This window comes from Peromyscus californicus, unplaced genomic scaffold (genome assembly GCF_007827085.1).
Source record: "Peromyscus californicus insignis strain IS unplaced genomic scaffold, ASM782708v3 Scaffold_4__1_contigs__length_199733344, whole genome shotgun sequence".
Classification (NCBI taxonomy): Eukaryota; Metazoa; Chordata; class Mammalia; order Rodentia; family Cricetidae; genus Peromyscus; species Peromyscus californicus.
The window spans coordinates 27,524,613-27,668,791 of record NW_026294562.1 but is presented as its reverse complement, the minus strand read 5'-3'; the positions used below and the strand labels follow the sequence as shown (position 1 = coordinate 27,668,791).

Below are 144,179 nucleotides of genomic sequence, written 5' to 3'. Positions count from 1 at the left end.
TTTAAATGCCATATTCTGTAGATCTCTGAAGGGTTTGAAGATGACCTGTCTAAAATATATCTGCTCAATTTTTAAAACATATCTAATATGACTACAAGTTCTATTGTAATGTCTAACTACTAACTTTCATTTCTTTATATCCTAATAGTTGGTAATAACAACATTCAAAGATCAGAAAATTGCATTGTTAAATGAACGGTATAAGTACAATTAGAAATATACATATAGCATTTCCTAACAATATCAATTTCAGTATATATAATTTGTATACAATATAAAACAATCCAATCCAATGTAAAGTATTTAAAACTAGTAATTGTCTTTTTCTTCTTCTTTCTTTCTCTTTTTTTTTAAACAAGAACCTTAAATCTAATCTCCTTTGCTTAGCCTTTTTCCTAACCCTTGACAACAACTTGTTACCAACTCCCTTAACAATGAAAATTATCCCAGACCCAAAACCCATTAAAAAGACCAAAAAAACCACCCGCCCCACACCACCTCTTTGGGAATGTGGGCGTCGTATTCTTAAAATTGCTTCCTGCTGGGTATGGGTGAAGGTATCTTTATCCTGAAAGAAAAATTTTAGGTTAATTGTCAAACTCTAGGAAAGGTAACTATGTCCTTCATTATCCAGTCTGTGTATAATGCCAAAGTTCAGGGTTTATCTCAAGTCCTTATTCAAGTAGTCTTTGAGACTGGATCATCTCAGCTAGTCATCTCAAAATTGCTCTGAGCGCCTTGTAGTTCAAAGCTGATCTGTAGATGATGTTTGTCAGCTTAATGATGTTATTATTGTCCATGTGGAATTGTTGTTGTTGTGGGGCCCCAACTTCTTCCTGGAGACTTCAGTTGATGTTAGGCCTGGCCGTGATTTCCTGCAGAAAACTGATAAGAGACTCAAACACAAAGACATATATATGCAGCTAATTGAAGCCTTTTTTCTAGAATTAATTAGTACTCTATATGACCATTCATATCTTAACAAAGGCTAAAGTGTATATATATCTTTATATCTATATATATTAATCTTGTAAATTTTGATATAAAATTTATACTTTAAGAAAAGTTTAAAGAATCAGAATAGAATCAAAGAGTTGAGATTAGTAATAGAATAGTCCCTTAATTAATTTGGCTTTTCTCCTGTCCCATAGCAGAAGATGGCTCTTTTATTCTGGCATGATACAGGGAGTTTGCATTTTCCTTTTAACAACATGCTTGAGTTTAAAGAAGGAGAGAGCCATTCTCCAACTCCAAAGTCAGCTTTAATTTTTAATTGAACTGGGACTATTAGAAGACCAATAGTGTTAAATCTTTAGAGAAAAGCAGAAACAAACATTTAGGAAGACATAAAATTTTTTAGATAATATATACCCATATGCCGTTTCACTCTGTTTCCTAGGATAGATGATTTGTCCCTTTTCTTCAGTTGTCTCATTTGTCCAGTGTTCTTCAGATTCCTTAACCTTCATTCTCCTAAAAGACAAAAACAAAAACCTTTCCCCAAGACTAATTTTGGGGATGTTCCTTTTTGGCAAGTTATTATCTGATTAAAAGAAAAGACACGTGTTACTGGTATAAGTTAGTTTAAATTGGATGTTCATGCTTGTTGAAGAACTATCACCTCCTCTAATTAAGAGGTTTCTCTTGTTCAAATCGAACCTTTATCAATTTTGATGGTACCCACAGTTTATCTTCTCCTGTAGAAACAAAAGCAAAACCTCGTCCCCAACGTAACACATACCCTGGTTTCCATTCTGAGGTCAGCACATCCTTAAAGTATATAGGCTGATTTAATTCTGTAGTTTTTTCTATTATCCAATGTCTCTCTGCAGCTGTTTTTCCTTTCTCATTGGCATTAAGAAAATTCAAAGTTAATAGAGCATTATGCAGTCTATTTCTGGGGGTTTTTGTTACCCCTTTCTGTTTATTTAGCATATCCTTTAGAGTTCTGTTCAGAGAGTCATGGGGCCTTGTAAGCCCCTCCCCTATCTACAACCAGCTGAAGCACCTGGTTTCATGAAGATCTTATGCAGGTAGTCATAGCCGCTGTGAGTTCAATGTGAAATGACCACGTCCTGTCATGTCTGAAAGACAGCCTTCCAAAAGATAACTCCCTTTTCTAGGTCTCCTACATTTTTTCCACTTGCTCTTCTGCAATATTTTCTGTTCCCTTGGCCTTGGAGCGGGTGATACTGTCTGTCCTACTGAGGGTCAAGCATTCAGTAGTCACTTATTCTCAGGACTCGGACCAGTCGTGAGTCTCTGCAGTGACTACCTTCCACTGAATATAGAAGCTCCTCTAACCAAAACTGACAGCAGCACTAGTCTATGGACATAAATAATAAATATAAATATTTATATGGCAGTTTGACAAACACATACTTTCCATTCAATGGAAAAGACATTAAAGGTCATTTCTGATCCAAGCTCACTTTCTCCATCCGGTGCTAGGTCAGAACAGGTAAGAGTTGAGTGCAGATACCTTCCCTGGCTGACATTCTTTACACAGTTGTTCAACTGTTATTTAAGAATTTGAACATTATAAAAACAGTGAAGAGTATGGTTTCCCCTTCTTTTCCTTGATAGTCGTCTTACTTTGGAAGAGAATGTTAACATGGTTTTGCAACTTACCTCTTAGTGATAAAAATCAACTTCTCCTAAGTTGAAATGTGAAACTCTCATTGTTTCCAAGTCATCTAGCAGGACAGGGCCATTAAACAAAGCTCACACTAAAATACAAGTCACAGATATTCAATGATTAACACTTTAGAAGGATTTGTGGGCAGTGGTGGTGGACACCTTTAATCCCAGCACTTGGGAGGCAGAGGCAGGTGGATCTCTGTGAATTCGAGGGTAGCCTGATCTACAGAGCAAGTTCCAGGCCAGCCAGGGCTGCACAGAGAAACTCTGTCTTGGAAAAACAAAACACCTTAAAAACAAAACAACAACAACAAAACACTATAGCATAATTAGTAAAACTATGTCTTCAAGTTTGCATGGCAACATATTTAGAAATTGTGTGGGATCCCAAAATTGTGCAAAGTTTGGCACTTTAAAAAGTCAGGACTTTGCTAAGAAGATGGCTCAGTCCATAAAATGTTTGTCACACAAGCATGAGACCCTGAATTCAAGTCCCCATCACCCACATAAAAAGCTGGATGGGGGGCTGGAGAGATGGGTCAGCAGTTAGGAGCACTGACTGCTCTTCCAGAGGATCCAGATTCAGTTCCCAGCACCTACACTGCAGCTCACAACTGTCTGTAACTCCAAGATCTGACACCCTCACACAGACATACATGCAGGCAAAACACCAATGCACATAAAGTAAAAACAAATTAAAAAAAAAAAAGATGGACGGGGCACTGTGCCACTATAATCCCAGAGCTGGGGAGGCAGAGATAGGTGGATCCTTGGGACTTCTGACTAGCCAAACTAAGCTAATTAGGTAAGTTCCAGATCAATAGGAGACCCTGTCTCAAAAAGTAATGTGAGAGCAATTGAGGAAGATGCCTGATGTCATCTAACTCCCCACCCCACCCCCGCTTCTGTGCATGTACATCTATGTACACATAACACACATATAAGTCTTGGAGACTGGCTGTGTAACTAAATGGTACAGCCGCCGTTAATATACTTTAAGCCTCCTTCAAGCCTTGGGAACGTGCACCCCCATCCCAACTTCAGATCTTGATGCCACATTCTTTTTTTAAAAGATTAATTTCTATATTTATGTAAGACCATATTATTATGATGTCTCTACTGATGATCATTAAAATGTCACAGATGAAATTATCCTTAAAATGTTCTGAGATCAAGCTTGACAATGGCTGTGGATCTTCACAGCTGGATTTGGCCAAGGCAATCCTCATGTTTATTTCATGAGCACAAAAGACTTCTGAACAGCTGAAGTCAAATGTGAAGTTCAGAACACAGGCTAAAGTACACAAAGAACTCTGCAATTACTTACACATCCCGGGCAGAGGAGACAGAACTCAACTGGCGCAGACAACTAGCTCTTTGCTCTGCTGTTTTCAAAAACTGTGTGGGAGGGAGATGCAGATAATTGCCTCACTTCTCCATTTCCTTCTGCCTGTCTAAACATTGAGTTTGTAGCTACTTGGTGTCAGCGCTTGAACTGACAGTCAGGAAAATGACTGCTCATTTTAGAATTTAGAATCCAACATAAATAGTAATTGAACCCCATAGGAGAATTTCTAAAAGTGCCCAAGTTGAAATTCATGGTGGTGTTGACTTATCTAATTTCAGTCCATGCATGCACTTACAGAATTTGATACAAAAATACTCCCAGTTTATAGTTAAAATAATGTGGTATTTGAAAAACTATTCAGCTATTAAATTTAAAAACATGCACTTTGTCAGGCATGGTATACATTTAATCCCAGCCCTTGGGAGGCAGAGGCAGGCAGAACTCTGTAAGTTCAAGGCCAGCCTGTTCTACATAGCAAGCTCCAGGACAGCAAGGGCTACATAGAGAGACTGTGTGTGTGTGTGTGTGTGTGTGTGTGTGTGTGTGTGTGTGTGATCTGTGTATGTATGTATTATGTATGTATGTATGTATGTATGTATGTATGTATGTATAAACACATATGCTCTGGCTAAAATAGTTTTAGTATAACCTATACATCCTTCACTTAGAGGATTAATTTGTGAGATATACTATAAATATATATTCAGCCAAACACATATACCACATAAATACTAGAAAAACACAGATAAATAAGCTTGAGTAATAATAGAAAGCAATTCTTTTATTCAAGTGTAGTGCTACATGCTTGTAATATCAGCACTGGTGAGGCTGAGACACTAATATAGAGTTTGCGACCAGTCTGACTACACAGCAAGGCCTTATCAAAAGAAAGAAATGCTTTTAATTTAAGTTCTCTTGAAAATTACTATTTATGTATCTCCTAAAGATATAGGAGAAGCTAGACCCTCTGCCTTTCTATGGAAGGTGGTAAACAGTCATGTCACAAGGACCAAATTGCATAAGTTCTTTAGATTCCTTATCTTGTTGACATAGAGACAATATGTAGTGAAGGGGAAGAGGAGAAGAAAGAAAAGTCTGATACAAAACGAAAAATAGTCACAATTATTTCTGGATGCTTTATAACCTAAGAAAATATTGAATTCTTATCCTTATGCCTTCAAAAATTCAAGAGGAAATCCATTTGGAGAGAGGATGGGGAAGAAAGAGGAGGAGAATGGAGACATGTGTATTGTCTAGTTTTATGTCAACTTGACACAAATTAGAGTCATCAGAGGAGGGAGCCTCAGTTGAGAAAATGCCTCCAAAAGATAGAGTTGTAGGCAGGCCTGTAGGGCATTTTCTTAATTAGTAATTGATGGAGGAGGGCGCAGCCCATTGTGGGTGGTGCCATCCCTGGGTTGGTGGTCCTGGGTTCTGTAAGAAAGCAAGCTGGGCAAGCCATGAGGAGAAAGCCAGGAAGCAGTTACCCCTCCACAGCCTCTGCATCAGCTCCTCCCTCCAGATTCCTGCCCTGTTTGAGTTCCTGTCCTGGCTTCCTCAGTGATGGACTATAGTGTGGAAATGTAAGCCCAATAACCCCTTTCCTCTCTGACTTGCTTTTTTTGGACATGGTGTTTCATGGCAGTAATAGAAACTGTTGTATTTTTAAAGTGGCATAAAGGAGTCAAACCATACAACAGAGCCCACGTGGGAGATTTATTAAGGGGAGGGGAGAGAAGGGGGCAGAGAAGGGGACAGAGACCAGTCCCTGGAGACAAGAGTGAAGGAAGAGAAAGAGAAAGCCATGAGAGGTGGGCAAGGCCTGCCTTTTCTAAGGAAAGAGTAGTGAATGGCACAGGGGGTGCTCTTGGTGGCTGCAGCTGAGGATGTACCCTGTCAGGACCCTAAGGGCAGGCCAGTACGGCTGCCTGAATGCTAACAGAAACTCTAACAAGACAACATGGGAGAGAAGGGGAAAGGGGAGGGTGGAATGGAGAGAGAGAGGGAAGTGGGGAGAAAGATAGTTCACACAACTGGGGCATTCTGAATTTATTTCAGAGGAGTCCACATGTAAAGTACACTAGCTTTGGACCACAAAATATTGGAAAACATGCACTCGGTGTTTGGAAATGATAGGTTGAACGACAGTCCCAGTACTCAGGAGGCTGAGACAGAAGCATGGCCACAAATTCAAGGCCCACCCGGGCCCTATAGTATGTATAATTCAGGTATAAGTATAAGTCAAGTATAAGTCAGGGATATATAGCAAGCCCCTATCTCAAAAACAAACAACAATAAAAAGAGTAATAATTTCAAGAAATGTATAGGGAGCAACAGCAGAAAAGCAAAAGAAACAGAATACTTCATAAACTGAAAGTGATTCCCATCAGGATTTTTTTAGTGATTAACATATGAAGTAATAATTTTAATTTTAAAAGAAAAATTTGATTTTTTCTGTTTAAAAATATTTGATATGTATGGATGTTTCACCTGGCTATAAGTCTGTGCACTCCATGTGTGTGATGCCCATAGAAGCCAGAGAGGCGTTGGATCCCTGAGAACTGGAGTTACAAATGGTTGTGAGCAAACCACATGAATGCTGGAACTCAAACCCAGGACCTCTAGAAGAGCAGCCTGTATTTTTAATGACTGAGCTCTCTTTCCAGCCCCTTTGTACCACTTTCAAGTGATTTTTTTTTCCTATGGACTGTCTTAAATTCCTTTAAAAAGCAACTTTATCTAAATATAATCCATGCATGACTCAGTCCATTCATTCCAAGTGTACAACTGAATACACTTTTTCAATCGAGTTGTGTACCCATCAAACACAGTCTATTTTGGAACATCTTCCTCACCACAAAAAGAACCTCAGATCCGTTAGCAGTTAAGTTCCTCATTTGCTTCAAACACAGCCTAGGAAACCACTAATCTGCCCTCCATCTCTGTAGACCTGCCTAGTCTGCATATTTCACATAAACACTCAAACACTCTGTGTTCTTTGCTTTCATCTGCGTACTGTGCTCAAATTCAGGATGTCATAGACTCCATTCCTTTTGATGGCTATCTAGTTCCTTGAGTTTCTAGACAAATTTTAGGATCCTTTCTCAATTTCTGCTACAAGAACAACAGAAAGCATCTGAGATTTTGATAAGAGCTGTACTGATCTGTACATCAATTTAGGAATTATTTTTATCTCACTAATATTAACTCACCAGACCTGGTAGTGTATACTCCCAGGGTCAAAGCAAGAGAATGGCCACAGTTTGAAGCTAGTCTAGCCACTCTGAGTGTAAAAATCTTACATCAATAAATAAATAGTCTTTGGATCTATGATATAGGAAATATTTCCACTTCTTTATGTGTTTTTGTTTAATTATTTATTATTAGTGTGGGTATGTGTGAAACTGAGATTGTCAGTCTTAAATGGCAAGCATGTTTATCTGTTTAGCTATCTCATTAGTTTAGTTTAGTTTTGAAACAGGTCCTGATATGTAGTTCAGGTTAGTGTTGAACCTCATAATCCCCCTGCCCCAGCCTTTCAACTGCTGGGATTACAAATGTGTGTCACCATAACTAGTTTATTTAGATCTTTAAAATATTCTTTTAACAATGCCTTATAGTTTGAAGAGTACAAATTTGCACTTGCTTTCTCTTAATTTCTAAAATATTCTGCTCTTTGTAGCTATAGTAAATGGAATTGGTGTCAGGTTCATGTTTAGATTGTTCACTGCTAACTTAGAAAACTGCAATCAATTCTTCTAATCCTGCAACTTTGCATAACTTATTTGATAAGTGGATTAATAGAATTTACTACATAAAAGATCATAGGCTTTTGAAAATTGAGAGTTCTACTTCTTCCTTTCCAATCCTGATTACTCTATTTCCCTTTCTTGCCTGACTGCCCTGGCTGGAAGCTTCCAGACAACATTGACTAGAGGTGCCAAGAACATCATCCTTGCCTGTTGCTGGTCTTAGTAGAAAGGATCCAGTCCTTCATCCCTGAGTCTGAGGAAGAGTGTGAGCTCTCTATGGGTGTCTTTATCAGGCCAGACAGGTTTCCTATTAGTCCTGCTTTGCTGAGCTTTTATTGTTAGGTCTTGTATCAGGAGAGGTTGGTGCGCTTCTGAAATGCCTTTACGCTCCAGGGAGATGTTTATGTTGGGCTTGGTTTCTCTTATTCTATTGATACAGCATATTATTGTGCTAGTTAAATGAAGAAAAAACTGAATCCAAAAACAGGGTAGAAATGGTGTGAATGTTAGAGAGCCAGTGTAGGAAACTCAACATCCAGACACTAGCTCCAGATAGAGCAGGCAGGGATGAAATTACCAGAGGAATAGCATGAGAAAGTGTTTCAGAGAGAAAGGAGATGCAATTTTAAAGAGATCCACCATGTGACCAGCAGGATGGCTGGGCACACAATCATCCCAGGTACTGTCACCACAAACTGTCAGAATACTGGAGATGTAAAGAACAGTTAACCTGTCTACCTACTTGGGTGGTCACTTGAGAGAAATCTGCAATTTGTATCATTGTTTCCTTACAGGTAAGATTTTGACTCACTCCTCTGGCTTCTTTGCAAGGTTTTTGTTTTGTTTTTGTTTGTTTGTCTTTGATTTTTCTGCAGATTAAAAATGTGCTTAGGTATAACTTTTTTGGTATTTGTCTTGTTTTGTGTTCTATAAGCTTCTCGGGTCTGTGCTTTGACATCTGCCGATGGTTCTCGAATTCCTCAGCTGGTGTTTTGAGCACCCCTTCTGCTCTGCTCTCTTCCCATTGTATAAATATTACCTGCTTTAAGATTGTTCCACTGGCAGGGTGTGGTGGAGGACTCCTGTGGTGGAGGACTTCTATGCTCTGGCAAAAGCAGGAGGATTGGAAGTTCAAGGCCAACCACTATTGCAAGCAAGTTTATAGCCAGTTTAGACTACATAGTGAGGCCTCTCTCTCCCCAAGAATACATTCCACAGATCTTACTATAGCTGTGTCTGAGATGCTGAACCCATGGAAAACACCTTTACTGTGTCATTGGGTTTTAAAATCTTTAGTTACTTTTATTTATTATTAAATTAATTTCAGCCAGGCGGTGGTGGTGCACGCCTTTAATCCCAGCACTCAGGAAGCAGAGGCAGGCGGATCTCTGTGAGTTCGAGGCCAGCCTGGTCTACAAAGTAAGTTCCAGGAAAGGTGCAAAACTACACAGAGAAACCCTGTCTTGAAAAACAAAAAAAAAAATTAATTTCATTGTTACTGTGTGTATGTGTTTGTATGATGTGGGGAGGGCATGCATACCACACCTGATGTGTGGAAGTAGGAGAACAACATTCAGGGGTCACTTTTCTCTTCTACAATAAGTTCTGGAAACCGAACTCAGGAGCATCGGGCTTGGCAGCAATACTTTCTTTATCAGCTGAGCCATCTCGGTAGCCCTCTGTCAGTGTTTTTTTTATTTAGCATTACTTCTGATTGTTAGAGTTTCCATCTCTCTGACTGCTTTGTCATCTGTTTGTGCATGTTACTTTTTCATTGGTACCCTTAATGTATAAATCACAATTTTTTAAATATCACTGGCTGGCACTGGCCATCTCTTGTCACCAAATGAAGCTTCCAGTACTGGAACTGGGTTACATCCAATTGAGTTGTTGGCCAAAGGGGTACCATGGGACTCCCCAAACAACCCAACTGTTGCCAAGACTATAGGTTGCTCCCAACAAACTGACAGTAAGACCCCAGTGCTGAGGACAACACCTACACAACTCATTGAACAAGGAGAAGTAGACCTGGTGCCTACCTAGACCCTTCACCCCTATGTTCTAGAGTCTTTGGTGTAGCAAGGTACTCTGCAGGCTACTGAAAGGAAAACAGAAAGACCAACTCAGCCACAAAACCTTTGATCTACAATCTGTCCTGACTGCAAAATGTGCTAGGGCAGTTGTGGTACAGAACTGTGGTACAGAACTGTAACCAATGTCTGATCTGACTTAAGGCTCACTCCGGGAGAGGGAAACTGTGCCTGACACTGCTTGGTTGACCAAGACCCAGAGACTAGATAGCCCAAAGACTAGGGTAAAAATCAAATACTTTAAAAAAAGGTAACAAATGGGCTGGAGAGATGGCTTAGAGGTTAAGAGCCCTGGCTGCTCTTCCAGGGGTCCTGAGTTCAATTCCCAGCAACCACATGGTGGCTCACAACCATCTGTAATGAGATCTGGTGCCCTCTTCTGGCCTGCAGGGGTATGTGCAGATAGAACACTGTATTCATAATAAATAAATAAATAAATAAATAAATAAATAAATTTTTTTTAAAAAAGGTACCAAAAGGATATTCTGCTATACTCATAGGTTGATGCCTTGCTCTACCGTCATTAGAGAAGCTTCCTCCTGTAGCAGATGGGAACCAATACGGAGATTCATAGCCAGACATTACAGAGACAGTGAGATCTTAAATCACACAGGTCTAAATGGGATATTTCCATCCAATCCCTCCCCTTAGAGTTCAGGGAACCCCACAGAAGAGGAGGCAAAAGGAATGTGTGTGCCAGCGAGAATGGAGGACACCAGAACAAGAAGGCAGCCTTCTAAATCAACTGAGCAAACAAAGTTCTTATGAAGTCACAGAAATGAAAGCAATGAGCACAGAGTCCGCATGGGTCTTCACTACAACCTCTATGTACATACTATAGCTTTCAGCTTAGTACTTTTATGGAACTCCTGAGTATGTGAACAAGTGGGTCTTGATTCTCTTGGGGCTATTTTCCTTCTTTTGGTTTGCCCTTTCCAACTTCGATGTAATGGTTCTTGTTTTATCTTATTCTATTTTGCTATATTTTGTTTTTATCTCTTAGAAGCCTGTTCTTTTCTACTGAGAGACAGAAGGGGAGTGGATCTGGATGGGAGAGGAGGTGGGGAGGAACTGGAAGGGGTAGGAGGGAAACTCTAATCAGGATATATTGTGTGGGGGGTGTGTGGAATCACTGGCTGGTAATTCTAAAATCTGTCACATCAGCATCTGATTGCAGTGTTTGTATCTGCTGTTTTTCTTCTTGGTTCTGGGAAGGCCTTGTAATCTTTTTTAAAGCTACATAGAATGAACCAAATAATAAAAACAGAGATAAAGAGGCTGTATTGTGAAGTATTGTGTCAACTTGGCTGGGAGCTGGAGCTGTGTTTATCTCTATTCTATGGATCTCCATGGCTGATTCTGTACTGTTACAGACATTTTGAGTAGCCTGGAAACTAGTGATCATGGAGAGTAAGGAGGGAAATGTTCTCCTTTTAATCCATTTGACAACACTAGTGTAGCCTCCAAGTATGGTTGTGTAACAAGGCTCCAGACCTTAAAACCCAGCACATAGATCCCAACACCTGCCAACATGGGAACAAAGACCTAATCCATCAAAGACCTAGTCCATAGATCCAGGAAATGTACTAACCTTGCTTTTTGGCTTCGGTAGTTCTGCTTCTTGCTAACTAAAGTGTGACAACCAGGATGTGGTTTTTGTGCGTTAAGGACAAAGGGCTCAGGGCCGCATGATTTGGGCAAGTGCCACTGGTCAACAATCCTTTCTTTTTGGCTTTAAGAGTGTCTGTGTGGCAGTCTCTGGTGTGCTTACAGTTGCTGATCACCCAGGACAGCTACAACACCCAGGCACTTTTAACTACTGCCTTCCAGATCTTGTCTCCATCTCCAGAGCATCCTCTGCAGATTTAGTTGCTTGTCTACTGATGTGGATGTGGGTACCAGATTGGATTATTTGATCTTACTGATTTGACTCTTTTATACCCTGTGACCTTAATGAATCCCTAATCTTCTAAGATCCACTACTTAAAAAACAGACAAAAACAAACAAACAAAAACCTAGAGTAAATGTTTCTTTTGACTATTTTTTTTCACTCAAATTTATAATCTGTAAGCAAGCATGGTAAATGCTCAAGGTGAAAAATTTGCCACATATACTCACAATCTAGACAACATGGACTGCTCTTCTCCCTTAGTTTATTTATGTCACAGTAACTGGAAAGTAAAAAACAAAAACAAAAGAAGGGGTGCCCAGGGTGTGGTGGGGCATAAATAAGAGCAGGCAGCATGGAGGGAAAGGATAGTCTGTCTCAATTAGAGAAAAGTGAGCCTGGAGATGCTGGGCAGAAAGAGTGTACATTATGCAGCCCTCATCTCTAGCCCCAACCCAAGGAGGCTGATCCTTCTTTGCTGCTTGCTGTTACTGGCAGCAGCCCATCTAGTATCTGCCATTGGCTGCTGCAAATTCACACAAGCTCTCCTGGTCTATCCATCTTAGTGCTAGATGCACATGGAATGAAAACCCTTAAGTTCCCTTTACTTCGTGGACTGACTGATGTAGTGAAGGGGTTGTAATCCAGGGTCTTGTGTGTATCAGGCAAGTCTTGTACCACTGAGCCATACCCACAGCCTCACAATCAGCACTCTTACCATTTTCTTCCCCACTCACCCATCAGTTTTGCACCAACAGCGGGGACACAGGAGAGCCAGGGCTAGGGAAAGGAGTATGCCGTGGAGGAGCATTTGTCCTACCACCGCAGAAGTAGCCATGTGAGTTCTGGCTGAATCGCTGAAGCAGCCCTGCCCCCAAAGGAGTGACAGCACCCAGTGATGTTTTCCTACACGGAAAGAACTTGTCCTCTTATCTCAACTCATAGCAGTGTCTGCTTGTACTTCATGTACTTTCAACCTCAAACTCAAAGCATGCTTGGTATCCCTTCTTTCCTCTATACTGGAAATTTTCAAGACTAATTTGGTTTTGCCTACATGCTAGAACAGCTCAAGAAACAGAGAGGAAAGTGAGCAAGTCTTCCTTCCCCCAGACAGCCGCTGTCTATGTGCCTACACTGAACTATTCACAGCTCATGGGCCAAGAGCCCAGAGTGGGATGAGGAAGCAATGGAGCAGAGGAGCACCTTCCTCACAAACCTTTCCCAGGATTATGGAGTGGCAATTATGACCTCACCCACCCTTACTTCTGGAGAAGATGATCAGCTCTTTAGGGTCCAGTTTGCATTGTCTCTTGGCTTAATGGTAGAAGCATGAGACTCCACCTGGATTCTCTTGGGAGTAATCCCCATTCAGCCATATATGACCCAAACTTCCTTCTCCATCAGAGGCTGAACCTTACTCCTTCTTTCCTTACTTACTTTCGTTACTTCCAGTGGAGATGGAGCTGACTGGGGTTCCCACCATGGTTAAGGAGGATCCCCTCTCTTGGAAGATCCAGGAGCAAGAGCAGGGTAAATAGAGTAGACACTGGGACTTCCTGAACATTAGCACATGCCCGACAACCAGTGCAAGCCAAACAATTCTGCAATGAATACAAATTAAGATTCAGGATACCTGTGCCAGTTCTGAAGCCACAAAGCATCAATGTTTTCCATGCAGACAGACCAGAATCTTCTAGTTTTTAGACTTCTCAAGTTGCCTGTAATTACCCATGGTGCAGGGTCACAAGCTCAATATCATTAATAGTGTCAAAGATAGTTTTGATTCCAGATGTGCCATGTGTGCAAAATGCCCCTATATTCAAGTCTTCTATACTGATGGGGGCTGGGGGGGAGTAGAAAGAAGTCAAATTCTTAGTGACCTGTGTCAAAACTGCTTCATTTAAAAAGCTGAGCTGGAAATCTGGGAAGATAGAAAAATCAGGTTTCCCAGGATTTCCTTTTTCTTTTTTCCTTCCTTTCTTCCTTTCTTTCTTCCTTTCTTCCTTCCTTCTTTCCTTCCTTCCTTCCTTCCTTCCTTCGTCCCTCCCTTCCTTCCTTCCTTCCTTCGTCCCTCCCTTCCTTCCTTCCTTCCTTCCTTCCTTTCTTTTCTTTCTTTTTTCCATAGATGGAAGTTTCTGTACCACCAGGTCCCACAACCGTTCAGTCCCAAATAAATACACAGAAGCTTATATAAATTACAAACTGTTTGGCCTATGGCTCAGGCTTATCACTAATTAGCTCTTACACCTTAATTCAACCCATTTCTATTAATCTATGTTTTGCCACGTGGTTTGTGGCCTTCCTGTGTTCCATAACATCTTGCTGTCTCAGAAATGCTCAGTGTCTCCTCTGACTCCACCTTCTTCTCCTTGTCTCTCTGCTTGGATTCCCCACCTGGCTCTATTCTGCCTTGCTATAGGCCAAAGCAGTTTATTTATTAACCAATGGAAACAACATATATTCATAGCATACAGAAAGACATCCCATAGCACTTCCCCTTTTCTGTCTAATCAAAAAGGAAGGTTTTCATTTTAATATGGTAAAATTGCATTTAACAAAACAGTTATCAAGCAAGAATTACAGTTACAATATCTAGTCTATTTATATTAAAGAAAATACTCTGCTATCTATCCTATATTGTGAGTCTAAAGTTTTATGGGGGCCCACAGAGACTTCCTAGTGTGAACTCACTCAGGGTCAGAGAATCTGAGCTTGCTTTACCCAGCAGGGCTGCATAAGGAGATGATTTGACCACGAGCATGTCTGCCAGGTATTTGGAAGGGTCTACACTTAGCTGTACAGCGTGCTTTGATATTGCAAGGGGGAAGTCTTTTGCCTCTCCCCTTGGCATGTTATTAAAAGCCTTTTGAATAAACCTTTGAGGCTGTTGGGTATTGATCCAGGCCCTCCTGAAGCTATCCTGTGTTTCTGTCTTTGTAGCCGTAAGTTTTCCTGTGTCCCACCTGGCCCACTGTCAGGACAAATCTCTCTCACCCACTGGTCCTGCGCCCGCTCAGACCCAAATAAACACACAGGCTCATATTATTTTTAAATTATGGCCATGGCAGGCGTCTTGCTAGCTAGCTCTTATATCTTAAATTAATCCTCTGACTCTACCTTCTTCTTGTCTTTCTGCTTGGATTCCCTGCCTGGCTCTATTCTGCCTTGCCATAGGCCATAGCAGCTTCTTTATTAATCAATGGTAACAATACATATTCACAGCATACAGAAAGACCATCCCACAGCACTTGATGTCAGAAGAGGGATATTAATAATTGATATTAATAATGTTCAAGTTTTCCTCAGTGAAAAAAATTAGTCTTCCCAATAATGATCTCTGAAGTCTCCAGAAGGAAGATGGGGCCCCATAACAATGACTCTTCCCAGTCCATAATGATGCCATTCAGCTGATAAACACCACTCTATGATCAGCTTTGGAGTGCAAAATCTTCATGATAGTTCCAAGATGAGATGGTCCATCATATTATACTTCTAGCCAGAACTTCAGATAAATCTTACCCATTGCTCTGAGACTGGCTAATGTTACAGCTCCTTATGAGACTTAACCATTGTTTTAGCTTTCTTACAGCATCCCACAGAGATACCATTGCCCTCTAGACAACAGGAAGTAATTTTAAGAAAACGATGCCCCCTCTCCCAAAGGTTTTGTTTTCTCAGGGTTATGGACAATTGTCATCTGTTAGGAGTTGGTTATAAGTTGTAATAAGGTTGGGGGATTGAACAATAAAGTTTAAACTCAGAATTCTCTTTTGGAAAAGAAGAAATGGGGAATAGATAGGATAGGATAATAAGGTAGATTATTGTATCTACTTGTAAACTAAATCAGTAACTATCAGCTTTAGATAATTTGCATTGGTATGGAATCTTATATATTGATAAAAATATAAAATTATTTTTCTATTTCTGTTTAAGATAATTTGTATATTGATACAAATAAAAACTACATTTGTCATATTGTACATATGTTCCTACTCCTGTTTGAAATATTTTGTATATTGATACAAATGTAAAATTATATTTGTCATACTGTATGTATATTCTACCTCTGTTTAGAGTGTTTTGTATATTTATACATATTAAGGATATTGTTGTCATATTGCACTATACATTTCTACCTCTGATTAAGATATTTTGTATATTGTCACAACTTCAAGGTCATTGTCCCTGTACTGTGTATCTGTTCACAGGTTATTTACTTTTATAATGTGAAGCCTTAGTCCTTAAGTTATTTATGTTGTTAAGAACTACAGATTTATAGTCACTCAAGCTTGTAATAATCATAGTCATGTAGTCAGGTTTTCCAGATATACAGAAATGTGTGTCAGATGGATAAGTAATCTTCAAACACTTCATAGACCTAGAGAACATGGCATTTAAAAGTTTTGATAACTTAGAATTCTATGGACACGAGATGCAATTGCTCCTGGCAGCACCGATACATTCTTGAGAGAATGTTGGGCTTTGTAGACTCTCCAAATGGAAGTGTGGTGATATTTTATTTGTGCTCTAATGAATAAAGCTTGCATGGAGATCAGAGAGAAAGGCCAGCCACTATATTAAACATAGAGGGCAGGCAATGGTAGCACATGCCTTTAATCCTAGCATTTGGGAGGCAAAGATCCATCCAGATCTCTGTGAGTTCAAGGCCACACTGGGAACAGAGCCAGGTGTGGTGGCACATGCCTTTATTCCCAGCGCTAGTTAACCATAGAGGTCTGGAGGTCTGTACAGACAGACAGGAAGTGATAGAGCTGGGCAGAATGAAGAAGTGATGTAGCTGGGCATAGAGAGGAAGTGAGAAGGCAGGACACAGAAAGGATATAGGCGTGAGTACACAGCAAGTAGCTTTCTCTTGGGCTGAGGATTTCCTAGGGTAAGAAATTGTGGCGGTGGCTTGTTCTGTTCCTCTGATCTCTCGACTTTCACCCCAATATCTGACTCTGGGTTTTTTTGGTTTTTGTTTTTATTAATAAGACCATTTAGCAATTCATCTTACATGGAAGTTTGTCTTCTTGGCAAAAAAAAAAATTGGCCTGCTGAGCAAAGAACTGCCCTTGCCTTGGCTGCTGACAGTATCTACACTGTCCTTTCTGGATGAGCAGGACACAAGGAAAAGCAACTGCTGAACCTTGCCAAGACATGGTAAGATGGTCTTTTAAAATTCCTGCTTTTGAAAATGATCTGTCAGATATTCTAGGCCTATAGCCAAAAATGGATGCCCCAATGGTGCTGAGAAACATTAGGTGACTGTCCAAGCTGCCAGCTGTCTCTGTCAATTCTTGCATTTTTTTTGGAAGTTGCTTGCTTGCACTTCCTGTTTACTCAGGGAATATTATTTTTCTTCTCAGGTCTTTGATGAGGTTGAAGACTAGATAGTTACAGTCACAATCCTCTCATATCTTAGCTAAGAACATATTAGGTACTAGAGTTAGATTCTTCAAGATAGGACAGCTATTGGAGTAATTTCTGTAATTTGCCATCTACCTATGGTGTGGACATTTCTGGACATTTAGTATGTGTTTCTTGTTTGATGATGTTCTTGTTGGTTGTATTTCCATTTTTGTTTATGTTATTACTCTTTATTTCTCCTGGATAATACTTAATAATCATTCTTACTGTGTATAGTTTGTATTAGGTTTAGAACTTTCTTATTTAGACAAAAAGGGTAAGTGTAGTGGTATCTGCTCCACTCATGACCTTGGGCTATAGGGCCCAAAAGAGGCAGTGCTTCTTGCCTTCTCACATGACCTCTTAAAAGGAAAGAGAGAGGGGTCACATTTTTCTTGGCATGATCGGACACTGGCTGGCCAGGTGTATTTTCTCCCAGACAGAACAGAGGACAACTTTAGCTGTTTACTCAGTTCTGTATTTGTGAGTGTATTTCCCCAATTTATATCTTAGTAAATCCCAATTACCCATTAAATAGACTCATGTGGATTGATCTTAACTTCTTTCTTTCTTTCCTTCTTTCTTTCTTTCTTCCTTCCTTTCTTCCTTCCTTCCTCTCTTCCTCCCTCCCTCCCTGCCTCCCTCCCTCCTCTCTCTCTCTCTCTCTCTCTCTCTCTCTCTCTCTCTCTCTCTCTCTCTCTCTTTCTTTCTTTCCCCCAGAGAATCAGAACTAAACTGTAATCAATTTGAAGTTTAGTTTATCCTTCTAGCCAGGTGAGTCTTGTCTCTGAGAATCCACCTTCCATCTATATCCTCTCTAAATGGCAGGGGCAGGGATCCTACACAAAGATCACCAGTGCTTCCATACCTCCTAAGCCATCTGGATGACATCTTGATTTTAAATTTAATTTAGAGGCAACCAACCATTGGCAGGTATGTTTGTACCGATGCCTTCCTGCAGAATAAAATCCAAACATGCTCCTCTAGACTATCAAGACCTCTTGCCTCTAGACTATCAAGACCTCTTGCCGGGCGGTGGTGGCGCACGCCTTTAATCCCAGCACTCGGGGAGGCAGAGGCAGGCGGATCTTTGTGAGTTCGAGGCCAGCCTGGTCTACAGAGCCAGATCCAGGAAAAGGCACAAAGCTACACAGAGAAACCCTGTCTCAAAAAAAAAAAAAAAAAAAAAAAAAAAAAAAAAAAAAAAAAAAACCTCTGTTCGTATCACCCTCCGGCCTCTTGGCTTTCCTCAGAGCACTTCAGCTGCCATTGTTTCTAGTCATAGGCTTGTGTGCAGCTATAATGGCTAACATTGTGAACATGACTAAATCCAAAATCACCTAGCAGACAACCTCTGGACATTCTTGGGAGAAAATCTGTGGATTGATTGAAATATACATCTTAACTGTGGGTGGTGCCTTGCCATGGTGTGTGGTCCTGAACTAAATAAAAAGAAGCTGTGTCAGATTAGGGTGATTGACTTGACAGGTCAGGATCACTGTCTAAACAACTACAGCCAAGTCAGTCACAAGCAAATGGTGGTTTAAATAAGAATGGACCCTATAGACTCGTGTATTTGAATGTTTAGTCTCCAGGGAGTAGAACTGTTTGAAAGGATTTGGGAGATGTGGCCTTGTTGGAGCAAGTATATCACTGGAGGTGGCCTTTGAGATTTCAAAATCAGGATCAGGACGTAAAGCTCTCAGCTGCTTTCCCAGCTGCACTCATGCAGCCATGCTCCCCACCATGATAATAATGGACCAACCTCTGAAACTGTAAGCAAAACTCCAATGAAATGCTTTCTTTTATAAGAGTTCCTTGGCCATGGTGTCTCTTCACAGCAATAGAAGTTACTAAGACAAGTACCCAGGGCTCATAGGGTGGAAGTTGGTGTCAAAGCTGCAAACATCACCCATCCACGAGCTAGAATACTACCTACAGCTGCTTATTGAGCAAGAGTTCATCCAGAGGGCCCAGCAGGTGTAGCACCAGCACCATATGGTGGTTAGCCTTTCCCATGAGCTGTTTCATATCCAATCTCAGCAAGGTGCTGGCTCTGTAGCACCTACCCTCCACACTGGATGAGTACTTCTGCATCTTCTAGACTCAGCCAAGAAATACAAGGAATGATCCCTGGATGACCTTGCCAAGGCCATTGTTTATTCTCCACTGAAGGAGTACTTCAAAGGGTGGGTCCTCTTGAGAACACTGTCTATGGCACCCAAGTCATTTCCAGGTAGAAGAGCCTCCTGGAAAATGACCAGCTACAGTCCCATGACAACCAGTCTTCACATACCTTTCTCAAACTTCTGTGGGAGATCTAGGTGCCTTTTGTTCAGAAGGTCCCCACCCAGTGGCAGCCCAGAAATTGTGATACTGTGGTGGATTTCCTGAACAGCTGGTGCACATCCTCTCTGTGTGGATCCTGGAAAACAACCTGAATGGGCACATCTACCCAGGCTGCAGAAGGAGGTAAACAGCTGGAATCCTGTGATAGATATCATTCCCATCCACTTGCAGCATGTCTTGGAGGTCTCTTATATGGCCTGGAGCCACTCTACTTCTGAATCTATATCAAACTGTCCAATGCCCTTCAGAAGTGACAATCCAGAGATGCCTCCGCAAAGCTCATCTTGAAGCCCTGGAAAGCGGTTGTCATGCCAGAATCCTGGGGGCTTTTAGGGTCAAGAATATCTTGCTCAAGCTGGGTGGGGTGGTTTGGATAAGAATGCTCCCCATAGGCTCATAGATTTGAGTGCTTGGTCACTAGGGAGTGACACTATTTGAAAGGATTAGGAGGTATGGCTTTGTTGGAGCAAGTGTGCCACTGAGGGTGGGCTTTGAGGTTTTAGAAGCCCATCCCAAGCCCAGAGTCTCTCCCTTCCTGCTACCTTCAGATCTGTACGTAGAATTCTCAGCTACCATGTCTGCCTGCGTGCTGCCACGCCCCCGCCATGAGGATAGTGAACTCAACTTCTGAAACTGTAAACAAACCCCAGTTAAATGCTTTCTTTTATAAGAGTTGCCATGGTCGTGGTGTCTCCTGACAGCAATAGAACACTGAGTAAGTGACTGGGCCTGTGCTTGGGTGAGCTAATCATCCACTCCTAACTGCAGCCCACGGATGCACATCTCCGGGGTGATGGACTGAGAAGGAATGGACTCTGTCTCCGGCCTAATTGGGCTCCTTGAGGAGCACATCTTTCCCCACTTACTTTGGATGGTGCACTCTTGGCTCAGTGATAGCCTCAATTGTGGGGAGATCACAATCTGGGCTGGAAGTCCATGTTCTTAGACCTGGGGCTGACACACTCATCTGTCAGGCACAACTTCAAAGTAGCACTTGATCTCATGAATAGGGCTGTGTCCTCCAATGTTGGTGCTTGTATGCAGCCAGATGCAAGAGAGAACATAGCCTATCTCACCTACATAGAGCAGAGAAAGGTCTTCTAGGATAAGGCCATTCAGGGCCACCATGTGATTGGAAACATGGCACAGAGGGACAGACACTGGTGTGGCTGTCAGGTCTGTGCCCAAGACTTTTTTTTTTTTTTTTTTTTTTTTGAGACAGGGTTCCTATGTGTCACTCTGGCTGTCCTGGAACTCACTCTGTAGACCAGACTGGCCTCAGACTCATAGAGATCCACCTGCCTCTGCTTCCTGAGTGCTGGCCTTAAAGACCTGTGCCACCACACCTAGCATGTGCCCATGAACTTTAAGGACCTCACTGAGACCAAGGCCAAGGAAGACAGCATTGGATGCCTGCCCATCACTGGAAGGCAGCATGAGGGCAAGCAGCTATACTCTTTACCCCTATGGAGATAAACATCGACTGTAACATTGTCTTCATGACAGGTGAGAAGGACCGGGTCCCCAATCCCTGCAGAGCCTCATCCACACGGCCAAGCAGGTGTGGAGTGGCCAAGCCCTGCTCCCAAGATAGATGTGGCGTGAGCCAACAATGCCTTAGGCTGATCCCTAGCTCTGGCAATGGAAATATTCCTGCTGTTCTCAACTTTGGTCAAAGAAGCTTCTTATTGCAGTGGGTATCAGAACACATGATTAGGAGTGCTCAGGTAAAAGGTGAGACATCTATATCAACCAACCCTGCCTATAAAAAAAAAAAAAGGGACATTTTAGAAGAGGAATGTAAGAGCCAGAAGATGGGGAGGGGTGCTGTGAAAGGCTTTCTTCTGCATAGAACATTACTACCGTGTGCATGAACTCAGAGTAGCTGTGATTATCTGCACAAGATTAAGTCATAAAAAAATTCAAGCATGAATTATGGTGAGTCTATCATAGGCCCCATGCCTAGCTGAGGAACTATTGGCAGTTGATGGTCGCTGGGGGAGTAACAGTTACTTTGTTCTGAAAAAGTAGGATCCCATGGCCCAGAAGATGACTCAACAGTCATGTCCTTATAAGGAGCACTAACTGGACTCAATGGGTTAAATAAAACAAAATATTTTAAAGATGACATGAATTTCGAAAGGAAATATGCTGTGGGCATCCTAGAACAAGTTCAAAGGGAAGACAGAAAGGTATGTTTGGTCAAGGTATGTTATATACATTTGTGAAATTTTCAAAAGATAAAGATTTGTATATGTAAAAATCAATGCTTTAACCTGTGGTTATCAGGCAGAATAGGCCACGAGGGAAGAATGTAACATGTGATATGACTTTAGGCATGCATCTGTACACCCCAAATTCACACACAGCACATAGTCTCCCCCAAAACAGGACAGTCTTTTCTGGACTTACTACACTGGTCTCTTGAGATTTAGCTTGCTCAAAGGAGGCAGTCAACAGTAGCTCCTGGGCTTCATCTGCCCCAGCTCTAGTTGGGTGACTCTAAGCACAGTCTGCCAGCATCTTGATAACTGATAGCTGGTAACTTCCCAAAATGCTCACACCTGTCTGGGCAGTCCCTCCAGCTTTGGTACATGGAACTAGTAGATGGGAGTGTTTCTAAAGGTGTCCATGGACTGTGGCCACCTCAGAAACACAGAGCTAGCTCCTACATGACTTTCTGAATATGAGCAGAAAGGTTCAAGTTCAAAGAATATTACTTATGACTATCTATGCTCTTTGAGCTTACCTTTCTATTCAATTATTCACCTCAATGTCCTTTCAAAGATGCACGGAGAGATGGCTCAGCTGTTAAGAGTGCTGGCTGTTCTTTCAGAAGTCCAGAGTTCAGTTCCCAGCACCTACATGGCGGCTCACAAACATCTGTAACTCCAGTTCCAGGGTACTCAGAATCCTCCACTGACTTCCTTGGGTATGCAGGTAAAACACTCATGCACATAAAAAAAAATTTTTTAAGGGAATAGGCTGTTTTATTTTAAAGTTTTTCTGCAGTGTATTGGAGCCTAAACATAACAGGGATGCTAGACTCTGGTCCTCAGAGCTTTCCCACATATATTTTCCACGTAAGTTTTCTTCTGTGTGCAGGTTGTCTGGTGTCTAATACAGTCAATGTAAAGCCGCAGTTTTTCCCAATGTGGCTTCTCTGATGCTCAATTAAATGAGCATGTGACACGGGATATTTTCCCACACTCTTTGAATCAGAAGGCAATTTGTTATTCTGTGCTATGACAAAACACTATTGCCATATTCAGCGTGGCTTGGTCCTGACTGAGATAGCCAGGGAACAAAGAAAAGACAGGCATACAGACACGTACAGAAAATCTGGGGTTGGGTAGGCTGTGTGTGCCCTGATGGGGCAGCCCCAACTACAACAGCAGCAACCTAAGCATATTTGTTGTGGACATCTGATTCAAGAAGCCAGATTTATTTTATACATCTTATACAGGTTCAGCTCATCTCATTAGGAGGTCTCTGTAGGGGAGCAGTCTCAGGCTGTAAGCATCCTGGAGAAGGATGCTGATGTTGATGCTTTCTGTATACTCTCTCAGTAATTGCATACAGAACAGAGGAAGGCTTTGCCAATTTTCTTAGCCAGTCTTTGCCAAATCCCATGAATCTGAGCTATTGGGGTCCTTGTTAATAATACGCATCCACTCAGGACTCCATCCTCTCCTAACACATTCACTCAGGGCTTTTTCCACTCCCCACACACCATGACTTAAGCACTTTATAGAAGGGCTTTTTGAGCTCACTGTTCTAGAGAGATAAAAGTCCATCTTGGCAGGCATGATTATAGGATCAAAAGCTGAGGGCTTAAATCTTCAAACATAAGCACAAAGCAGAGAGAGAGAGACAGAGACAGAGACAGAGAGAGACAGAGACAGACAGAGAGAGACAGAGACAGAGACACAGAGAGCAATAGAGCACATTGGGAATGACATGAGGGGTTGAAACTTCAAAGCCCACCCCCACCGTTATAATTCTTGGAGGAAGGCCATATCTCCTACAAACCCAAACACCACCACCAACTAGAGACCAAGTATTGTATTCAAATGCCAGAGCCTGTGGGGAAATTTTCTCATTCAAATCACTACAGAAGGGTTTTGTCTTAGGGTTTTTCTTGCTGTGAAGAGACACCATGGGCTGGAGAGATGACTCAGTGGTTAAGAGCACTGGCTGTTCTTCCAGAGGTACTGAGTTCAATTCCCAGCAACCACATGATGGCTCACACCATTGGTAATGAGATCTAGTGCCCTCTTCTGGCATGCAGGCATACATGCAGACAGAACACTGTATACATAATAAATAAATAAATCTTGAGAGAGAGAGAGAGAGAGAGAGAGAGAGAGAGAGAATGACCACAGCAATTCTTATAAGAAAACATTTGATTGAGGTGGCTTGCTTACAGTTTCAGAGGTTCAGTCCATTATCATGATGGCGGGGAGTGTGGCAGCATGCAGGCTGACATGAGGCTGGAGGAATAGCGGAGAGTCCTACATCTTGCAGGAAGTCAACTGACAGACACACTGAGGGAAGCTTGAGCAAAAGAGACCTCAAAGCCAGCCCCCACAATGACAGACTTCCTCCAAGGCCATACCTCCTAACAGTGCCATTCCCTTTGGGGGCCATTTTCTTTCAAACCACCACAGGTTTCTGACCAGTGTGGATTCCTTGGTGCACAGTGTAGCCAGAACTGCAGTTAAATGCTATCTCTTAGCCCATAGACTGAAAGTCTGTCCCCCTTATATATTTACTGATGCCTAGTTAATTTGTCAGCACTTGGGTCCTCTGCAAGTGCAGTATGCACTCTTAACTTCTAAGCCATCTCTACGGCCCACCTCTTTAATTTCCTTGAAGAGCTACTCCACGTTCAAAGCCACTCTGGACCACAGAATACCTATACTACCTTGATTAAAGCAGCTCCTAGGTTTCCATAGTGGATATAAACCTTTCAAAGATGTGGAAATTGGGATAGTCTTTAGCTACAGTTAACACTGTATCACATATTAGTGTATGTTTGCCATTTGATGACTGATCCTACGGCATCATTCTCATGTCACTGTGACCAAAAGGCCTAAGGAATTACTGGGAGAAATTTTGGCTCAGAGGTTCAGAGATTCCTTCATGATGGGAGGGCAAAGCAGAGCACACCAGATTATGGTGGGCAGGAAGAAGAGGGAGAGGAATACAGGTAGAGGTCAGGGCAAGATATAGACCACAAGGACAGACATTCCCTGGGGGGGTTTATATCTCTACACTTACAGAATTGGAGGCCCTGGTCCTCAGAGGGACCACCTTGGGATGGGACACTTGTAGCTTCTGATCCCAATTTCACATCTTCAAAAGTCACTATTTGATAGGGGAGGGGGTATCTGACAGGCCACAATCATAGGCCTGACTCGGGCTGATGTCCTAACGTTGTCTCTCAAGGTCCACTTGCAACATTTTTATATGGTGTATTAGCCGGGGTTCTTTAGAGGAATAAAACTGATATGATTTATTGGAGTGGCTTACGGGCTTGTCTAGCTAGTTCAACAATGGCTGTGCTGTGACAGAAAGATCAAGAATCCAGTAGGTTCTTCTGGATGTCTCAGATGGTCCTCAGACTATTCCAGCAAAGTGTTGCCTTAGCAACAGAAGGATGAAATTTCCAGAGAGTAAGGACCAGCAGGCAAAACCAAAAAGCGTCCCTCTTTTGTGTCCTTTCATGTGGGCTATCACCAGAAGGTGCAGCTCAGATTTAGGGCGGGGAAGGGGGACTGGGGGGGGGGGGCTTCCCATCTCAAATGTTCTAATCAAGAAAATTCCCCAGAGCTGTGCCCAGCTGCTTGGATTCTAGCGGATGCCAGATGAAGTCAGCTTGACAACAAAGATTAGCTTTAGCTTTAGCTTTAGATTAGATTTGCTTCTTTCTTTGGTTTCTGGTTATCCTGGCGGTGCCCAAGAAAAAGGTTACTATCTCTTAAGCCAGGATCTGGGTAAACCAGTTTTGAAACATGAGAAAAAGGGAAGGCCAAGCAGCTCATGCTTTTCCTGGCCCCCAAGAATAAAAGATATTGATGGATACATTATATATATATATATATATATATATACATACATACATATATATATATATATATATATATATATATAAATACAGCCAACAATTCTGTATTTTAAGTATTATATTGTCACCCTTTCCTTTGTAACAAGTTCTCTCTGGAGTCTGCATACTGACCTCATTCCATTAGTTCAAATCCATACCATGTAAATAAGGGCTATTCAAAACTCCTTTAAAATGTTCATCTCTGCCAGGTATAGTGGTACATACCCTTAAATATAGCACTAGGGAAGCAGGGATAGGAAAATCACTGTGAGTTTGAGGCCAGCATGGCTTGATCTCCATAGTGAGTTCCAGGCAAGCCACAGCTACATAGTAAGACCCTGCCTCAAAAACCACAAATACGGCTGGGCAGTGGTGGCACACGCCTTTAATCCCAGCACTCGGGAGGCAGAGGCAGATCTCCGTGAGTTCGAGGCCAGCCTGGTCTACAGAGTGAGATCCAGGAAAGGCGCAAAGCTACACAGAGAAACCCTGTCTAGAAAACAAAACAAACAAACAAAAAAACCCTACAAATACATTAATAAACAAACTGAATAAATAAAACGTTTACCTCTGTGGAGAATTAACTAAGCTCCACTTTGACATACATATTCCAGAACTTGCTGGAGCAGCGGCAGACATACCATAATGCCTATGAGCTCTTTGCTGGTTTAATGCCTAGTGTGTAAGAGCGGTGCTCATCTGAGGCTGGGTGGTGAGACTCTCTCGGTTTCTGTTATCCCCCTCACGACTTGTCTACCAGCATTTTGACCAGCTTTCCAACAAGTGATCTGCCTTTAAAATGGATATGTCTTTAACTTTCTGACTCTGTGCTTGTAAGGTAGGATGACAACCCCCCCCCCCAACCCACCTACCCCCAATCAGTACAGAACACACTTAGACACCAAATTCTTAGCACAAAGGAGATTTATTACCCCGAAGGGGCAAGCAGGGGGCAGGAGGAGACTGCAAATACAGACAGCAGCAGCAGCAGCAGCAGCAGAACCAAGCAGATGTTTTTGCAGGAATGGGTCTTGGAGGAGAAAAGGGGACGTCTGTGCCAGGTGAGTTGGTTAACCCTGCTTGGACATGGTAGCCAAATAATGAACTTTGATTGTTGCCCCTTGGCATCTTGTCCCAGAAGTGAGTCAGTGGCCAAATAAGGGAATGAGCCTTGGGGGCTAGCTTTAGGAATGCAACCAAATAGTTTTTTGCAAGGGAGAGAAGCAGAAAAGGGAAAACCTGTCAGCGCCGTGTTTGCATGCTCTGACCCGGGTTTGCCATGTTCGGGCCTGTCAAGGGAGCCCTCCAATGCTTGTGTTTCTTCAACAGTTTCAAGATGATTTCTGTGCAATAAAGAAATGATGGCTGCTCCTGTGAGAGACACATGTAGCGCACTTGTTTCTACAGTTGACTCTGTCCACATGTTTTCCATTTTCAACAGGCTCCTAAGGACTGAAGATCTCAGCATGACGCCTTAAGTCTGCCTGGGGCACACAAAAGGATGATTTTTGGAACATTTCCCACCTTGTCTGAAGGTAGACAATTCTATGACCAGGGTTTCAGGACAGACTAGTTTCGTTAGAGGTTATATTTCAGGCTTCAGATCCTCATAAAAACAAGTTTAGAGGGCCTGTGAACACTTCCCATTGAAGAGAAAGGAACCTACCTCACTTGTGTCTCACCCCCCAGAATACATTGCCTTACATATCCCTCATGGAGGCAACTGGCGACTGCCTTGCATTTATACAGTGACCCCATTTGGAGCATGTCCCCAATGCTGCTGTGGTTCTGGTGGTTTGTTTTATGGTCTGAATATTTTTCAGGTCATGACTCCTGGGCTTCTCCACTGAAGTCCCAGCCAAGATCCTGCTGAGATGGCTAAGACAAATGTGACAAGATCACCTAGGAGACGGCTTTATGCATTCCAGGGAGGGATTATCTAGATTGATTAGTCTGAGAGGGAAAAGCCCTGCCTTAACCATGGATATGGTACTATTCTATAGGGTGTGGTCACAGACTAAATAAAAAGGAGAGAAAGTGAGAATTCCTTTCACTGCCCATTTCCCCACATCCACTCTCAGAAGACAACAGCACCAGAAGGGCAAGATGTACATTATCTGTGCTCAATACACTCACATCTCTAGTGGCATGAAGCCAGATATCACACAGACAGTTTTCGGTGTTCACCTTCTGACCACTGCAGGTAGCCTTTTGCCTACCCAGGCTGCACCCTAGAAGGTGTCACCTTTGACTTGCTTAACATTGTTCCAGGATTTAAGAAGTACAGGACCAACCCTGGTAATGAAGAGAAATGTGGTGGGAAGTCCCTGATCAAGCTGAACTTTGCAAAGACTAGGGAAGGGTGGTACCACACTGTCAAGTGCTGTTCTCTGCATTCACTGACAACACCCACATTGTGGCCATCAGGACAACTAGCAATGGCTGCACCTATGAATCAGTGGAGCAGCCAAATATCCGGGCCACGAATTCAAGGGCCTGCTGACTGATGAACCATTTTTCTAGGCAAGGAAGGAATCATCACCGTGCTGGACTCCACCCACTTGGACAAGTTCAATATCTCAAATTTCTTCCATGTGAAGAGCATAAAAAGTAAGACATACAGATGAGGCAAAGGTCAGATAGGATCTATCTTATTATTTAAGATATACCAATGCTAAGACCTAAGAGACACTCCAGCATATCTACAGGGGATTCAAGAGAAATGAAATCTTGGCAATCACCATGAAGGCACCTGAGAAGAGAAAGGGGGACCAACTGAATGCTGTCCCCTATTCAATGGGAAAGCTCAGCACATCCTTCACCTGCACTACCCTGGTGCCATAGGCCATACATGAAGCGGCTGTCATAGATGAAGATGTACTGAGCTACCAGCTTGTCATGAAGGTCTACATGAGGTTGCCCACCAACAAGGGAGACCTTAGCTTAGAACCATGCTGTGACCTGACCCCCAGAGCCTGAAAGAACTTCATCAAGCTGTAGTTGGAAGTTTTCCTGTGTCCCGGACAGCCAGCGGTCAGGAAAAATCTCTCCCACTTGCATCCCCCAAGTAAACACACATAAGCTTATATTAATTATAACTGCTCAGTCATTAGCTCAGGCTTATTACTGACTAGCTCTTACACTTAAATTAACCCATAATCCTTATCTATGTTTAGCCACGTGGCTTGGTACCTTTTCTCAGTTCTGCCTTATCATCTTGCCTCCTCTGTGTCTAGCTGGTGACTCCTGACTCAGCCTTCCTCTTCCCAGAATTCTCCTTGTCTGCTTGCCCCACCTATACTTCCTGTCTGGCTACTGGCTAATCAGCGTTTTATTAAACCAGTGTACAAAAACATTATCCCATAGCTTAAAGCTGGGCCAGAAGTACTATTATGACGGTACCATCTTTCATAGGTCCATCAGGAACTTTGTGATCTAAGGGTGGGGGTGACCCTACAGGTACAGGCAGTGAGTCCTACTGCCTTTCAAAGATGAGTTCCGGCCCAATCTATCACACACAGACCATGGAGTGCTCAATGTGGCCAATTCTGGGCCCTACGCCCACCAATATCAGTTCTTTATCATGTTACATTCTTGGGCTTACCTGGATAAGAAGCATACCACCTTTGAATGAGTTGTTGGGAGTTTTGACATGCTGGCAGGTATGGAGAATGTGGAAAGTAGCCCCCAAACTGACTGCCCTGATGAAGAAGCACGAAACCATGGTGTTTGTAGATCCATATGAGGAGGCAGATGCCCAGATATCCCAGGAGTGGAAGAAGACACAGCACCAGGTGGCCCCAGAGGCCAAGGTCAAGATGAGCCAGTCCCAGCCTGGATGTCAGGTCCCTCAGACATATCACCAGGGAATGGGAAATACTTCCACCCAGCAGCAGAAGAGCCATCAACTAGCACAACTGTCCACATGGCCAAGAAAGCCTAGTCAAGGTTTGGGGGACCTTAGCTCCTGGTTCTGATCCCTCCCCTTCCTATGGTGTTTTCAATCTTCTGAAGGGACAGCTATGACACTTCCTTCCTGTCACTAGTAGCTACATAACAGGTGGGTCAGGGGTTGCAGGGAGGGTCCGTCTTCAATGGCCTCCAAGCTGTGTAAGGTCAGTCTAGAAATCTAAGCACACCTGTCCTTGTTAGGATTTTAGTAGAGATAGAAAGGGGAAAGGAGAAATTAGGAGTTAGTTAGAGCTTAGAAGACTCCCAGTGAAGTACTGAAGCCCAGCACTCTTAGAGGAGGACTAGGGCCTAGTTACACCTGAGGCTGTGTGGGTGTCTGGGAGGTGATGGTAGCAAAGGACAGCTGCACCCCAGCTCTGTTGTCTGGCAGCATCAGCAGGACCCACACAAACCAGCACATTGCTGGACATCAGTTCTGCATACAGAAGAATGGTAGAGAACTGACCGGTGGTTGAGCACCAGACCTTAGCTTTACCTACTGTACCTTTGGCAAGAAACAGTGATTTCTACATCCCACGCTCTGATCTTGGCTTAGTGCTTTTCTATCCCCTTTAAAAATAAATAAATAAATCCATTTTGAAACCACTTCCTCCCTGTCTATTCTGTTTAGGGAAGAATTCTACCCAATGGCAACCCTATGGTGATCTTGGGAGTAACAAATGTTTGGCTGTTTTCATCTAGTAAACTGTGTGTGTCACAGCTTAGAGTAATAGATCTTTCTTTTCAGAAATCTAGAATTTGTAGCAAACTAGAATCTAGGATATTGAAGACATTTTGGATGGTAAAGAGAGTGTCGCAAGCTAGGGGCATGGGGGATGAAAGTGAGCTTATTATGTGAACAAAATTAAAAAGGAATTTCTCCCTCACACCATGGAAGACAAAGACAAACCGTAAAACAATTAAGGCTCTAAATAAAATGTAGCTCATTCAAGTCAGTGAGAACCTAAGGAAGAAGCTTAGTGAGGAGAGTACTAGACCCAGCACAAGCATGCACTTTAGAGTCCCTGACAAAAACAGATAAAACCTTAGCAACAAGTGATGGATGTTTCTCTGAGTTTAGTGTGAGGGTAGATTTATTAAATTAGATCTGCTCCCAGCCTCACAGGCTCATGGCAAAACCTGAGCTTTCCCACTGATGAGTCTAGATCCTAAGTTCACAGGCTGAGAGAGCACAGAGAACACAGTGAGCCCCAGCCCATGAACCCATTCATTGCCCATGTATGCAGCATGAAATAATTTTTATTTAAATAGCCAACTGCTGATGTGCCCCCCATCTCCACCCCTTCAAACTCTGCCTCTCAAGCCTCAAAGCAATATGATAAGAGAGTAGGGCCTGGAGATTCCAACATCAAGATTAACATAAGAAAGAGACCAGATTGTAGAGAGACCTGAAGCCATACCCATCTCGGCTTCATCTAAGTAACAGAGTACTCTGGGCATGATGGCTAATCTTGATTATCAACTGCTATGTCTGGACTCAACTAAAACCCAAGCAGCTGGGCACACCTAAGAGGGATTTTCTCAAGTGGATCATTTGAAGTGGAAAGATCCACCCTAAATCTGAGTCACACCTTCTGGTGGCAGCCTATATAAAAGGACATAAAAGAAGGAAGATTTTGCTTTTGGCCTGCTTGCACTCATACTCAAGAATAAGCCCATCTACCCTGTTGCTGAGGCATTTCTTCACTGGTATTAGAAGCTGTTGCTTCAGGTTCCAACACAGACTGGAGATTCTCTAGAAATGCCCTGGGACTCCAACACCAAATTGGGAGTGCTGAGACATCCAGCTCAGGGTCTGAACAATTATAGATTCTTGGCCTTTCTGTCAAGCAAAAGTAGCCATTGTTGGACTACTCGGACCACAGCCTGTAAGCCACTTTAATCACACACACACACACACACACACACACACACACACACACACACACACCACCACCACCACCACCACCACCACACCCAATACTCTTAGACATTCAAGTAGTCAAAAAAAAAATTGCCACTACCTCTTTACCTTTTCCTGGTAAGCCAGTATGCTCAAAATGCTTAAATCAAACAAAAACAACAGAAGGGGGAAACTTGGCTCCTCCCACTTTTCATCTTCAGTCTTGTGCATCTATTTGACATTAAACTACATGCATATATAACACTTCTTTTTTTCTTGAAAATACTTTAAAAGATGACTTCTTAGCAACTGGTTGAAAACAGCATGGTGGAAACACTGAGTCATCGCAGCTGATTCTAGATCCAAGAGTCTGTGTTCATCTGTGATTAGGGAGTAAAGAAAGAGCCAAAGACTTTTAAACCGCAATGTTTATTTTTATATTGCAATTGATGAATCCTTGACAAGCAGCCTCCAAGGCTGACTTGAAAGGACTCTACATAAATGGTTACACCGTATCGCTGGTAGATACCTTTCAGAAACTGCAGTAATCGAGTTCATTATGCGAAAAGGTGCGTGTGGGTTGGCTGAGGAAGAAAAGACCGACGTATCACATATAAATTCACAAAGGGCTGAAGTTATACACTGGAAACAATGAAGTGATTCCAATGGTAAAGTATTGACGGTGATGACCCAAGTGGACAATTCATGTCTCACGATATGATTAGTTTTAAAAAAGGAAAGCAAGGTTGAGGGTGTCATTCCCAAAAGCTGAGACCATGATTCAATCATACCTGCACACCAAGAACGTATCTGACCAAGGAGGTCCTTCTCCTTGTCCATCATCTCACTTTCTCACTTTCTTCAGAGCACTTAATGCTCTGAACGCTTCCTATGTATTGGCTTACACACATAAAGCCTATCACCCTCCCAGAACGAAAACCCAAGAAAGCCAGGGTCTGCGGTCTCATTCACAGCTGAGGGCATCCTGACTGTTGCCCAGTGCCTCCTGTGTGAAGAGTTTTCAGTAAACATTAAAATGATGGAAAGTCAATGAATGAGCACCTAGTAGGGCCAGTGCCGAGGGCCGTGGGAGTATATAGCAGGTGACAACTAGTGTTTGACAAGTCGACCCACCAGGTGTATAACTCCCTGATGGGGAGCCCCACCTGGCAAAGCCGTGGGGTCACTGGCTGTGGAAACCAGTTGTTTTCTAACTTTCTCGGGTGCCACTGCTGTGCCTCCCTAATAAGAACAGCTGTGGGGTGCTTTCCACAGCCCTTTGGTGGTGTGTTTTATATCTCTGGGCACACTTACAGTTGTGGATGGTCAGGTTATGATTTCTGTTTAAGCTGTATAATTTTGAAATATAGAAACAATACTAGGATATTTTACATTACTCAGACTGACATAGGATTCTCAGTCACAAAGACAGCCTTTTACACATTTTGCAAAGACCTTAGAACAAATTCAATACAGACTAAACTGCCCCTGCAGAATACGCACAAAAACTAATTCCCAGGTGTTGTTTATTGCTAAATCAAGGCCAGGCTGTTTACATCAAGACATAGTCCTTGCAGTAGCTCCCTTTCTGCATGTACCCTGACTGCTCAAGGTTCAGCAATTGTTTAATGTCTGGGACCCCTCACCAACTTAGAGCTATGTGCTTGGGTCAATGTGACATTATTAGCCTAAGAGAAACTACGTGACTTATCTTGTGTTGTGAGAATGGGTAGGACCCTGAAAATGTAACTTTTAATTGTCCAGAGTTTGTCTGAAAGCTGTAGCAGCGGTGTGGAGAGAGATGGCTGTGTAGAGCTATGTGAGAGCTGCTGCAGAATATGAATGGGTGGTGGTGGTGGTGGTGGTGGTGGTGTGTGTGTGCGCGTGTGTGCTGAGTGAGAGATAAAGAAGTACGAAAAAGAAGCATGAGAGAAGTGTGAAAAAGTGAGTGTGTGAAAGAATGAATGAATAAAGAGTGAGAGAATAATATAGAAGTATGTGTGTGTATAAGTATGAGGGAGCTGTGTGAAAGAGCTGCTGCTACATAGAGGAGCTGTGCTAGGAACTGTGTAAAAGGCTGTCTGGGGAGAGAGCTGTGTAAATGAGATGTTCAGCTGTGGCTGTGTGGAGATGTGTAACTGTGTGGAGACAAGGAAGAAGAACCTGTGTAGAAAAGAGATGCAGAGGAGAAATGTGTGAAAAGAGAGATGTGTAGCCATATGAAATATGTATGTATGTAAAGACATGTGGCTGTGTGCGGTATTGTGGAGATATGTAGCAGTGTGGAGACAGAAAGAGTCAGAGACCATTTCTTAAGAAGAAGTAAAAGAGAACGTTATCATCAGAAGGCATGTGTGTTTCCTTATTTCACTAGTCATAGAGAGATTAAAATTTATTCCTAATTACCCTCAGATAAAAAAGTTTCCTACCCCTCGCTACTCTGAGGTGTTCCTTTTTTTACCCTGAGAGGACTGTGGCAGCTGGTCTCTCACGGTCTGCGTTAGGCTAGTAAGCAAGGTACATTATAAAATTTTTCTCGGAAATTTAGAATCATTTTCTGATCGTTGGGAGAAAATTTGCAACAACTCTTGCAAGTGATTAAGAGCTTAGGGTGAACCTTGGTACCAGAACCTTGTTATTTACTGACTAGATTCATGGTAGAGTTGTAGCCCTCAGTAGCTACAGAGAAAACATGGTTGACCGTGCAGGTATTATTGAGCCTGGTACGCTAGGAACTGTGAGCCAGATGATGGAACGGTGTTATATATTTGTGTAGTAACTGGTTCATAGATTTCCCTCAAGAGGACAGTTCGCTGTTACTTTGAAGACAGGTTACTTCTAGCTTCACTTTATTTGAAATGCTTCAATGGCTCCAGGCTGACTACAGAGGAATCTAAAATCTTTAGCGAGGAATAAAAGGCCCTCCATACATAACTGACAGCTTCTCTCCCAGGACCCAGTTTCTCATGTGTGAACCAGGCTCCAGCAAACAGACTCTACTCTGAAGAAGGCAAGCAGGCCATTTCTCCCCTCATCACTTAGCCTCCTTCAGCTGAGAAGCCCTCCCCTCCTGACACACACTTGGTTAAAATTCCACAAAGCTTTCCCAAGCACCCTTACCAAGGGGGGGTCCTCCAGCCCCAAGTCCCCTCCAGTGCAGCCCTGTGCTTTCTCACAAGTCCTTCTTCCAGGAGGACTTGGTCTAGGGCTGCTCCTGAAACTGAGTTTCACACCCCTCTTGCCATGTTTTACCCCTTACGATAAAGCTTCTTACAGGTCCCCTAAACTCCCACTCCCATTTCCCATGAGTGTAAAAAAACATCCTCCCCAGCTATTTACTATGCTTCCAACTTCACTCAAGTCTTGGTTCAGAGGGCATCTCCAATGAGAGGTTATCTTTGATCACCCTGATCGAAGAAACTCCTCCCCTCTCATTTTCCTAAAAAGAACTGCTCTTCTCAATAGAAGAGATATAAGCCTTAGCTGACGTTTTCTTTGTAGCAGTGATGTAATATGATGTTATACATTTATTATGTATTATATAATGTATCTGGTTTTTTTTTTTTTTCCTTCTAGAATGTAAGGTTTGTGAGCATGAAACTTCTTTTTGTGTATTGCTGTATTGGTGAAGATGATGGATGAATGTCTCTGTGTCTCATTACACACTTTGCCTTGTAATTTTGCTGTTTTCTCTGCTGGACAGCAGGGATGTATACCGTTCATCTTAGTTTCCAACTCCTTTCTAGTTCTTTAAAGTAACCTGGAGTGACTCTGTGATACTCCTCATATGACTGAATGACATCAATTGTAGTTACCTGCTAACAGTTCCCAAGAAAGGGATTCTGAATCCATGTATTGCAAAAGCCGAAGGATACAACTGTGTTTCCACTGATGCTTATCAGAAATTCTTAAGACTATACATACTTTAAAACTCAGGATTGCCAGGCCGCAGTGGTTCAGGCCTTTAGTCCCAGCATTCGGAAGACAGAGGCAGGCAAATCTCTGTGAGTTCGAGGCCAGCCTGGTCTACAGAGCGAGATCCAGCATAGACACCAAAACTACACAAAGAAACCCTTTCTTGAAAAAAATAAATAAATAAAAACCCCAAAAATCTCAGGATCATTCTCACTTAACCTCCCTTAAAAAGTGCCCTGAAATCATACACATTAACAGTTCTGCTCAGAGTATCTGAGAAGTCCTGTTATCGTGATAAATAATGCTTAAGTCAGCTCAGGCTGCCAAGCAGACAGTGATGGCAAACTTTAAGAGCATGGGGTTTTGGAATCACGGCCATGTTCTGTCACGGAGTTGATCACAACTGAGAATGTTGGGAATGACTTATTTAATGCATTGATGTAAAACATCTTTTAAAAAAATGGGTGACACATTTTAATGTGTGCATTAAAATATGAATGTAAGACTATTTGCTGTATTTTACAGATGAGCAAACTTGGGCTTAAAGAGGATTTTAGCCACTTGCTTTCACAGTTAGTAACTGGCTAAGCTGTATCTAAACCAAAGCTATCTCACTGTACCAAGCCACACTCTGGACCATCTCGTCAATCTTAGGGCACAGGGCACAGAATTTCTCCTTCTTTTTTTTTTTTTTTATTCCTGTCAGGTTTCTTTGTGATGGCAAATCTAAGGAGAGTTCTGTAATTCAAGAAAATGTGAAAAATCCAAGTTCCTCCTTGTAAAAACATGCTAGCTCTATCTCTATGTAGCCAACGCTTAGTTGGTAATTTAATGGAAAATTTATTTATTCATCTATCCAATGGTGGGAGGGGTTATGCAGACAGTCCTGAAACTCTATGTAGACCAGGCTGGCCTTGAATTCACACTGATCCTCTTGCCTTAGCCCCGTGTGCTGGGCTTACAAGTGTGCACCACCACACCCAGCTCCAACGTTCTGGATGTTTGTAACGAGAGATCAAGAGATTTCAGATAATTAATAAAATACATAGGCACAGTTACTTCCCTGGATTCCTTTGCAGAACCATGACCTTCAGGTCTCAGGTCTGCTGTCCCCTGAAACACCAAAGAAGGGAGGAGAGACCATCAAAAGGCACTAGGAGAGATAATATGGAGATAAAGTCTCTTTCAAGAACATTGTAGTTGACTATTTTAAAGCTAAGCGGAAGTTGACAAAATGTATATGTGATGAGAGACATTTGAAACTGGTTCAGAATCACCAACTATCACAGTGGTACTTTGGCATTAGGTAGTCAATAAAATAAGAGCAATAAAGCTACATTTAAAAAATCCCGACGTAGGCCTAAAGCTCCAGCTGAAGACTCGGTCTGGACCTTACCACGCTTGTGGGAAAGCCTCCTATTGTGAGCCATGCAGCAGAAAGAAGACAACAGTAGCAACAACAACAACAACAACAACAACAACATACAGTTACTTTACATATAAAGCAGATAAATATAAAGACGAGGTATAAGAAATGAAAATAACATATACACTAAAAACATCCCAACAGAAACGGGCTTTATTTAAACCAGACAAGTGAATTCTTCCATTAGCATCAACTTCTTCAAGACTCAAGGATATGGAAATGAAAGGTGGTGCACCGTAAGGTAGAGAGGTGAAGATTGACCAAGGATTAACTGTATTGCCTTTCAAAAAGCCCTTCTGAGGGTTCCCTCAATCCAAAAGACTGTTAGATCTTGGGTTACAGTGTGCATACAACATCCTCATTTGAAAGTGACCCATCTAGCTTAATGAAAACCTTTCAGAAGGAAATGCCTGTATATGTGAGTATCATAAATTATATATAAGTTTAGAAATGAAATAAAGTACAAATCTCAGTTTAAATACTAACACAGAAATTTTTAAAAAAACTTTAACATTATTACTCATGATGTCTTGTTACATGGTTCCTAGGTACAAACATGTACAAAACAGATCATTATTTCTAACTGACACCTCAACTCATGACTTCCCCTAAATCTAGTGTGACCCCATTAGATATGGGAGCCCCTCCAAACTTTACACAGGGATTTGCTGCCATTCATACAGCATACACAAATGAGGATAATTTATGACAGACTATTTTAACTTAGTGTAAAGTAAATCCAATGAAACATTATAACTATGAGGGGTAAGAAGACAAAGATAAAATTGCATATAATGTTCAATGTTTGCCACTTTCATTAACCCTTTCCTTTAAAGTCTTCTCACTGCGGTCACATTTTTAGAACTTCAGATTATGTGTTTAACTTTGTGTTGAGTTGGTCAGCACCTTGATTGACATGAGCAATCACAACAAGGAAAGCGTATAGATAGATAAGAGTGAGATCACGGGGGACAAAAACAGGAGAAGGCCTTTTTTTTTTTGTCCTAAGACATGAAACAGAAAGGATAAGAGAAGAGAGTAAACAAACAAAGTGTTCACAGTGCAACATGCCAGATTCGTAGTTTCATTTGAAACCAAGAGCAAATCATGAAACGTCATGAAAAAATATAAGTAAAGGTAAAATCTCCTAGAGTAATTACTAAATGAAGTTAAAATTACCACAATGATCAGTAAACCCCAGAAGAAAAGTGAACAGCGCTTTCATTTCAGGCCCCTCTTAAACATCACACAACTTTTCAAAGTTAATGCAGAACTTGGTAGGTTTGGCCACGCTGCACAATTTCTTTTTTAAAAAATACAGTATACAGAAAAAAATTATTATATTCCCCATTTTGTATCATAAGCTGGAAACCTAAGAGCAAAAGATCTAGGATTTTAAGTTATTTACAAATACAGCAGGTTCATCCACCACAGTGGCTTGGCTTCTGTCCCAAGGAGATGTCACCTTCTCTGGCAGTGTCTGTCAGTTCTCTGTCCCCATAGGAGGCTGTTTCATCTACTGCGCATCAGTCATTTTGAACAGTTCCAACAGGGCCCCAACAGCTCCAAAATAACCCTACAAAACAACAGAGAACCTCTGTAGGATTGCTTCTCGAGTTTTAGCCAAAGAACTATTACTGTCACTAGTTCTCAGAATGCTGCCCTGAACTTTACAGATGTATAATATTAAAAACAGAATTCATGGCTGGGGATATGGGCTAGAAGCAGGGCCCGTGGTTAGCGTAATAGAGGCTATGCAGTTGACTTCCTGCAACACAAAACAAACAAAGGCTGATCTCTTTGCAAAAAGATTGAGTGATCAAATAACTATAATTTATCTGAATGCATATTTATCTATACTAATATAGGAAAGGACTTAGGGCTGTATCTGGCATATGGTATCACTGCCTTCCTGTACAGTAGAAGCTAATATTTCTATGAAAATGAAGATTTCTAAAACTCAGCTGTTTTAGGAACTAGTGTCTTAGTCATTGGACTACGAAATGCAACAAAATACCAAAGAGTGGGTGGCTTATAAACAACAGAACTTCATTTCCTGGCTTTCTGGAGGCGGGGCAGCCCAAAATCATGGTGTTTGTCAAAGTCATGCTCCTTGTGGAGTGCTGTGTCACCTTAACCTGACTTTGCAAAGGGGGGGTTCTCTTATAAGGATGCTAATTCCTTTCCAGAGAGCTCAGCCCTCAGCTTCTCATAAAATCGTCTTCGGGTTAGGGTTTTGGTGTGTGAAGGGGTGGGGAGGATACTAGGACATACAAATACCAAGTCCCTAGCTAAAAGTCTCGAAAGGGCTGGAGACACAGCTCCTCGTTTGCCTGGCTCAGCAGTTACCTCAGAGATGGCGCAGATATGCCGGGATCTTTACTGCAGCTGCTGAGGCCTTATCATATGCTAGAAATTATCCTGAGTTCTTTACATGTGTTAAATCATTTCATCATCAATCACGGGGACATCTCCTCAACATACTGACTTCACACATGTTGGATAACTACACAGAAGTGTGGCTGCTGGGTCATCTAATTCTACTTTTAGTTCTCCAAAGAACTTTTCATACTGTTCCCACAACAGTTTTAATAATAATTCACGTTTCCAAATGACTTTTTGTTTTCATTTCAGTAACCATCTTCAAACCTCCACTGTTGATGAAGAAAGCTTCCAGGGTATAAATGACTTTTTTGGGGGGTGGGGAAGGTAATAAATACGAAGTTAAAAGGCAATTTTCTACTTGATCAATTTTGAAATACAGAGACCTACCTCATATGTTAGACAACCCAAAATACACGTAGGACAATTAAGTCCCCGTGAGCCTGACCTACCTCATGTTCCAAAAACAGTGCTTTCAGCTGTCCTTTAGACCAAAAGTCCATGGCATATGCTAGCAACTTCATTGAGACCATATTGATTCTGAGAAAGTTCCCAACAAATACAACTCTGTCAATGTTCTGAAAACAAAACAAACAAACAAACAAACAAAAACAACAAGAAAACAATTAAACCAGGGCTTAAAACAGCATTTAGTAAAGACTCAGTGTTATATGTGTGGTTGTAGATGACCCCGCTCAGTCAATGTCTGTAAATGGAACTATTTTAGCATCTTCAAAACCCAAGTTAAACCGACAGAGCATTCCACAGAACAGAAGGGGCAGATTTTGGTCGGGCTTTGCTGGCTTTTTTCTTAACGTGACAACAAACTAGAATCAGTTGGGAAGAGGATCCTCAGCTGAGATGTCTCCATCAGACTGGTCTGTAGGCAAGTCTGGAGGGGCCATTTTCATGACTGATGTGGGACGGCCCGGCTCCCTGTGGGTGTGTCACGTGGTGTCATGTATGGCTTGTCTAAGGCTGAGCAGGTCAGTCAGCATCAGTAAGCAGCTTTCCTCTGTGGTCTCTGCTTCAGGCCCCGCTTCCAGGGTCTTGCTCTGCTTGTGCTGCTGCCTTGGTTTCCCTCAATGATGGAGTTTGATTAGGAAATGAAGGCCCAGTAAATCCTTTCCACCCCAGACTGCCACCTCATGCTCTTTATCATAGCAACAGAAAGCAAACTAGAGTGTGGGCAAAGCAGACATGATAAGGAACGGGTCCTTAGGTTATTGTTTACAGTTATTATGCCAGGTTGCCTTAGGCCTGATATATCTTCCGTTTACAACATATATATATATATATGTACATATATATTATATAATATATAATTGAAAATAGAGTTAAAGTTACAGTTAAAACTGTTCCTCAGCCGCCGCCGCCCCCCCCCCCCCCCCCCCCGCCCGCCCGCCCGCCCGCCAACTCCAAGCATAAAACATTCTTACAATCAATGTATAAGTGAAATGAATGGCTATGGTGTGGTTTGTTCATCTACTAAGACGGATATAATGAAGAAACAATATCCATCTCTGCCCTCAAGAATAGAATATCTTGTTTGAGCAACAGAAGGGTTAAAATATGGTAACAAAAATACACGCCATGGGTGTAGATTTTCATTCTGTGAAACACTTATGAACATTGCTCTCATTCCATGCATGCAGACAGGCTTCAGCTCCCGCAGCTCTTCCCACTGTACCCTAAGGTATTTCTGAAGCTAAAGACTGAGCTCAGCCTGCAGATGCTGGACCAAGGCCAGTTGCCATGGTCACTCAGATCAAAGGTAAGAGAGCCTTGGATAGTTATTTTCTGCTCTGTCTACCATGAGTAATCAAGGTCTAGGAGTATCATCTTTGAAATGTCTCAAGTTTTAACAATAGCTGTTCATGAAGACATTAGTCACTGAAAATATTCCGTGGGTGAAGGACTCAGGTACTTTCAGTATATTTCCATTAGAAATAAAGTTTGGAGCCACAAACTAACCAGACTACAGAACATGCAAGGTAAAGAAAGAGTTTGGGGGGCCTGAGGGACAGATTTAACTGTAACTTTAACTCCATTTTCAATTATATATATTATATAATATATATGTACATACATATTATGGAATCTACTTTTAAAAAGGAACTACTTGTTTTAAATAAAATAAGTAATGAAAATTTTTTGGTCTGAGTTTATCATGTTACTGGACTGGACATTGTTAATATATATAATGGAGTTTTTATCGGAATCTGTCAAATGTTAATGGACTAGAAATCATTAGTGTAATTTTTGGCTGTATATATTGTATATACTTATTGGATAGTTTTCTTGTATTAGTTATAAGCCTTTTTTAATTTTAGACAAAAAGAGAGGAAATGTGGTGGTATTGTGTTCCCCAAAATATTGTGTACCTTAATAAACTTATCTGGGGTCAGAGAACAGAAAAGTCACAAAATACTTAGGCTAGAAAATGTTAGCACACGCCTTTAATCCTAGCATTCCAGAGACAGAAATCCCTCTGGATCTCTGTGAGTTCAAGGCCGCATTGGAAACAAGTAGGCATGGTGACTCATGCCTTTAATCCCAGAAAGCAGCCTTTAATCCCAGGGAGTGGTGGTAGAAAGCAGAAAGGTTTATAAGGCGTGAGGACCAGAAACTAGAAGCATTTTGGTTAAGCGTTCAGGCTTTCGAGCAGCAATTCAGCTGAGACCCATTCTGGATGAGGACTTAGAGGCCTCCAGTCTGAAGAGACAAGACCAGCTGAGGATCCGGCAAGGTGAGATAGCTGTGGCTTGTTCTGTCTCTCTGATCTACCAGCATTAACCCCAATAACTGGCCTCGGGTTTGATTTTATTAATAAGAACTTTTAAGATTCATGCTACATACATATAAAGAGGAATTTAACTAAACTTAGGGGGCACAAAGTAGAATTCTTGTATCACCCTACTAGGAAGACAGATGGAGTAGAGTCAGGATTAAATTCTGACAAGCATTTCCTATTTCAAAGAAAGGCCAGGTGGGTCAAAATTACAAATGTTTGACAAAGAAGGAAAATGAGAAGTGACTAGGAAAATAGAAGTGAGCTCTTCTCAAGAGTGATGTAGGGCTGGAGAGGCAGCTCGGCAGCTAAGGACACATGCTGCTCTTGCAAAGGACCAGAGTTTGGTTCCCAGCACACACACGAGGCAATTCATAACCGCCTATAACTCCAGCTCCAGGGTATCCAATGCTTCTGACCTCTGCAACCACCTGCACTCATGTTCACATAGCTACAAAGACAGATACGCACATAATTGAGAATAATAAAAACTAACGGCGAAGTAAAGGAGCTATGATACTCAAAATCTAGTAAAATTGATTTGTTTACTTGAATAATTATCTTCAGTACATATCAAATGAAATGATTTGTTAATTAATAAAGAGTTCCTGCAAACCAACAAGAAAGCAGGCAATCCAATACACAATGGGTGAATAGTATATTAAATAGACTGTTCACGAATAGTATATTAATAGACTGTTCACATGTGCACAAAATGAGAATTACTGAACCGGCAAGATGGCTCAGTGGGTAAAGGTGCTTGCTGTTAAGCCTAATGACTTGAATTTAATGTCTCGAGCCAGCAGAGCACAAGGAAAAAAACTGACTCCCACAAGCTGTCCTCTGACAAGAACCATAGTATGTTTGCACCCCTACACATACATCCACACAGAAACACACACACACAAATACATGTAATTTAAGAAACTTTAAAAAAGGGGAAACACTAATAATGATTAAATATATGAAAATACATAATAACTTACATTAAGGTATAATTTCTTTTCTATTAGATTAAAAAATATAAAAAAAGGTTAACAGCCCTCTTAGAGATTTATATATTATGGTTAGTGGAAAAACAAATTAGAACTATGTTTATGGAAGGAGGGATTTTTGTTGTTGTTGTTTTTCGAGACGGGGTTTCTCTCTGTAGCTTTGGAGAGTGTCCTGGAACTCACTTTGTAGACCAGGCTGGCCTCAAACTCACAGATATTCGCCTGGCTCTGCCTCCTGAGTGATGGGATTAAAGGCGTGTGCCCCCACTGCCCAGCTATGGAAGGAGTTTTATGATGTTTGTCAAAATTATAATCAACATACCCATTGATTCAGAAATTTATCTTTTTAATTTATTTAATTAATTCATTTTGTTTGAGTCAAAGTTTTACTATGCAGACTTGGCTTGCCTGGAAGTCACTATTTAGACCAGGCTGGCCTCAAACTCACAGAGATCTGCCTGTTTCTGCCTCTTGAATTCTGGTACTAAAGGTGTGGGCTCCTACGCCCAGCTAAAAATTTATCTTACAGATAATACTGACATTTATACAAAATTGTATGTTGTATAAATGTGTGCATAATACATATGTATAAAACATATATATGTATATACTGTAGGACTTTTGATAATGCAAAGGCTAAAAAATACCCTAAGTATCAGAAAAGCACTTAAGTCTTTAATAGCATGTAGAGTAGAGACAGCTACTACAAATGTTGAAATAGAAACACAGCAATCTCAAGACACTATGTAAAACAGTGGGAGGCAATATTTTCAGAGGTGTGTATCTAAAGCATGTGCAGGATGATAATGATGGTGGGACTAAACTTCTCATGTTTAAGCTAAAAAGAGGAGTAGAAGAAGGAGAAACAAGAAAAGAGATAGATGAGGCACGGGTGGCCAAGTCCTGGAAACCGCTCAGTATGAACTGATACATGGGAGTCCTTTATCCTCTATCCTTCATATATACCCAGAAACTTTCACAATAAAAACCCAAACCAGCAAAGCAGGATGCAGCATAGTATGTAGACGGCAGACTGTATAGTTTGTGATTATTTCTCAGCTGATTCTCCAGAAGATCTGGGTTCAATTCCCAGGACCCACATGTCAGTTCACAATTGTCTGTAACTCCAGTCCCAGAGTATCTGAGGCCCTCTTCTAGCCTTGGTGGGCACTACACACATGTAGTGCACAGAAATACACGCAGGCAAGACACTCGTACATATACAAATACATTTTTAAAAAGACAGAATGTTCTGTAGAGCTTGCTATCTTTGAAAGCACATGTTTATGCCAATCCATATAAAACACAGAATAAGGACAAACCAAATCTAAAAACAAGGGACCTTCCCTAGTGAGATTGAAGGGGAGGCGAGTGTAGAAATGGACTTGCTTCCCTGACTGACTGCCTGTCTGCTGTCTTTGGGACTCTGCATTATCTACTCAAAACTCAAATAAAAAGTACAATGCATGCTGCTGGGAGAGAAATGACATCAACAGCCTTAGCCAGCTGTGGTGGACCTTGAGAGTAACAACTGTCCAAGCAAGATGTGCCCACAGGTACAACAGTGGTAAGTGTACTATGGGGTAACCTACTGCTTTCAGATTGGAATTGAGACACACTTCCCAGGAGGAAATTCACATCTGGTGATTCACACCCGGTCAATACCTGTGCCTGGGGAGGTCAAGAGGCCCTAGTTGGGAAGCTATTGTGTTTGCTAAAAGAACATGATGTGCCTATCAAAATTGTCTTCTAAATAGTTGTCTGTGCCCACGGATTAGAGATGATGTCAGCTTTAGTCAGAGGAGCTTCTTCTTGCATTCACGTATAATTGGTCTGAGAATAAATGACAGCTGAATGACCAGGCATCTATAGCTCTCCCTCTAAGGCTCAAGCAATATAGTGGGAAAAGGAATAGAAAGAATGTAAGGGCCAGAGGAGGGGGAGTGCAGAGCACTGCTGACTTCCGGGCATGACGAGGCTGTCGGACTATTTCATTCACAGCAGCTGGGATGACCTGCACAAGGTTGAGCCTGCCACCCTGTCATAGGGGTGGAAAGGGCTCATAGGTCCCATCCCTCCCTGAGGATTTATACAGTCCATGGCTGATGGAGGATGGAGCAACATTGTCTTTTTTGCTCTTGTAAACAAACCTTCACCAAGGCTCCTGTTAAAAAGCATTAATGAAAATCACTGGTGAGATCGAAGCGGGGTGGGGGTGGGGGAGCTTGGGGGGTAGAAAGGGAGGCTAGGGGGTCACTTGGGAGGAGGAAGGGGAATCAGTGCCAGTGGGAGAGGGTGCAAGAAAGAGTAAGGGAGGCAAATATGATCAAAATATACTCTGTACAGTATGAAAATGTCATAATAAAACGCATTATGAATTGATATATGATAATGAAGATTAAATAAAGCTTAAAGTTGGGGGGAGGGCTGGAGTGATGGCTCAGTGGTTAAGAGTAAGAAAATGATGCACTTCCAGAAGACCCGCATTTGATTCCCAGCACCCACAACAGATAGCGCACAACTACCTGTAACTAGCCCCAGGTAGTTCTGGCCCCAGGGGGTTCTACCTCCTCTGGACTCTGGGGGCATCTGGCTCCCATGTACACCCCTGATGTGCACACATATACATCATTTAAAACAATAAAATCAATTTTAAAACTTAAAAAAAAAAGAGTTGAGAGGAAAGCATTTCATTATCATAACAAAACCCAACTCAGCTTCAGGAAACGTGGTGCCCCATTATATGACATGGCTAAAATCAAAGATTCTCAAATCAGCAACTGCGGAGAGAGACGCAAGGGCTGATGACCTTGGTTTCTGCTCTCCCAGGGAAATCTGATACTGCCAATCCCTGAGCTGTTCCAAGAGCCCACATTAACTCGGCAGCCTCTAGAAGATCCTTGGTCCCAGGGTAGTCACTCCATCACTGAACTGCACAGGAAACATGCAAAGCAGTTACTCAAGCCAGCAAATAACATGTGTACATTTTCTAATGCGAAAGAATAAAGGCAGTTGGCCTCTCCCAAAGGGATTCTGGTATCTGTGAAAAGACCTGGCCCGTTCCAGCAGATTACAGGGCTGAAGGTAACTCTGGAAAGTAGGGGAAAGGGCACAGTTGCTCTGTGGGGCAAAGGGTGTCACTATGCAATTGACCTTTGAGAGCCATGAGCGCAGCCAGCCTACCCACACACATTAGTCTTACAGCTTGTTTAACTACTTGGAAAAACACACTGTAAAGGTTAAAGCCTGAAAAAATAAACCTTTGTTTCCAATGAATCTCTTGACCAAAGTGGACTTTGAGAAGCATGTCTCTGGAAGCTGATCACTAGCAGCTTCCCATTTAAACCCCAATGGACTAGGGATTTCCAATAAACGCTGACTGCTCTCCAGGTGGCAGCGATATACTCTACTCAGTGGTGTGAAAGGAGGGGGTCTCTTTTTGTAATCACCAAGTTCAAAGCCAGGATCAGCATTAAAACAAAACAAAACCAACCAACCCAAGCAAACAAACAAACTTGCCTTGTAATTCAGCTCGGCAGGGTCTCTCGACAGATCCCTTGGAGCTGCAGTTAAAGGCAGTGGTGACCGCCAGGCTTGGGTGCTGGAAACTAAACTCAAGTCCTCGGCAACAGCAGCATGTGTTTTAACCACTGAGCCATCTCTTTAGCCCTTCACAAAGGCTTTGAAGTATCTGTGAAGTTTCGTTTATTGATCTAGGTAGAGTTTGTGTGTGTGTGTGTGTGTGTGTGTGAGTGTGTGTGTGTGTGTGTGTGCACAAGTGTGTGATACTTATGATATTTACAGTTTGAACTGTCTTTTGCATGCATGCCATATTTCTATTAAAAATTATGTATTTCAAAACCTGTTACTGACCTGCTGTGTCTTTTTTAAAAAGATTTATTTTTATTTATGTATATGAGTGCTCTATCTGCATGTACAACTTCATGCCAGAAGAGGGCATAAAGATCCCACTATAGATTGTTGTGAACCACCATGTGGTTGCTGGGAATTGAACTCAGGACCTCTAAGCCAGTGCTCTTAACTGCTGAGCCATCTCTCCAGCCCCACCCCTCTTCCCTTTTTAAAAAAGATTCATTTATGTATTTATTTAATGTACCTGCTGTGGTTCTTATCTATTTCTCCTATTACCTGTTCCATGCCCCAACTTCTTTTTCTTGTCTTCCTAATACACCTCAAGGAGAAGGTTGTTCTACTTCTTGAATCTTGTTTCTTAGAAAGGGATTCCACTTTTTTTCCCTCAGAAGAATGTAATCTTTCAAAACTTGTTAATAAAGCTTTGTGTGCCCCCAGCTCTACCCGCTTTTTGTGCCTGGGGCTCTGGATGGCCTTGACTGTAGCAAGCTCTCTTTGCTTTGATAGCCCTGTACAATGCTGCTTGAACTCCATGCCACAAGGCAACACTGTAAAGAAGCTGAAAGCAGAGAGAATATCAAGTACCGCAGGTGGGAGCATTTTATGAGTAATTATCGACACACACACACCCCCACACACCCAGGGCTTTCCTCACATCTCAGTGGCATGTGGCAATAATAACAGAAAGAATGGCCCATGGACTGGAATTCTGACATGCTTCCACAGGGGTATCTATTTAAAAGTAAATCATATTATCTTCTTCCCCACTCACTATACCCTTCTGTTCTCTAAGGCGCAACCACATAAGAAAGGGCAAGATTCCTAAGAATGACAACAGTTACTATACTGCCAAAGATGATGCCTGGGGATTCTCCCCACCACCCCATCCCCGGCTTTCTCAGGGTTAAAGCCTTACCTCATTCAGCGCACACATCCGAGCAATGGAGCCGATGTTGTTGGTGATGGTGACCAGTGTGGCACGGGCGAGGTCTTCCTTGCTGATGGACTCTCTCTTTTCTTTACTCATCATGTTGCCAAAGCTATGTTGGAAATATCAGTGAGAGTATTCAAAGTCACCCCCAGGCAGGACCTAAGCTTCCACCAAAGTACTCTGGGAAGCATTATGAATAATCCTGTTCAAACTCAATGACCTGTCTTTGCTCTTAAGGTTTATAAGCAGACAGTATTACACTATGAATGACTGGCTGCCCGCTTCTTAACAAGGGACAAAGCAGTATGACTATTAATGGGGAAGAAACTTGTAATGCTTCTAGCTATCTGGACAAGAACAGAACAGGGGAAACTGTGGCATTTTCCAGAACCTTCTTTCAAAGTTGCCTTATTTTAAGCACAAGTGGTAACCGTCTTGGTGCTTCATTAAGGACAGGTGATCAAGTCTGAGATCTGACACGACAGATATTTACACCAGGCTGGTAGGCTGGCATTTATTTTAAAAAAAGAAAACTAGATGAATAGCCAGGGTGGACAGCCTGCCTTGTGTGGATTCTCTACAGCTCCTAGCCACTTAGTCTCTACCTTGATGCTACAGCAGATCCTTGAAGGCCAAATCGTTCATAGTCTCCTCCGTAAATGTCCTTCACCAGCTTATCAACATTGGTGCTGTCGCCTTTAGCTGCCATCTCCAGAGCTTCTTCAAAGGTCTCACAACCAGTCAGCAAGCAACACAGGCCTAGGAATGTCCCGCCTCCAAGACTGAAGGACAATAAGGTTGATTTTTTTTTTAATTTTTGCTTCGTGATATGCCCATCCAAGTCCCCAGCTATAGCAAGACTATGAATGCGGGTTCAGAAAAATGCGGGAAAGCGAAGGAGCACTTTGTTGGAGAGCAGAGGGCATCTGAATCGAAGTGCTGGAGTCAGAACAGAACTCGAGGATAGACTGGATAAGAAAAGCGGGCAGTGGCTAAGATCAAATGTCAAGAGAAACTTGCCCCTAAATTTGCGAATAGCATTGAGAAAGACTCTCACTGGTTTATGTTGTGAGACCTTCAGCTAGCTGCTAGCCTACATGCTTCATTTAGTCTTCGCACCTACGAAAGGAGCCAAACCATGGCTTGTTCTGTTTGGAGAGTCTGAAAGCAGCACATAGCCAGAGAAATGGCTAGTGTTAGAACACCATATGCAACTAAATGCAAGTACACGGGGAAAGAAATGGTGTGCGCATAGTTCCCAACTATAGAGCCAGTCTCCAGGAAGAAACCTGACTCCTGACTGTACCAGCATGTCCCCCAAAAGGCTGCCTTCCCTGACCCTGCTTCTCTACAGTAATCATCTCATCCTACCTCAGAAATTTTGAGAGTAAAACTACTATCTACCTAACAAAAGATTGCTTTCTACTAGTCTTTGGGAAAGAGTATTGCTTACTTCTAATTACCACCCACTAGTAAGAGTAAAAAAAGGTCACAAAATGTTTGCAAATGCTGGAAGTATGTTTTAAAACTTTCCACTGCTTTGGAGGTTATGGTTCCAAAACAGACCTTGCTGCCAAACTTAGAAAATAATTATAGTAGCTGAGAATAAAATTAATTATATATCAATATCCAAGCTACCTGGTGTCATGAAAACCCAATCCAGGGAAATAACTACCATTAGGGAAGTCATGGCAAGAAAGGGGACTTTACTTCCCAACTGCTGGCAAAGGCTTCTCTCTGATTTACCATGCATGATAAATAGAGAAGACCTTGTGGCTCATATCATTTGGCTCTGAAGCTTCAAAGAGCCAGTAATTCTGGGGAAACAATTTGTATTTGATCACCAGCTTTTAATTCTAAGGGGGGAAATTAAGTTGAGATTAAAGAAGAAAATAAATGTATGGCAAATTATACTGATTATCAATAATTACCAAGAAGACACCAGATTATAGAGAAGGACATAGCTTTTAAATATTGTCTTCATAATAAAATTGTGTCATAGTCTCAGACTTTGATTCTAAAAGAAAAAAAAAAAAAGCCTTCAACTCAAGAGTTCTTTTTCCAAGGGCCATTTAGGTGTCGATGTGCACCACCAGCAAAAGCTACCCAAGTCACGCGTGTGGCATCACAAGGAAACAGACAGGCACACATACAAAAAGAAAGTCTACCTTCATCTGCACACCAAACCCCACATAAATGTGTTTAATGAAAACACTTGGTGGGGTGTGTGCCGTCGACATTTTCTTGTTTGCTCCCTGTATACTTAAAAAAAGCACCTTGGTTCCCATTTTTAGCTTTGACAGTTTTGTCTCTGATAATCTTCTTTGAACATTAGGCATCCACCTCGATCGAGGCACTCAACCACCAACTCCAGATGTGGGCAGCTCTAGAGACTGGCTGACTTAGAAAGAAGGCAACTCATCAACTGATGTGCTGGGAGAACTGGAAATGGGGTACGACTAGAAAATGGTGAGTGATTCCAGACGAGAAGCTGGATGGGAAAGCAGGCATGCGTCTGGACAGCTGGTGTGCTGCTGACAGGAGAGAGGAATGCAAGGTCACAGAAGAGCCGAGAGTCTCTAGCACTTGTCATTACCCTCAACCTTTGTATTTAGTCAAGAAATTTTCTTGCGCACAAGCAGATACATCTGTCTGTTTTGACAGACATGCAGAAAAATCCTCAGTATACCAGAGACAAAATATACAGATAGAAAAGGGCACTGGATATTATTATTCATCAGAGTGAGATGAAATCTTCAGTTTCTCATTTTAGTAATTGAATTGGGAATGCCTATAGAGCAATGGACATTGATGGGCATACGTGTAAATTCCTGAATGACCAAGGGAGATGCACTGTTCCTTCCACTTAAGTTCCAGAGTCACTTTCTTCTTTTAACAGACTACACACACAGTAACATTACCTGTCAAGTACTAATTTTCAGACCGAGAATTGGACTTGTGTCACTAGAGGGAAAAATGATTGTCCCCAATCTAGGAAGCAGTGACGGTATCCAAAAGCAACCATTTAAAACATGTAGAAGAAAATGGACATCATGAAATGACGTGGCGTCTTCCATATACTGGCGCAGCTGGGGAGGTGGCTCCCCCAGCCTGGGGCATGAGTATGAAGACTGGATCGAAGAGGATCCCTGATGCTCACTGGCCAGCACAGAGGGCCTACCAGAATTGGTGAGCTTCCAGGTTCTTTGGGAAACCTTGTCATGTATTTCTACCAGCACACACATGTACACACACACACAAACACACACACACAAACACACACACACACACACACACACACAGGCATGGCTGCCTGTGACCCCAGGACTTGGAAGGCTATGGCTGATGTATTTTGTGGAAAATTCAAGGCTAGTTTTGGCCGAATAGTGAGACACTGCCTCAAAAAACCAAAAAATGAAATGAAATGAAATCCAAAATGAAATAAAATGAAAACCAAAATGAAAGCCACCAGAAAAAAAACAAAATGCTTACAGGGAAAATATAAGAAAGGAAAAAAAAAAAAACATGAACAAAAACCTGGAGTTACATCTCTCAGTTTATAAGAAAAGCAACAAAACTTGAAGCTTACACAATTTGCTTCCATCAGTGGTCCCCACTGAGGTAGCTCAGTGGTAAAGAGCTTGCTTAATACCAATGGTCCCCAAAGTGTGTCCCATATGCTAATTCTCACCACTGATCCTTAGAATTTACATCTGATGTTTTCTAACATATAACAAGAGAGACATCTGAGCTGGAAGTGGTGGCACACACCTGTAATACCAGCACTTGGGAGACTGAGGCAGGAGGATCCTAAATTCCTCAACATCTGGGGTTTGTAGGCATTACTCCATCTGTGAAGAAGCCACACCCACAACTAGCTCCATCACGGTTTCTCAGGATGATACCGATCCCTGGAGTCAGCACATCTGAGAATGCATCTGTGATGTCGTTCATTAGCTATTGTGTATGCATCAACAAAAGTGTAAGTACTTTTAACCATGGGAAATGTGTAGCTTGTTACTACCTTGAGAGCAGCTTTACCAATTCAATGACTCCTGGGAGAAGTCTGTAGCTGTTGTAAAACTTACACCTTCGCCAGGAAAGCACTCTCTAAGGTAAGACCTGCTCAGCTCAGTATTCATATCTTGAGCCTCCTGTTGGTCCTAAGGAGACCATGGGATCCGTGTTTGTTCCTGGGCAAGGAAGTAAGCTACTGTATTCTTAAAGAAAACATGTATGCAGTGCACGTTATAGGAATTATAGTGCACATCTTTAATCCCAGCACTCAGGAGGAAGAGACAGGTAGATCTCTGTGAGTTTGAGGTCACCCTGGTTTACATGATGCATCCCAGGCCAGCCAGAGCTACATAATGATAATGAATAATAATAAGTAAAACAAAAATTAAAAAACAGGAAAGGTGTGTACCTGGGAGCAGTTTATAAACATAACAGATATTACATTCAGAACCCATGCTGACTTCAGTTGGAGTATGTGTATGCACCTGGGTTTCTCAACTGTAGCACTATTGATATTTGGGACTCCATATATCTTTTGCTGTTGGAGGAGCTGCCCTATGCATTACAGAATTTTATCAGTATCTCTGACTTAAACCTGCTACATGCTTGTAGTGTGTCCCACCTCCAACTGCAAAAACTTGAAATCTCTGCACGCATTGGGTAATATCACTTTCTCCCAGGAACACTGATTCGCACAGTTCCACCACAATTCATAATTCACCCCCGCAAAAAAAAAAAAAAAAAAAGCAATAACACCCTTCATGGCAGAAATGAGGTCCCCGAGGCCCAGACAAGTAATGTGCCACGTTCATTTGCCATGCACGGTGGTTTCAGCACCACATCCTAAGCACACTCTATGCAGTACCAATCCTTTTCAGCTCCTCTAAAAAAGGGGGTTTTGTGGTTTAGCAAGTTGGAGGAATGTTTCATTCCGAATCAGCTTAATGTTGCTCAGAGTGGGCTTTCTTAACGACACTTGACAACAGAACCTTTTGCCACGTGGAGCTCTCTATTGACTGGAAGCTGAGCCTGCTTGCCCTTCGTGGGTCTTAGAGTGCATGTACGGGGGGGGGGGGGGGGGGTCCTCAAAGTATTCTTGACCCCCTGGGGTCACGGGGCTGTGTTCCTGTGCCCTGCATTCCAAAATTCCTACCAGATGCACTGACTATTCACTCCTCACTTACATGAAAAGAGGAAAAACCATTTCTTATACGGTCCTTTGCTGGTTGGGATGATATACTATTTCAAGCCATCTTTCCTATCTTGACACCAAGAAGGTTCCCAGAGCAAGTTTCTCTGAAGCATCTCTGACCATCCCAGTTCCCACCCCTGTCCCAACCAGCCTTCTATTGGGCTTGCAGTCCTGGAGATCCCTTTAGCACTCAGTACATCTACCTGCTGGCAAACTAATGTGTGCCATCCTCCTTCTCCACCCGAGTAGGGCCTCCAGGAGACAAAGACCGTATGTTATCAACCTTTACATGAATCATCCTCTACTCCTCTAATGTCTCATCCAATAAACTGGTCATGGTGGCTCATGCCTAAACTCCCAGCACTCAGGAGACAGAGGCAGAACTTTGAGTCTGAGGCTAGCCTGGGCTTATACTCTAAAGCTTGAGGGTAGCCATAACTACAAGTTAAGATCCTGTGCCCAAAAACAAACTAAAACAAATATCCAATAAAACCCTTTTTTGGTTAGTATAGGAGCCCAACATATTTCTTTTAAAAACATATAAAATGTAAATAATCTTTTACTATGTACTGCTCATCATGAAATAGTGTAGTTTAAGCATAAAGAGGCTCTCCTAGTTGAGAGCATGTTTACCTGGTCCCAGTAACTCGTTTGTAGTTGTCCTTGGAGTACACTGCTAGAATGCTGACACCTGAGCCCATGTTAACCAGCAACATAGGGTATGGGTTATCAAGGCAGTATGGCTTCTTTTGACACAACTCAGGATTTGTGGGGTTTTCAAAATAGTAACATTCTGGCTTGCCGTTGAAGCCAACCGAGTCAACGTAAAGCAGGCCCTGAATCAAACAGTCCAGTTCGTCCAGTTTATGCAGCTGCAGGTCCGCAATCTGCAAGAGAACAGAACCCTGTTAGATGCCACAGACCGTGTTGGAAGGAGCCTAGGAGGTGTGTGCTATCTGTAAGATTCATGTTCAAAGCAAAGAAATACTCTCAGACCCCTAAGTTGTGAAACAAACAGTCACTGCCAGAAAAATAGCTATGCTACAAGGACAAGAGCTTGCCAGATTCTTGGGAAAGCACCCATTAGCTTGTGGGATTGATGGTCTGAATATGGGCTCTTCTTGTCTTAATGCTGAGAACCTGTAAGTGTGGTCTTATTTGGAAAACAGATCTTTGCAGATGTGAAACTTGAAGAAATCATTGTAGGTCGAGTGGATGGATCCTAATTCCAATGACAGGAGACACATGCAGGAAAGGTGTGAGAAGCCCAGAGGATTAAGGCTTTTGAAGAAGGCGGCAGAGATCTGAATGCTGCACCATGGTCTATGGGAGGCCAACAGCAAGCAGGCACCGGGAAAGGCAAGCAGTGTAAAGTCCCCGTGGGCTCTACAGAACTGTGTTGTTGCCAGTGCTCTGAGGGCCTCAAGAACTTTGATGGAAGGAATGTCTGTCGTTGTAAACCACCAAATTTGTGGTAAATTGTTACAATAGCCAAGAGATGTTAGTGAATTAGAATATTGAGAAGCTAACAAGAATCCTACATATCCTTGACAGAACATGGGGTCCAAAAGGCCTGGGAATGGATGAAGCAGAATTCCCTGGAACCCACAAAGCCTCTTCCCACACTTGGCTCTGGAGCAGATGGACCTGGCTTTGAACTCTACGTCTAAAACTTACTTAACTGAGATGACATGGGCTGAGTTATTTAGCTTCTTAGTGTTGCTGCGAAAATTTCATGATAATCACATACTATCTGCACGGCACTCTCCATGCACACAGGGATTACTAAGCTGGAGTGGCCCAGGAGCGTCCTTTCAGAATTCTATGAGGTAAAACTTCCCCTTGTGGGGGATAAAAAGAGAAGGTGATGAACTATATGTGATATAAAGGTAAAAAGGAAGACTGTTTTGGAGAGGAAGCAGGTCAACCAGAGGCACGCAGGGAGTGGGACACTGTGGGAGGGAGATGAATATGAACAGACATATAAAATAAAAGTTAATCACTGCCTCAGCTCCAAGGTGGCGATCATTTTCCCTGGACAAAAACAAAAAAAGCAAAGGACTAGGGATGTAGCTCAGCAGTAGCGTGCTTGTACAGCGTTTATGCAGCCCTGGTTCGACCACCAGGACTGAAAAAAAAAAAAAAACCCTAAAACTTAACAATCACCATCATGAAACTCAACCAATGAAGAAAGATATCATTTAATTTTCACACACACACATACACATACACAGAGGAACAAACAGACACACACACACACACACACACACACACACACACACACACACACACACAAACAAAAAACAAAGCCCTATGAGGCTAGATTTGTGGCACATGTCTGTAATCCCAACACTGATGATGTCGATATAGGAACATCATTAGTTCGAGACTGGCCTTGGCTATTTAGCTGCTTCTAAAATAATAATAATAATAATAATAATAATAACAATAACAATAACAAACAAAAACCAAGAAAAACACCATCACCACCAAAAACATACAAATAGGTTCTATTAGCCTTACTCAGTGGTTAAAACAAGAAGTTAGGTAAATTTCCACAAGTGACACACTAGCAACTAAGCAAACATCTCATGGTGATTATTTTCATCTTATCTGCCACTATCATTTATGCGGCCTGGAAAAAAAAATCTACACAAGTGCTAGATAAATTCTGATATTCTGCTAAAGCTAATAAAAAGCTAGATCTGGATGGTTCCGGCAGTAAAGACTGGAGTTTGGGCTCCCCAGCATTCATGTTAAAGATGTAGACATTATGGCTTCAAACCTTACAATCCCCACTGGAGCTTGCTGGCTGGATAACCTCGCTGAGTCTGTAAGCTCCAGGTTCAGCAAGAGACCTGGCCTCAGGAAATAAGGTGAAGAGCAACAGTGTGTGCAATATGGCTCACCCACCCACACATCTCACACACACACAAGAACATGCATACATACACATAACAGCTACAAGGAAATGTGACTTTGCGTCATTCGCCTGATTTTTCTATTTAACACACTGATGGAATCTATACCTGCACTGCAGAATTAGACCAGGTCACCAGAGAGGTGATAGAAATATTCTTGATATGTGGGAATAAGCATTCTAAGTGACCCAAAGCAAATGCATCTCATAAATGTTTCCAAAAACATCACTTTTATCAAGTGAAACTTTTAAATGAGATACACACAATTTACATTTTTAGAGGGCTATGGGTCTAGAACTATCCTGAGGCCTGAAAAACTATAGAGGGACACAAGATGGGTACATATTATGTCCTCTGTCTTCTGTGGTTCCATAAATTGAAACTGGCAGCTCTGGTCATTGTCTTGTTTTACCTCAGATGTGCCTCGGTACCATGCTAAAGGCTGCCCTTAATCACTGCTTAAAAAACACTTAGTAAACAAACAGGGAAAGCTGTCACCTCATGGGTCACTCCAGGCTGAAAAGCGGCAATTTCATCAGCCAATCTTGAAAACATAGGTTAGCCTGCTTAAATATTAATCACAGGCTCGTCAACAATATTGACAGCCACTCCCAGAACCAACATCATAAATATGGACATAGGCAATCTGTCCATCTGGATGCCCTGAAACTACCCCCGGGGGTGGAGGAGAAAAGCCTGTCAAGATAAGTGAACTAAACACGTACAACTTTGATCTGAAACACTGTTATGTCATCTTTCCCTTCAGAATGATTTTCCCAAATACAGCGTGAGTAGGAAGCACATATCTCTCCTATACTTCTTTTCAGAAGGATAGATGTTTTTGGAGCCTAAGGTTATTAAAACCCCAAACAAAGGGAAACACAAGAGTCACTTTTATAGAGACCTTAGGAAGAAGACCCTAAGGAGAAGAGGTTTCCAGGGGCAAACGAGATTTCCAAACGGGACATCTGAAACTGGGGATGCTTTACAGTTTGTCTGTACACCTGAATTTACTTTGGGAAAAGCTGAAAACCTATCTTTCTGATTCCAGCTACAGAGAAATGCTTTCCATGGGCTGGAGTTTCCTTCCACAAGTGGTCAGGACAGAGATGCCAAAGGGGAGGGTAAGAAAACAAAAGGAGCCATCGACTGGCTAAAGGTAACAGAATGCTGAGGACCGTGTCAACAAGACAGTCTGTTCACGTCTGCAGTTCACCTTCAGCCATGTGGCAATGGAGCACCAGCCTTTCCATGTTTATACACAGGCAGCTAACTAGCTGTTTTTTATTTTGCACATTGTAAGCCAAGAAAACACACCTGTGTTTTATCCTTTCTTAGCAATTTACTTATAGTTGCTATGGTTTAGATACTTTTTTTTTTTTTCCTCAAGAGTCCACGTATTCAGAGCATGGTTGCCAGAGAGGCAATGAGTTGGTGGAACTTTCCCCAAGTGGCCCTCAATGGCACATCCTGCCCTAAAAAGAAGCTGACTGAGTTTTCTGAGTCTCTCTTGCCAAGAGAGTCCACTCCACACCCAAGTCATCAATCTGTTGGACTTTTAAAGTCTGGTATGCTGGCCTTGGGAAGGCTGAGACAGGAGATCAGCCTAAACTACAAAGACAGAGCCTATCTACTAAAAAAAAAAAAAAAAAAAAAAAAAAAAAAGCTCAAGGTCCAAAACTAATAAACCCTTTTTTTCTTCTTCTTCTTCCTTTAAGAGAGAGCCTAGCCAGGCGGGGTGGTGGCACACAGCTTTAATCCCAGCACTTGGGAGGCAGAGGCAGGAGGATTTCTGAGTTTGAGACCAGCCTAGTCTACAGAGTGAGTTCCAGGACAGCCAGGGCTACACAGAGAAACCCTGTCTCAAGAAAGAGAGAGAGAGAGAGAGAGAGAGAGAGAGAGAGAGAGAGAGAGAGAGAGAGAGAGAGAGAGTGTCTAGACTAGGTGACCTTGAATTCCTGAATTTCTGCCTCACTTCAGAAGTGCTGGACTTATAGGTATGAACCATTATGCCCAACTACACCTTTCTTCATAAAGTTTGATTGCCTGAGGCATTTTATTATAGTAAACCAAAGTTGGCTAATAAAACAGTCATGTATAGCTTAATTAAAAGGATACATTCTGAGAAATGTGTTGTTAGGCAATTTCATCACTGTGCAAATAGCACATAGACTATACTTACACAAACTAAGACAGTGTAACATTCCTAGACAATATAATCTTTAGGACCTCTGCCACATATGCTATTGAACAAACATTGGTATGCAGCACATGGCTGCACATGTTCTAGTCCTGATCTTAAATGGGCCTTGAATGATGACAAATTTGAACTATCAGAGTCAGCAATCATGCCATGAAGCTTCCACTGGTTTGAACATAGCATAGTAAGCAAGGTGTAGTGCAACAGTCAGCTCTGGGAGCAAAAGCCTTGGTCTGTAGATTGACTAATTCCCACGGTATAATTCCATCTGACCAAGGCCAATTGCAAAACCCCAACCTATCTTCACTAAATGCAGAGAAAGCAAGAGATGTATGTGTCCAGGAGCCTTTTAAAGTCAGTAAAAGTGGACTCCAGTTCCTCACTACTTGCAGCTCTTAGCACTTTGGGAGTCTGAGAGATTCTGCAAATTCCTAATTCATGGTGCGGGGGAAGAATCCACTCCAGCAAACTGCCCTGTGACTCCCCGAGCGCACTGCAGCACATCCTGCCCCCTACCACATAAATAAATGCAGGTTTCTTCTTTATTTTTTAATGTGAAGTGAATTTTGGCTTGGGATTGGGGCAGAATTTCCAACAATTTCTCAAGTCACACTAATCATCTTTTTTTGCCATTCTGAACTACATGGTATAAGGCAAAGGAGTGATCGATGATTATACAAATATACATCAGTTCTGAAAACATTTAAAGGTGCTCTATGTCCTTCAGAACCAAATATCCAACCAATATTTAATTCATTATGCAGTGCTAGACAAGCACATCCATCTCAGTATCAAATTTGCCTTCATTTTAATAAGGGTAAAAATTATACGCATACCAAAGAATTGTTTTTAAAATAAATTTGTTAGGGCTGGAGAGATGGCTCATTATTTAACAGTGTGCACTACTCTTGTAGAGGACCTAAATATGGTTCCAGGCATCCACATCCCACAGTTCACAATGGCTTCTAACTCCAGCTCCCGGGGATTAGATGTCCTCAAGTCTCTACAGGTATCAGCACTCACATGCTCATACCCAATCCCTTCCACACACAAATATACATAATTAAAAATAAAACAAATCTTTAAAGATAGAATTGATTTATGATCAATCCCCTAAATGTTTGATTTGAATACCTATGTTACACACTTATATACCTGGGATTGCATAAAAACTTCTTAGGGATTGGAGAGATGACTCAGCAGTTAAGAGCACTCGCTGCTAAAGACCCGGGTTCCTTCCATTCCCAGCACCCACATGGCAGCTCACAATCATCTGTAACTCCAGTTCCAGGAGATCCAATACCTTCTCCTAGCTTCTGAGGGCACCAGAGACACACGTGGTACACAGACATAAATACAGGCAGAACATCCACAAACATAAGTAAACAAACAAACAAATGAATATTAAAATTTAAAAAGTTACAACTTTTTGGTTGGGAAAAAAGGAGTCATGAGCGAAGAGGTTCAAGAGGCCATCCTGAAGGTGTCAGGAAGACACTTGAGGATCACTGATGTGGGAGAAGGAACATGGTAGCGTAGCTGAAGAGTAGAGTGATGAGTCCATCACCACACTCCAGCACAGGTATTTGATAACACAGCACACTCTCGCCTAAGAGTACCTGCCTTGCCTGACTGAAAGGGCTGTTTGCAAGAGCCACGTGAGATGGCTGCACAAAAATGCCTTAAAAATTATCACGACTAGTAAAAGAACTCAAGTCTTGCCTGGGGATACAGTTCAGTGGTAAAACATTGGCTTAGCATAGGTGGGCCCTGGCTTCAATCTCTAGCACTACTTAAAAAAACAAAACCACAACTCCAGTCTACTCTCGAGTTAAAATACTTTGGAAACATTATTTCCTTCTGATGACCAAATTTTAGAGGGCAAAGATTCCATAGGTGCTAATATTGTATGCTAAATACAAGCAGGCTCATTTGCAAGAGGACTTCCTTGTTGTGTTTTTGTTTTTGTTTTTATTTTTTTGAAGACAAGGTTTCTCTCTGTAAGAGCCCTAGCTGTCCTGTAACTAGCTCTGAGACCAGGCTGGCCTCGAACTCACAGAGATCCGCCTGCCTCTGCCTCTCAGTGCTGGGATTAAAGGCGTGTGCCACCACCACCCAGCTTCCTTATAGTTTCAGGTTAGTTTGTCAAAGATAACTAGTGAAGGGGCTGGAGAGGTGGCTTAGTGCTTAAGAGCACACTTGCTGCAGAGTTCAGATCTCAGCACCCATGTAACAAAGTGGGTATGGTCCTGTGCACCCCTGTTACCCCAGCACTGAGTGGGCCGAGACAGGAGGATCACTGGGGCTTGTTAGCTCCAGGTTTATGAAAGACCCTGCCCCAAAGGAAAAAGAGAGGATAGATAGAGAGTACTAGATAACCTCCTCTGGCCTCCGACACACACACACACACACACACACACACACACACACACACACACACACACACAGGAGTATACCGCCACAGACATGAAACACATGCTCCCTTGACCTGATCCCAGCCAGTTCTGTATCACTCAACTACAGCAGAGAAAAGAGATGCCAAATTATTATTATTTTTTTAATGAGCAAAATACAAATTCGTGTTTTTGTTGTTTTCTTTCCTCTTTTATTTTTGGATTTTTTTTATTTTGTTTTGTTTCAACACGGGGTTTCACTATGTGGCCTTGACTGTCCTAGAATTACTTATGTTATCCAGGCTGGCCTTGAACTCACAGAGATCTGCCTGCCTCTGCCTCTCTAGTGCTGTGATTACAGTTGGGCCCCCACCACAACAGACACAAATTATATAATACACTTCGCTTCCAGCACGCTTTTAAGGACACTAGCTCCATGAGTCAAGTTATGAAAGAAAAAGTTATCAAGCCCAAAGCAATTGCACATTAATTTTGAGTTACAAATTATAATTGTCAGGATTATTTTTCTTTTCACAAGAGAGACCTAACAGAAACCTGTGAGACAGATGAATCTCAAACAAGCTTAGTGAATGAAAATTCTAGCTTTTTCTCACGTACCAATGAAAAAGGCCATGTGAGAGGACGAATGTCAAACCTGAAGAGAGTGGAGAATGTCATCATCTAAAAATATCTTACAACTATAATATCACAAATCCATTCCCAGACTAATATGAGAACCAAGCTAGTGATTTTGTTTTGTTTTGTTTTGTTTGAGACAGGGTTTCTCTGTAGCTTTGGAGCCTGTCCTGGAACTCACTCTGTAGCCCAGGCTGGCCTCCAACTCACAGAGATCTGCCTGCCTCTGCCTTCCGAGTGCTGGGATTAAAGGCATGCGCCACCACTGCCCGGCAACTAATAAATATGATTAAATGGTCCACTTAGATGAGAGAGTTCACATGTTCAAATTATTTAACTTTACCCTTTTCTCATGATTTTCCACCTAGCTTTTCACACTCTTCCAAGATTTTTTTCTTTTTGTTTTTCCCTTGTGTATGTGTGTATGATGGAGGTACATGCTTGTTGGACACGTGTGTGCTGGGGTGTGAAGCTATGAACGTGTGTACAGACTTGAGAAGGACATAGGGTGCCTCCTATCATTCTCCACTTGATTCCCTCACTGAGCCTGGAGTGTACCACCTCGTGGCTAGGCTGAGAGCCAGCCAGCCTCAGCAATCCTCCTGCCTCTGACGCTCCCACCCACGGCTGGGGTTACAGGTATGTGCAGCCACACCTGCTTTTCCTATACAGGAGCCAAGAAGCTGAATTCAGCACCTTGTGTTTGCACAGTAAGCACCCTGCCTGCTGATGAATCTCCCCAGACCTCCTGGGAAAAGTCTTAACACTGAAACTCACTGAAACTCGTATAATAAGAACATCCTTTCCCCTGACCTCACTCAGCCAAAGACTATTATCATATCCTAGTCAAAGCATAGACCCATAGATTTTTTTTAAATAAACAAGTAAAAGAATATCTTTTCGGTTGTTATTGTTTGTTTGTTTGTTTGTTTGTTTGTTTTTCCGAGACAGGGTTTCTCTGTGTTGCCCTGGCTGTCCTGGAACTCACTATGTAGACCAGGCTGGCTTCGAACTCACAGAGGTCCGCCTGCCTCTGCCTCCTGAGTGCTGGGATTTTAGGTGTGCACCACCACTGCCTGGCCAAAGAACATTTTCTAATGCCTACTAATGTCAGCCTTAGGGTGAATAAAACTCGCATGTGTCCTATATAGATGTGGACTTTTCCCTCTATAAATATTTTCTATTGCTAAGAATATGCTGCATTACGAATACTCTTGCCGAAGTTAAGTAAAGTATGAAGCGTGGCAGAGAATGAAACATTAGAATTAGCAGATAAAACATCCTGCCACAAAACTAACTGTAATCTACATATTGTTATAAATAAGCCGGATTTATCATGTGGAGGGTCATGTTTAAATAGTGGAATTTTTCATTGGCTTATCAGTGCCATATACCACCTAACATTAATTTAATTTATTTATGGGGGGGGTGCCACAGTGTATGTGGAGATCAAAGGACAATTTACAAGAGTTGGTTCTCTCCTTCTACCATTAGGATCCTGGGGACCAAACTCAGGCTGGCAGGTGTGTTGGCAAGCATCTTTACCATCTCACTGGTCCCCACCTAACATTAGACTAGGTTTTGTGTTCCAGCTTGCTACATCATTAATTTAGAAAACGAATATATACCAATCTTGAATTGACTTGAAGTCAGAAATAGTGACACACGCTTGCAATCCCAGCACCTGGGAGGCAGAGGCAGGAGGATTAAGAGTTAGGGCTACACTGCAAGATCCTGGCTCAAATAAGAAGCTTCGTTAGGACCATGATCTTAAATGTTAAATTAAAAAAAAAAGGGGGGGGCGGAGGAATGGTTCAGTGGTTAAAAGCACTGGCTGCTCTTCCAGAGGACCCAGATTTGATTCCCAGAGCCCATATGGTGGTTCACAATTGTTTGTAACTTAAGTCCCGGGGGATCTGACACTCTCTTCTGGCCTCCATAGACACTGGTACATAGACATACATGCAGGCAAAACACCCATACACATAAAAAAATAAAGGTAAAAAATAATAAAAATTTTGAATTAAAATTAAGAGACTCTATGAAACAGAAATAAAACTGAAATAGAGCCTTGTTCAATAAAAAAAATATCCTATAGAAGAGCCTAATTTAATGACTATCTCACCAGTTACAGTCTTTTCTGGTTATTCTAAGTTGGAGAAAGAACATCTAACACTTCCTAAAAACGTAAGTGCATTTGCTAAATATATCTAGAATGCAGTCCTCACATTTAACAAGTGCTAACTATTCAGAGTGTGCTGAAGATTTTCCACTTGGGCCTGATATTTGGAGTTCTGAAACTCTAAATGCAGTGATTCTGCACAATATCATGATTTTACACACATGTGCTTTTTATTGTTGGGCAAACTGTTTAATACAGAGAGTAGTATATATCTTTTCTTACTTTATTTCTGTATGTATCTGTGTGTTCGCGTATGTTCATGTGTGTTTGTGTATGTGTGTGTGTGTGTGTGTGTGTGTGTATGTGTGTGTGTGTGTGTGTGCATCAGATGGCCAGAAGACAGTGTTGGATTTCCTGGATCTGAAGTTACAATTGGTTGTATGCTGCCTAGTGTGGGTTGCTCAGATCCACACACTGGTCCTCATGAATGAGTAGCAAGAATGCTTAACCTATAATTTATGGTATCCATGTAGCCCCTAGAGCAGTGGTTCTCAACCTTCCTAATGCTGAGACCCTTTAATATAGTTCCTCATGTGGTGGTGACCCCCCCAACCATAAAATTATTTCATTGCTACTTCATAACTGTAACTTTGCTACTGCTATGAAATGTAATGTAAGTATCTGATATGCAGGATATCTAACATGTGACCCTGTGGGAGTCTCCACTTACAGGTTGAGAACTGCTGTCCTAGATTATATATTGAATCTTCCTAAGTCTTCAGCTTTCTATACTACAACACCTAGGAGCTTGGACTCTGGACACCTATGTGCCTTAACACTTTCTAATCCATTTGCCTAAAATATCTGCATGGCCTAGTATTTATTACTTCTCCAGGTTTCTGTTTCAATGTTACCTCATCACATCCCAGGACCCTCCCAACACTCTCTATCCTTACTTTGCCTCTTTTTCTCCTTCATTTCACACACACACACACACACACACACACACACACACACACACACTTTAATATATATAAAACACCTACATACTTAATATATTGCATATTCACTTGCTTACATGATCATTGACCACACGGTGGTCAGGAGATGTGTTTTGTGAATAACACTACTTTAGCACCCAAAAGGGGCATGATTAAACTATGTGTTGGGTGGGTGAATGGCTACACAGAAAGAAGGTGGGAGAGCCTATCCGTCCTCACAAGCTTTGGATACAAGACCATCATTTATTCAAACAGGACACAGGAAGAAATCTTTCTCAACTCTGTCTTCACATTGGCCAAGACTTATCATGGAAACAGAAGACAGCCACTGGTCCAACACCTCATGGAAACAGCTTGGCCAAACAGCTTAGCCAAAACTCCAGATGTGCTCCTTGCTCTGGTCTGTTCATTAGGCTCCAAGCAACTGCCTGAAGGACAACATGACCTTTCTCAGTTTAAAACCTTAAGAAACGCACTTGCTCATGGCCAACACAGATTGAGTAACTCCTTCTCCTAGGGCATGAATAAACCCTGAGGAGGGATGGAGGCATGACAGAGGTTGCATAAATCCATCAGGTCATCTTGGTTCACCTCAGGCTCTCCAGTGCACAGACAAGATAGCATGGACTGGAAGGCTTAAGGAACTGATCCCATTCCCACACAAAGGCAGCTCTCCTTCTGAATTAAAACAGGGGTTCAAGACCAGATCTTACCCAGCAGGCATTACAATGCAAAAGCCTCTTAAGGGCCTGAAAGCTTTAGTTTCTTCACACAGTGTAAGAATGCTATTATCACTTCCAGTTCTTTTGTCCTGGATGCCCTTCCCCCACTCCCCACATTGCCGCCATTGTTTGCAGATGATGAAATTGAGGCCCACAGCAGAAACATGTTTCAGCAAAAGCTACCTAGCAGGTAAAGGCAGAAACAGAACTAGAATTCAGGTTTAACCCCCACCCCCATCCCAATATGGGCTTAAGTTCTCACATCCATGCTCCTTAACTTTTTTATTTCAAAACTGTTCGGTTACTGAGTCCCTTTAGTGGGGAGGAGAACCCCACGCATGAGTCATTTGAGTCAGTGGTCGTGTTAAATTCTATGGCTGTGTAGGAGAGGACAGCACAGAAGAAGATGGTTAAAACCTGAAGCTAATCGGTCTCACCCAGGTTAGTGCTGTAGGACCGCTGCCAGCTTCTCTAGCAAGTTCCCACTGAAGGTTCAGTTTGCTCAGCACGTGCACTGTAAGTCTGAGCCCTGGATTTTATCAGCAGCATCCCCCCCCCCAAAAAAAAATACTACTCACTGTGCACTGCAAGTCTAAGCCCTGGATTTTATCAGCAGCATTCCACCCACCCCCAAAATATTACTCACTGTGCACTGCTAGCCTGAGCCCTGGATTTTATCAGCAGCATCCCACCCACCCCCAAAACACTACTCACTGAGATCAGTGGAGTAAAACGTGTTCCTTTTGATGACAAAATTTGCATCTTCCAGCTTTATTAAACACTGTAAATAACATGATCATTCATCATGCAATGATCACAGATTTTTCTACCAAGACTCAATTACATTTGTTCTGTGACAAAATGCAGGAGTCTGCACTGCAGGCTTGGAACAATGCATTCTACGATGCATCTCACGGGGTTTTCCACTTTGTGAGATGATCAGTCCTAAAATCTTCTAACCTTTCCTTCACTTATGTTCAAGCACGTATCTAACTGCCTGTACTTTCCCAGACAGACCCACATTCGTTCCTTAATTTTATTCTCACTTAGTCAGTAGAGAGCTTACTGTCTTGCCTGACGAGATGGAGAAATTAGAACACAGATGTTAAGGGATTGCCTAACAGAGAGAGACTCTGGGCTGAATGTTATTTTTCCTTATCTAATACTCAGCACTGTACACCTTAAAATGATATTCAATAACGAAGGAATTCACTTACAAATAACAGTGAAGATGTTTGCAGTGTGGGGTTTTTTGTTTATTTGTTTCGATTTTTTGAGGTCGAGTGGCTAGCCTTGGTCCTTCAGTCTCTACATCCCAAGTGCTAGGATCACAGGCATGCACCATCATGACCAGCCGAAGATCTTATTTTTGTAAGAGAAACTTCAGAACGGCACTCACAAAACTGAGACATGAATGAGCGCAAATGGGTAGAAAGATGCAATCATTTTTAGTTAGACGTGTAGAAAGTGTTCCTGTGGGTCTCAGCCTATGAATCCATAGAACTGGCCTCATGACTATGTAGTAAGAGTCTGTGGAAAACCCAGTACTAACTGAGCTACGTGTCTCTGAAGGTGATGTATATCATCTTGTCTCTACATATGACACAGCAGTAACTGTTCAATCTCAGCACCATAGAAACCATCATGGCAGCATACTACTGTAACCCCAGGAGTTGGAGAGAGAATCAGATGTTCGAGTTCTCTTTGGCTACATAGTGAGTTCAAGACCAGCCTGTGTCACAAAAGTGAGGATGATGACAGATGTTGAGTACTCAGTCAGAGCCAGGTACATATTTCCTCATTGAACCTTTCTCGGAACAGCCCTATGAAACAGGTCACGGATTTGTTCTCATATAGGTGAGGAAACCACAGCACAGACAAGTCCAAGTCCCAAGGTTAATGGTCTAGATCTTAGCATGCCTAGACTGTGGTCATGTGAGAAGCTTGGCTGTTCTAACAAGGGCAAGCCCAACCTACCATTCTGAAGTCCTCCTCAAACTTGAAAGCCCCACCTCCCGTGGCACAGAGGGTGGTGTGGAGGCTGGAGAAGTTCTTCTCGCTGCCCATCTGGATGAACATGTGCATGGCACAGGTCGGAAAGCGGATGAAGTGCAGGTTCCCCTTGCGCCCACACATGGTCAGGTTTTTCAGTTCCAGGTGGACGTCTCGGATCCCAGTTTTGCCATAGGCAGTATTAGAAGTCAAATACTTCCGGATGCTCTTCAGGTTCTCCACTTCTTCCTGCTCTTCTTCTGCTGTGATATCCTTTGGTTCAAAGTAAACCAACTTAACCAGGGTTCCGCCAATATCCATACCAAACCACGGGAATGCTGGGGACAGAAGAGAAAAGAATGAGGCTGCAGGCTCAGTGTTTGAATAGTCAGTGAGGAAATGCATTCACCATTAAATGTCCTCTAGGTCAACTACACAAGCCTAAAATGAGGTGCAGAGAGACAGAGTCCCCATGGCACCCACAGCTGTTCACAGCCACTCAGAATTAAGAGAGACGGCACAGGACTCTGCAGAATCATAAACCAGCCTCGGCTGTGCTTTTGGAACTCAAGTACCCTGCCAAGCCCAGTGCTATTCCAGTGTTTAAAGACATTTTTTCTTTTGCACAGAGCATACTCTAAGTGTTATTTTATAGACTCTTAGTCAAATTAGTGGATGAGTTCCTAAGCCAGGCATGGTGGTGCACACCAGCACACAGGAGCTGAGGCAGGAGGATTGCAAGTTGAAGGTCAGTCTGGGCTACAGAGTGAGACTCAGTCCCGGAGGAAAGAGGAGGGGAGGGGAGGGCAGGGAGAAGAGACGAGACAGACTGATTCCAGGCACAAAAAGCTTCTTTGACACTTTTCTTTGGTTTCAGCCCTACAGATTATCTATCTACACCCTCATCAAACTGAGAATGCTGGGCTCTAGTAAAGAAAGGTCTTTTCCTGGTGCCAGAACCACCTGTTTTCTGTTCGTGAGGTTGAGGGAAAAGGGTAGAAGGAAAATATCCCTGCACACAAAAGCTTTCCTAAATCTCACTGTTGTTTCATTTAGGGTTCAGATATCCATTCAACAGTTGTTGGTAAACAGTAATTTCCCCCAATACTCTAGAAGCACGGAGCTCGGACGTGTCTCAGTCGGTGAAGTGCTTGTCTACTATACGTAGAGCCCTACGTTTGATCCTAGCATCACATACACTAGCAGAGTGACACGGGTCTGTAATCCCAGACCTTGGAGGGAGGCTCAGTTCAATGTTATCCTGGGCTACCGAGTGAGTGAAGGCCACTCTGCGACAGAAATCCCATCAAGAAGGAAGAGGGGGGCGGGGGGGTCCTCTGCAGCATTTTGAGGATAACAGTTTTGGAGAAGTTCTGGCAACGTGTTAAAACTAAAAGTAGCCAGGAGTGACGGCACATGCCTCTGATAGAGGCTGAGGCAGGTGGATCTTTCTGAGTCAGCCTTGTCTACATAGTGAGTTCCAGGACAGCTGGAGCTATGTAGAGACTCTGTCTCAAAAAACAAACAAACAAACAAACAGTCCTTAAAGTACATTAGAAAAAAAAAAAAGGCCCCAAGCCAGGTGTGGGACACGTCTGTAAATGTCTGTAATCCTAGCATCCAGGAAGTTGAGATAGAAGATTGCCTGTTTTGGATTCCAGGACAGCCTGAGCTACAGAATGAGACCTGCCTCAACAACACAAAATCTCGAAGTATTCAAGGAGCACATGTCAGCCTGTTGATAGTGTACCTGGGGATGGAGAGATGCTCAGGGAGCAGTTAACTGCACATGCTGCTCTTCGCCAGTTCCCAGCACCTATGCGGGGTGACTCACAACTGCCTACAACTCCAGCTCCTGAGGGACCCGACACCTCGGGCCTCCTCGAGCACACACGTGCACACACAGACAAACATACACATTAATGTAAAAATAATAAAAGTAAATCTTAAAAATGGAATGACCAAATTAACACAACTATTAAAACAAACTATAAACAAAGTGTATGTTCTTTAACAAAGAAAGAGAGAGTATGACTTCTAAACTGTGGATACTAGACAGCTGTAAACATGATCTCACTGGAATTACTTTGCCCAAATTTCCATTAATGAGAAAAGCAAAAGATCGGGGCAGTGTACACTCAGACAAGTACAGATGCTTATCTCCTCCATATTTGCTTTTTGTTTTGAGACAGGGTCTTATGTAGCTCAGGCTGGCCTCGAATGCAGCGTGTATCCAAGGATCACCTTGAACTTCCTGACCCTCCAGCTTCCCCTTCCTCAGTTCTGGGGTTACAGGAACATGCCCCCATGCTCCGTTTATGGGGTGCTGGAGATTGAACCCAGGTCCTCGTGCATACTAGGCAAGCACTCTACCAACTGAGCTACATCCTCAGCCTTTTCCACTTGGTTTTGAAAAAGATAAAGTGAGGCGAAGGAAAGAAGGAGGATGAGAGAAATCTGGTCCCTGTGTTTACGGATGTGAGCCCGCATAAGGTACGGGAGACCTCAGATCTGCTGAGATGACAGAGACAGCAGGAGGAGAGGTGACATGGGCAGAGGCTAGACAGAGGGAATGAGACTGCATGCATCCTGGCAACTTTCAGTGCACGCAGCAGTCGAAAGAACTCAGCAACAGTGGGAATCGGAAACGACATCAGCACTGTTAGGACAGGACAAGACACATAAAACCTAGAGAACGCACTGGTACTACGCCAGTAACCCATCGCTGACCCCGCAATTGACACTGACCTCCGGGAGGAGGAGCCCCCTCATAACCTTCTATTTGGTTAAATCTTGCTAAAGCACAAGCAACTGAAAATGCCCGACTCTTCAAAGCACAGCGAGAGATTCCTGAACATCCTGCAAGTTATTTAGAAGTCTCAATTGCCTCTGAGCCATTTCAAAGCTTTTGTTGGCAAGGCGTCAAAAGAACCGGAAAAAGGTGTAGTGTTACAAAAAATTTAGTATGGTGTTTTATGAGTAGTTTGGGCTAAGGTAAAAGACAATAAAGGTTAGAAGGACTGTGTTCATTTAAGCAGGAATGGAAATTGTTTTAGGACCTAGAGATGGAGGAGGAGTCAGGAAGGGGAGACTGAGGCTGTGTAGCTCAGGAGCATGGCACAGACCTAGAATAAACAAGAAAGGCCCTAGGTTCTATTCCTAGGACGATGGGAAGTGGGGGATAGAAGAGGAGAGAGAGAAGAAATTGGTTTTATTTAGCTATTTCACATCTTTTTAGAGGGTGGGTGGTTGAGACAAGGTCTTATCCTATAGCCCAGGCTGATCTGAAACTTCTGAGCCCCCTGCCTCAGACTCCTTGAGTCTGGTCTCCATGCCTGCCTTTCCTTTTCAACCATCATGAACACAGCACTGCTCTTCTGCTCACACAGCATGCTTTTTTCCAGGCATGTGTATAATGGCACTCATCCTCCTGATGTCTAGATCTGCTTAAACCTAAGCTTCCCTTACAGCCACACTGTCGATGGTGATAAGAGAGAAGAGGAAGGAAGAGGAAGAACATCCCTGCAGCCGCCAATGCCCCACACATGCCACAGATAGATGCCCAGATATGTGGGTAAATTCAGCTGAACTACTGTGCCTACCAGAAGCCCATTCTAGACCCAGAATGCTAGCATTCACCCCTTGCTCTCCTCCCCAAAGCAGATGTTATGACAAAAACAAAACAAAGGGCTGATATAACTCAGCGGTAAGTAGCTTATGTGACATGTGCAAGGCCCTGGGCTAAATCCCCAGGAGGAGGAGGACATTGAAAATAAATAAACTAGAGTCATCAACAATAGGAGACCATGTTCAAGTTTCACAAGAACACTTCCATAAACAAGTGTTAAATAAATATGACAGGAGGCCACTGTTTGGACCTAGCACCTCCCCTATCCCCCAAAAGACCAAGCTAACAATCTACATGGAGTCATTCACACCCATCTGGAACTAAACTATTGGTCTGACCTCCTGAAAACTCTGGATTAGAAAATCCCAGGAATTGTGCCCCACCCCAAACAAGCCAGCTTCTACTAGCACAACATTGAAGCTCCTCCTGCCTAATCCTTACACAAAGAAGTAACCTAGCTCTGAGTAGTGGCTCCTATCTATAATTCTCACCTTGTATGCTGAGGCAGGAGGACTGCTACAAGTTGTAGGCCAGCCTAGGCTACACAAGTGAGTTCTAGGATGGCTAGGATTATGCGTGAGCTCCTTTCCCCCAGAAAATAAAAAGAAAACATCAACAAAAGAAAGGATTTGATGCTATCAATTATTTTTCTATTCTGTTTCCCTTTCTCTGCCATAAAGGAAATGACTTTTTAATGACACATTTATTTACCTTTTATTGTATCAGATTTCAAGGCTTTTTCTGTCTGTACCAAACACCTTTGGTTGGCCCACTGGAAACCGCTAGATTTTAAAATAGAAAATAAAGCCAATGAAGCCCACTAACCTTGGGATTGGGGAGAAGACTCAGTGGGTGAAGGTGTCTGCTGCTAAGCCTGAAGTAGATCCCTGGAACCCACACAGTAAAAGAGAAAACTGACCTCAGACCTCACATGTACACCCTGACACGTACATAAACACACTGATATGAAATAAATAAATTTAAAAAATCAATGATCTCAACTGTTGTGATTTTTACCCTTTGGCAGCATATATAAATAAACCACTGCTCTTTAGAGCAGGGAGAGTTGAGCCAGGCCGTGGTGGAGCACGCCTTTAATCCAGCACTTGAGAGGCAGAGGCAAACAGATCTCTGGTGAGTTCAAGACCAGCCTAGTCTACCTAGTGAGTGCCAGGACAGCCAGAGTGGTTACACAGAGAAACCTGTCTCGAAAAAAACAAAACAACAACAGCCCTCTCTCACCACCATCCCCCCCCCCGCCCCCCCCCCCCCCCCCCGCCCCCCGGAAAGCAAAAAACTCCAGGGAGAGTTGGGTACTATGAGCTGCTGCAATGGGACCTGGCCTGTTGTCACTCATGAGTGTAATAACACGGTGAGGGAGAGAAGAGGCCCCAAAGAGTGAGAAGCAGACCTGGGAGATTGGCAAAGGTTGGTAAAACACTTTTCTGTGATGATTTAAATGGCAGATAACTAACACATCTGAAGCATGAGACTGAAAGTCAAATGTTAGCAGCAGGTGTTGGCTCTTTCGGGCTACCACTGACTGTAAAAGTGGGAGAGGACGAAGTCAGAAAATAAGTTCCTGGTTTAACAGCAAAAAGCAAAGAGGGTGGGGTCAATAACCTCAATCCGTGGAAGGTAAAGCCGTAACAAGCACGCCAAGACGTGAGAGTGGAAACAGACATGTGGCGGCCCACGCCTGGAATCCCAACACTTGGCGGGTGGAGGCAGAGGACCAGAAATTCACAGTCAGCCTCAAAACAACAAAAACCAAACATCACTTTAGAGAGAAATCAGCAAGAAATAATGCCCCCTCTCTAAGCAAACTACTTTAGGGGTAGGCATGTTCTTGAGCATAATTTAAGAAGAACGGTGGACACACTTTGGGCTGCATTTACCTCTAGGTCAGGGAGTAACTGTCCGAAGGGTTAAGATGCCCCTGGGCATGCACAACTTGTGCCATACAGTTTTATTTGAAGAAGAAAAGGCGATTGGAAGGTTCACCTTCTTCAAAGAATAAAGATGCCTGTCTTGCTACCGGCTAAGAGTCAGACCTGAAGAGCAGGGGAAAACCACCCACCCGATGAAAACAAAAGCTGAAAAAGCCTCTTCCTGAAAAAGGTCAATTGGCACTCCACACTTCCCGCCTCATTCTTAAGTGAGGAGAACTGCTGTCATCCTCACTGTTAACATTGAAGTTAGGATGTACACAGCAAGATGAGTTAGAGCAGTGGTCCTCAACCTTCCTAATGCTGCGACCCTTTACTACAGTTCCTCATGTTGTGGTGACCCCCCCCAACCATAAAGTTATTTTCGTCGCTACTTCATAACTGTGATTTTGCTACTGTTATGAACTGTAATGTAAATATCTGTATTCCAATGGTCTTAGGTGACCCCTGTGAAAGGGCCATTCAATCCCCCCGGGGGTCACGACCCACAGGTCGAGATCCTCTGAGTTAAGAGGGGTTGTTTTAGATCAGCCCTTGGATAAGAATAGCTCAAGTGAAAAGCTTATAATGCCATCTAGCAGCAAAAGCCAGTCTGATTCAAAATAGCATCCATTAAGTCAATAGACTGGCTTGGAAGAAGCAAAAATTCCATGTCACACAGCAAACCCAAGGAAGGAGGGTGTCAGAGAAACACTGGGGATCTGCTGCAGGGATGTGCAAAGCGACTAGATCAAAGAGATATGAAGCTGACTCCTTGGGGAGTTGTACAGCCAAGGGAACCATGAGCCTGAACCCACACAATCAGGAAAACTGCTCAAGACTCCTGGGCACTCTTGGATTCCCTAAGCCAGAAAGCAGCAGACAAGGTCAAAGGTCAAATTCTCCAGTGTTTTCTACCATGGGGCAGGAAATGAGGAACATGTTGGGGGATCAATTCCAGAGCCGTGGGCTCCCTAAGCAAGCACTCTACTCCCAGCCTGACTTCATTTTCAGCTCTTTATTTCAACTGGACAACGTTTCATTCTATAAGACAGAGTGAGCATCCTGGTAGCCAAAGCGAAGAAAGTTGTATTTATAGAGAAAGTCTAAAGAAACCAGAAACAGAACAGCAAAGAGTAGACTGGCTGTTTCCAGACCAGGAAAGGACCAGGGAGACAGAACAACAAAATGACTAATAGCTCACCACAAGGTTACTTCAGGTTGTTCCTTGTGTGGAAAGGCAGAAGGGAATCGCCAACTTGTCAGTTCAACTTGTTCTGGTTCTTATTATTTATGGTTGTGTGTGCATATGTGTGTGAGCGTGTAGAGGTCAGAGAACACCTTGGGTCCCCAGGCTTGTGAGGCAGGTGCTTGTCCCCAAACCATCTTGCTGGCCTAGTTGGAAAATTTGGCTATTATTTCTCTAATCCAGATTTCTTGGAAGATACGATGAATAGCTTAGTTGCAGGTGAGCATCTGATGGCACTTAGTCCAGAACAACAGGCCCTGGCAATTGTTATCTAACAGATGTGACTTCAAAGGGAGAAGTACCAGTGGTAGAGCTGAGGAGGACAGAGGAAACGCAGAGGCAAAGCTCCCCCTCAAGGCCCCAAAGGGACATTCTCCACCTCAGGGCAGAGCGTCCAATAGGACCGCAGGATCCTTTCTGTATTTTGGAGTGTGGCTACTATGTGACTCCATCCACTCCCTTCTAAACGGCACAGCAGTGTGCACTCAATTTTCCAATCTTTGTTTTGCTACATTAGTATACAATGGGAGGGGCAGGGGGAACAAATAGTTTGTCTTTTGTCCAGAAGGCTCTAAATCAGCAGTTCTCAACCCGTGGGTGCTGACCCCTGGGGGTTTGAGTGGCCCTTTCACTGGGGTTAACTAAGACCATAGGAAAACACAGGTATTTACATTACAATTCATAGCAGTAGAAAAATTACAGTTACGAAGTAGCAATGAAAATAATTTTATGGTTGGGGAGGTCACCACAATATGAGGACCTCTATGAAAGGGTCACAGCATGAGGAAGGTTGAGAACCACTGATCTAAATCAATAGGGATCACACCCAAGTTGATTTAGAAATGACTTTGTATCACCTAATTTAGAGCCCTAAATAAGCATCATCCAGATGCTGAGACTAGCCCAGGACACTGGAACAGTTTCCTTTGAAGAAGATTTGGATGTATTCATCTGCAAGACAAATATCCAGTCATCAGAAGAGCACGCTTGTGCTACTGACCAGATAATTCTGGTCTTTCCCTTTTAGGACCAACGAGGTCAGATAGCAACTTCTGCCATTTGATAACTGACCTGGGCCATGTTCCTACTCAGACTACTGAGTTGGGAATGTGTGTTCTTTCCAGAGCATGGATGGCTGGAAACTCTGCAGGGCCCTTTGCCAAAACAGCAAGTCTTAGATTGCTCTGTCATCTGGGTCTCAGAGTGATGATGGGCCACAGTGGACTCCCTGTCACCCTTCAGTGGACTTGCCTTTAAAAAAATGTATTTTATTTTTAATTCTGTGTGTGTGAGATCAAAGGATCCCTTGAAGCTGAAGTTACAGGCGGTTGTGATGTGGCTGCTGAGAACTGAACATGAGTCATCCGGAAGCCCAATACACTCGCTTAACCACAGTCACCTCTCCAGCCAATTGTCTTTTGAAAATTAAAATAAATTTAACACATTTATTGATTTTGTGTTTGTGTAGGTCAGAAGACAACTTGTAGAATCAGTTCTCTCCTTCCACCATGTGAGTCTTGGGTCTCGAACTTAAGTCATCAGGCTTAGAGCTAAGCTATCACTCAAGCTAGGACTTGTGTTTTGATATATGTGGTAGACTGAATGTAAGTGGTTCCCATAAGCTCATAGGGAGCGGCACTATTAGGAGGTGTAGCTTTGTTGCAGTAGGTATGGCCTTGTTGGAGGAAGTGTGTCACTGTGGGGGTAGGCTTTGAGGTCTCATATATGCTAAAGCCACGCCCAGTATGTCAGATCACTTCCTGTTGCCTTTGAGCCAAGATGTAGGACTCTCAGCTACTTCTTCAGTACCGTGTCTTCCTGCACACTACCATGCCATACCATGATGATAACAGACTAAACTTCTGAAAATGTAAGCCACCCAATTAAATGTTTTTCTTTTAGAAGAGTTCCCATGGTCATGGTGTCTATTCACAGCAATAGAAACCTCAACTAAGACAATATATAAACCTTTGGGTTTTTTTAAGCCGCTGGGATTTGATGGTTATTTGTTATTAAAGTTAGACCTGCTATATTAGTCAGTACTGAATAATGAAATTCTTGAGATAATCAACTTACAAAGAGAAAAGGTTTGTTTGGGCTCATGGTTTAGATGTTCTAATCTAAGACCAAGCAGCCACTTCGCTCTGGGCCTGTGGTAAGCCAGCAAATCATGCCAGGACCATGAAGAACAAAAAAACAATCACTCTATCAACCAGGAAACAAATGGCAGAGAGGAAGCAGTGACCAGGGTTTCACGATCTCCTTTAAGGACATGCACCCAATGACATCAGGCCTTCAACTTATGTCCCACCACCTAATGGTTCTACCACCTCCCACCAACATACCTGGGCAACCAAGCCTCAACATGTGGACACTTGGGAAACACTTAACCAAACCACAGTGCTTGCCTGTTGTGGTTGATATATTATGCACCCCAATAAGCTTATCTGGGGGTCAGAGAACAGAACAGCCACTATATTAAACATAGATGTTAGGCGGTGGTAGCACATGCCTTTAATCCTAGCATTCTGGAGGCAGAGATCGGATCTCTGTAAGTTCAAGGCCACACTGGAAACAGCCAGGCATGGTGACATGCACTTTTAATCCCAGGAAGTGATGACAGGAAGCAGAAAGGTATATAAGGTGTGAAAACCAGGAACTAGAAGCTCTTTTAAGCTTTTAGGCTTTCAGCAGCAGTTCAGCTGAGATCCATTTGGATGAGGACTCAGAGGCTTCCAGTTTGAGGAAACAGGATCAGCTGAGAAGTTATCGAGGTGAGGTTAGCTGTGGCTTGATCTGCTGTGGCTTGTTCTGCTTCTTTGATCTTTCAGCATTCACCCCAATACCTGGCCCCGGGTTTATTTTTATTAATAAGACCTTTTAAGATTCGTGCTACAGCCTATCCTGAGTACTAATTCCTGCATCAAATTGCTGGCTATTTGTCTTCCTGAGAAGCATCTTTCTTCAGCAGAATTAGACATAGGGTCTGTCACCACCCCTGGGAAACGTGTGGGGACTTAACTTAAAAAGTTAAGTCCAGTTACATTCAGTTCTTTCCTAACCTTTCTCCAAAAACAAACGAGGCCTGTCAGTCTGACAGTGGCTCAAACTATGAATTGACTGCATTCCAAAGACTGTGGTGAGAATTTTAAACACCTTTTGACAGTAGCTAGTGATGTCAGAGTTTTTAAAATCACAGGACCTTTCGTGGCCCAGTTGTGCTGACCCACGGACCTACGGTGGCATCAAAGACCAACCTAGAACAGCAGCTCTAAGTTCACTGTCTCTCACCACTGATGATTCATGATGTGGGCTCTCATGAAGTACACAAAGGGAATGGGGCTTTACTGAGAATTATTTACAGAGGAACTGGAGAAATGGCTAAGAATACTGGCTGCTCTTCCAAAGACCTGGCTTTGATTCCCAGCACCCAGATAGCAGAAACAACCATCTGTAACTCAATTCCAGAAGATCTGATGCTGTCTCCTGACCTCCACTGGCACCAGGCAGGCTTGGGGTGCACATACAGACATGCAGGCAAAACATTTATACACATAAAATAAATAAATCTAAAGAAAATTATTACAGAAAAGTGAGAAATCAAGTTAACTGAACTGAGAAAATGAGACAAAGCACTGAGAAGGAGGGATCAGTTTCCAAGAGAAAAATAGGCTATTGAATTTCCTTTGTCTAGGGTGTTTGTAGGCAATGACAGAAACTGGACAAATGTAGAGGAAATTCATCTTTGTTGAAACTGGTTAATTTTTCTGGGCTATCATGGACTGAAGCAATGGAGGACCTACATACTCTGTGCATGTCCTCCTAGCCCAACCAGGTTGATGAGTATGTGTTTTTCAGATGCTACCCAACCAGCTAAGGGTGGTTGTAGCCGGCACTCCAATCCATTTTAGACTCTGGCATAGCTGTTAGCTTTAACCATCTGCCAGCTATTAGTCACTTGGCAAGCTTTACTACCTTCTGACCTTGCAAGTGTCTTGCTAATTGTTAATTAAACTCTCTGGCTTCTTAGTGGTTGATCTTGACTGACTGTTGGACATCAGTTAATAGCTGGTGTTACTACCTCTGACTTTGAAGGTGTCTCAGGTGCCGTCAACTGCATAGAGCTCCCTTGGATATCGTTTAACTACCAAGGAATAAATGGTGGCAGTGTTCTTGGTTATCTCTGTCTATAGGATGGTCTGGGGTCTCTTTCCTGAAATAGGACAGGCTTATTAGAAGCCATCTTCACTTACAATTTAGTCTAACATAACTAACTGTGTAGTGGGTAGCCATTCCAGCTTTGATCTGGAAGTTCCAACCCCCATTGAGACTTCGGCAACTGTCACGCCTACAAGGCGGGGCCAAGGGAGGCGCCTGAAGACCCGAGATCTGGATGGGCCAGCGCTCTCTCTGGTCCGGGACCCTGGACGGGGGAGGTGGGCCAAGTGGAGCTCCAGAGAACACCGCTAGACTGCGATACACCTTCCCCAGACCCCGCAACCTACCTATCCCTTAATTTGTAAGTTACGCCATTAAATAAATCTCCTTTTAACTACATGGAGTGGCCTTAATAATTTCACCAATATAACTGCATTAGAAACAATGTATTAAAAGCAAGAATATTTAATAAGTAATAGTGCCTAATGTGTTTCCCAGAGGGGAAGGGTCTCATAGACACGATCCAGCTGGCCCACTGTACCTGGCCTTGATTCTTGAAGCCTCTTCTCTCTCTGGTCCACTTGGCTATCTCATATCCAGCTGCAAGCTCTCTTAACTATCTTCTTCAGTGCTCTGTTCTGTTACTTTTATCCTTAATTTTCCTTTCAACTGCAGCCTCTGTTCTCACTATAACATGTGAGACATTGTAGGTGTTTGCAAGGGCCCTTTCCTCCCTACTGCCTATAGGTAACTGGCTCCTGCTTCATTAGCTTTAAAACAAAGACTCATTTCCTTTTCCTTTCCTCTCAGCCTCCACTGCCCGTGTTGCTTCTTTCTTTTATTTGAGATAGAGTCTGTAGCCCAGGCTATCTCTAAATTGGATATAGCCAGCAATGACCTTGAACTCCTGATCCTCTTGCCGTTGCTTTCAAGTGCTGAGATTACAAGTGTGGAGCACCACACTCTTGGTTTCAAAGTTGTTCCTTAAAGTCTTTTTGAATACCAGGATCATCTGAGATGATTTGTTTCCTGTGGTAAATTTTAAGGGCACGTGGTGACCCTCCCAAAGAGCATAGATGATCAAAGACAAGAAGAAAACACAACAATGAAAACTAGAACAAGTTTCCTACTGGTTTCAGAAATCTATTCCCTCTTGGGGATAAAGAACTAAGGGAAAATGTGAGACTCCCTCTAGCTGGCCACAGGGATTTAAGTGTCTTAGTGAGGCAACATACCCTAACAGTCAGCAGCACAAATTTCTGGTCAATGATGGTGGTCCCCAAGATTAGCACCTAAGTGGTAGTATAGCCACCTTAGTATGTATGAATTTCTCCATGCTCACACAGTGAGGTAACTGCCCAATGACACCGAACACCTCAGAATACACCTATCTTGCTTTTTTTTTTTTTTTTTTCTGGGAGCTGAGGACCGAACCCAGGACCTTGCGCTTGCTAGGCAAGCGCTCTACCACTGAGCTAAATCCCCAACCCCTACACCTATCTTTAAGTAGCATGGATTGTAGTCTTCTGAATTGTAATTCGACCCCTGAATGCTCAATTGCTCCTCTGGACATGTGTCTGACTCAGTGACCTTGGACAGTAGCCATTCTTTCCAAGTGGCAGTAAGTTAGAATCATGCCACAGGCTGCTGAGATGGATCAGCAGACACAGGTGACATAGGTGACTGCTGCACACCTGAGCCTGGTGACTGAGTTCAGTCCTGAATAGGACTGCCACCAAAACAAAAGGAGAGATTCAAGTGGATAACAAAACTGTGTGCTGGGGATACAGCACAGTGGTAAGGTACATTCCTACCATGTACGAGGTCTTAGGTTCAACTGCAATACCACCAAAACAAACACACAAACACCATCTCTTTACTCACATCTTATCTCTGGGCTAGTCTTCCCTTCATAACATATAAATTTGGTCAACAGTATATTTTAATTATTTGTTAGTATATAGAGAGAAAACGTAGCTTTAAGAGACAGAAGGGACCTCAGACTCAATATTCTGTCTAACAAATGAAGACCAAGGAAGCCAGGCAGAGGGGCACATGTCTGTAATTCCATCAATACTCAGATGACAGGGACCCAAACATGGTGAGTTCCAGATCAGCATGAACTAAATAATGAGACCTTGTCTCAAAAAGTAAATAAAATACAAGTAAAATGGATCGAGGACTTCTCCAACGTCAGTCATTAGGACAGTAGAACATCAGAACCCAGTTCAGTTTCATGAGCCAATCTTCCATTCCGCTAGGACAGTCTGAGCTGAGTTATCTGATGCTTACATGCAAAGGTCCTAATGGATAAAAGTCGTATGGAAATGTTTCTTAATTGAGCAACCTACTGATCTGTACACAGAGGCAGACTAATGGACCACTGAGGGTCTGCTTAGTTCTTATACCCCACCATCCTAAATGCACACACACACACACACACACACACACACACACACACACACACACACACAAAGCCCTCCAAAGCCATATGTCAACAGCATGGAACCAAGAGTTCAAAAACTCTATTTTTAAGAATCTTAAAATGTAATAAAGGGGTTCTGCAACACTATGAGGAGACCCGTAATTATTGCACATAGAGATCTGTTAAACTTTACATTCTCTACACAAAGAAAGCAGAGTCAGTGTTTCTCTCAAGTTAATGTATGCTGGATTATCTAAGTTTAAACTGTAGTCATGCGGGAACTGCCAATGCTGTCAAGGGTACATGTACCAAAAACGGGAATGTAAACTGGTGCAATCTTTCCCACAGGGCTATTCAGAACTCTACATTAAAAAGCTCCAGATTCTTCAACCCTTGACACCTTTAATCTAACCCTAAGGACATGATTATGGGTGTGTCCAAAGAAATCAGCATAAAAGTTTCAAAATTTGGCCTAAATGTGCCTCAGCTATAAAATGCTTGCCTAGCATGTAGAAGGCTGTAGGTTTGATCCTTGGCAATTAAAAAACAAAAACCCAAAAAACCTGAAGCATTAATGTCTAAAAATTCAGGGCTGGATAAACAAATGATTATTCATTAGTACAAAGAAACAACACATCCCTATTTAAATAATTTGAGGGGGGGCTGGTAAGGTGGCTCAGTGGTTAAGAGCACTGGGTGCTCTTTCAGAGGACCTGTGTTCAGTTCCCAGCACCCTCATGGCAGCTTACACCCTGTAACTACAGTCTTAGGGAATCCAACATCCTCTTCTGGTTTCCATGGGCACCAGGCATGCACATGGTTGGTTAACAGATATCAATGCAAACAATGCACTCATACACAAAATAAAATAAGAATAATTTTGTTGGAAAGAACTTAAGGACATTAAAAGAAAGTTCCAGTTAGGGTTAAGGAGGGTGATTAAATGGCACATGCTGTACAATTACAATTCTGTCAACAGATGAAATTGGCCTTGAGCAATTACAGGAAGTAAGCCTAGAATCACTGTTCTCTATGGGCCACAGAACGGGGCGATCTTTTCTCTTCTTCAGGATTTTCTGACACTTTTTGATTTTTAGAACCAACACAGTTAAACTATATAATCTGAGGTGTTTTTAAATCCTTGGTCAAAACCTCTGTAATGGTGTAAAAGAAAAGAAACTGCTTTAACTTTGCTTCAAGCAGCTGATAGCCGATCTCTGGTTTCCCATGGAAAACAGAATGCCTGCGCCCCCCAGTTCAACATTTCGTTTTCTTCTGAGCCAACACCTTACCCATATCAACCACCCCATCAAAGCTGGTGTCACAACTCACTGGACACTAGCCATCAAGCATGGCAGGGAGGCCAGGGGCAGTGTTCCATACCTGTAATCTCAGGACTCAGTGGGCTGAGCAAATGCTCTTGAGGCCAGCCTGCAACACGGGGCCAGTTCCTGACACAAAACAACAACAACAAAACCCAGACGGTGTGGATATTAACTAGTTCCTTTAAAATCAGAAGATCCAGGCACAGTGGCACACATCTGTAATCTCAGCACTTGAGAGGCTGAGGTAAGAGAGCTGCCATGAGTTTACGGCCAGCTTGGGCTACCTAGTTCAAGGCAGGCCTGGGCTACATGGTGAGGCCCTCAAAAGACAAACAAAGGTAATCTCAAGAAACCACAAACACACACCTCTCTCTCCTCCTACCTCTCTGAGACAATCTTACTGTGTACCCCTGGCTGGCTTGGAACTGGCTATGTAGTTCAGGGGGGCCTCAAGCTCACAGAAATCAACCTGCTTCTGCCTTCTGAGTGCCAGAATTAAAGGCATGTGCCACCACCCCAGGCAAAAACATGAACTTTTAAGTTGAAGAAAGTGTAGTATAGATAATGTTAACACATTTATTTCTACACTAACATGATCATAAAATACAGTTTCCTTTTATTTTCTTATTGACGAAAGGGACAAACGAAGGCGGATGGGCCTGGGGCCCACAAGAGCTGGCCTCTTCACATTTTGTTGCATATTTAACCTCAGCAACAGAAATGACTCCCACATCATAATCTACTGTGCACCTGAAATTTAAACTGGACCCCTATGGCATATTTACAATCGTATTTCCTTAAAGCAACCTCGACTTTGGTGTTTAGTGCAACTAAACGTGAAAGGAAAAATTATTTGTGTGTGTATGGGGAAGCAATCATTTCATGTGACAGCACATATATGGAGGTCAGAGGACAATTGGGGGGGGGGGGTGACAGCAGAGGACAACTATGGGGGAGTCCTTCTCTCTTTTCCCTGTGGATCCTAGGGATTGAATGAAAGTTGCCAGGCCTGAGAGGCACACACCTTTGCTGGCTGAGCCATTTGGCTAGCCCTAATTACAGTTACTTTTTAAGTGACTGGCTATATTCACCACGCAGTTTCTCAAATTTACCAAACTGTACAAAAACAAACATCTAAGGCATATTATAAAAATACAGACTGCCCGAGTAGACGCGTGGGTCAGTGATAGGGTGTTTGCTGAGGCACACATGAGGCAAGTTCAATCCACAGCACCATAAAAAATAAAAATAAAAACAAAGAGTACAGATTGCCAGGCTATCGTCTAGAGATTCGGGTTCCATGGGACTGGAGCAGTGCCCTGGAAATGTTTTCAACAAGGGGTCCCTTCAGTCAAGTTCAGAACGACTCCACTAGCTGAATCCAGATGAGTGGTATAAATAGCTGGAGCTCCTCTTAAGTGAGAAGCTGGCATGTGATCAAGCTGCTGCTCCTGGCCCCTCTGAGGACAGAGCCCTGCCATTGACAGCTGAGGACAATGCACGGCAGTGACCCAGCAGACACCGCAGTTCCCAGGACACATCTGACTGCTCCCTAGTAAGATTCTTCACGAACGATTTACTTCATGAGTACTGCAGGTGATTTTCAAGTTTTAAATCCAGATCCTGAAGTTCTAGACATCATCCCATCCTTGTTTAACCGCAGGGCTGCAGTTTAGAAAGTCTTGTAATGAAACTCCCTTGATGGCTCCTCTCTCTCAGTGACTACCACGGTAGAGGTAAGCGTGCATCTCTCCCTAAGAAAGCCAGCTCTGGCAACAGGACTCAAGTATTTAGGTCATGCAGGTGCACAGCTCTTTCATTTGCAGCCCATCTGGCTGACTTTGACACAGATAACCACATGAAATCAAAACAAGCTGAAACATCAACATCAAAAAAAAAATCTATGTTGTGAGGTTAGGGTTTAAAAAGCCAGATGCTCCGGCAGGGGCAAAGGAAACCATGGACCAAGGCTCCCTTCTGCTAGAGTCAGTAAACGGATTCTTAGTTTGGATTTAGACTAGACAGAAGTAAGATGGAGCTGGAAGTGATGAAAAAATATCAAACTCAAAAGTTTGGGTTTTGTTTGTTTTTTTGTTTTAAGAGTCTAGGACAAATTTTATTTTATTTTTTTTTTAGGAAACATTTCTCAGTTGACCTTGGTGGTTCACACCTGTAATCCTCACGCTGGGTAAAATCTCACACAGAGACTGAGATTAGAGGATCAATGTGTGTTCTTCAAGGCCAGCCTGGGCTACTAAGACTCAAACAAAACAAGTGCCCAGAAAGAGCAGCTTTTAGTCCCAAGGTCCTGGAGACTCCATGCCATCCTTATGATAGAAGTCACAGAAGAGACAAGTCACAGAAAAAAAGAGAGGTCGGTCTAGTGACCTCATCTTCTCCACAATACTCATGCTGTCTGTCAAGCCCTGCATTTCCTCTCTGGGTCTTAAGGAGGGGGATGAGGGAGGCAGACTGAATTCAATTCCTATTCTGCATTACCATTCTTAGGCTGTCTAGAGGGGGAATGTGGAAAACAGTTACAGACAGCTACAGTCACCACCTTTATTTCCAACCAAGAAGCTGCTGGTTCTGCCCAATTTGGAGGCAACAGAAGATGGATTATCAACCTTCCTTTAATGACACATGGAGCTCTTTCCTCCAAATTGAAACACTCCCTCCTAGAAGGAAGAGGCATGCTCTTAACTAGGAAGTTCATAAAACTTAAAAGATCCACATGGCCCCTTTCAAAGGCTAAGACGCAGCAATTATTCATGGACACAGAGGAAACCCTTCCATACGCTGACTACCTGGTGTTCTGGGATGCAGCTTTCACGAGTCTTTAATCTTTCCTTATGGGTCTTTAAGCAACATAGCTGCCTTTGAGTCACCCATGCTCCTGTAAGTAACCCCAATAAACTCACTGGTTCACTATGCTAAAGTTGGGTCAAATCATTTGTTGGGTCTACGGTTGATGCTCTATCTGAGGATAATAATATGTCTCCCCAGTTAAAGTCACATAACACCCCACTTTCTTAATTAAAATTAGTGTCTGGATGAAATAAAAATCCCGTTGTTTTGATCGCACCCAGATATACCAAGGGACATGTTCACCAGACAGTGGGACTGTCTTCCGTGTGCCCACCTCACCAACCAGAGCTGACCAGAACCCACCCAGGTACAGCTCCTTCAGCTTCCTAAAGCCCTGTGCTCCGGCTCAAGATGGTAATCTCATTACCTGCTAAGACAAATCCCAGTTTAAACCACCAAGAGGCTTAGCTTTCTGTCTGCACAAGCCACCAGAGCATGTTGGTTTACTCTAGGGATGCTACTGATAATTTAATGTAACAGAGTAGATAATTAAAGAGGCGCTGGAAGGAATAGCATTGCTAGGTAGCACCATCAAGCAGAACAAGTCTACCAAAAATGAGCTCTGCTCATTTCTTTCAGTCTCAACTGTGAAAGTCTGGTAAATCTTACAGCTTGGCTGGGGTCACGGGGAGAAGGAAGAAGAGCATTCCACCTGCTCTTGTGGCAATGCAAGATGAAGGCCAAGGTCACAAGCACACACCACATATAGTTTGAGAACAAGTGCATTCGCACTCTTTTAGCCACTGAAAAGGGTCTTGACTTGTTTTCCTACACAGGGAAAGATACTGCGGCAGACAGAATTTAGACATGGCAATGCATATACCCTCCCCCCACCTTGGCACTTACATTCTTTCTAATTCACAATGACTAATGATTAATTGACTAGTTTAGAAAGAAAAGATGAAATCCACATGGTCTGAGACCCACGTGCTATTTAATTAAAACCACTCTTCAGCACTTGCAGGTCAGCTTCTTAAAGCTAGTGACTACCGAGCTAAAGGCCAGCACTTTTAAGCCACAGCAGAAACATATTTTAATTAGACATAGGGCTCAAAGTTACAAAACGTATAAATCACAAGATGTTAATGTCTGAAGGGTTTAAGTGCTCTAGCCAGCAATAAGTACATGAGATGTTCAGCTCTAGGAAATGCCAATAAAAACCAAACAACAACAACAGCAAAAAGCATTTCAAACCCAGTGGGAGGGCATTTTCAAAGAGAGAGAGAGGAAGCAGCAAGTGTTGGTGAGGACATACAAGAGTGCTAACTGCTCCGTTATCATCTCTCAAGTGAAAATGACCCCAAATGGCTACCAACTGATGGGCATGAATAAGTGACGTGATATAATCATATAATGAAGAGCACCAGAAGAGGATAAAATATTGATAAATCTGTAACATGTATGAACTGTGAGCACTGCCATGGGAAAGCATCCAATCAAAGAGATCACTGTGAAGGAGTCAGAAAAAAAATAACTCAGTCAAGACAGAAAATAGAAGTGAGCTCCAGGACAGCCAGGGCTACACAGAGAAACCCTGTCTCGGGGAAACAAACAAACAAACAAACAAATAAAAAAACAGAAAGACAGAAAACAGATGAGTGGCTACTTCAGGTTGGGGGCTATGGAAAGATAAGGCGAGTGCCTGCTAATAAATGTTTTGGAAGGTGACGAAATGTTCTGAAATTATAGTAACAGTTGAACAATACTAAACACCACAGAATTGTATGTATTAAATGCAAGAATTGTATAGTGCATGATTTTAAAGTATATATGCTAAATTCTAGTCTTTTTTGAAAAAAATCTTCCTAAAATTCAGGGAATATTCTCCATAATCTTAAAAAAAAAAAAGACTAAGTATGTTTTGAGGTCTTTCTAAAAATTGAGGCATAGGAGATCCAACTTTGTCCATCACTTCTTGACACCCTCAAGAATAAAGCAAACTTACTGATGTCCTCAGAAGGGATGGATCCATGCTTCCCAGCGGCTAAATTCCACTATTCTGAAGTCTCTTACAGCAGCCTATGCTCTACGTTTAGACTAAGTGGTCAATGTCATGCTGTACTATATCTGTCTAGAACCCATATGTCTGAATATAGACAAAGGAGAAAAACAAGTCTGTTAAAATGTGACTTCCAGCAGGATGCATGCCTTTAATCATAGCACTCATGGGGCAGAGACGAGCGGATCTCTTGCAAGCTCAAAGCCATCTTGAACTCCATAGGGAGCTCTAGGCAAACTTGGGCTATACAGACTTTGTCTCAAAAGCAAACAAATAAGAAGTGACTTTGAAGAGTGAAGTAGAGAGCTACCGGGCAGGTTCAATACAGAAAGGGGGAAAAAAAAGCTAAAAAGTTAGATGCCTAAGGGCAAGAGAGGTACTCTCAAGATACATAAGCATCTCTCACTTCAAACATTTTCCAGCATTTGGCTGTTCAAAAGTGTTTGCGCCTGGGTGGTGTTGGTGCATGCCTTTAATCCCAGCACTCGGGAGGCAGAGGCAGGTGGATCTCTGTGAGTTCAAGGCCAGCCCGGGCTGGAAAAAAAAATCAAAAGTGTTTGTTAGTTTTTCGGCTGCGTTGTGTTCTTACCCTGCAAGGAAATGCCACGAAACACGACAGAATCCGCTAACAAGAGTTTTATTAAAGGGACAGAGAGTGAACAGGCCTGTGGGAAACACGTGTGTGGAGAAGAAGGAGGAAGAAGAAGAAGAAGGAGAAGGAGGAACCGGGAACATGGCGCCGGATTTTAAAGGCTGGGCGTGGACAGATCAGCGTCACTACTACACGCAAGCGCGTAGATCACATGGCCACGTTGCGCGCCTACGTAGCCAATGGAACGTCACGGATCTTGGTCACGCGAGATGCCCTGACCCGGAAATGGCTATCCTGACCTGGAACTGGCTAGGTGGAAGTGTCTGTTGGGCATATGAGAACACGCCCGACCGTGGGGGCGTGTTGTAAACCTTTCATCCCTGACTCTTCCTTTTTTAAAAAAGAAAAAAATTGTGGTTGCCTGGGTATGGGGGCGACGTTTCTCTCAAAGACTGCTTCCAGCTGAATAGTGGACGTTGGTTGGCTCTTGGGGGGCAGGGGGATGAGAGGGTATATTGTGAAGTCCTGGGATAATGGTGGGCAGGTCCTGGAATGAAGTTCTGCCGTCCCCTCGTTCTGCAGCTGTCCATCCGTGCTGTGGCTGGGAACCTTCTGTTTGACAAGATACTGTTGACATAGAAAAGGCTTAGAGAGAAAGAATCATTATTATTTTATTTTGGAGTTGGCATTTGTCTGAGGTAGATCTGGCCTGTCCAGATAGAGACATGTGATATTTACCTGAGGTAGATCTGGCCTTAGTACTCTGCTTAATTTCTATCTGAGACAAGCCTTATTAGAGGTAGTTTATTTAAGGCACCGGTTTCCCTTATTAGGTTAGCATTTAGGAAACGCAGGTTATCAGTTACTGAGTATCGAACAATGATAGATTATTGTATTACATTATTCCTTACCGCCTGGATATTTTTGATGGTCCTTTTTGCCTCCGGCTCTGTGTGTCTACCTGAGAGACTGTGTCTACCTGAGAGACTGGTAGGGGAAAGGAATTGTTAGAGTCAGAAGAGTGAGTGGCTAGGAGGAGAAGTAAAGGAGCCGCTGGCGCGTCTGGGATGAGGCGAATGTGTGGAGCGAAAGAAATGGACGCTCCTACCTTAGCTAGAAGATCCCTCCCCATTAAAGGTACAGGGCAGCTTGGCACCACTAAGAATGTGTGTGTGAGAGGGATGCCTCTGAAAATGCAATTGAGTGGTGGTGTCTGATGAGGTAGATAAGGCTGTCCCCAACCCCGACAATAGGGAGACGAGCAGGAGAGGTGGGCCTCCAAAACTCTCTCAGGACAGAGTAGGTAGCTCCGGTGTCCAAAAGGAACGAGATGGGGCCGCCCATTGACCTTTATAATTACCCTAGGTTCCCTGTGTGAGATGGGAGTGGCCGGGGCGGAAACCAGGCAGCAGCAGTCCTCGCTGTAAGCCAAGCCTACAAAGTCAGCTGGAGGGTGGTCTTCATCTGGCGTTCCTATGTCGCTTGGGACATTAGGACAGTCAGCTGACCAGTGACCCTTTTGGTAACAGTTTGGACAAGGCTTTGTTGGTGCCCTTCGTGGGCCGGCGGTGCAAGCCTGGGCCCAATGGCCTTCTCTCCCATACTTGAAGCAGGGACCAGACGGCTTTCGGGGAGCCGGTCGGGCAGTGCTTGCCAGCATCTGGCAGCTCCTTTTATGGGCTTTTTCATCTCTCCCATGGTACACCTTAAATGCTATCACCAGCATATCTGCCTGTGGAGTTAGAGGGCCGTTCTCCAAACGTTTAAGTTTATCCCTAATGTTAGGGAAGCTCTGTGAGACAAACTGGGTTATTAGCAGCTGCCTGCCCTCAGGGCTCTCCGGGTCTAAGCTAGTGAACTGAAGCAGAGCCTTGGTGAGCGGCTCTAGGAAATGAGACGGATTTTCGTCCTTATCTTGAATAACCATTTTTAGTTTCTCATAGTTTACTGGTTTTAGGGCAGCCTTACGGAGACCTGTCAGGAGACAGGTAATAAACCTATCTCTGGCTAGACAGCCACCCTGGGTGTTATAATCCCAGTGTGGCTCTCGGTCAGGAACCGCCTCAGCTCCTGGTGGGTGTGAGAGGTTAGTTTGATGAATTTCGTCTGCATGAATCCTAGCCTGCTCCCAAACCCGCCTGCACTCCTCAGGAAGTTATTAGAAAGTATCATGAATATATCATGAAAGGTGAGACTATAAGATTGAGTTATATATTGAAACTGTTTAATAAAGGCAGCAGAATTAGAAGTATAAGAACCCAGCTTACTTTCTATCTGAGAGAGTTCTGCTAGAGAGAATGGAACATGAACTTTAATCAGTCCATCCACACCAGCCACCTCTCGCAAAGGGAGAACAGTGGAAGGTTTTGGATGGCTGGAATCAGGCAATTTAGCAGCCCGAGAGCGGGTGGTAGGAGGAGTGAAGTTTGGAGCTAGGGCAGGGCCTTTGGAACCGGCCGCTGCCGAGGAAGGAGCAGCTTTAGAAGAAGAATCTGGAAGGGGAGCGGAAGGAACAGTTGTTCTAGGAGTTGGAGCTGGAGGTCGAATAGGTGGAGGTTCGTTAGCAGGATCTAGAGTCAGAGATTCCAGAGTCAGAGAATCCTCCGGTTCAGGCATAGCCAGGAGCATATGAGCAGGAGAGAAGGAATCCAGAAGAGACGGTTTAGCACTGAGAAAGAAAAATGCTATAACACAGGGCAACTCTTTCCATCTGCCTGAGCGCTGACAGTAATTAGATAACTCCCGTAAAATATCGGGATCTAAGGAGCCGCTCGGCGGCCATTTTTGTTGTTTTCTAAAGCATACTTTGGTCATTTTTTAGAACATAGACGAGTTATCTTAGGAATCTTTATGTAAGGCATTAAACTGAGAGGTTTTAAAGCTTCAACAAGACAGCCTAATGGAGAGGAAGGACTAACAGGGTTGGAAGCCTTGTTTCCCATGTCTGCAGCGGAGAGACAGAAAAATAAAAAAGATAAAAAAACAAACTTGATCCGGAGCCAAGGCCCCAGGCGTCCCCAAGGCCAAGGACGGATCCCGGGCACAAGCCGCTCCTTGGCTCGTCAGCCACAGAAGCGGGGGCCCCTGCCACGTGAGGAAAGGATTCCCCGGGAATCCGGACAGCGTCTGCCGCTTCGTCAAGTCGGATGAACGTGTCGGCCCCACGTGGCCCCCAGGACGCACCCAACGGTGGTGGTCCCAACGCGAGAAATATCTCAGGCTGCAGACGTGGGAGAGGGCTAGAAATCTGAGGCCTGCGACAGGGGCCGACCGTAGCCAGTGAAGACCGTGGTCGGGGGTTCCCCCGGTCTCAAGAATACTTGTGAGGTACCGGTTGTTCTCACAGATTCAGGAAACCGTTTACACTGGCCGAAAAATGGGGGGGACTCACCAATCGGAGAAAGCGGTGTTGCATGGAATTTCTGCGGTCAGGCAAAATGGAGAGCGGTCTGTCGCGTACGGAGCAGAGTGTTGCAGTCCCCGGTTTACGGGTTTCCAGGCGCAGGGCGCCCGGAAGCACCCGCTCGGTTTCGGCACCAAAATGTTAGTTTTTCGGCTGCGTTGTGTTCTTACCCTGCAAGGAAATGCCACGAAACACGACAGAATCCGCTAACAAGAGTTTTATTAAAGGGACAGAGAGTGAACAGGCCTGTGGGAAACACGTGTGTGGAGAAGAAGGAGGAAGAAGAAGAAGAAGGAGAAGGAGGAACCGGGAACATGGCGCCGGATTTTAAAGGCTGGGCGTGGACAGATCAGCGTCACTACTACACGCAAGCGCGTAGATCACATGGCCACGTTGCGCGCCTACGTAGCCAATGGAACGTCACGGATCTTGGTCACGCGAGATGCCCTGACCCGGAAATGGCTATCCTGACCTGGAACTGGCTAGGTGGAAGTGTCTGTTGGGCATATGAGAACACGCCCGACCGTGGGGGCGTGTTGTAAACCTTTCAGTGTTTACAAGAGTCAGGCATAGGGGTGCACATCTTTTAATCCCAGCACTTAGCAGGCAGAAGCAGGTGGATCTCTATGAGTTCCAGAATAGCCTGGTCTGCATAGTGAGTTCCAAAACAGCTAGAGCGATATAGACTCTGTCACACACACACACACACACACACACACACACACACACACACACACAAAGAAAGAAAAGAAGAGAAAAGACAGGAAAAAAAAGGAAGGGAGAGAGGGAGGGAGAGGGAGAGAGAGAGAAAAAAGAAAGAGAGAGAGAAAGAAAGAAAGGAAGGAAGAAAGAAAGGAAGGGAGGGAGGGAGGGAGGGAGGGAGGGAGGAAGGAAGGAAGGAAAAGAAAGGAAGGAAGAAAGAAAGAAAGAAAGAAAGAAAGAAAGAAAGAAAGAAAGAAAGAAAGAAAGAAAGAAAGAAAGAAAGAAAAAAGGGTTTTCAGGGCTGGAGATGCGGCTCAGTTTGGTACAGTGATTACCTAGCATGCATGAAGTCCCCGTGCAAAGAAACTGAACATGGTGTTGCATGCCTACCATCCTGCCATTCCAGAGGGACAGACAGGAGGGTCAAAGTTCAAGATCATCTTTGACTGAATATTGAGTTTAAAGCCAAGGTGAGTTACAAGAAACCCTGACTAAAAAAAAAAAAAAAAAATTACCAAGAAAGAAAGAAAGGAGAAAAAGGTGCTTCCTGGTGAGCACAGCAGTGAGAGGTAAACGTCCACAATCCAGGAACTTCAGAGGCTGCGGCAAGAGAATCTTGAGTTTGAGGCCAGTCTGGTGATAAGGGACACCCATTCCAAATAAAGAAAAAACAGACAACAAAAAAAAGGTAAATGTTTTCAAACTCTTGCTTTGGAATTCTTTTGTTCCATCTTCCCTCTGAAGCCCACATGAAATAGATAAAAGCAAGCCTCCTTTGCACAAATTTCGAAATCATGTCACAACATTTAAAGTTAATTATGGTGGTCAGGATGAGAAATGTCTCCCATAGGCTTCTGTATTTGAAACTCACAGGCAGTTGAAGGTTTATAGCCTTGCCTACTTCCTGTCTCTGTCTGCTTCCTGAGTATGGATGAAATGTAATCACACAGCTTTCCCCTCTAGCCAGCATGCCACTATGGACCCTAGTACTCTGGAACCATAAGCCGAAACAGATTCTTCCTTAAGTTGCTCTTGGTCCTGGTATCTTATCACAGTAACAGAAAAGTAACTAGTACAGTAGTTAATAGGAATAAATGACACTGTTTTGAACAAAATAAAGGCAAAAAAATTGTCTCATGAAACAGCTTCATTTTCATGAATCCCAACACTTATCTATTTGTTTATTTTTATATTTATTGGTTTGTTTATTTGAGACAAGATCTCACTCTGTACCCAGCTAGGCTTCAAATTCACAGCAATCCCCCTGCCTCAGTGTCTCACGCTCCAATCAGAGGCATGAGGTCTCATGCCTGGCAACCCATTTGTGTACTCTACTGGCTTACACAGTACAGGCAGAACCCCAATTTACAGAAAAAGTGCAAATCCTAAATGTTTTTAACAGCTTTTTTTTTTCCCTCAGAAATTTGACTCAGAATTGAGGCAGTAGCAAGGAAAGGTTTACAGAAAGTCTTCCATAAAAAGCTGAAATCTAAAAATATTTAACAACTTATCACTCTGCTCATGATAAATATAAAAATCAAGTCATCCAAGCCTTTTAGCAAGTGCTCCAGTGCTAAGAGCGCATTATTCAAGGCCTGGCAGGTTACACATTTACTTCTTAGGTAACTGACCTCGGCCGAAGTGAGAGCAGTGGCCAAGCAGAAATGCCTAACCCTTGACGACCATGTAGTTGAAACTGGCGCACATGTGCTAGAGCGGTGTACTGGAGCATGTGCTAGAGCGGTGTACTGGAGCATGTGCTACTAATTCACTTATTGCTGACATCTCCCTACAGGCCAACAGAACTGCAGGTCTGTTCACAACAGTTCAGAAGATGCTGACCACGGGTCTCTGGAAACCATCCATGCCAGCAGCAGAACCGCAAGAGCCAACTAATGTGACCTGCACTGTGTCAGGATGTTAACGTCAATTAACAGGGTGGGGTTTTGTTGTTGTTTGTTGGGGTTTTGTTGGTGGTGGGATGTTTGTTTGTTTGTTTATTTGTTTGCTTGTGAGACAGGGTCTTGTGTATCCCTGGCTATCCTGGAATTCATTATGTAGAGCAGGCTGGCCTGTGCATTCTAGGCAAGCACTCTACTGTTTACACTATATCCTTAAACCACCACCAACAACAACAACAAGAACAAAATTAAGAGTCTTCAATGAAATATTTGAGCGCTTCCAGGTTATAAGCTGCATATAACTCTATACAAGAAAAAAAATGCTCACTGAATGAACTAATTCAAATAATTTATGCATTATCGTAGACTTCCCTGTATTGCACCTCAGTATAAAATTTCTGATGATGATACCTCTAAATTGTTAAAATATATTAAATGATATTCATTCTGTCAAGAAAGGCAAGAATGTATAAAATGTCTCTGAAGCCTATTTTGAAAAAACTGACAGAAACAAACTACCTCTGGCAGTCACACAGATGAGAGATGTGGTGCAGAACTCGTTTAGTTCCTGAGAATTCTTAACAAATATAGAGGTTCTAAGTAGATTTACTTTCTCTGTCTGCTTTTGTGCTTTGTTTTGAAACACAGTCATAGTATCTAAACTAAAGATCAGTGTGGCAAATTCCACAAAATTCAGCAATCCAGGGACCCCAGACCCTGGACCTAAACTCAGCTCTGTACCCTAACGATTTTCAAGATAGCACATTTACCTGTTTTTACTGGCCTTTTTTGGCAATCTTGAAGGAGGAAATATAAATATTTTACTACTATCCCTTGCTCGGCCTATAAGCATACTTCACTTATATTATGGATCCGTCTATAGAAATATGTCTGTCGTAAATCAAACAGTGAAGGGGAAGATGAATAGGAATCTCACTTACACAACTTAAGTAAAACATACCTCTCTGAACAGATGAAGATAGGTTTCTTCTGTATCCCAGAATCTAATCAATATTTATATGTATAATTCAGCTATTATTTGGCTTAAAAGGGCTTATTGGGAAATGTTATCATTTTCACTATTTTCTACAGAGAAAATATTTTCCAGTTTCAAACAACTCTGGACTTTGGAATTATAAAAAAACAAAAAACAAAAAACCATTTAAGTGGAACATGCTGAAGGACCACTGGACTCGACGTTGTATTTTCATATCTATAGCTGTGTAAAACAATGATTATTAATGTTTGTTTAAAAAGGAGAAGTGCAAATGTGCATTTAACAAGAAGCTATAGATGTTCAACACTGTACACAAACTCCTTTGTTAATTATTTATGCTTCCAAAAAATATCATAAATATAGTTACTGAATGAAAAAAAGATAAAAATAAATCTTTTCTTAAAAAGAAAAAAAGCATACTTCTCAAATTACAGTACTTGGGAGACTGAGGCAGGAGGAGTTCTGTGAGTTTGAGGGCTACATAGCAAGACCTTGTCTCAAAAATCAAATGAATAAATATTATCCATTTTAAGAGGGAGGCAGGTAAGATGACTCAGTTGCTAAAGCGCTTCCCTTACAAGTGAATGAAATCCAGATCCCTAGAAGCCACAGAAAAATCCAGGCACAGCGGCACATGCTCAGAATCCCAAAGGTGGTCAGACACGCAAGCAGATCCCTGGAGCTCACTGGCCGTTAGCCTAGTCTACCTGGTGAAGTTCCAGGCAAATAACAGACCCTGTCTCAGACAAAAGGTGGAATGTGTATGAACAAGAAGAATGGCACCTCAGACTCTGACTTTAATGTATACACATGTTCCCTGACCTCCAATGTGCACACATGCATGCATACACCATCACACACAAGAGCATGCAAACACACATGCACACTGCTACCCCCATCCCAAAAAATATTGTTCTTTCTCTCTCTCAGGTCCCAGCTCCCAATTTGTCTGTGTGTTTCAGAGGTTGCTTTCTGAGATATGTCTGTAGCCCTGGCTGGCCTAGAATCCACTATGGAGATCAGGCTGGCCTTGTTTCCTCTGCTTTGTTGAGTGCTGGGATTACAGACATATGCCAGCACTCTGGCTTATTTCTTCAGTCTTAATCTCTCTCTCTCAAGACAAAAATGATGAAGAAGTAGCCGGGCGGTGGTGGCGCACGCCTTTAATCCCAGCACTCGGGAGGCAGAGCCAGGCGGATCTCTGTGAGTTCGAGGCCAGCCTGGACTACCAAGTGAGTCCCAGGAAAAGGCGCAAAGCTACACAGAGAAACCCTGTCTCGAAAAAACCAAAAAAAAAAAAAAAATGATGAAGAAAATACTAATTATTTCTAGTCCAGTGACTTGAGAGTGATCCAAATGCAGCTTTTTGATATATTATTTTATTCCAAGAATGAGATATCAAATCTCAGACCATAAACAAATGGTTAAAAATTAATCACATACAAACAATAACAGGCACTTGCACACAAAGGGGTTCTCTGAAGACAACACAATAACCCAGCTTTTATTACTTGGTCTGTAAGTGAGATGTCACAAGCTTTATTGTGACTAAATAACTAAATTCATTTATCTAATTATGCATTCTATAATACACTACTACTTTTAAGCTTATATTTTTAAACAGGTTCTCTTACAGGAAAATAAAAAAAAAACATAGTAATTGTAATGAAATGATCCCTGAGATTTACTTTCATAACATCCAGTGTGTAAAGAGGGGAAGCTGAGGGTGAAATAAAAGAAAAAGAGAGAGAAAAGGAAAGATTTCACGTACGCTGCGATTACAGAAGTGGAGTTATGAGAACTTGCAGTTCCTAACGCTCTGGTCTCCAGTTTTGAGTCATGGTTAAATTTTCCCTAAGAAAAAAGCTTTCTGAAACCCCAGCACTGTCCAAATGTTCTTTCAAAACAAGGGAGTCACAACAGGTGATCTCTGAGACAAAATCTGAATGGTTCTTGGCCAGAAACATCCCAATTTTGCCTCCCAGATCCTGTTTATAGAAACAAACAGGACAATTTCCTTTCTACTTGGCTGGAACACACTTTAATTTACCTGCCATAGCAATAAACATGAAATAGAGATACCGTGGTCACTGCACCCTGACACTCCAATAGCAGTTAGTCATTGTACGTCACCTCACAGGTGGCACAGGCCTGACCAACACCTGAGAAGTAGAGGCAAAAGAACCGTGAGTCTGAGGTCATCCTCCGCTACATCACAAAAGTCTGGGGCCAGCCTGTCTCCATGAGACCCTGCTTCAAATAAACCAAATAATCACCTCAGAGAGGGCGATGGGCCCAACTGAAGCCTTGTTTAAAGCTATTTAAAGGCAAACACTTGCTGCTTTCCAAATCACAGTGAACAAGGACCTCAAAATAATTCAAGTCATTCGAAAACAATGACAGTGAATCATGAGACACATATAACTAAATCTAAGGTTATGATTTTCCTGGGGCTAAATGTTTGGTACACACAGGTACATTTATCTACAAGCATGAGTAAACACATTTTCTTCTCTTTTCAATGCCCCCTACCCCAGTGCATGCACAGTGAACTACAGTTCCTTGACCTCATTGACTAACCAATTGGTCAACCTGGCACCGAGCCCAACTGTGTTTGGAATAGCAATCTAACAAGAAGAAAGAGGTTATTGCAATATGGTTCTAAAGAAATTCTATCTCATGTCATAGTGGACCCTCAAGTATGTCTAGGACATTTTTTCCCCCAAATCAAGAACAGAAGCCAGGGCTCCGTACATGCTAGGCAGATGTCCTACCACTGTGCTACATCCTATACTTTCCCCTCATTCTTTCTTTACAATTAACTTGTTTGTTTGTTTATTTATTTATTTATTTATTTATTTATTTATTTGGAAGCCTGGCTGGTCTGGAACTATGTTGATCAGGCCAGCCTCAAATGTGCTTTATAACTGAGGACGACCCCAAATTCCTTGTCTTCACCTGCTGGATGCCTGTGGGGATTACAGGCATATGGGCCACCCCTGGCTTGAATAACTTTCCTAAACATTCCAGCAAGAGCCAAGAGGTAGGTAGTACCCTGAAACCCTCGTGGGAGTACCCTGAAGCCTAGAAGGGAGTACCCTGAAACCCTGGGAGATAGTACCCTGAAACCCTGGGAGGGAGTACTCTGAAACCCTGGAAGATAGTACCCTGAAACCCACCTGGGCAGTGGAAGCAAGATGATCAAGACTCAGGTCATTTTCATTTACATAATGAGTAGTTTCTGAACTGCCTGGGCCACAAAAGATCCCGTCACAAGGAAAGAAGAGGAAGGAGAAGGAAGATGAGGAGGAGGGGAGAGGAGGAGGAGGAAGGAAGGAAAGGAGGGAGGGAAGGAGGCAGGGAGGAAAAGGGGGAAGAAGAGGGGAAGGAAAGAAGGATTCCTGCTGGGTGTGGTGATCTATACTGATAACCAATCCAAAGGGGTGGAGGCAGGAGGATTACCTGAGTTCAAGTCCAGCCTGGGTTACATAGCCAGTTTGAAGCTAGTCTATGCTAAGAGTAACACCTTGTCTCAAAAACAAAAAAAAAAAACAAACAAAAAATGAAAAAAAAGTAAAGGATAAAGATCTCTGGTTCCCTCTTCTGATTTTCATCTTCAAGCACTGTGACACTTGGCAAAGCAGAAACTGTTGACCTTTCCTCTAGCTCTCTACATCAAATGCTTCAGTTATTCAACTGGTATGACTGATTACTTCTCTCTAGTTTGTAGCCTGTGTCCTTTTACTGGAGTACTGGTACACGTATAACTGGCTTCCTGCTTGCCAATTTTCATGGTGTAAATATAACCACCACAGCCTAAAATATTGGACGCAAAATTACAAAGAAGCGTGCACATTCAAGTCCTGCCTCCAGCATGAGCTGGCTTGAGCTCACCACCAGGACTCCTGGTTTGCATATCATAATCCCAAATTATACTACACTCATAGTCTAATTTATTATGGTACTACTACAAATACATGGTCACCTCAAAGAATAAATTTTATCTGGACCTTTCTCATGGTAAAAACCTTCTGCAAGGGGCTGGGCATGTAGCTCAGTGGCAGAGTGTCTGCCTAGCATAAAAAAGGCCCCGTGTTTGATTCATGGAACTGCATGCAACCAGGGGTGGCACAAACCTGCAATCCCAGAGAAATTACAGGGAGAATTTGAGGTTACTCTGGCCTCATGAAACTCCATATCAAAAATAAAAAAATAAATAGAATAAAAAACTTTCTTTCAGAGGGAAAGGACACCCCCTAAAGGTAAAATATTATTATCCCCTTGGCCAAACTTTTTGTTGTTGTTGTTTTTAATCTATTTTGATTTTGATTTTATTCTGTTTAGGTCTTGCTATGTACCCCTGGCTGACATAGAGCTCACGATTCTCCTGCCTCGGTTTCCCGCCAAGTGCTGTTATTACCAGCATGCCACCACCTTGGCTTCAAACCTCTTCATGGGCTACAGGTAGTTGGAATCAGACACGATGATGTGCATCTACAACTCCAGCTGCTTGAGAGACGGATGCCAGAGGAGCTACAACTCAAGGGCAGCTTCAACAACATAACAAGACCCAGTCTCAAAAACTACAAGTACGAAATTTGAAAGCATAGGTAGTTGTCGAAGCAGGATAGCAAACAGACAATCAGATCCTCAGTCACACACTCATGACTCTGCTGACACCTGTAACTGTCAAGCAACTGCTCCAGGTTCCACCAGCTTAGAGTCGCAGGAAACTGAAAACACATCAGTACTTGGCCCACAGGAATAAAACTGATTAGTTCCTATGGGGTCCCACCGCAATCATTAAATCTGATTCCAAGGCGACCAAGCTCATGCCCTCTAATTCCCATCACTCCCAAGGAGCTTTCTTGGGGTCTTGAGTTAATTCTGGCCAATAACCCAACACCACACATACTGAACGACATGAGTAGGGCTTGGCAGACGGAGTATTGACCAGTCTTAGTTCTTTAGGGACTCAGGATCCAGAGGAAGAGTTAAGATAATATAGCTATCCTAAAATATCTAAGGGGCTGTCATGGAAAAGACTGATTAGATAAATTGTGAAGGAACACAGGGTAGAAGTCGTGGGGAGAAGAGGCAGGTTTTGACCTAGACCATCTGTACAACCACCAATAATAATAGCTAACAGGTATTGAGTGCCTACATTGTTCAGGAAGCCTCAATATACTGCTGACTTGAATCAAGCTTAACATTGACCAAGCCCACCCTTGCCTTTTTATCCCAGCACAGTTGACCTTGGGAGATAAAGGGGTTGCTCGTCCAGAGCCCCAGAGAACTTCAAGTCACTGGCACTGTCTAAGCTGGCCACAGCTCACAGGTTTATGCAGACACAGTCTTCCTCTACGTAGAGTCCTTGCAGCCTCAGCCCCAGTAGAAACTCAAGGCCAGAGCACAAGAAGGACCTCATGGTAACGCTGAAGGCAACACACAGCTAGACACATCCATCTCATCTGTCACCTACCAGAAGACTATAAGGCAATTTTTTCATTTCCCGGAGAACAGGTTAAAAAGATGGCCTAAGAGCTAGACGCAGCTGTTCCAAAATCTTGTTCAATTCCTGCAGTTCTGAAAAAGAAAAGCTGTGATCTTTCTAATCCTTCTCATCTTTATCTGCCTTGCTTAAAGGCTGAGATATCAGTCAAGATCAAAGGATACTGCTTTAAAAACAATTTTGTAAGGGCCGACGAGATGGTTCAGTGGGCAAAGGCACTTGCTGCCAAATCTGAGGACCCGAGTTCAAGATCTAGGACCCACATGACAGAAGGACAGAATCAACTCCTGAGAGCTGTCCTGTGGGCCACCACAGACATACTGTGGCATATATCTGTAATGTCACTTAAATGTAATTTGAAAAATAGTTTAAAATTAAACAAAAACATTGTTCTGACACAAAATTAGCAGTTAAAAAACACTACTCACTTCTCTTATTTACTAAGTAGTCAACATCACTCTTGGACAGGACGTGCCTGTGTGGTCTCAGGGTGTAATGAGCCAAACTATGAGTGTAACAATGAAGTTAAGACTTGATTGCCATATGGCCTGCTTCTAGAAACATCAAAGGACATTTGGAAAATCTCCTTTCAGGAGGTGATGGAAGATGGGATTAGAGAATACTCTAAAACCCAGTCCTCAAATGATCCAAAGCATAAGCATACACTTTATACACGTTTTCCATATCTGGTCCTCTCTCCAGCTGGTAAGACGGACACCTCTGTTCCTGTTAATGAATGCACCTCGGAGAAGTTTGGACCTCACCCAAGTCTACACTGCTAGTTAGGGGAGAATCAGAGTCTAAATCCAGAGTTGATCTTTCCATAGTTCTTTCCTCTATAGAACACTTACCTTCTGGAACTCCATGAAATTCCTGGCCAGCAGAGTCAAAACCCTGTGTCTTCTGTTTCTTCATCTGTAGGCAACTGTAACCCTCACCTCACAGGGCACCATATAAAGGGGTCCACTTAGCACATAGGAAGTTGGGTGCTCCTTAACGTAGGCTATTGCTATTTTCGTAGACATGGATAAACTTACTGCCAAAGCTGGACAGACTGCACACACCTATCTGCTTTCAGTTTTACAGAACTGGTCCCTATTCCCAATGAAATGAGAGGCTTATTGTGACAGAAAAGAAAGCCATCTGGAGAGGGAGATAGGCTTGGGTATAATTATGGCCCTGACAATCACTATCTACATGTCTTCAGGCAGGTCACTTCATTCCTCTGAGCTTCTCCCCACCTGCACAATGGAGAACGTGCATGCACTTTTGTAAAAACAAACTTGGAACAAAGGTACACAGCTCTTACTCAACGATGGCTACCCGCAGGCGTCCACAACTGCCACAAGTCTCTCCAAATGACAGAGAAATCACATTGGCCAGGATCATGATTTCTATAGCTACCCCTAAACAATAGCATTCTCTCGCCCCTTTGAATCATCCAATACTCTCAAACACATTCTCAGGGAGAAGAATATACTCATAAATATCCATTCAACTCGAGGCATCTAAAAGGTGTCATAAATTAGATAACACGATACCAAGCTTGACAACTGTACTATCTATAAAAAAAATGTTACCCAAATGTCACACTGAGTACTGAGTACACTGAAGTTTTTAATGTATGAATTAGAATATTGTCATTCCAAGGTGGGTGAGTATTGGCACACATATTAAAGCTAAGGCACACTACTTAAATGTAATAAAAATCAAACAGGGCTGGGGCTATAGCTCATGAGATACTACTTGTCTAGCACGTACAATGTCTTGGGTTCAATCCTAGATACTGGGGGTGGGGTGGAGAAGTTATTTTGTTTTGGTTTTTTTTTTTTTTTTTTTTTGAGAGACTGTCTCTCTCAGTAGCTCAGGCTGGCCAGAAACTGACTATGTAGCCCAGCTGGAATTGAATTCTGGACAATCCTCCTGCGTTGGCCTCCATATTGCTGGCTTTCCATGTATGAACCATCATGCCAAACAGATAGCTTGTAACACACATACACAATGAACACACAAATTGGCACCAAAAAAACAAACAAAACAAAGACCTGACAGTGAAAACTAATACTTCCACTACAGACAGCTCTTGGCAAAGTTGCAATAGGTTTCATCTTATTCACTTGTAAAATGTCCCTCATTTTAATTAACAGCTAATAATTAACAGCACCATTTCCAGCTCTGGTTATAACACCAAACAGATCCACACTGTGTGCGCTTAACAGAATCCTGATCCTTAACCAGAGACAAAGGAAAAATTTTAAACTTATTGTGTGTGTGTATGTATTGTGTGTGTGTGTGTTGTGTGTATTATGTGTGTTTATGTTTATTGTGCATGTGTATTGTGTGTGTGGTATGTGTAGTATGTGTATTATGTATATGTGTGTATCGTGTGTGTCTGTGTGTACTGTGTGTGTTTGTGTGTACTGTGTGTGTATTGTGTGTTTGTGTGTACTGTGTATGTGTATTGTGTATGTATTGTGTGTGTTTGTGTGTATTGTGTATGTGTGTATTGTGTGTTTGTGTGTAATGTGTGTGTGTATTGTGTGTATTGTGTATGTGTATTGTGTGTGTACTGTGCATGTGCATTGTGTGTGTGTGTAGTGTGTGTGTGTGTGTGTGTGTGTGTGTGTGGCGCGGGAGGGCACATAAAGACTGGACAACAGCTGGCAGAAGTCAGTCCTCCTCCTACATGTGCTGCAGAGACTGGCTCGTCATGAGCTGTGAGGTTTGGAGGCAACCCTGCTGAGCCGTCTCATCCTAGGCCTTCAATTTCAGTCTATTTGGAACATAACTGGCACACTTAAAGCTGCGCATGGCAGCACATGCCTGCAATCCCAGCCATTGGGAGGATGAGGCTGGAAGAACACAGGACAAGATCAGTCTGTTCTGCAGAGTGAGTTCTAGGCCAGCCTGTGCTATGAAACCTTGTCAAGGAATAGAGGAGGAGATGACAATTTGACCAGGACCCACAAGGTAGCCCCTGCTTACATTTAATATTTTGTAATTGAATGTGCACTACTTCTTGTCTGTCTGGAATGACTGATTTTGACTAAAGAAGAAAAGAAAGGCAGATTTATCTGTACTCTGCAAATAACAATGAGAAAATTTTCCCTATTTCTTTTCATGCTGACTTTTCTGATTGGCCAATTCAAAAGTAAAGCCTAAGTGTCCGAGCACAGTATCTCAATATTTTAAAACTTTAGGTCCTGTACTTCCACAATTGCAGCTAAAACTGATAACAGATTAAGTTTTTGTCAAGTTTGTATCCATGTTAATACATAACGATTCATTCATTTTCTGCTACCACAATGCTCTCTTCGAATAATACAAGAAATCAGAACCCCTTATCAGAAGGCCACCAGCTTGGATCACCTGTAACTCCTGCCTGCTACCATGTGATGGAAGGAAATGGTGCCTGCCTTTCATACTAAGTACCGTGTGCCCAGTTACCACCTAAGTATTCTTCTATTCTTTCCACTAATGCTGTGTCTCATCCAAAACAATATCCCTTGTATCTAAAATCACTAGTGTTTCTCTTCCTTCCCCCCCTACATTAATTTTTTCTTTCCTTCTCTCTTTCTTCCTTCCTCCTCCTCTCCTCCTTCTTCTTGTTCTCTTCCTCTTTTTGTTTAAAGACAAAATCTCCCCATGTAGTTCAGAGTGGCCTGGAACTCCCTACATAGCCCAAGCTAACCTGAATCTTTAGATCTTCCCGCTCTACCTCCTGAGTGCTGGGATTATGTGCTGGGCAAAGTGCCACCACATCAACCTAACACACACACACACACACACACACACACACACACACACACACACACACACGGCCCTAAACATACATACCCAATACACACACACACACCTAAACACACACAACTCTAACACACATACACACCTTTGTGTGTGCATCCAAAACTATTACATTATTCCTCTATGCATGTGGTGGATTGGTTCTAGGAGCCCCTGACTCCTCCCCATCTGAGGATACCACAGTCTATGCATGCTCTGCATGAAATGGCTCAGTTGCCTGGAATATACTTTAAGTCAACTGTGGATAACTTGTAACATCTAACCCAAAGCAATTGTTATATGAGGAGTTGTTCTGCTGGCTGCAATCCAGTTTGCATTATGTGTGTGCATTTCATGATGTAAAGACCTAGCTACAGACTAAAGATACAAGCTGATATTCTGCATCAATCAACAACAACAGCTAAACAAACAGGCAAACAACAAATAAGCAAGCCTCTCATAGTGGCACATGCCTGTAATCTCAGCACTTAGGAGGCTGAGACAGGAAGCTTGCCATGAATTCTAGGCCATCCTGAACTATGCAGTGAGTTCCAGCCAGTCTAAACTGTTTCAAAAACAAACAAATAGAAAACCCAACAACAACAAAAATGTTATCAAAATCTCAATTTAGTAACATTCAAAATTACTCTTAAAATGTAGCATATTGTAGCTGATATGGGGGTATGCCTGTAATACCAACTGTCTAGAGACTGAGACAAGAGAATCATGAGTTTGAGCATAGTCTGGGCTACAGAGCAAGCCAATCTCAAACAAATAAATAACATAAAATTTTTAAATGCCATATTTGTTTTATTTTGTTTTATTGAGACAGAGTGGTATCTATCCCAGTCTAGATTCAAATTCGCTATGCAGGATGATCTTGAACTCCTGATCCTCTAGCTCCTACTTCCCATGTGACGGGATAAGGAGCATGGGATAATATGCAAGCTTGGGATCACTGCTGGAAATGGAGCCCGGGGGTTTTGTTCATTCATAGACAAGTACTCTATATTCCTACTCATTAATTACCAAAACCACATACTAAACCAAACCAAAACAACAACAAAAACAGAACTATTTGTTATTATGTGGGGGTGGTATATGGTATGTGTGTATTACATAGTTCTATTTTTACCTATCTTAGTTTGTGAATGTGTGTATATGTGTGTGCACATATGCCATAGTGTGGGTGTGGAGGTCAGAGGATAAACTTGCAGAAGCTAGTTCTCTCCTACTATTTGGGGCTGGAGAATCAAACTCAGGCCACCAGGCTTTGCTGCAAGCCCCCTTACTCGCTAGCCAGCACCGTATCTAGAACAGCTATTTTCTGAGTGATGGAACCATGAGTACCTTTTCCTACATTTCTGGAGGAAAGAAAAACAAGTATGGGATTAGGAGTGCTGGAACTAATAAAGTTCAGTCTCTTTTACTTAGGCCTGCATTGCTTTCTCAAAGGAAGCCAGTCTGAGGCAGCATCTACTGCTCCATTGCCCGTCCTGAGATTCATGGTGGCCAACGGTGTTTACTGATGATAGCCGGAAGGCACTGGGGGAGTATAGATTTTTCTCCTGTCATCCGCACACAAGTGCTACGTGGTCTGATTACCTTCCTTTCACTCATCCTGAAACACAAAGGTTGAGTACGAGCTTCGTCCACACAACTGAAATTCAAACCCAAGTCATCTGGATGGAGGGAGGGGTGCCTTTATACAAGGTCGAATGAGTTAGGCATTCCTAGCACCTGGGAGCTATACTCATTTCCAGACTTTTGGAAATGAGTTGACCACCCCAGCCAGGCGACTTCACCTGTGTCACAGACATCAGCACGGCAGAGTATGTCACCAGCCAGCCTGACCTCCTCCTCGGGGTTGGGAGGGGCACCCCAGGAAACCTAAACTCGATTGGAACCTGCTTTGTGCTTTTGAGTCAGCTTTTCAAAGCGAACTTTTTGATCCATGTATATGTGCGTGCTAAATAAAATCACCAGGACTACTTTTAGCTTAATGCTGGAAGTAAAACGGTTGGCAAGTATTAACTACCTACTAACCAAAATAAAATGTAACAGAGAGCTGTCAGGGGAAAAAAAAATAATAATAAAACCAGCACAACAGAGTAGATCAAGGGACCCTCTCTATGGATCCTTCATTGGGAACCACTGGAGGTCTTCCGACAAAATCAGCTACAGAAATGGAGGCAACTATCCAGTGAGGTGGTGATGCCACTTGAACCATTTTTCTGCTTCAATACCAATCACATATGCACGCTTCTCCATTTCAAAGTACATGAGAATACATCATTTTTAATCAGACTTCCAACTTACCTGTAAAGGAAGTAACAAAAGCAGTCAACAAAGGTAGTGAGGGTGAGAGTCAGGCAGGGCTTAGGAGTAGCTCTGTGGGCCAGTATGTTTTGGGCACGTGGGAGGCCCTAGTTTCAATACCCAGCACACACACACACACACACACACACACACACACACACACACACACACACCCCTAATACACACACAAATACATGAGAACATAATTAAATGCTCACTCATATAGCCGGCTAGACAACTAGTACAGAGCTCACAAAGCAAGATTTGTCAGCTCTGAAACATCATGGAATCCTGCAAGTATAAGAAACAACATCTAGTTCAACTCCAGCATTCCAAGAGCACTGGTACCGTAGTTTATCTCATGCCTGCTAAGAGGAAGGGGCAGACAAAGTAACTCAGAAACCTGATGAAGAAGTTAGTCTTAGCAAAGGTCTACAGGGAGTAAGTAAGGTAGGATGACATTGAGATGACAACATTCTCCTCTCCTTGTTTAGTAATACCAACAAGTAACTGATCTGATTTTTGGAAGGTGCTGGGAGTGAATCCCAGGGAGTTTTGGACGCTGGGTGTCTACATCTTCTTCTACTGAGCCATTCTTTCAGCCTCCTGACTAATTTCTAAGTTAGAACACCTTCGTACTCAGAGACTTTTGGTTTTAAGGGTTTTTGTGGGTGTGTGTTTTGTTTCTTTGTTTTAATTTATATATACATGTGTATGAGGCATGTGCGCAGGTGTCTTCACAGGCCAGAAGAGGGTATCAGATCCCATAGGGTTGGAGTTACAGATAGTTGTGAGCCTTCTGATGTGGGTGCTAGAAACCAAAGCCTGGTCTCCTGGAAAAGCAAGCACACACTCTTAACTGCCAAGCCATCTCTTTTGTGCTAAGCCTAGTTGTAAGTAAGAAACTTTGGTAGTGAAATGTACAGGCGTACTCCTTAGAGCATGCACAATTTATTTCAGAACTGTGTTTCAGGGCTGCAGAGATGGCTCAGTAGTTAAGAACATTAGTTGCTCTTGCAGAGACATAGGTTTGGACCAGCCCCTAAATGGTGGCTCACAACTACCTGTGACTTCAGTACCAGGGGACCTGATGCCCTCCTCTTACCTCTGATGGTACCAGGCACACATGTGGTATAGAGGTATACATGTAGGCAAAACATTCATACACATAAAATTTTAAAAAAAAATTTAAAAAATGCAATATGTGATCAAACCTAAGAAAATTAAACATAGTAGGATAATGAAAAACAAGCTATGATCAAATCCTTTAAAAATTAGTATATAAGCCAGGGTGGTGACACACACCTTTAATCTCAGCACTCAAAAAGCAGAGCCAGACGGATCTTTGCAACTAGCTTATTCCCAAGATAGCTGATGCTACATGTGAGACCCTACCTCAAAGAGCAAACAAACAAAAAGTTGTAAATAAACCAAGTGTGGTGGTTTACTGTAGAAACAGGAGGATCAAGGAGCGCAAGGTTAATCTTTGGTACACTTGGAGTTTGAGGCCAGCCTGGGCTACAGGAGATCCTATCTGGAAAAAAAAAAAGGTAAATAAATAACTTATAAAAAAAACAGAATTCGTAAATAAAAAAGGATGAAAAGTTTTTACTTTTCTGTCAGAAACACAAGCCCCTTAACTTCTGACATTTTATTTTAAAATAATCCCTATAGCTTTATAAGCATGGTTAAAGCTTAGATTAGTTTTTCTCTTTCTTCAAATCACTGTTAGAGACTGTATTTTCAATTCCTCAAAACGTATTTTAAGACATTCAGAGTAAGGCATGATGGTAGAGGCTCGTGATCCTCAGGAGGCTGAGGCATGATGAATACCAAGAGTTACAGGCCAGCCTGGGGCTGGATCACAAAATCCGTCTCTAAAACACCAGAGAGACAGCTCAGCAAGGCAGGGCCCTTGCCGCCATGAGTTTGATGACCTGAGTTGGATCACTGGAACCCACATGTTGGAAGGAGAAACCAACTCTTCCAAGTTGTCCTCACCTCCTTGGCTGTTGCGGTGTGCTCACACCCACATACCCACCACCACACAGTAAAAAAGAAAAGCCACAACAAGAAAAAGACAATTCAAGCCATCAACTCTGCCTCTCTGCCACCCCTGCAAGTCACTGTAGATCAGGCTGGTCTCAAACTGGAGTCTCCTCACTCATACTCCCCAGTGTTGGGATCGTAGGTCTCTGCCAACATTCCTGCTTAGTTCTTTCTTGGAGTCTAGCTATTGTCATTGAAAACTATAGTAAACTCTTTAAAATGCAGATCAGAGAAGTAACTAAAATGTGGTTTCACAGAAGTAAAACCAATGAATAAGACACAGGTATCAGTCAATATGAATTTCATAAAATAAATTTCCAAGAACTATAAAAAAGTCTGCAAGAACTCGGACACTAAATAACTGTCTTACAGCCACAGCCAAACCAAACCTACTGTGTAGTTTCCAAATTCCACACACACCTTAACATTTCAGACCTACGAAATGCGTGCCCTGGATTCACCCACAGTCATGTTCAAGCGTTTTCCAAAGTTTTAGAAACTAATGCACTGCAGAAAAGCTATGAAAGGAGATAAAAATCACCAACAAAGGCTGAAGGAGTTATGCTGTTTGCCAAAGATCAAACTTTTACAGAAATTTAAACCCAATCAAGTCATTTCCCAACACCAAACAGTAATTTATATGCAAAAAGTACACGTTTGAATGCGTTCACTTTAACATGCACTCTACTTACTTTGCTTTTTGCCATTTATAAGCTTCATTAAAGACACTCACAAAGAGGTAACCAGTTGAATGGAGTTAGGCTCAGATAAGAAAAAAACAGTCAACTCTACCTACAAACTGACATCCCAGAACAGTCAGGAGGAGAAGGTACCCTTTACAATCTACCATTATATATACAAGTCTCGGATTGTGAAACAACGCACTTTCAGCTCTGTACAATTACAAACACTCAACTCTACCCACTCCAGAAAAAAATAAATAAATAAAATAATCCACCTGCAGGCCTTATTGGTCCACATAGTTCCGGCCCACATGGTGTCAGTGGGTGTTTCCCTCCACACAGGCCGTCTCACTGGCTGTTGTAGAAACACTGTTTAATAGGCTGTGATTTTGGGGGATTGTCAAACTCCACGCCTCCAGACTTAAGCTTGCCAACCGGCCCAAGATACTGGCGGTTGCTCTGCGATTCAAAGGGCAAGCTTGGTAGCCTGAGCTCCTAACCCCAAAAGATGAGCTCGGAGAAGGGAGCAGTGAGCCGGAGCTGTGCCAGCCTGTCCCTATCCCTAGTCCTAGACCCAAGATCAGTCGGGTGCATGCACCGGGCCACCAATAAGGGCGGGCAGAGCGTTCGCCTTTTCTCCACTATGACCGAGAGACCAGCTACAGTTAGTGTCAGGCGGATAGGACTAGCCAGGCACCACCGCGGGCCACCACCTTCAGCGCTCAGCGCCTCTAGGGAGGATGCAGTCCCGAGAGGGCGCTTGGCCGCCCCCTCAACAGCAGGCACCGCCGTTCCCTCCCGTCGGGACTTACGCGGCCTGTTCTTCCTCCCGGAGTCCATCCTCCTCCGCAGCCGGCATTTCTTGGCCGGAGAGTCATGCTGGGAGAACAGCGGCTGCGGCTGCAGCTCCGACAAGAGCTGGAAGCGTGCGGGCGGCGGGTCGCGGCTGCAGGCGGGCGGCGGCGGGTGGAAGCCGTTGTGCAGCAGCCCGTTCACGGCGGCCGCGGCGCCCTCGGGGGGCCCCGGGGACTGCAGGGCCGCGCGCTCGTGCTGCGCGCCGCGGTCGCCCATGCCCGGGGCTGGCGGAGCGGTGCGCGGGCTCCGGCTCAGGCGGCCTCGCTGGAGGTCACGGTCGGGCGTCCTCCTATCCTCCGATCCTCCCTGCGCCTTGCTATCCGGCAGCCTCGGCGCCGCGGCCGGGGGCTGGCGGCCCGGGCGCTCCTCCCCTCCTCCCGCCGGCGCCCCCGTGTCTTCCGCGACCTGGCCTCCGCGCGCCGGGCTGGCTGCTCCCGCCCGCAGCATGTCGGCCTCGCGTGCCGCACCGGGAACCTCCGCGGACCCCGGCCGGGGCGCCCGCCTCCCCCTCATCCCCAGGCCGAGCCACTTCAAATGCGGCTTCCTCGCCTCCCAGACCTGTCCCCGCCACTGAGCATGCCCAGTCCTGCCCGCCACCGCCACCGACGAGTTTTAACGTGCGGAATGAAGTTCTCAGGGTTTGCGAAGAGGAGATAGGCGGATCGGGCTTTGTGTGTCGAAGCGAGCCTAAAGGGTACTGGGTGAGGTAGGCACGAGACAGCCAGAAGCCTCGGGAGGAATGTGGGAGGAAGCCAAATATTTGCAGAGGTTTCAGGTTTGCTAATCCTATCCCCAGTGGGCTAGTACCTTTACAAGGTCACTCATGCTCACACCCCCGCCCCCCGAAAGTGTGTGTTCCTGCGCGCGTGCGTTAATGTCACCAAACTACTCCGAGGTCTGAAGGGAGGGAAGAGAACAATTATTTATAGAAAGGTAGGCAGCCTTGGAGAAGGAGGGGAGTGAAATTCTTTGGCTGGCACACGCACACAAACAGCATGTGTTCTTGAGTTAGTTGTCTTTTGCAGAGAGGAAACCTAGGAATACAGTGTAAGGACAGTGAAGGACAAAACTAGGCAGGAATAACCCGTGCTCGAAGAGACCAAGTAAACAGATACGATCCCAAGCTATAAAAAGCGCATTCCTCACCCAGAAAAGACCGAGGGGGACAACGTCCTCTCCTGTTGTTCATGGAGTAAAAAGTTGCCCCTGGTTATAAAGGGGAAGCAGCACCATGAGCTCTGAGTTAGCCCTCAGTGCTGATTCCTACTGTCACCGAGCAAAAGACAAATTCAGTATGGAATACACCTGTAATAGGCAACCAGAGTGGCCGTGCCCAATAGGCGGGACATACTCAGGTGCTGGTGATCTCGTGTGGCCTAAACGTTTCTATCTGTCCAAAGGGGGCTCTTGTTTTTCACAAAAGTACCTAGTGCATGCAACCTTGGTTCATAATAAATGCTCACAGGAAAATTACAGTCAGGCTCAAGGAATAGAACTCCGGAGTAAGGATGCTTCCTAGCACGGGGTTCGTTCTACCCCCACAAAGGAACAGAGAGAACATTAAAAAAAACCGCAGGCCATTGTTCCAAACTGCTATGGATAGGGCAGACTGAGTCCAAATGGAAGCCCCTCTCGTAAGTTTCACATCACCAAGCTGAAACTAAACTATCTGACCCTCTGAAAAATCTGTTAATGTCCCCCAAACTGGCCAGCTTCGACAAGATGAACTTCCCTCTACCTTAATCTTCGCAAAAGTGACGTATGGTTAACCTACCCATCCCTTGAACTAAATCTTCCAGGGGTCCAAAAGTGGCATTAACTGTGCCCAGGGTTTATCCATGGTGCTTTGAGGATTTCTTCCAGCAGAGCACTTCCCAGAATCACATTTTCATCAATGAATCCACTGTGTTCCTTCCACTTGTATTTTCAGGCAAGCAAACTGAGGTACAGAGAAATAACTGAGCTTAAGACAAAGCCGGAGGGGTGCGGGGGTGGAGGGTGGGGTGCTGGAGAGATGGCTCAGTGATTAAGAACACTGGCTGCTCTTCCAGAGGACCTGGGTTCCCACATGGCAGCTTACAACTGTTCCAGGGGATCCAACACCCTCACACAAGACATACATGCAAGCAAAAACACCAATGTACATAAAATACAAATAAATAAATTGTTTTTTTTTTAAAAAAAAAAAAAAGAACAAAGCTAGAATTCAACCTAAGTCACTAACCTCTCTGCTTCTGTGAGTTCATAATATTTAATGACTCCGAGAAGTTGCCTTAGGTAATCCAGCCCCTGCCCATCTGCGGCTTTCAGCTCCGTTCCTTGACAACTTGCTCCTTCGGGCTATAATCATCTCTCCCGATCCCTATACCTGTCCACACCTCCTTATTCTGCCTGTAAAGTACACGTAACCTACCTAGTGACACAGGCCTGGAATCCCAGCTACTCAGGAGGCTAAACCAGGAAGACCTCAAGTTCAAGGCCTGCCTTGGCTGCTTAGTCTGTTCAGGCCGGTTTTGAAAACTTAATGGAACCCTGTCTCAAAATCAAAGTAAGATAGCTGGAGATGTATAGCTCCATGATAGAGCATTTGGCTAGCATAGCATGCCCAAGGTTCTAGGTTCAGTTCCCAGTACTGTTAAAATAAAATGCATATGTTCCCTTAGTTTTCGATGGCCACAATATTGGGTTATCACCGCATTGCTACAAAGATGAAATGAATGAATAGAAATATGTGTGGTTGAAATGATGCAGTTACATCTCATTTGATCACTATTTCCCCCATTACTCTGTACACTTGATTAAGGCAGATGACTCTTCATCACTGTTTCTCCAGGAAGCTCTGGATGATCACTTGGGGCTGAACAAGTGACTCTGGTCTTGGGGGTTCTCACTTTATTCAGTAAATTTGCTAAAAAGCCCCCATTGCCACTTCTCCGTATTCAAATTCTCACAGACTCAAGCTGAGTTGATTAGCACCGAAGTAACTTCAAGGACACATCCTCCAGCTTGATTCCCAGGCATGGCGAGGGAGGCCGAGCCAAGTGGCTCAGACCCAGACAGGGCAAAAGTCCTGGTACAGAACGTCTCTCACCTGCTCCCCTTTCAGGCTGGTGCCCTGGTTACAGCCGGAGGGAAGCCAGGTGACATCCCACAGGTTTATTCAAGGGTGTGTGTAGGTGGTGAACATGAGCCATCATATGCTCCAGGAGAGCTGGAACAAATAATGTTTGGGAGTGCTGAAAGGGGAGGCTCACAAGCTACTTCTCTCCATCTGCTCATTCATGATTTGTTAACCATTTATTAAGTGCGTATATGCTGAAGACCCTAAAACAGACTCTAGGGATATGACGGCAAAATGACACCTTTGCTGCACTCAGAAGGTTTACTGGAAACACAGAGAGCATTGGTGTTCTCACCTCAGTGCCATAAGATGATCCAGAGTCTACACGCTTTTTCTTCTGTTCCGTGAATTGGCTAGGGCTTTGCACATGCCAGCCAAGCCCTTCACCACTGAGTTAGTGCCCCAACTCCCTTTGAGTATTTTGAGGCAGGATCTCACTAATTTGCCAAAGCTGGTCTTGACCTCACTCTGTAGCCAAGCAGGCCTTGGATTTGTGATTCTGAGTAGATAGGATTACAGGTCTGTACCAATAAATCCAGTCGAGAATTTTGTTGTTGTTGTTGTTTTTTGTTTTTTGGTTTTTTTTTTTTTTTTTTTTTGGTTTTGGTTTTTCAAGACAGGGTTTCTCTATTTATTCCTTGCTATCCTGGAACTCACTCTGTAGACCAGGTTGCCCTCAAACTCCAGGACAACCAGACAGCCAGAGTTACATAACAGAGAGACCTTGTTTCAAATAAAACAAACAAACAAAAACAAACAAACAAACAAAAACCCGCATGAAATTGTTACCACATTGGAACATGGGATTTGAGGTCATCTGAATCTGTGTTCTTGGGACATGGTTACCCATATTGGGCTCCACAATAAACGATCCTTTATTCCTTACGATGTTATAGCTGGTTTTGTAGTTGTTGAGATAGGACATAACTCATAGAAATACTTTCCTTAGGTTTACCCACTTTCCATAAAGAGTTCAGATGAACAGTTAGATGAAAGGGTACATTGGCAAGGTATAGGGGCAGGGCTATCTCTAAAAACCTACATCTGCCTCCCCAGTGCTGGGATTAAAGGCGTGTGCCACCACCTCCCAGCCAGCTGAAAGTTTTACTTTTCCTGTTTTGTTTTGTTTTTTAAGTATCTCACTGTGTAGTCCTAGCTGTCTAGTCTGGGACTCAATTTGTAGACCAGGCTGGCCTTGAACTTTCAAAGTTCTATGTGCCTCTGCCTGGGACTAGGGGTATATGATACCACTCTGAGCATTTTGTCTGTTCTGCTAGTCCTTGAAATAACCATGCAGCCAAGGATAGCCTGGTAATCTTGATTCTCCCGTCTCTACCTCCCAAGTTCTGGGGTTACAGATACTTCACCCAGCAGAAAGTTTTTACGTTTTTTAATTTTCTTTTTTATATTTTTTTTCGTTGCCTTTAACGGCCAAGCCATATCTCCAGCCTTAATTTTCTTTTTCAAAAGAGGGCCTTGGAGTTGGAGATGGGTGTGGTGGCTCATGTCCGTAATCCCAGCACTCAGGAGGCTGAGGCAGGAATATTGCCAAAAGGGCAAGGTCAACAAGAGCTCCATAGTGAGATCCTGTCTCGGAGAGAAAGAGGGAGATCTGCCACAGCCTCCCAAGTACCGTGGACTGTAGGCATGAGCCTGCCTGACTTCATTCTAATCTTTTCTCTCTTTATCTCCTCTTCAGCTCTTCCCCAGCTTTCCTTCCCACATTCTTCTTCCCTGCCTCCCTCGCTTCCTTTCTGTGTGTATGTGTGTGCACGTGTGCATAAATAATTAGGGGCTGTGGTGCTCGGGATGGAATCCTGCCAGGGCAGATGCTCAATCACTGAACTATGACCTTTGCCTTGTAACCTGGTTTTATTTTTGTTTGCTTGATTTGTGGCTCCATCCCCTTATGTAAGCCTGGCTGGCCTAGAACTCGCTATGCAGACCAGCTGGCTCCCTTTAATTTGAGGCGGTCCTCCTATCGCTACCTGCTAACTTCATGCCCTAATCCTTGGAACTGTAACTTGATGTAGCCCAGCTAGCCTGGAACTTGCTGTATAGACAAGCTGGCTCCCAAGTGCTGGGATTAAAGGTGTAGAGGTGTGATGACATCACATCCACCATTATGCTAGTTTTTGAGACAGAGTTTAATGTGATGATTCTATATGGGACTTGCAACTTCTTTGTAAATTAATTTTAGTTTAGCTTACAAGATTTTTAGTATTACCCTTTTTTCCTGTTTGTTCTCCCCTCTCATACCCCGCTCTCTTTTGCTGGTTCTTTTTACAATTTGCTGTTAATTTCTGGGGAAAAAAAATGTAGATAAAACCCATCCACCATGCCATAATTATACACTATTATTGTAGACATTTTAGTTACTTGGGAAAATGGTAACAAAGTCAAATATGCCCAAGCTTAAGCTGGTGAAAAAAAAAAACAAACAAAAAACAAAACCAGGGCTCCATCCCCAGCTTGGCAAAATAAGAAGAAAAACAAACACAAAAAGAAAAAGACCTCCCCTCACCCCCACCCCCTCATCCCCCCACCCCCCTACCCTGGTGCTTATCTGCATCCAACCCATCCACTGGGCTGCGCATGAGCTCTGAGAGCAGACACACTGGAGACTCATTGTTAAACCTAAGCTCTCAACCCAAGGGATCTAACAGGAGAGCTTTCCCTGTGCCATTAAAGACAACAGAAGGCGACCAGGTCCTGAGCCCATTTCAACATCCACCAGCTCATCTGCTACACAGACACCCGGGAGAGGAGAGTCCGTTAGGCCTGGAAGTCAGAGGTTCTTCACGTTTGTTCTGGTTTTGGCTTTGAGACAGGATCTCACCATGCAGCCTTAAACTCATGATCCTCCTTCCTCAGCTCTTCAAATGCTACAATTACAGGCACAGGCCACCAGGCTGTCTTAGTTTACATTTTTTAGTTCGCTTACCCTGTCCTTGATTTCATACCCTGTAGTCTCAAGAGCATGTCACCAAGTTCCTAAAACCCTTGGCATTTATTGAGGGTTAAGAGTATCTTTTATATAACATACTCCCTTTTTTAATTATAACTGATTTTATTCTCATTAGGTAGCTCAGGGTCAAGCCAGAGACAGGCTCCAGATAAGGCTCAGCACCAGAAAGTTAACAAGTGATGAGAAAATCAGAGCACTGAAACTTTGTCTTTCTTAGAGGGAGAGCAGGGAATGGTAGAGGAAGGGTCTTACTTTAGCCCAGGCTGGCCTGGCACTTATAATGCAGCCCTGACTGGCTTTGAACTCTCAGTTTCCCCACGATGGTATGATAGACATGAATCATCACAGAAGGTTGAGGGTTGAATTTTCAGCCCCATCCAACAACCTTCAGGAAGCTTTAGGTAGCTAGGGACTAAACTCCAAGGGCTCACAGAGACTGAAGCAGCGTGGACAGAGCCTGCATGGGTCTGCACCAGATCCTCTGTGTATGTGTTATGGCTGTTAGCTTGGTGTTTTTGTGGGACTCCTAACAGTGGGAGTGGGTATAGCTCTGACTCTTTGTCTGTTCCTAGGACCCTTTTCCTCCCGTTGGGTTGCCTTGTCCAGCCTGGATATGAGGGCTTTTGCCTTGTCTTGTTTTGTTGTGTTTGGGTGTCTCTCTTGTAGGCCCACTCTTTTCTGAAGAGGAAGCAGAGGGGGGGGGGGGGCTCTAGATGAGGTGTGGGGGGAGCTGGGAAGAGTGGACTGAGGGGAAACTGTGGTCTGGACATAATGTATCAAAGAAAAATATATTTTCAATAAGAAAAGAAAGAAATTTAATGAACTTCCATGTCGTTCTAATTTTTGTTTTCTTTTTGAGACAGAGTCATCTCATATAGCCCAGGGTGTCATCAAATTGGCTATGTAGGCAAGATGGCCTTGAACTACTGATCCTCCTGTTTCTGCTTCCCAAGTACTAAGATTGCAATCCTGTACCACCAAGCCCAGCACTCCAGTGTAGGTTTTTAGAGATAGCCCTGCCCCTATACCTTGCCAATGTACCTTTTCATCTAACTGTTCATCTGAATTCTTTATGATAAGTGGGTAAACCTAAGGAAAGTGTTTCCATGAGTTGTGTCCTATCTCAACAACTACAAAAACCAGCTACAACATTGTAAGGAATAAAGGATCGTTTACTGTGGAGCCCAATATGGGTAACCATGTCCCAGGAACACAGATTCAGATGACCTCAAATCCCATGTTCCAATGTGGTAACAATTTCATGCGGGTTTTTGTTTGTTTGTTTGTTTTATTTGAAACAAGGTCTCTCTATTATGTAACTCTGGCTGTCCTGGAACTTGCTATGTAGACTAGGCTGGCCTGGAACTGACAGAGATCCACCTGCCTCTGCCTTCTGAGTTTTAGGATTAAAGACATGAGTCATCATGCCCACCTTCATGAATCTTTTATAGTAAGAGAAAAAAGAAAGTCACAAATCAAGACACTTTCAAAATACATTGCTAGAAACATCAGGTAGGTGGGTTAGGACAAAGCACGAAAATCTGTTACAGATCTCATGTTATAGTGATATTCTTAGCTTTTAGATTGGTAGAAGTGAGTAGCTTGCTAAAAATACATCTTAGAGGATTTTTTGATAGGCACAGCATGTTAGGCTGGTCATAGAAGTGGGCAAGGAGTGGCTTTCAGAGGAACTAAAAATAGCCCAAGATAATTTAGCTTTGGCCTACAGCATTTTAACTTTCCACAGTCATGAAATGTAGTCATTTGGCCATGTCCAATCTTCAATACACAACTGTCTCCTATTTTTCTTCCTTTGGAACCTGAGTTCACACTAACCAATTTTGAACCCAAGGAGGAAATTCATGGGATACCAAGGATGGAGGCCGTCAGCACACAGGTCATATAGCTGGGGCTTGCAGTTAGTGCCTGAGATCGAGGCTGTCTGCTGGTGCCGAGTCCTTACTTCATCTGTGTTAAGTCAGGTGGATAGTGTTAGAACCGAGGTGTAGGGCACCCACCCCCACATCTGGTTACAGAAGCCTTCTGTGCTGTTTTTGTCACTGTGGGAGGACAGATAACAGTTGTTTTTCTCTACTCCCACACACTTCCTAACTCTGCCGGAGAAACTGCTTCTCCCCTTCCCTGGAGACCTTATGCCATGACCTGTGTTAACATCTACCGCCCCGCACCACATTGAGTTCCTTACAGTAACTGGACTGCTTTGCTTCTCACTGGGATTTGCATTCTAGCGTCTTACATTCTTGTTTGCAAAAGAGCCTTTTTCTCCTTAAAAGAATCTCCTAAGCTGGGCGTGGTGGCTGGACCCATGAGCCACCATTCAGGAGGCAAACACAAGAGGACTAGGAGTTTGGGGCCAGCCTAGGCTACACAATGAGACCCTACCTCAAAAAGGCAAATAAAAGAGTTGATGAGATGGCTCATCTTGAACTTGGCGTGCAAGCCTGGCAATGTTAGTTTGATCCTTGGAATCCTTGTAAAGATCCAGACACCACAAAGTTGTCAGGTGACCTCTGCCAGGGTACTTGTGCATGCACACACAACCAATATTTTGTTTTAATTAAAAAAGTAAAAATTTCAAATTCAATCCCCAGCAACAACAACAATAATAATAAACCACAAAATTCTAGCCATGGTCTCTTATTTTGTATGTACATTTACATGTAAAATATTTTAAGGATCTATTTTCTTCTTAACTATGTGTCTCTTCACCTGACTGCAGGTGCCCTCAGAAGCCAGAGATGTCCCCACTCCCACTGTGGCTAGATTTACATGCAGTTGTAAACTACCTGGCATGGGTACAAGGAACTGAATCCAGGTCCTCTGAAAGTGTAGCAAGCCAGTGAGTGCTCATACAGCCACACAAGATATTTACACAAACATTTTAACTGATAGCCACTGCTACAAGTACTGAGTTAAAGAGCTGGGGATTTAGCTCAGTTGTAGAACACTTGCCTACAATGAGATCAAACCTAACTGTTGAAGAAAAAAAATCCTGTCAAGTACTAGATTACATTGATAACCGAGAAGGGGGAGTCTCCTCCCATTACAGATTACACATTCTTCTTGGGGTGGAAGAGAGGAGAAGATAACAAATATGTAAGTCAAGAAATGAATACAGGTTGTTAAGAGACACAATTAAGGGGCTGTTCTGGCCTGCAGTCACATATGCTGTATACATAATAAATAAATAAATCTTTTTTTAAAAAAAAGAGACACAATTAAAATAGTATAAAACACCATAAGTGGAAGAGGGGGTCTGTTTTTAAGGGAGTAATAAATCACATTATGTTGGTAACTGAAGGTTGAGGTGTGACCTGTCATGTAAAGCAATGGAAGAAAGGAAATGAATACGTGTGTGTGTGTGTGTGTGTGTGTGTGTGTGTGTGTGTGTGTGCGCGCACGCGCTTGTGCATGTATGCCATCTCTCCAGAATCAAAGTTCCATGATCCTAGGTGTTGTGACCATCATGTCAGCAGGCAGCCAGGCATAGATCTGGAGCAGTAGCTGAGAGTGTACAGCATATCTCAAGTACAAGGCAAAGGGAGAGCTAACTAGGAATGCTTGGGTTTTTGAGACCTCACAGCTCACTCCTAGTGACACATCTCCTCCAACAAGGCCACACCTCTCAATCCTTCCCAACTGTGGACCAAATGTTCAAACATATGAGCCTATGGAGGCCATTCTCATTCAAATCACTACACTGGGAATGCTGGTGAAGAGAGTATGTGCGCATGTCCTCAAGAATAATGGAAGAGAAGGGAGGTCCTTACATGATAGGCCCTTCTGGACTTTTGGATTTGTCTTACCTGCCTTATTTTCCAGGCAAAGATATCTACAAATAGTGAAGCTTATCCGCTAGCTGCAAATGAAGCTACCAGATTTTCTGTGTTTCATATTTAACACAGTCCACAACACTCCAATGACCAAGATGTATGGGAATTTCCTACCCATCATGCATACACCAAGTAAATACCCAGCAGTATCATCAACCTGCAATTCAATTCAGTTCTGCCACTTTTCAGATTCCACAGGTCAAGATGTCAGTCTCACAGGACCTCTACTATCAACCAATGTTAAGTGCAAGGGCCAGGTTGTGACCTCTATTTCTGATCAGACTTGCTCCCTAGGTTTGATTATTGGCTAGAGTAGCTCAGAGAACTCCAGTGACTGTAGAGGATATTGTAAGGATACAGATGAACAGGCAGATAAAGAGATGTATGAGTCAAGATATGGCAGAGGAGTTGGGGAAGGAAATGTACTTTTTTCATTCTACAAGACATACATTAGATGATTTTAGAAAGTGAATGACATAACTCCATCCATTCCCATCTCTCAGCCCACGGTAGACATTTGATACAACTGTAGTCAAAGAAATGTAAATTAGTCTAGAGGTATTTTAGAATTGAGGCATGGTAGTACAGACCTGTAACCCCAGCACTCATGAGAAAGAGGTAGGAAGATGACCTCAAGTTCACTGCTAGCTTAATCTACATAGTGAGTTTCAGGCCACCTAGGGCTATATAGCAAGACCATGTCTCAAAAAATATTTTTGTTCTGGTAAAAACAATATTTTGATATGGTTTAAATATGACATGTCATCCCATAAGCTTATATGTTGAACGTTTGATCTCCAGCTGGTGATACTAATGTTAGAGGTTCTGGAAACTTTAAAAGATAGGGCCTAGCTGGAAGAATTAAGTCACTAAGGGTGAGTCCTATACATGTGTGTATGTGTGGGGAGTGTGTCTTGTCCCTGATCCCTTCCCATCTGTCTTTCTGCTTTCTGTTCTCCACGATGTTATTAGCTCTCCACTGCCACAGCTCCTTCCACCATGGTTTTCTGCCCAGTTACATGACAAACATATATATGCTTAATCCTTTAAAACCATGAGCAACAAAAATCCTCACTCTCTGAAGCTGCTTCTGTCAATTATTCTATCACAGCATGGTGGTTTGAATAGGAATGGATCCCATAGACTCATGTGTTTGACTGCTTGGCCCATAGGGAGTGGCACTAGTAGGAGGTGTGGCTTTATTGGAGGAAGTGTGTCACTGTGAAGGCAAGTTTTGAGATCTCATATGTTCAAGCTATGCTCAGTATGGCTCATAGTCTCCTTCTGCTGCGTGCAGATCAAGATGTAGAACTCTCAGCTCCTTCTCCAGCACCGTATCTGCCCAATTGCTACCATATTTCTTGCATGATGATAATGGACTAAATCTCTGAAGCTGTAAGCCCATCCCGATTAAATGTTTTCCTTTATAAGAGTTGCTGTGGTCATGGTGTCTCTTCACAGCTATAGAAACCCTGACCAGGACACACAGCAGCACAGAAGTAATGAATACAAAAGGAACTAACCGAAAACCAATCTGAGGTTGCTGCCAATGGCCAACAATGAGACAAATCTGAGCAAAAGTATTTGGCAATGTATCAAAACATATAAAATATGTTGAGATCTGCAAGCTCATCTGTAGTGGTATTTGTTCCGCCCATGACCTAGGGCTACAAGGGCCCAAAGAGGTAGTGCTTCCTACTGTTTTACGTGACCTCTTAAAAGGAGAGGGAGAAGGGTCATATGTCCCTTCTCCCTGCTCCTGTGAGCAAGGATTCACTGCCAGTCAGATCAGAGGATGACTTCAGCTGTCTACTTCGTTCTGTATTCATGAGTGTATTTCCTCAATTTATACCTTAATAAATCCTTATTACCCATTAAATAGACTCATGTGGATTGATCATAATAGCCATCCTGTCTTTTGCATAGTGCTGGGGGTTAAACACAAGACTGGATTGCATGCATTCATTACAAACATTGTCACTGAGCTACATCCCTAGGCCAAAATTACTGTCTTTGAACTGATTATTATTAGTGAATTTTGATGAATAGATTCTTTATTTTGGATAGTGGTAGATCAAGAGATATATAAAACATTTGCATTTCCTTTATGGCCTGTCCCCGCTAGATAGTTTAATAATAATGGAAGAAATTTTCGCTTCATACAGTTGATTTTTATAGTTTCTCCGCCTTTAATCCCAGCACTCGGGAGGCAGAGCCAGGCAGATCTCTGTGAGTTTGAGGCCAGCCTGGTCTACAGAGCGAGATCCAGGAAAGGCGCAAAGCTACACAGAGAAATCCTGTCTCGAAAAACCAAAAAAAAAAAATTTTTTTTCCCTTTGAGACACAGTCTCACTATGGACCCCTGGCTAGTCTGAGACTTGCTGTAGAGGTCACAAAGCCCTCATACTTGTCACAGTCATCCTGCCACCTTACAAAATTATTTCAGCTACGGCTGTCAAGATAGCTTAGTGGGGAGCAGTGTGTCTTAGTCAGTGTTCTGTTGGAGACACCATAACCATAGCAACTCTTATAAAAGAAAGTGTTCCATTCAGGGCTGGCTTACAGTTTCAGAGGTTTATTCCATTATCATCATGGCAGGAACATGGCAGCACACAGGCAGACATGGCACTGGAGAAGTAGCTGAGAGTTCTACACTTTGATCCACTGACAGCCGGGAGAGAGAGTCAGAGCCTGGCATGGGCTTTTGAAACCTCAAAACCCACCACCAGTAACACTTCCTCTAAGAAGGCCACACTTCCTAATCCTTCTCCAGTAGTGCCACACCCTGTTGAGCATTCAAATATATAAGCCTATGGGGGCTATTCTTATTCAAACCAACACAAGGTGTTTACCACCAAGACTGATAACTTGAGTTCAATCCCCAGAACCCACATTGTGGAGAGAACTGATTTCTGAAGGTTGTCTTTTGACCTCCACACATGCATAACAGGCCTATGTTTTGCTTGGTACATATTTGTGCGCGAGCACACGTAAATGAAAAAAATTTGCCTAAATGAAGAATAGCTGATCCAGGCATGGTGGCACAGAAGGCTGAAGAAGGAGAATTATCATGAGTTTGAGAGTATCTTGGGCTGCAGTGCAGAAACCCTATCTCTAAACTCTAAGTAAATAAACAACAAATAGTAGAATTAAAACAATATTGTAGTTGAGTGTAATTCAGGTACTCAGAAGACTTCAGCAGGAAGATTGATAAATAGCAAGCCCCTGTCTCAAACAACTTCCCTCCACCAAAACCCAAACTAAACCTAAAATTTTTGCTTATCTGTTTGATGTTTTTAGACAGAGCTGACCTGGTTGGTAATCCCTATATAGCCTATCTTGGCCTTAAACCCACTATCTATCTGTCACCCTCCCCAGTGTTGGATTATAGGCATGCCCCAGTGAAGTGGCTGGTAGAGATGATCTCCTGCCTCTGACCAGGTTCAAGTCCTCTCTCATTCCTTCCCTCCCTCCAATAAAGAAGTAGGCAGACATCAAGTAATGTTTAAAATGAAGGTGCTTTATTACTTACTTTATTACTAACAATGTCATATGGATTAGATAAACAGATTGCATGTAGGACTTGAGAACTGAAACAGAACAGGTTTGAACTTTTATAGCAGCAAGATGCTATCCCAGAGCCATGCAGCTCTAAGAACTGCTACAACTCTGGAAGCTCTTTGAGGGTTTTGGAGTGTCAACCAAGAGCAGCCCCTTGAAGAGGAAGCTTGGAGAAAACAGGTCATTGACAGGAGGAACAGGAGTGATGTGTATCTCATCTATGACAAGTCTTGAAGCCAAAAATCTGAGTTTTGGAGACTGGGGCAAGATTGAGTCTCCTTGCTTGAAGCAAATGGTTGAGTCCTGGAGGCTGGCTCAAGTGAGTTCTCTGTCCACTGCAGAAACTTAAGTGTGGTAAGCCCCCATTGAGGCCTTCTTCAAGTAGGCTCCCTAACTTAAGTGTGGTAAGCCCCCATTGAGGCCTTCTTCAAGTAGGCTCCCTACCTAGAATTAGGGGCTTTGATATTCAGAAGAGCATATCTCCAGTACTCTTCTTTCTCTTCATTTTCTATTGAGCTTTCAGAATTTTTTGTCTCTGCAGCCTAAAGTTTCAGAAATTATAAAGCACCAACTGGACCCTGATTGGCTGACTAAGGGTCTGCAAATAAGATGAGAATTGTAACCAATCAAGGAAGAGCTACCAAAACTTTCTGTCCTGTTTGATTAAGGTGATCCTTGCATGGCTTCTGCCTGCTACTTTCAGGCATGGTCAGACTTGAGGGTCTGGCAGTCAAGAGCTGGAAATTTTGTACAACTGGAGCTTTTGTTTCTTTGCATTGTCTTTTACCCTACAAACTTGATTTCTTTACCCATCAGAGATCCCTGAATGGGTCTGTTGGTTTTTATTCATTAGCATTTAAAAAATTCAAAGTCAACAAAGCACCATACAGGATCTAGACACCATGTATATTTCTCATCTTTTTGTGGTTTTCTTCTTTTATATGACTTTACTCTCTCTTTAAAGATTTATTATTTTAAACTATTTCTTTACTTTTATGACTGTCTATACCCATTTTCTTTTCTTTCTTTAGCATCTAAGCACATTTTTAAGCACATTGTAACCTGTTCAGAGGTTTTCTCAGCCTGGACCTGACTTTTTGCGTGTCCACGCACTTACAGTGTTCTCTGACCACAGGAGACAAACCTTAAACTGCTAAATGGAAGCTAGGTCCTCTGTGTGCAGTTCAGCTTACTTAGCACATGGCCTGGCAGCTGGCTTCACTCCACTTCAGGTCTGTGAGAGTAGAGCCTCATTCCTATGGACCCCTGCCTGGAGCTGGTCTATCCAGTCAGCTCTATGAAGTTTCTGGGTCCATACGGTAGGAGTTTTTACCCCCATTCAAGTGCCTGGTAGCAGGGTCTCTTAAAAGAGCTCTGCCTCTATACGCTGTGGGTGCTAAGCCTACTGGGAACTTTTTTTTTTTTTAGCTTTCCCAGACCCTATGTTTAGATTTAGTGATGGGAAGATAGACTTCTTTCTCTCTTATTAGTGAAATATAAGGTTAGATCACTAGCTTATAAAATGAGGGCAAAGGGAGACAAAGGCTTGAGGAAGGCTGACATACATGAAACAATGGGATATCACATTAATTTTGCAAGTGAGTATTGAGCGACCACTTGAGGACAGTAAGAGGAATGTAATGCCATCTGTAAGATGCCCAGTCGTCTCCAGCTTGACCTCATTGTTAAATGCCAGGAAAATAAACATCATTTAATATTTGAAGATATTACTGCTAGGTGTCTACAAAGGTAAGTGCTCTTTGATCCCCATTTTTATTTTTCTGTGGTGCTGGGAATGGAACAGTGTGGTCTTGTGTTTACCATGTAGGTGTTCTAAATTGAGTTGCATCACTAGTCCTATCCTTTTTAAAGATAAGAACAGATGAGCTAGAGATGTACTCAGTTGGTAGAGTGCTTGACTCGCATGGGTGAAGCCCTGGGCTCATCCCTAGCACCACAGAAACACTGTGCACAGTTGATCAGACCTGTAATCTGAGCTTGTGGGAAGAAGATACAGGAGGACAAGAAGATCTACCTTGGCTACAGTGAGTTCAAGGCCAACCTAAGATACAGGAAACCCTGTCTCAACAAACACTAGTTAAAAATTTTCCTCAGCATGATGGCTCATGCTTGTGATAAACTTGGGAGGCGAGGACAAGATAATTGCCATAATTTTGAGGACAGCCTGGGCTATAACATGAGCAAGGCCCATTTGAGCTACAGGGTGACACCTTATCCCTAACTGCAAAAGAAATAAAGCAAAACAGGAAATGTAAAATTAAAAAATCTAGGCACAGTGGTATACACCTCCAATCCAACTGCTTCAGAGGCAGAGGCAAGAGGCCTATCATGAGTTTGAGGTCAGCCTGCTGTACCTATTGAGGTCCAGGCCAGCCAAGACCACTTAGTGAGACTTTCCTCAAAAGAAGAAAATATTCAGTGTGCCCAAGTTCACCAAGTTGCCCAGAGTCATGCAACCAGCTTATGTGGCACAACAGAGGAGGTGTTTGAACCCATGCTAAGCCACACTGAAAGCCATATCCCTACACACAAGATAGGCTGAGGTAGTGACTAGAGACTGCAGAGTGGCTACAGAGCTTCCTGGCAGCTAAAGACCAGCTTTCACAGATCATTCACTCCCAGAATGAACTTCAGGGCCAGACCCTTCAAAGACCAGCTTTTAGCACCAGTCCCCTGCTGCTGTCCCATACTCGTGACTTCAGATCAAAGTCTGCCAATAATGACCAGCTGCCTTTTAACATTAGGAAATATGAACAGATGACACAGGGGTCAGTTCAGCTAGAGTAGTGTCAGAGGACAAAACCACAGCAACTCAGCTTGACAGTTTTTGTTGGCTTTATTTTAATTACAGAATTGGGCAATACTGCATTAAAGAGAAAATGTGCTCCAATGTGGTTAGCAGAAGTTGGTTGTAAGGTCAGAAAATAGATGAAGAAAACAGAAAAACAATCAAACACAAAACCAAAGCTTGGCCAGGATGTCTGTCAGTAGCCCATGCTGGCCTAGGACTCAATGTGTATACCAGGATGGCCTCAAATTCATGATCCTCCTGTCTGCTGGGATTACAAGCACATGCCAGCATGCCCGATTTGGTCACTTCAAAGTTACTTTTTTTTTTTTAAATGCTGGGTCAGGGAGATTGGACAACATAAAAATAGCCCATGGGTTATCATTATTGGGTTACTTCTGGTTAGCTATTTCTATGTAAGGATTAAGTCAGAATAAACATCATTATCAAGCCAATTGGGTAAATGAAGAAATTGGATGTTATCTTTCAAATCCTCATTTCTTATAAGTAAGATAAACAGCTTAGTCTCTCCCTTGGTGACTTGGAAGTTCAGATCGATTCTGATTTTCATCCTGGGGTAGGACTACTCAGTTAGGAACAATGGTCCACTGTCATTTTTATTTAGCAATAGTATTTGAACTTATTTTCAACAGGTGTTGCTCATTTAAATATCTTTTGGGTGGGACTCCATGGTAGGAAATATTGTATTTTTTAACTTCCTATTTTTGAGTGATAAACATTTATTTTGCTATTTTTTTTTTTGGAGGGGGAGGTCTGGAATTTGAAAAGGACTCAGGAAGAACAGCTCAGACTCAGTTCCATGGTGATTGGGATGGCTGAAATGGCTACAAATGGTGGGTCTGGCTCAGTGGGGAACACAAAGTTGTTACGGTTGTAATGTCCTACTTGCCATTATGATAGGGCCTTTAGAAGTCAATTAGGTCATAAGAATAGAAACCTTCACTAATAAGATGAATACCATCATAAGAGACCCAAGAGAGAGCCTTATTGCCATCACATGAAAACAGTGAAAAGTTGGGGCTGTGCAGCTCTTAAGAAGGTGTTCAGCACAGCATGATCATACTGGTAGTTTGCTGACTTGAAGCTTTCAGGTCTGTGTGAAATAAACTTGATCATCCAGATCCAGTCTTCCCAGTCTCATCCACAGCTCTGTAACAGGAAACCTGCTGCAGCCTCCCCCTTCCTTTCTGCCTCCACCTCCAGTGGATCACACAGATCTTCCCCTCCAAACTTCCTTCCCCCAACTCATCCCATTATCCCAGCCTCCAACTCCAAGCAGGCACTCCCTGAGAACCCAGAGGCCACTCCAGCCAGGGAAGCAGGTAGGTATACAACAGGTCTTTACCTCCGCCTCTTCTCCTTCAAATCCAATCCTCTACACTCATCCCCAGCTCTGTGGCAGGCCACCTGCTGCTGCCTCCTCCTCCTCTCTGCTCCTATCTCCAGTGGATCTTCCAATCTAACCTTCCTCCCCACTTACCCTACCATCCCAGCTCCTAACTCCGGTGGGTATTCCCTGAGAACTCACCAGCCAAAGCTGCCAGAGAAGTAAGTAGGCCAGTGAAGTAGGTAGGGGAGCTTCAGATCTTCACTCTCCCTCCTCTCTGCTGTGGAATAATCCTTTTGTATATTGTGAATACTTGTCACTCAGATTGATTTAATAAAAAGTTGACTGGCCAGTAGCTAGACAGGAAGTATAGGTGGGACAGCCAGACAGAGAGGACTCTGGAGAGAAGAAGGGCAGAGTCAGAGGAGTCGCCAGCAGACAGACAAAGAGTAAGCAAGACATGCCAGAGAGGTAAATGCCACGAGCCTCAGGGCATCACATAGATTAACAGAAATGGGTTAATTTAAGTTGTAAGAGTTAGGTAGTAATAAGCCCAAGCTATCAGCTGAGCATTTACAATTAATATTATGTATCCATGTCGGTTATTTGGGAACTAGGGTGGGAAAGAAAAGTCTCGCTACACCTCTCCTTCATATCCAAGCCCCTAGTCTCATTCCTAGCTCTGTAGCAGACTACCTATTATGACCTCTCCTCACTCTCTGCCCCCATTCTCAAGGGACAAGGCAGATCCTGGTGGAGTACCCTGCTTTTCTCCTTCCTGTGAATTCCCTCAGTTCTCCCAACACCTCTGCCCATTCCCATTCCTAAGTGTCAGCTCCCAATACCTAGAAACACATTTTCCCAGTGGCCACACCTATCAGGATCCCAGAAGAATTCCCTACCAGGCAACATACCCCTTCCACAACCTCATAAGAACCAGAGAAGGCAACAGAAACCAAGGAACAAAACACCCACTCAACAAAGACAAGACCAGATATCAGTATCTAGAATTACAATCTTCCTAAATTCAGATGCCCAGGCAGCAACATAAAAACATAATCAACAATAGCCTAGGCAACATCTTTCAACTGAAGCCCAGTAACCCTACTACAGTAGGTACTGAGAATTCCAGCATAGCTGAAGCACCAGATAAAGATCTTATAATAGCATTTATGAGTATGAGAGAGATTCTTAAAGAGGAAATGAATAAATCCCTTAAAGAAACCTATAAAAACACAAACAGTGGAAAAAAAATGAATAAAATAGTTCAAGTCACTGTTCTATTGCTGTGCAGAGATACCATGACCAAGGCAACTCTTATAAAAGAAAGCATTTAACTGGGGGCTTGCTTACAGTTTCAGAGGTTTAGTCCATTATCATCATGGTGGGGAGCATGGTGGCATGTATGGTGCTGGAGAAGTAAATGAGAGTTCTACACTCTGATCCACAGGCAGCAGGAAGACAGAGTCTTGACCTGGCATGGGCTTTTGAAACCTCAAAGCCCACTACCAGTGACACACTTCTTACCATAATCCAATACCTCCTAATCTTTCTAATCGTATCAAAGAGTTCTATTCCCAGGTGACTAAGCATTCAAATATAAGCGCCTAAGTTGGTCATTCAATTCAACCACCACAACCCAAAAGTAGAAATAGACTCAATAAGGAAAACCCAAACTGAGGGAAATCTGGAAATGAAAAATTTAGAAATTCAAACAGGAACCTCCGAGGCAAGCCTCACTAACAGAGTATAAGAGATAGAAGAGAGAATCTTGGGCATTGAAGACATGATAGAAGAAATGCATACCTTGGTCAAAGAAAATGTTAAATCAAAAAGAAAAAAATGGGCACAAAACATCCAGGAAATCTGGGATACTATGAGAAGACCAAATCTAAGAATAATAGGAATAGAGGAAGGAGAAGAAACCCATGTAGTCAGAAGTTTTCCTGTGTCCCACCCGTCCTGGAGTCGCTTGGACAAGTAAACACACAGAGGCATATATTACTTGCAAACTGTATGGCCTAATAGCTCAGGCTTCTCGCTAGTTAGCTCCTTATGGGCTATAATGGGCTTATAACTTAGCCCATTTCTATTAATCCATAAATTGCCATGTGACCGTGGGTTACCGATACTTTTACATCTTGTTTCTCCTGGCTGCAGCTGGTGTCTCTTCTCTGCTTGTGCCTCTCCTTTTCCTGTTTCTGTCCTGGATTTCCCACCTGCCTATCAGCTGCCTTGCCATAGGCCAAAGCAGTCCACTTATTAACCAATGGGAACTACACATATTCACAGCATACAGAAAGACACCCCCCAGTGTGGTGATATTTTATTCGTGCTTTAATAAATAAAGTTTGCCTGGAGATCAGAGGAAATAGCAAACCATTTTAAGTAAACAAAGAAGTCAGGCAGTGGTGGCACATGCCCTTAATCCTATCACTTAGCAGGCAGGATCTCTGTGTGTTCAAGGCCACACTAGGGAACAGTGTCAAGCGTGGTGACACATGCATTTAATCCCAGTACCAACCATAGAGTTCTGGAAGCCTGTACAGACAGGAAGTGACAGAGCTGTGTAGGAAGAGAAAGTGAGGTAGCTTAGATAAGAGAGCCAATGAGAGAACAGAACAGAAAGGCATATAGGCATGAGTAGACAGGAAGTAGCTCTCTTTGGAAGCTGCGGAGTTGGTGAGGTGAGGTTAGCTCGTGGTTTGTCCTATTCCTCTGATCTCTCTCTGAGGCTTTCATCCCTATATTTGTCTCTGTGTTTTTTGTTTTTTTGTTTTTTTTTGTTTTTTTTTTTTGGTTTTTCGAGACAGGGTTTCTCTGTGTAGCTTTGCGCCTTTCCTGGAACTCACTTGGTAGTCCAGGCTGGCCTCGAACTCACAGAGATCCGCCTGGCTCTGCCTCCCGAGTGCTGGGATTAAAGGCGTGCGCCACCACTGCCCGGCCGTCTCTGTGTTTTTTATTTAATAAGACCATTTAGAAGTTCATCTACACCCCAGCACTTCCCCTTTTCTGTCTAATCAAAAAGGAAGGTTTTAACTTTAACATAGTAAAATTACATATAACAAAACAGTTATCAAGCAAGAATTACAGTTACAATATCTAGTCTATTTATATTTGGCAAATTTAAAGAAAATATTCTATCTATCCTGTATTTGTGAGTGTAAAGTTTCATATCTAATTTATCTTTTATCATTACTAAGGAAAATTACAATTATAACTATCTAGTCTTCAACTACATCAAAGACCCCAGAAGGATAAAATATTACCTAAATAAACAGGAAGAACATTGTAAGCAACTTCCAAAAATCTAGAATGACAGAGATAGCTGGCTGCCTGAACAGTCACCGAAAGTTCCTCTGCAACGTTGGGGCATCCCTCTTCAGCCTATAGGCCTAGAGTCTCTCAGTCACTTCTCTCTGTGTCCTGTAGAATGTCTGGCAGTTTCTTCCACATAGCAGGAACCTGAAGGACCATCTCGCCTTGGAAAGTTCAGTGGTCACCTTTCTATGGGTCCTGCATGTCCAGTTTATAGAACATCCTGTCAAGCAGTCCAGGCAAGAGCAGTTTGTTGCCCAAATGACCATTATGTGGTAAGAAGAAGATAAACTCCATAGGGAGTGTCTTTGATGCCCATCTTCCTCTTTGAAGTAAATGGGTGATGCCAGGAGCAGATGTGTCTGACTGTCCAGAAAAGTTTAAGCTTTTAAAACATTTTAAATGCCATATTCTGTAGGTCTCTGAAGTGTTTGAAGATCACCTACCTAGTTGAAATGTATTTATGTATACCTAGAAAACTTAACTAACATGACTGTAAGTGATTATTATATTTGACTAATTATGAATCTGTATTTCTTAATTATACATTACAATTTTAAATGAGCTGTACAAACATAATACCTTAAACAAGAGTAGAAATATACAGACAGTGTAACAAAATTAACTTTAAATTTGTAATAAACTAAAACCTATAGCAATTTTAAACAAGTTGCTGCTCTTTAAAAGTAGATTCAATCTATATCATATCCCTTGTTTTTCTTTTAGAAAGATATTGACTATGAACAATAACAATTTGTAACCAATCTCTAACAGAGACATTCATCCATAATCCAATTTTTGGGGATGTGCGCTTAGTTTTCTAGGCTACTTCCTGCTGATTGTGGGCACTGGTAGTCTTATGGGGACACAAAGAAAATTTTAGGATTATGGTCAAGTCCTGACTGGAGTAGTCTGTGATGCTGCATTGTCTGAGCTAGTTGCTGTGAAGCTGATTTTGGATGTTGGACCATCTGGGCCATGGTGTCATTGAATACCTTTCAGGGAGTCTTGGCTGATCAAACCAAATTAGCCTGGAAGCAATCCACAGGTTCTCATCTTCTGTGGAAGCAAAAGCAGAACCTCTTTTCCAAAGCAACATATCCTTAGACATAAATTTTGAAGTCAAGATACCAGCAGCCTTTATGATCAAATGCCTTTCTGCAGTTAAAAATCCCAAAGACAGTATAATCCAGACTATGTGTGATTTCCATCTTTACGTGACTTAACTTCTATATTACTTTCACTATCTCTGTCCTGGATTTCCCTCCTGCCTATAAGCTGCCTTGCCATATCCCAAAGCAGTCCATGTATAAACCAATGGAAAACACATATTCACAGCATACAAAAAGATACACACACACACACACACACACACACACACACACACACACCCAGCAAACCCAGGTCAAAGGCACAGAAAATATTTTCAACAAAATCATAGAAGAAAATTTCCCTAATCTAAAGAAGGAGATGCATATCAAGGTACAAGAAGTATACAGAACACCAAATGGACTGGACCAGAAAAGAAACTACCCCTAGCACATATAATTAAAACATCAAAGGTCTGTGGTAAACAATGGAGACTTCTGAAGTTGGACTGAATGCTTTTTTTGCATTATGTTATGGCTACAAGCCTATGGGGGCCAGGGAGTGGAAAGTGATGGTTTGAAAGAAAATGGCCCCCAAAGGGAGTGGCACTATTAGGTGTGGCTTTGTTGGAGTGGGTATTGTCTTGTCACTGTGGCGGCAGACTTTGAGGGACACTCAGTACATCAGTTTACTTCCTGTTACCCGTACAAGATGAATAACTCTTAGCTACCTCTCCAGTACTATGTCTGCCTACATGCCACCATGTCCAACCATGATGATAATGGACTGAACCTCTGAAACTGTAAGCCAGCCCAATTGTCACTTGGATAAAGCAGCAGCCTACAGTACAGGAAAAGATATTTGTCAACTGCATCCAATAGAGGTGCTGTAGGCTGGCCTCAGACTCAGAGATCTGCCTGCCTCTGCCTCTCAAGTGCTGGGATTAAAGACATGTACCACCACCAACTTTTATTTTATTATTATTCCTTAGATGCCTGTTTGTTTTCTAATGAGAGAGAGAAAGGGAGTGGATCTGGAAGGGAAGGGAGGTGGGGAGGAACTGGGAAGAGTAGAGGGAAAGGAAACTGTAATCAGAATATATTATGTGAGAATAAAAGCTATTTTTAATAAAAGAAAAATATATATTAAAATATATATTATGAAGCTGGGCCAACTGGCTGAAGCTCATTGATCTCCAGCTGCATGACATTGAAAGAATACTCAGTGTACTTGACCTGACCTGCATGATTACTCCATATCTGCCAGGGCTGTTGGATGCCCTTCAAACTTTCATCTCATTGGCACAAGCAACACATTGTGAAGTTGAAAAAATCCAGAAAAAATCTTTATCTTATAATGTGTCTTCAAATTTTTGTGGGTGTTTAACTTGAGCTAACTTTAAAAGAAAGGAGGGGACTATACTATCACTCTAGCCCCTGCTTTGTTTTATTTTTTGAGGCAGAGTCTCATGTAGTCCAGGCTGGCCCTGAACTCCTTGTTTTCCTGACTACACTTTGAAAATGATTGCTGGGATTACATACAGGTGTGGTCCACATCTAATTTTATTTGGTGCTGACGTTCAAATCCAGGGTTTTGTGAAAGCTGGGCAAGCACTGAGCTACATCCCCAGACCCCAGTAACATTTCTGAATGTACATTAATATAGATCTTCCCTTAAAGTACCTGTCTTTGGAGCTAATATTAAGGCTGCCCACATCTGAAGGTCTGTGTGGGTAATTAGCTGTGGTTTGATCTCGAAGGAGAGTTGATTGAAAATCCTTGAAGAAGCTTGTTTGAGGCCTGACTCCTATGTGCTATATGACAGATTGATAGATGACCATCATTAACCAGGGTACCAGATAGGAAATATTTGCAGCCATCTAGGCAAGAGGGCAGTAGGAGAAGAAATCTAGGTGTAGCCCAGGCTTTTGGCTAAGCAGGCCTGAGCAGATGAAGGAAGAGGATCAGTTAGAGAGAATGCCATATGGTCTCTAATGTAATCATTACAAATGCTGTATTGCGCCATAGAAAAACATCCATGATCTTATATTCACTGACAAAGGCAACCAATCATGTCTGTACCATTTATGACTAGATACCCACCCTGTGTTGTACACAATAAACAGATGAGGTCCTAGGTTGCTGTGTAGTTGGTGCACTCCGTCAGCGTGTGCACTGCCCAGCTTGTCAGTGTGTCTGTGTACCTGTGTGTATCTGTCCTTTCTTAATTCCCTCACAGCCCCAGTTAGGTTTTTAGGACCAAAGCATGCTGGGCAAGGCAGGACAGTCTATGGTATTTAGAGAGACCATATCTCAAACCCAAATTAAAACCCTCCACACTCAAAGCACACACCAGCATCTTTTATTAAATAACTATCTCTCTTTCTGTCTGTCTATCTGTCTATCTATCTATCTATCTATCTATCTATCTATCTATCTATCTATCTGTGTGTGCATATGTATGTGTGTGAATGTATCAGGGCACAAGTGTGGAAGTCAGTGGACAACCTGTGGAAGTTGACTCTCTCCTGCCACCATGTGGGTTCAGGTGACTCATCTTGTCAGCCCTAACTTCTTTTAATATTTACAAAATCTCAGTGACTTTATTCAAGAAGAGTCTTTTTGTTGTTTAGTGTGGTCAAATGGGAGTTTTGCTAACTGAATCATTTTAGAACTCTTGAGTGTTTCACCCAATGAGTAGATGATGGGTAAAAAAGCATCAAGGTCGGGCGGGTGGTGGCGCACAACTTCAATCCCAGCACTTGGGAGTCATAGCCAGGCAGATCTCTGTGAGTTCAAGGCCAGCCTGGTCTACAGAGCGAGATCCAGGACAGGAACCAAAACTACACAGAGAAACCTTGTCTTAAAAAACCAAAAAATAAAAAATAAAAAACAGAGCATCAAGGATGGTATGGAATGTTTTCAGGAATATATCTGTCGTGGTTATGTTCTATTGCTATGAAGAGACACTATGACCAAGGCAACTCAATTCGTAGCTTGCTTACAGTATCAGAGGGTAAGTCCATAGCTGTTGTGGTAGAAAGCCTGGCAGTAAGCAGGTAAGCATAGGTGGAGCAGGAGCTGAGAGCTTATCTCTGATCCACAAGCAGGAGGCAGAGACAGAGACAGAGGCAGAGAGAGACTCTGCCTATTATGGGCTTTTGAAGCCCCGAAGTTCACTTCCAGTGACACACCTCCTCCAACAAGGCCACATGTACTCCATCAAGACCATACCTCCTAATCCTTCCCAAACAGTTACACTAACTGGGTATCAAATATTCAAACATATGAGCCTGTGGAGTCATTATTATTCAAACCATCAGAATATTTGAACTACCATATGACAACTTTGCCCAGGTTTAATTGGCCAGAACTAAACTACCTGGCACTTCACCCTCAGCTATTTGTAGCACAGGTAAGAAATGTTTAACTTAGTACCTCTGAGGAAAAATAAATAAATTTGGAAAGCCCAGGGCCATTCTTTGCCATTTTTTCTTTTCAGTCAATAATTTTCCATTTCCTTCTTCCCATACGTAGAATGCCTTTTCCCACCATGACTCTCAGTAAATTACTCAGACACTGTATTCAACTAAAACCCCTGGTGATGCTAACATCTAACTAGCTCACGTAACACAGATACAATTCTTTTGGCTGAGTGATTTTAAAAGCAGCTTTCTACTTCCTTTGCTTTCCTCGTCTCCAAATACACAGCAGTATGGAGAGACAACTTCAATGTCCAACTTGGAAGACATAAACTGTCACTGACCTAAAGAAGGTAAAAGATTGTTTCCTAGGTCAGAATGCATAGGGGAAGTTGTTTTTCAAAACAACAGCAGTGGGGAGCAGCTGGTGAGATGGCTCAATGGTTAGAAGCACTTGTTATCAAGCCAGACAACCTTACATTGATCTCTGGGAGTCACAAAGCATAATAGGAGAACTGATTTCTGTGAGTTCTGACCTCCATACACATACCATAGCATGAGTCGTCCCACTTCCAAATAAATGTAAAAAAAAAATTAATGCATATTCGTTACACAAAATAGTAAGTTTCAAGACTACATTTTTGTTCATCTGTATGTAATTTGAACATATTCTCTCCAATTAACCCTTCTTCCCCCTTTCTCTCTCCCACTATTCTTCCTCTTCTTTCAAAATACTTTTACTTTCTATTAATTTTTAGTGTGTGTATTTGTATGTGTTCTACATGTGAGAGACAACACATGATAATAGGATGGGGGGGTCTGGCTTATTTCACTTGTTAAGCTGATCTCCAGTTATTTCTATTTTCCTGCCAATGTCATAATTTCATCTTTATGGTGGCATAAAACTCCCTTACGTGTCTACAGCACCTGAGAAAACGGTTCCAGTCATCTGTCTATACTAAAATTTGATTTTGTTCCTTGGGAATCCCCCTTGTTGTGTATTATCTTACATGGTGATTTTAAAGTTGGCAAATGGGAGTGGGCTTTCTTGGAGGTATATAGATTTTGGAGTCCATTCTCTTCTTGCAGGGATCTAAGAGCTGTTTTATTCCTTTACTAGTTTTTATCCCAGAGTTTTGCTTTCTTTGGAAACACAATTTTCTTCGGAAATGTAAGACTTTACATTGCTTTCCTCTGCAGTCCCATGGCCTTATATACTTTCTTGATATACTCTCAGTCTTTGGGTCCTTTATTTTGTTTGATTCATCTTCTCTTGAATGCTGCAGCTTCATGTCCAGCCCTGTGACACAGTGAGGACTGATGGGAAGGCTACATGTCTAGTGTGCTCTTTGCCATAAATAGTAAATTAACAGGCTTTTGTTGCTGCTGGTTTTCTCAATATGATTTCCTACAATTTGAGATCTACAAGTAGTTTAGTTTAAGATCCCTTACATCATTTCTCATTTTCCTTTTTGCAAATTGCCAGTACTTGCTAGCCAACGGTAGTCAATACACATGAACAGTTTGGCTTCCTGAAGCTGCTTCTCTTGGACCTGACAGATCAATGAGCATATGGCTTGCCTTCTAAGTTATTATTACAAGGATTTTTGCCAAGTGCTTTGCTATTGCAGATCATAGATTGCCAACTTTTCTGCCTCTAACATCAATTTTCTCTCTCCCTATAACTGGTAGTCAGTTTCACCTAGTTTACATTTTTGTTTCAGTAGCACTCTATTTCAAGGTCTCATTCATGGTTTTATTTATGATAGAAGTGTTGGTTGCATGAAAATGACTTTCAAATCTCAGTGGCTTAAGATACTAAACACACTATACCAACACTCGTTCTGCAGTCCATTTGTAGCTTGGGCCGGCCTTTCAAACTCAGGGAAATCCTTCTGCCTCATCCTCCAGAGTGCTAGGATTACAGGTCTTTGTTGTCACCAGGCTGCAGTTTATTTTTAAAATGAAGGACCCACTTATTTTACAATACTAAATATGAGAAATGTCATGTAAACTTTGTCTGACTCTGACTATAAGACAGATAGGTAACGATAACAAAGAGGAAATTTGGACATCCACTTACATATCTATGTGTAGGAATGAAAAAAACATGTAGGTCAAATGTTAACAGTGAGAGTCTAGGAGTCTATTGGTGATGGATCTTCAGAATGATTTTCCTTTAGACTCTTAATTTTTCTTCATATTAAATATGTCTAAAGTATTTACTAATAGAAAATTAAACTGAGTAAACAACATACTGCTGATCTGAAAGTCTTCACTTATGAAACCTTGAATTTTATAATTCTTTATTTTGCCTGTTTAGAGGACTCACTCTACCTCCACTAGCTCAGCTTCTTCAAAGTTTCAATGTGTTTTTAACAGTTGAGGTCAATATAAAAATACTACTATAAACATGAAGCTAAGTGGTTTGGGTTTTTTTTCTGTAGCTTAATTCTTTATTTAAGATTGTATTTTTAAGTGATCAAATTCATACTGGTGTTGTAAAAAGATAAATTAATCTAGAACAAAAAAGAAGCTTTTGGCTCTTTGATATCAGATTGAAAAAGGATGGCAAGATTGCTCAATGGGTAAAAGGACTTGCTCACAACCCTGATGACCTAACTTCGATCCCTGTAAGCCACAGTGGATGGAGAGAATTCATTCCTAACATACGTACACACAAATAATAACTTTTTAAAAAAAATTTAAAAGATTTATTTCATTTCATGTGTACGAATGTTTTGCATGCATATATGTCTGTGTATGCACCACATGCATGCCCAGTGCCTGCAGAGGTCAGAAGCTGCTGCCAGATCTCCTGGAGCTGGAGTTACAGATGTCTGTAAGCCACCGTGTGGGTGCTGGGAACTGAACCCAGGTACTCTGCAAGAGCAGGAAGTTCTCTTAACCACTGGGACACCACTCCAGCCCCAATAAAAAATTTAAAATGGGATTAAAAGTTTTCTAAGTGGATATATGAAATCATTGCTTGAATGAATATAATTTTTAAATTCATGAAAAATAAATCTAAATGAAAGTCACTCCATTTTACATCTTTCTTACACAATATATTGATTTCAATATGAGAAGGAATCCAGATTTGTTCCAGTTAAGTGTTCCTTAATAAAGTTGTCATTCTATTTCTGGCAAGCACAACTTCCCACAAGCTTAAGTCATGTGGACATTTCAAGATAAAAATAATGCACATTCTGTTATTGGGATACACGGTATTTGCCTAGTGTATAATGATGGGATGTCTTGCTGGAAGGGAGACTGGTCTGGGTTTGGATTACAAACCCAGATAAGTCTCTGGGCTCACCCACTTGTGATCTCAATCAGCATGGCCACAGGGCATCTAGTTAGAGTCTGCAGCTGCTGCTCTTCCCAGTCTAGGAGCACCTGCCCTGAAACAATTGGAGCTCGATCTTTACGTGGATTTCTGTTTAGGTTTCAGTGGAGAGTGCTTTCACCTGCTGAAAAAGCTAAGCCATCTTGCCAGCCCTATTCTTAGTGTTTGAAAAGATTTTCTCTAATATGAAATTGCCAAAAAATGACAGAAGCTAGTCTTAGTACCTAGGCGAGCCTAAGATTAAGAGATAGTGTTTTAATAATAATAATAATGCTAGTTACTAATTATTTATTATAAGTTGTAACTGTCTTGTGTGGAGAGATGGCTAAGTGGCTAAGAGCACTCATTGATCTTATAGAGGACCAGTGTTCAGTTCCAGCGTTCACATGGTGGCTTGTTCCATGACTCCAGTTTTAGGAGATCCAGCATGCTCTTTGACCACTGTGTGTACACAGATATATATGCAGACAAAACACTCATACACATAAAAGAAGAAATTTTTTTTTTTTTTTGATTTTTCAAGACAGGGTTTCTCTGTGTAGCTTTGCGCCTTTCCTGGAACTCACTTGGTAGCCCAGTCTGGCCTCGAACTCACAGAGATCTGCCTGCCTCTGCCTCCCAAGTGCTGGGATTAAAGGCGCGCACCACCACCGCCCGGCAAAAGAAGAAATTTTAAAAAAATAATCTATTAATTTCTGGGGATATAGCTCAGTGGTTGTGTTTTACCAGCATAGGCAAGATCCTGGGTTCAAACTATACACACACACACACACACACACACACACACACACACACACACACACACACACACCACAGGAGAGTGAGGGGAGGTAATGGAATGGAGGGGCTAGTAGGGCCAGATATACCTGAACTATAAATAACCCCAGTGATTTCTAAACGAATCTTCAGAGATCTAAGAGTCCATGAAGGACTTCAGTAGCGGTAGACAAGGAAGACATAGAGTAGTTCAGTATTAAAGAAGGCTGTTATCTCTTTTGCTCCAGCCCGATCATGTTGCTTTTATTTATTTACTGTAGTGACCCTCTCTATACCCTTTGTTTTAAGAGTAGTATTTGTACTAAAAGGGTTTGAAAACTTTTGCAGAACCACAGCACTCAGGAGGCAGAGGCAGGCAGACCTCTGTAAATTCGAGGCTAATCTGGTCTACATAGTAAGTTCCAGAACCACCAGAGCTGCATAGTGAGAACATGCCTGAAACAAAAACCAAACAAAAATATAATAGTATAAACACCCATACTAATTCCTCTCATGATCCAATCCCTAACACTTACATGAAGGAGATCTCTCTCTCTCTCTCTCTCTCTCCCCCCCCCCCCTCTCTCTCTCTCTCTCACACACACACACACACACACACACACACACACACACACACACACACACACACCATGCTGATTTATAAGACAGATGGCTCTAAAGGGCTCAGTATTGTGGAAAACAGAAAATGGAACTGGAATGACATTGCAGGAAGGAATCACGGCCCTAAACTCGTGAAGGTGGCAGCATCTGTAAATTGTGAAAGGCTTCAGTCTTGCTCCAAGTTTGGGGAAAACGAATCTTGGGACTGTGAGGCACTCCCGGATCAAACAGTCAAGATGATTCTTGCAACATCATCATCATCATCATCATCAGCATCATCATCATCATCATCAGCAGCAGCAGCAGGGACAACTGAGCAATTTTCTGTCCTTTCATTGTTCTGTGTAGCAAACAGGAAAACAATTCCAGAACAGTAACACTTGGGCCCCCAGAAGCAGTGTAGTACCCTAGGAGTGCTGTATCCCCTAAAGAAGCAAGAGATCCGTGCCCAAATGTGCCACTGGCTCCATCCACCTAGGAGACCCTCCTCTCTCTCCCCTGTGCCCATCAGAAGGATGTAGAACGTGACAGAGATGCACACTCACACACAGACAGGAAGCTCAGCAGCTAAGTGAAAGTGTAAACACAAGGACAAAACCATAACTCACCAAATACTTCCTGAAAATTGGAAGGGTTCTGGAAGAACAGCCTAGCGAAAATAATGAGGAATAAATATTCAAAGAAACAATAGAGCAAAATTTCTCAAAGAAAATGACAGACAGGAACATCAGTGGAAGGGCCTGTGACTGCTACTTAAAACGAGTAGGAAAACAAAATTTAAAACCCTGGATTACACCTGGGCACTTACTGGCAAAATTTCAAAAAGTGAAGATAAAAGGAAAAAAATCATACTTTTAGAATAGAGGAAAACTGCTGTGGGATGGTCTGTATGTCAAATTGCTCTGATTGGTCAATAAATAAAACACTGATTGGCCAGTGGCCAGGCAGGAAGTATAGGCGGGACTAACAGAGAGGAGAACTGAGATAACAGGAAGGTGGAGGGAGTCACTGCCAGCCACCGCCATGACAAGCAGCATGTGAAGATGCCGGTAAGCCACGAGCCACATGGCAAGGTATAGATTTATGGAAATGGATTAATTTAAGCTGTAAGAACAGTTAGCAAGAAGCCTGCCACGGCCATACAGTTTGTAAGCAATATAAGTCTCTGTGTTTACTTGGTTGGGTCTGAGCGGCTGTGGGACTGGCGGGTGACAAAGATTTGTCCTGACTGTGGGCAAGGCAGGAAAACACTAGCTACAGAAAACAAAATCAGATTACTTAACAAAGTATGAAGGCTTTGAAAACAGTGCAGTATTTTCAAAATGAAAGCATTAAATGAAGGTAATCCAGATGAGCCAAGATTTGTTAATTCCCACAAATACCTTATAAATGAAGGGAAATGGAATCTCCACAGCTTTAGGACTGTGATAGGAAAGTGTTGCATTAATGAGACCTGTATCCAGGTTAAATGCAGTAGTGATAGCATTCAGAACAGTAAGAAAGCAATCCTTTTCTTGAGACTCTGAGTATGGATGGACTTAACCCTTGGGCTGCTAAGGGAGGGACCTGGAATAGATCACCTCTTGTTTCAGCACGTTGATGGATTTTGTTTCTGCCATTTGCAACTGGATCTTATGCAGCCCAGTCTGATCTTGAGGATGACCTTAAACTCCTGATCTTTCTGCCTTCACCCCACCCCCAAGTGATGGGGTCGTGTCTCCATAGCCAGCTTTGTTTTTTACATGTATTTTATTGTATTTATTTAGATATTTGATGGGGGAGGGAAGAGGCTGTGAGCCATCATGGTGCACCTGTGGAGGTCAGAGAATAACTTATGGGAATCATCTCTCTTCTTCTACCAATCTGAGTTCTACAGATCAAGCTCAGGTCATCAAGCTTGATGTCAACTGCCTTTATCTGTTGTGCCATCTCCTGACCCCCAGATTATTTTTTGAAACTGGATCTCAGTACATAGTCCAGACTAGCCTTATGCATGTTGAAGCTTGCTGCTTCTCAGCCTCTCAATTGATGGAGTTGTAGGTATGTGCTGCTGTGTTTGTCGTAAATGAGGATCTTAAATGACCAAGAAAGGCAGTGAGTAGACAGGTAAGGAATTTTGCGACAGTTGCCTCAAGGCTTTTTACTTTTCTTTCCTTCTGTATATTTTACTTTCTCTGCTTCTCATGTTTGACTGGCTGGCCGTGGCTGCCTGGCTTCTTGCCCAGGGCATCTCACTCATTCTCTCCTCCTTATTCTCTCATCCCTCATTCTCGTGCCTAGATTTCTCCTCCTATTTATTCTCTCTGCCTGCTAGCCCCCACCTATCCTTTCTCTGCCGAGCTATTGTCTGTTCAGCTCTTTAATAGACCAATCAGGTGCCTTAGGCAGGCAAGGTAAAACAGCAACACATCTTTACATAATTAAATACACATCCTTACAGCATTAAACAAATGCAGCATAAACAAATGTAACACATATTTAAGCAGTTAAAGTAGTATTCTGCTGCTTAAGCAAATGTAACACATGTTTGCATAGTTAAAATAATATTCCACAACAGGCCGTATCATAGATGTCATGTTGAGCAGAAGGTAAATGCTGAAAACATTACTTTCCATGAGAAGTTCTGGAGGAGGGTTGAACTCCTGATCTTTCTGCCTAGTAACAGTAGAATTTTGCATTTCCCTTCCAATCCAGCCTGTGTGCAGTGTTTGTGCTGCTGGCACAAAATGCTTATTGAACCAGTCAGAAAAGATTTTTCTTTTTACTGATACTTTCTTATTTGCATAGCAGTGCAGTGGCAAACTGTCCACATCTTTTAAATAATTTTGGATGTGAACTTCATCCAATCACTGCTAGTTTTATTTTGTGTATGGCTGCAACATTAGTACACCCAAGAACAGTCAGCTTTTGCATGGTATCCCTGAAATTCACTGGTGCCTTTTCATTGGCCATAGTTAAGGCTTTTCTAGGAACACAACACCAATAAACAGCTATTTTGTTAGCATTATAAATTTGTTCAGGGCTGAGGTTTTCATCAGACATTATCTTAGCAAGTTCATCAATGTAATTTTTGACAGATTCATGATGGGTAGATGCTTTCCTACCACATTTAAAGATACTTGATTCTATGATGCTTTTTTTGCAGCCAGTCTTCTGAGAATTCACATGCACTTTCAATGTTTAGTTATTCATGGTATACTCTAGCTTCTTTCATGACCAACAAGTCTGTCAGTGGTGTATCTTTTTTATCTTTGTTGAATCCCAATCAATACATGATCCAGATCTTCATTTTTGGCTCTATTCAATGTTTTTCTGTTTTTCATTAGTTCTTGGTTTATCACTGTCACTGTACAATTTTAACAACTTGTCTTTCTGTTTCTTTAAGTCATATGTCTTACTCATCAGTAAGATGTCTCACAGTCAAACCAGCATCAAGCTTCTGCAATAACTCTACTTTCTGAGCTATTGATAAAGATAAATGCTTCTTCTTCTTCTCACCATTATCAAAGGTACATCTTTAACTCTTTTGGACATTTTCCAATGCAATTAATCCTCATGTTGCAAAATTTCAGCAAATAAAGAGGACCATGTGATGGATGAATGGATATAAGAGCTGGGAAATCAGAGGCTTCATGTTTGCTCACTGTAGATTTTGTTGTATCGAATTCCCCTCAGGTGCCTGCCTCCTCTTCCTTGGAAAGAGGCTACAAGCAGCGTGGGTTACTAATCTGAGGGATATCAAATGAATCTACTTACACAAAACTCTTGGGTCCATTTACTTTATTCTTCTGAGACAAAATTCTATCTCCACAGCTTCAATTCTCTTCTCATACTTAGCTCCTCTCTGTCCCTTCTCCTCCTGGCCTCTCATAGTTCTATCTAAGTTCTTTCTATTCCATTCTCATCTTAGTCTTTGTTCCTATCTCTATCCTTGTTCCTTCCTCTCCTCTCCCTGTGATCCATGTCCATACACTACCATCAGCAATACTCTGGCCCTGCCACTTTCTGGTCCAGTGGGGTAAGTCTGCTAGGACTTAACCTCATAGCTTGATGCACCTGTTATGTAAAAACCCCTTTTGTTCTAAGTAAGTTGCTCCAGGGTGCCACTTGGACTGTGAGAGCAAGAGGGGTCTGAGCTTAATTTGCACAAGAAGCAAAGCTATATACCTAATGTCTGCCTGGCCTAGGCAGTATCTCTGTATGGATATTTACCTAGTGGGTGGCCTGGAGAGCTTATTCTGTCTGCCTTTTGTCCTTGGATGCTTTTGTCTGGAGCTGGCCCTGGCTTTGTGTGTTTACTAAAGGAGATAATTGCCGAAGGCAGACTTCTGAATTCTAATGCTAAAAAGAAGCAGAAAGCCTGGAAGCAGGAAGCCTTGCCTGTGTGTCTGTATTCCTTGTACATGCCCAAGGAATGATCAATCCACACTGTTTAGAAGTTCTTAGGAGCCTAGCCATGGTGGTGCATGCCTTTAATCCCAGCACTCAGGAGGCAGAGGCAGGTTAATCTCTGTGAGTTCAAGGCCAGTCTGGTCTACAAAGTGAGTTCTAGGACAGGCTTCAAAAGCTACACAGAGAAACCCTGTCTCGAAACACACACACACACACACACACACACACACACACACACACACACACA

General features: G+C 42.8%; 2 protein-coding genes, 1 non-coding gene and 2 pseudogenes across 8 annotated transcripts; 2 read left to right on the top strand and 3 right to left on the bottom strand.

Moving 5' to 3' along the window:
- Positions 1–13,176: 13,176 nt before the first annotated feature.
- On the top strand, positions 13,177–20,637 carry LOC128095301 (tuftelin-interacting protein 11-like; annotated as a pseudogene).
- A 306-nt stretch (positions 20,638–20,943) lies between these two features.
- LOC128095296 (RING-type E3 ubiquitin-protein ligase PPIL2-like) lies at positions 20,944–31,435 on the top strand (annotated as a pseudogene).
- Positions 31,436–36,916: 5,481 nt separating this feature from the next.
- Pank1 (pantothenate kinase 1) lies at positions 36,917–109,941 on the bottom strand. Of its 5 annotated transcripts, none has more exons than XM_052762079.1 (7): positions 109,283–109,939; positions 66,935–67,287; positions 53,596–53,849; positions 48,359–48,535; positions 47,739–47,862; positions 39,616–39,741; positions 36,917–38,357 (listed from the first exon to the last, which is right to left on the bottom strand). In XM_052762079.1, the coding sequence occupies exons 1-7, from the start codon at positions 109,836–109,838 to the stop codon at positions 38,298–38,300; spliced, it is 1,650 nt and encodes a 549-aa protein (XP_052618039.1). In that variant the 5' UTR covers positions 109,839–109,939; the 3' UTR covers positions 36,917–38,297. The 5 variants fall into 5 exon arrangements, with proteins under 5 accessions (XP_052618039.1, XP_052618042.1, XP_052618043.1 ...); XM_052762082.1 differs by lacking the exon at positions 109,283–109,939 and adding an exon at positions 108,580–108,657; XM_052762083.1 differs by lacking the exon at positions 109,283–109,939 and adding an exon at positions 108,480–108,594.
- Positions 69,268–69,341, bottom strand: Trnat-agu (transfer RNA threonine (anticodon AGU)). Its single transcript has one exon. It is a non-coding gene; the product is annotated as a tRNA-Thr (tRNA).
- Positions 87,108–91,288, bottom strand: LOC128125092 (uncharacterized). Of its 2 annotated transcripts, none has more exons than XM_052762084.1 (2): positions 88,033–91,288; positions 87,108–87,766 (listed from the first exon to the last, which is right to left on the bottom strand). In XM_052762084.1, the coding sequence occupies exons 1-2, from the start codon at positions 89,046–89,048 to the stop codon at positions 87,517–87,519; spliced, it is 1,266 nt and encodes a 421-aa protein (XP_052618044.1). In that variant the 5' UTR covers positions 89,049–91,288; the 3' UTR covers positions 87,108–87,516. The 2 variants fall into 2 exon arrangements, with proteins under 2 accessions (XP_052618044.1, XP_052618045.1); XM_052762085.1 differs by having other exon boundaries at positions 87,109–87,748; positions 88,033–91,285.
- Positions 109,942–144,179: the final 34,238 nt, after the last annotated feature.

What these genes read in the sequence shown, in the direction of transcription:
- LOC128125092 (XM_052762084.1), bottom strand. Translation starts at nt 89,048, where the DNA reads ATGGTTATTCAAGATAAGGACGAAAATCCGTCTCATTTCCTAGAGCCG. An exon ending in CCATCAAAAATATCCAGGCG is followed by an intron (nt 87,767 to 88,032) that starts GTAAGGAATAAT and finishes TTTCTCTCTAAG; the next exon opens with CCTTTTCTATGTCAACAGTA.
- Pank1 (XM_052762079.1), bottom strand. Translation starts at nt 109,838, where the DNA reads ATGAGGGGGAGGCGGGCGCCCCGGCCGGGGTCCGCGGAGGTTCCCGGT. An exon ending in CGGGAGGAAGAACAGGCCGC is followed by an intron (nt 67,288 to 109,282) that starts GTAAGTCCCGAC and finishes TTCTGTCCCCAG; the next exon opens with CATTCCCGTGGTTTGGTATG. An exon ending in CACTGTTTTTGGAACATGAG is followed by an intron (nt 38,358 to 39,615) that starts GTAGGTCAGGCT and finishes GTTGTTTTGTAG; the next exon opens with GGTTATTTTGGAGCTGTTGG.